We start from the raw sequence: 144179 nt of genomic DNA on the forward strand, positions 1-144179 counted from the left end.
CTGATTTCCTGGTCATATCACACATTAAAACCCTATGCATTTCAGGACCTACAAGATATGTTGGTCATATATATTCTTATGAGCTAAGGGACCCTATTGAAAATGTTCTTCCTCACAATCTGTTGGACTGGGGTTCGAGATCCATTCAAGCTTGATAACTCATTGTAATGTCTGCAAGCTTACCATCCTTATGAGCTAAGTAATGTATGGCTGTTAAATAAACTATAAACTATAGTTTCTCACAAATAAAGTTTTTATTCTTATCAATCCATGGATACAGTTGAGAAACGAGTAAGTTCGTTCAGGACAACCTAAAACTAGCCCCTATGCTTCACTTGTATATACATTTATTAGATACGCAATAGTATATATACAAATTTATTTTAAAAGTATGATTTATTTTAACTTGTCAGTTGAGAAATTGCCAAAATATATAGTCAAAATTTATTTTTTCTAAATTACAGATTACCAAAGAAACGAAGCCTATGTTGGAGGTTTCTGATTGGTTGAAATAAATATGTTGACTAGTGTTTTAGGGAATTTTTACTGAAATAGGGAAATTTTACTAGTAGTTTTCTACGAGTAAATAATCCACATTCTAAATTATAGTGTTCTAATTTCATAGATATAACGGTAGAGAATTATAGTATATTATAATTATAGAAGAGGCTACATTATATACATCGTTGAAGAATACTGGTAGAGAATACTTTTGATTTGGGGATATTTGATGGCTTGTCTAGGGAGTTTTTTTTTTGACAACTGTAGGCGCCACTACTAGTACTTAACAATCTGAGTCTCTCAATCACTTCAGCAACAGACACAGGCAAAGTTAAGCGTGTCATTTAATTAGTGCTGTAATTATTGAAGGCATAGGTAAGAATTTGTAATTTCGGTTTGTTCTCGCCAATATTTAATCACTTTGAATGCTGGATAATTGAATTAACCAGGTATTTAATTGCAATGTTCTTAAAATGACGAATACAGTATAGTCATTTCGGTAATTGTGTAGGAGACCTCCGCGCTCGATTTAAAAGTTTCTAAAAGTAGAAAACGAAAGAAAACAGTAAATTAGAGCTACAGTTACCTTGAAACTGTGAGATAATCCTCCTACAACCACCTAACTCTTACACAGAAAATGTAAGCATAAACCTACTACTACAATTATGGGGGACCCCAGTGGGAAGCGGGGTTTTTGGGTGGGGGAGGAGGAGAAAACGGATTTTGAGCGAAGCGAAAAATCTATTTTTGGGTGAGATAGCCATGGCGTCCTGATGGGAAGGTTCCTGTTTGGTAGCTTCCTTGGGTATAAGACTACTAAGATATTCCCAGAGAATTTAACCACAGGTTATCACAGAATTCTAACTTCTGGAGCGAGTATCTCAAAGGTTTCCCTTTAAGACATCGTAATACAACAGGGGACACGCATGTCTGAACGTGCCACATAGCTATCTCCACCCCGAACAGAGTTAATGCTTCGGTGTGTAAGGATTGAGAATAGCTGGGAGCCGTTCCACAGCTAATCTCACTCGTGGCTACTACTGATACTCGAGACGTAAACAAACGGACGCCATTGCTCTAATGACGTCACGCGCGTCTCCATCCTTTGTTTAGTAGCTGCCCTACTTAGACGGATTTTCCCTTGTGTTAACTTTATCGCTTTGCATCTTCGCTATGTCGTTACCTTCAGCCTCGCCTTCTTCTGGAAAGTTGAGTACAAGGTTCCAGTATTGTTTAATTAAGCTCTGGCCGTAAAGTAAATATTATTTTGCGAAATAATTGATGTTTTGTGGCAGAGCTGTGCCTCTACCGGACCCGCCATTTTATGGCGTCGTTGTTGTTTTGCATGTCTTATTTAGTTAGCCACAACAACGCTTCCGGCATTATATACTAATCGAATACATTAGTTTATTTAGTCTTCATAGCTAGGAACTTTTATATCGTGTTTAGACGCTTTTTATCGGTCATCGATTGACCTCATACCAGTCGGCTACTATAGCCCCCAGGCCAGGAGCCTACATACAAGTGTTCATGCATGATTTATTAGTGATCCTAGACTAAGTTATGAAGATAGTGGCATTATTATTTTACAATACTTTGGACTAGTGATGCAAATGTTTTCGCCTTCAGGGACCATATAGGGGATAGGCTAGTCAGTGATTCTTTCTAGCCTAACCTAACCTTAGGACCCCTATATGCTTCCTTCATCCCCTGCCTTGGCATTCCCTCTATTTAGCCTTGATCCCTTTTCTGAGTAAAGGGATTAATTGTCTAATAGAGTATATATATCGCCTCTCAGTCCTCCCTAAAGGAATGAACCCCCTTTAGGATTGCGTCTGAGAGTGAGGTTAGGCTAGCCTACCTCTATGGCTAGGATAGTCTATGACTTTCCTGCGATAGCGATATGTCTTCTTCCTTGCCTAGTTCAGGACTTTTAGCCCTGCTCTAGGTCGGGTTAGGAAGGTTTCTCTGTTCCATGCTGAAACTGTACTCTTGCACCGTTTTAGCCGATCAGCCTGATCTTAGGTTAGGGAGTGTCCTCCCTTCCCTTAGTGGCCGCTCTGGTACAGAAACCCTTCCTGGGAAGACCTCTCTCTTCTCCCTCCCCACCTATCTCTTGTATAGCCTAGCCTATGCTTAGGTTAGTTTATACTCATCTGTCCCCTGTCCTACAAATCCTCCTTAGGGTGGATGAGTAGGGCTACCCGAGCTTCCCTGTGCAGTCCGCTCTGGTACATATACCTTCATAGTGTCCTATAAGGTTAGTTACTAGTGTAGTTCTGCATAGGGGAGTCTCCCCCCCCCCTCTTGGTTGTTCCCTAGCCCTCCCTTGGGCTACCTGCTCCCGGTCCCTAGTGACCCCTGCTTATGGATGTTAGAGCCTGTCTCTATCATGGGTACACCCTCTCAGGGAGGGGGAGGGATGTCTGGAACCCTGACGGTACTTCCTGCATTCCTTCCCCCCTCCCCCTGTCTCTCTATCTATCCGGGTGCCGGTCTCTTGCCGCCTCTACTGTCGGCAATACCTGCCTCCCTCTTGGTGACTTCCCTACCCTTGCCGCCAGCCCCCCGTGTACCGAGGGACTGCCGGCTGCCGCCGGCTACTACCGGCGGCTCTCCTACTCCTATCTAATCGTCCGCTTGCCGGTCGATCACCGGAGTGCTGGCATATACTGCCGGCAACCCGATACTACCTGTACCATCCTTATCCCAGTCACCAACCTGGCATCCTCCGGCTGCCGGAGCCGCCGCTCCTTGCCGGCGTGCCGCCGCTGTGCCGGCGGCCGCCATCCTGGTATCTAACTGACTTTTGAAAATTGTCTGTTCTAATGCCAGAATCTATGCTGGAGCGAGCTCCGGCATGCCGGCGGCCTGCCGGATGCCCCGGAGGCGTCAAGAATACTTGCACCCCCTCACTGTAGCTATCATAAGACTAAGATAGCCCTACATAGCAAATAGATAAGCTGCTTTGCTTTTAAGATCAGTACCTAGTACTGCTTTATTAGTGATCATGCTGTCTCTTTGCATTCTTCTAATTCCAGCATGCTATGTGCATCTTAGCACGGCTGGTTGCCAGAAGCAGTTACCTTTATGAGGCCTTCTGGCTCTTAACTGGGAACCGAATGAATTCGATCCCAACCTTGTCCTTGGCTTTCCATGGAGTTCCAATATAATGGGAATCCTAGGAAACTATATCCAATGATCTCGGTCATTTGGATTATCCCAGGACCAAGCTTATGGTAACCAGCCGGGCGAGATGCATGGAGCGTGTTCTCCTTTACTGTTTTCATTCTCTATGCATCACACCTTCTTAAGTTAAAATTAATGATTAATATTAACTTAGTTTAAGAGCCATTCCTATGACTCCCCCATACTCATTTTCTCTTTCTTCCACAGGAGGAGCAGATGAAGTGTGACTTCGCCTTCTGCGCTGTGAAACGCCCGCAGTTTTACGGGCATACGGCTTGTAGGACTCACGCCCCTTGTGCAGACAAGAAAGGGGATTTGAAGTTCTGGAATCCACTGGATTGTACGGTCTGCCAGGCCCACCTAGTTGAGGCCTTCCATAACCCTCCCTCAGCGGAGGTTAGAGACATTTCTCGTGAAAAGCTGCGCAAGTGGGTGCTTGGCTTTCAGAAAAATGCTACCGGACCGTACCTGGCCACCGAAGAACTGAGGTCCCTGTTGTTCCCTAAGGCCTCCCCTGACTCAGTGGTTCCGAAAGACGCAATCCCCACTGTCCAAATTACGGTGGAACCTGATGTGGTCATGGCTCAGTCCATGCATGAGTGTCGTTTAGATTCCGAGGATGATGAGCAGATCTCTGACGTCTCGGAAGACACGGAGAAGACGCTTATGGCTCAAGGAGCCGAAGAGGACGAAGACAAGGTGGAATACACCGAGTCGGAGCTTGGAGCTCCTCCCTCATCCATCCCTCCGCCTACTCCTACACCGACGGATGTGTCCATTCCGTCTACCTCCTCGACCCCGGATCCCTCTTCGTCTACCCAAGAACTGATCCGGCTGATTAGAGCTGTCATGGACGACAGACTGAAGGAGAACCAGGAGTCCATCAGGTCAATGATTGGATCCAGAGAACCGAAGAAGATTTCGGTTAAGGATCTCCCAGCTTGCTCTCATGCCAACCCGTGGAGGTATGCAGAGCATATGGTTATTGCGACCGGCAGGATCTTTGTTAGTGACAAGATTGGCACGGTCCCGTTGGAAGATGTGGAGTTCTTCCCAAGCTTCGAGGCCTACCCGGACTGTTACGTCCGGCTTCGTTCCGAACCTGCCTCGAAGGAGGAGACCGAACCTAAAGAAGAGATAGTGTTCGATCTCGCAAAGGCCCAGGCTATGCTAGCCTCCGCATTTAAGAGCAGGGGCTTTACCTGCTCTAAGCTTCCTGCCTTGAGCAAGAAGCATCCTACTTATGTCGCACCTGACACTGCGGTTCTTCCTTTCCTGGAAAAGGCCTTAGCTGCATGCCTTAAAGCGGTGGAAGAAGGAAAACCCTGCCCTGCACTGGAGGAGTGCAGACCCTTCTCCATCGTGACACCCCCTGACACTAGACAATGGAAAGATGTTCAACATACTTTCGTCGTGGGTAGGCTCGATCCTGACGTCGCCGGACGTCAGTTTAATGAGGACCTCCCTAAGCTCAATGATCACCTCCTTCGCCGGGAACAAGACACGAAGGAGAGGCTTGCGGCATCTCTTTCTCATCAAGTCCAACTTGAAGTTATGGCCTGTGACACAAGAGTACCTGATCACTACATGGTACTAGCCAAATCCCACTTACTTACAGTAATGAAGGACTTGTACCATTTCATAAAGGCTCGTAGAGCCTGTCGTGAATTCGTGTTTGTCGGTGCCACCGTGAAACACGAACCCCGGAGGCTGATTTCCTCCAACATCTGGGGAAAGCACCTGTTTCCTTCTGACCTTGTCAAGGAAATAACTGACAGAGCCGCCACGGAGAATAGGAACCTTCTCCACAAGTGGGGCATGTCCAGAAAAAGGAAACCCTCTCAGGACGATGGACCTCAGCCTAAGAGGAAACCTCAGAAGCCAAAACCCCAGCAACGTCAACAACGACGTCAGTTTCCGGGACCCGCTACCTCCCAAGTGGTTGCCCAACCACAGCAGACCTTTCAATTGGTCCCCCAACCGGTGTTGTCACAGTCACCGGTCTTCACCCCTGCCTTTGAGCAGCCATCCACTACCTTTCATGCCAGAGGTAGAGGCTCGTCCAGGGGTGCAAGCAGAGACGCCTCTCGTCGTCCCTCCAGAGGCAGAGGAGGAAAGGGAGCTAGCGGCCGAGGCAACAAGTCCTCGGGACACCAGAAGCAATGAAGTGCTTCCGGTGGGAGGAAGACTCCGCCAATTCCAGGATCGTTGGACCTTCGATCCTTGGGCACACAGCATCATCAAGAACGGTCTAGGCTGGAGTTGGGTGCAACCACCCCCAATCTTCCAGCGGTTCTTTCAACAATCGACCCCCATTCTGGAAGAATATGTTCTAGACCTCTTGAACAAGAAGGTGATAAGGAAGGTAAAGTCCACCAGGTTCCAAGGGAGACTGTTTTGCGTTCCCAAGAAGGACTCAGACAAGCTCAGAGTCATTCTGGACTTATCCCCCCTCAACAAGTTCATAGAGAACAACAAATTCAAGATGCTGACGCTTCAACAAATAAGGACCCTTCTGCCTCAAGGTTCCTACACGGTCTCTATAGACCTGGCGGATGCCTATTGGCACATTCCAATGAACCATCATGCTTCCTCCTACCTAGGATTTCGACTCCAAAGGAAAAGCTACGCCTTCCGGGCCATGCCATTCGGCCTCAATGTGGCCCCTCGGATCTTCACAAAGCTGGCGGATGCCATAGTACAACAGCTCCGCCTAAGAAACGTCCAGGTGATGGCCTACCTCGACGACTGGCTAGTCTGGGCTCCATCGCCCGAAGAGTGTGCAAAGTCTTGCGACGAAGTTACCCAGTACCTAGAACACCTGGGATTCAAGATCAACGAGAAGAAATCTCGCCTCTCTCCAGCTCAGAAGTTTCAGTGGCTGGGAATCCACTGGAATCTTCAGTCACACCGCCTTTCCATCCCCCAGAAGAAAAGGAAGGAAATAGCAGGGTCTGTCAAGCGACTACTGAAATCCAAACGCATTTCAAGACGACAGCAGGAACGAGTTCTAGGCTCTCTACAATTCGCCTCAGTGACAAACCCAGTGCTTCGCGCACAGCTAAAGGATGCCGCGGGAGTCTGGAGACGATCGGCATCCATCGCTCGAAGAGACCTCAAGAGACGGCTTCCAAACAGACTTCGACGCCTCCTAAAGCCGTGGTCGGAAGCAAAGGCCCTGAAAAGGTCCATTCCTCTCCAACACCCTCCTCCATCTCTCAACATCCACACGGATGCCTCACTGGAGGGCTGGGGAGGTCACTCCCACCTGAAACAAGCTCAAGGGACCTGGTCTCCACTATTCAAGACGTTCCACATAAACATCTTGGAGGCCATGGCGGTCCTTCTTACTCTGAAGAAGTTGCGTGTCCCCTGTTGTATTACGATGTCTTAAAGGGAAACCTTTGAGATACTCGCTCCAGAAGTTAGAATTCTGTGATAACCTGTGGTTAAATTCTCTGGGAATATCTTAGTAATCTTATACCCAAGGAAGCTACCAAACAGGAACCTTCCCATCAGGACGCCATGGCTTGAGCCCAAAAAAGTGATTTTTCGGGGCACTACCGAACCTAATACAACTACCTACCCTACCCTGGGGGCCATGTACCCCTACCTAGGCCTACCGGGGGGGGGGGCTCCGCCCCCCCTGCGACCCCCCCTTAAGGCCACAGTAATTTTCAGGGCACCACCGAACCTAGCCTATGGGGCCCTGTACCCCTACCTAGGCCTACCGGGGGGGGGGGGCCTCCGCCCCCCCCCCCTGCGACCCCCCCTTAAGGCCACAGTAATTTTCAGGGCACCACCGAACCTAAGACACCCACCTAACCTAGCAAAAAAAGGAACACAAACTTCAAATTAGTCTCAATATCTAACTTTGCGTTTCCAAACCATGTACCTACCTTTGAAACAAGACACGAAAAAATTGCACCTCCTTTTCCTTTTCCCACGAGTAACCACACTACGATCACACCGGAATGCTAATTTGTTGTAATCTATACGGCACACATTTTCACAATTAGGGCACTTTTTCTCTGCCAAAATCAAACCATGACGTTGAGCAAATGCAATTAGCAAATTAACTTTCCCTGAATAATGTACACAAAAATCCCCATAAGAAATAAAGCAATTGTCACAAGTGACACAGTCGGAACGGGATGAAGGTCCTGCTAATTGCTCCATACTTCACGGCAAAATGAGCTTTTCAGTTTGAAGGGAGATCCGAGACGTGCAAAAATATTCCTCCGCGGAACTTCACGTAAACTGTGGTAACTGGTGGAAAAATAGCAGGGATAAGTGAAGTAATAAGTGTCAGCATTGGCTAGATTTGTAAAAACCGCCATGATTGGTTTTCAAACAGTGTGACGTCAAGAAAACACCTGTTATTGGTTAGAATAGCATTGAGAACTAGTCTGCCATACGCAGTAAGGCGGTGAAACAGCTCATTTTAGCCAAGACATCACACAGTAAACAAAAACAAACACTTAGAAAAAATCCAAGTGAAACATAACTATACACACGAATATCTTCGTTTAATAGAAGCTGCTCATATATTGACTATTATATAAGCGTTCTATATGATATAATAGTGAATTGTAGGTGTTTAAATCCTTCAAGATCTTCCGCGGAGCTCTCCTACACATTTACCGTCATTTCCCATTATGCTATTTTTTGCAGTGTGAAGTTCCGAGATTTTCCACCATATTTTTTTTCTTTACAAGTAGGAACTTATTGACCGTTTTTAATAGTTATTATCATTAAGGGAAGAAATTGGTGTAAATATCCAGGACCAGTGCCAGGCCCAAAGCCTAAATTTGCTATTGATAACCGCGGGCCATCCGGGTAACTGAGCAGTCACGTGACTTCCCGCACGTGGCGCAGTGAAAACAAACCACACTTTAACGTGGTGCTGCATGAACGGTCGTCTGTTAAAGCTAAATTATTCGCCATTATGTCTTCATCATGTGTTATTTTCAACTGCAAGAATCACAATATGATGCAAGAAAAGATGTTGCATTTTTACAAGTTCCCCAGTCGTAGCAGAAGCCCGGATAGAAGGGATAAGTGGCTTGTAGCATGCCAGCAAATGAATCCAAATGGACACAAATGGTCCCCACTAAAGAGTCGGGTTATTTGTAGTGAACACTTTATCTCAGGTATTTATGAAATATAACATATTTTAATAAAATTTAACATTCTGGTGGTTGGTGTTCCAACAGTATGTCTATTGGTGTTCATTATGAATTTATATTAAATTGCCAAAATACAGGTAAACCCAACATGACTGAGAAAGAACACCCAGACTACATTCCATGCATACTGCCTTTCAAGAAAGACAGCTATGCCAAAGCCAAACGACAACTTGAGATGTATGAGCGAAATGACAAGAGAAGGTGATTGGTTTATGAGGCCAGCAGTAATACACCTCACACTTGTGTGCTGTAAACAGTTCAAAATAATTATTGTGTATCATCATTTTTAACTTGAAAGTGTCGCTAGAAGTTAGAACAGTTGTATTTTATATCTCATTACTCACCTGAAGCATTTAACTTTATATTGTAACGTGTTTTAGCAGCTCCATCCAAAGAATTAACGTAATCGTAAGCCATTGCTCTGGTTTGTTTTCACTTTGCTTGATTCCCGCGCTAGCGGTTACGTCATCGATGACGTCAGCCCGCGGTTATGAATTGACCCAAACGAAGAAGGTACCCCTATCTCTGCAGTCTTCTGGTTTTGAATGACATTTCCATTTGAAATTTCGAGGCAAATGTAGATATTGTCTTATAAAAGTTGTAAAAGGGATATTATAGGTGGTACGTGTAGGATAGTTCTGGTATATTGTATTATACAGTAATCCTATTTTTGGGCTCAAGTCATGTCGTCCTGATGGAAGGTTCCTTCAGTACCTTCCTAAGGGTATATATGACTACAGTAGATATTCCCAGAGAATTAAACTAAAGGTTTCACGGAATTCTAACTTCTGGCGCGAGTACCCATAAGGTTTCCCTTTAGGATACCGTAAAATAACCGGACGTATGCTTGACACGCCACATAGCTATCTGCACCCCACATAGTGTTTACGCTTCGAGGGGGAATAGTGGCAAGTTTTAGGAGGAGCCGTTTCAAAGTTCTCCTCCTCCGTTACTGTTTTGATACTCGGCGACGTCAACATCCGGTTACCATGTTGGCTGCCATCTTGAATGACGCCGCCGTAGCGCGCCATTGTCATTCCTTTACACGTAGCGTTTATGACAAGGTACTTTTCCCATTTTTTTGCTAAGTGATCCAGTATATCGCAATCTTCAGCCTCGCCGCCTTCTGAGAAGTTGAGTACCATATTCTTGTATTGTATAAATAAGCTCTAGCCGTAAAGTTTTTTTCTCTTAAAATACCGTGTTTTGTGGCGGAGCTGTGCCTTGACCAGAGGCGTCATGTTGGACGCTGTTGTTCGCCTCGCATGCTTTATTTAGTTAGCCAGAACAACCTTACCCGGTCCTATAACTAATTATCAGCATTAGTTATTTAGTCTTCATTGCTAGGAATTAGTTATATTATGCCAATAGTATCCATTTTCGGCGAGCGTAGGTAGCCGATTCGTATGCTAGTGTTCTAGCCTAGCCCCTAGACTCAATAGCCTAGGTGGTTTTTGTTTACTCTCATGCATGATATAATAAGTGTTCCTAGTGTTAATTTATAAAATGAAGATTTTAGGCATTTATACATATAAGATTCAGTGATTGCAAATATGTTTTCGCCTTCGAGGAAGTATACTAAGGGTTTCGGTGATCTTGGTAGTCGACTCTCTTGCCCCTAACCTAACGTAGGGCCGTGGTATACTTCTTATCCTCCCCAGTTACCTTACCCAAGGTATCTCCTCCCTCTGAGGTAGCCTAGGCTACATCCTAGCCCTCCTTACCTCGAATCGCATTCGGGTAGGGTTAGGCTAGGATTTTTTCTTTCCCCACTCCTAGCCATAGCACATGAGCTTTGAGTTTGGGACAGAACCTCAGAGTACCAGTCGTTCGCCCCCAGCTCCCCCTCTAGGTGAATGAACTCTCCTATTGGGGCCCTGCTGGTCGGCGAAGGTGGAAGGGCTCTGCCTTTCCCCCTAGTCCACACTTGGTAGGGTTTCGACGCTTTCCTCCCTGTGGCCTAGCGATTTGTCCTACACCTGCCTTCCCTGGTTCGGGACTCGCTTCCCTAGCCTAGGTTAGGCAGGCCAGGGGGTTTCTGTTTCTTTATAGTTTAGGACAGTGCACTAGTTATGTACCTTCCTGAACTAACCTACCCTAGGCTGGAGAATGAAGTCTCCTACACCTGGGATAGGGCTGATTCTGGAACAGACCCCCCCCCCTGGAGTGTTGGCACACACCCCCCTTCAGGGGACACCTCCCCTCAGGGGAACCCCCCGTCCCTTTTGTGTTGGCCTAGCCATCACACCCCTGTCCGCTGTCCTACAACTCCACTGTGTGCCGGCGGGTTGTGGGTTCGGCTTGGTCCCTTCGTGGGTTAGTCCGAGCTGCTACGATTCCCGCATATAGTCGAACTATGGGATAGCCTAAGGGAATCAATCGGCCGGCGTGGGACCTCCCTATCTTAGAGTGTTCTTCGGTCCTCCCTTGGGCCGCCATCCACAATTCTTGCTGACTGCCGTCTCCGTTGCGGCTGGATGAAAGTTTGCCCCCTCTCTTTCATTTGAACACTCCTTACGGGGGAAGATGAGGTCGGGGTAACGAACTACCCTTCCCTCCCTCTTCCCCTACCCTTTCTCTCTACCTATCAGTGCCGGTCCACTGCCGCCACCCTGCCGGCAACAGCTGTCAGGGTACCCTAGTATCCACTCTCTCATTGATTGACGCCAGTGCTGGAATACCTTCGCCGGTCGCTTGCCGACTGCCGACGTGCCGGCGATCTGCCATCATCCAGAAGCTCCTATTCTCTCTGCCACATAGACTGATGACAGGGAAAAGTTTCCCACCCTCGATGGAGGTTTTCCGGCGCATTTCCGGCATGCCGCCACGCTGCCGGCGCCACCTAATCATATTACTCAGTGGACTGTCACCTCTCCCCTGTCGGCACAAGGCCGGCAGTGACTATTGTATAGCTATATACGGTAGCCAGTACAGTGATACCTCTACATACGATCTTAATTCGTTCCAGAAACTGCTTCGTATGTCAAAACAATCGTATGTTGGAGCAAATATTCCCATAAGAATACACGGTAATTTATTTAATTCGTTCCTCAGCCCAAAAACCCATAATAACTCCTTAATAAATGGCTACACATAATTACACATAACATTAATACAATATAATACAGAAATATCTAAAAAAAGAATAATAAAGAAATAATAAATAAAAAAGGGGTTTTTATGTAACACTTTACCTTAGCGACAGGCCAGCGCAGGTGTAGGGACTGCTACGCAGGAGATGGAAGATCAGCGAGGAGGTAGGGACGGCGACTTTGTACGACAACGTGTACGATAACTTACACTACGTGAACTTTAACTTAACTTAGCTTGTTTTTTTTTTTTCATTTTCATAATTTTAAATTTTTTTTTTTACACTTTTTTCTTTTCTTTTTAATTTTCTTCACTTTCACTCGATTCGGTCTTCCTTTTCTTTGCTTCACCTTCTTTCTTTTCATCATGATCACTAGACCGTTTTAGTAGAGATTTTTTAAAGAAACTATAGAGTGAAAGTCGCTTGGTACGGCTTTTGAGGATTTTTCTGAAATGAGTTAAGCAAATATCATCAAACTGCGCAACAACACGGCAAACCTGAAGTTTCTGTGGGTGATGCTTGTCGATGAAATCAACCACGTGTTGATGATATGCCAACATCTGTTTTATTTCCGCCGTACCTAAGATTTGGCCTACCTCCTCGGTCTCCTCCAACTCACTCAACTGCGCTTGGAACTCATCATGCTGCATGGCTTGCAGCTCCTTGAGTTCCTCGGTGGTGAGCTCTTCATGATGCTCATCGACGAGTTCGGTGATGTCATCTTCATCTACCTCCAGACAAATGGACTTGCCGAGGGATACAATCTCTTCAACGTCTTCCTCGGCGGCAAGCACAGGTTCATTCTCGGGGCCAAAACCTTCGAAACCTCTGGGAGCAACAGCATCAGGCCAAAGCTTCTTCCAAGCTGAATTCAGGGTCTGACGAGTTACTCCCTCCCAAGCCTGATCTATGATCTTTGATCAGTGCACGATATTAAAGTGGCTCCTCCAAATTTCACTTAAAGTTGAGTTGGTGCTTTGCGTGACATTAAAGCACTGCTTAAATAAGTGCTTGATGTACAGCTTCTTAAAATAAGAGATGACTTGCTGGTCCATGGGCTGGAGGATAGGGGTGGTATTCGGTGGAAGATACAACACTGATGAATTTGTATTCGTCGATGATACTATCTTCGAGTCCGGGGGGGGGGGGGGGTGCATTGTCCAAACAAAGCAAGCACTTCAAAGGCAAATTCCTCTCCTGAAGGTACTTCTTGACAGCAGGGCCGAAAACTACGTTTGCCCATTCCACAAAGATATGCCTAGTAACCTAAGCCTTAGAATTAGAACGCCATAGAACATGTAGCAGGTCTTTATTAATTCTATGTGCTTTAAATGCCCTAGGGTTTTCGGAATGGTAAACTGATAAAGGCTTAATTTTGCAGTCCCCGCTGGCGTTGGCACAAAGCGCAAGAGTCAACCGATCCTTCATTGGCTTATGTCCAGGCATTTTCTTCTCTGCGGCGGTAATGTACGTTCGACTAGGGATCTTTTTCCTAAACAGACCGGTTTCAGCACAGTTGAACACCTGCTGCTCTACGTAGCCTTCCTCCGCCACGATGCTTTCGAACTTTTTAACAAAGTCTTTAGCAGCCTTGGTGTCCAAACTCAAAGCTTCTCCATGCCGAACAACTGAATGAATCCCGGTCCGTTTCCTAAATTTCTCGAACCAACCTCGAGACGCCTTGAATTTCTCCGTCGTAGGATCAGCTGAACTCTCCCCCGCGTGACCCCCAGAGCCCGTCGCCTTCAAGTCACTGTAGATAGCGCTGGCCTTCTCGCAAATGATCGTTTCAGTGATCGTATCGCCAACAATCTCCTTGTACTTGATCCATATTAACAAAAGGCGTTCCTTCTCTTCAAGGGTAGGGCTACGACTTTTGGAAATAATCGTGATCCCCTTCGAAGGTTTCACTGCTTTAATGGCTGCCTTCTGTTTTATGATCGTCGAGATCGTAGACATATTCCGGCCATATTGTTTAGCCAGATCGCTAACACGTACACCTCGCTCATGCTTTTCTATTATTTCTTGCTTTAGTTCTAATGAAAGCATTGACTTCTTCCTTTTCTCACCACTACTACCACTTCCTGAACCGAAACTAAGCTTTTTAGGACCCATGATTACGAAACACAGAAAACAACACGTGAAAAAGGAAGATAAAGAACACTGTTAACAACTGATCAAGGTGACGCTCGATTGGCATCACTCCGATGTGCTGCCGTCTAGCGGCGTCAACAACAAACCACGGTTGACGCTTTCGAGAAAATTCCACACGTACGCGTCTTGTTTACTTCGTATGTTGGAGCAACACTTCGGGTGTTGAGACAGAAATTTGGTCGAATTTTACTTCAGATGTTGGAAAATTCGTATGTTAGGACATTCGTATGTAGAGGTTCCACTGTACATCTATGGTACAGTACTTACCCTAGACAGAAAACTATGATGTATAGTTATGCAGTAAAAATATTTCCAGAATACTCTGTGCATCCATGCGCAGTCCCTTCCCGGGACCCATCTGAATAGGGAGGGATAAATTCTCTCCCTTTTATCCTAAACTGAATGAATTCAGTTTCCCCCCCCCCCCGCCACCATGACTAATTCTCCAGAGGAAGTCTAAGCTGTGCTTAATCCATTATGGATATCCCTTCCATCTCTTAGGCTCTTTAAGAGCCCCTAGAATTAGTTTTGGTGTGGGGTCGCGGCAATTGGCTGGGCGGGATGCACATGTATGTGTCTTTTCTGCTTCTTTTCCAGCTTACCTATCCTAAGCTTACACATGAAAAGGAATCTTATATTGAGTTAAATAACTTTAATGCTAATCTAAGATTACTTTAAGTCATTGTATATGACTTCCGCAGACTCATTCCCCTTTCTTTTACAGGAAGAGTATATCCGGTGTGAGAGCGCCTTCTGCGGCCACCTGTCGTGCCGAACCCACGCCAGCTGTTCCATCACCAAGGGGACTCTCCGGTATTGGGACCCGCAGGTCTGCACCGTCTGCAAGGACCTGCTCCACGAGGCGTTTGAGGACCCCCTCTCTGCAGAGGCCAGGGACGTTGCCCGAGAGAAACTGCGCAAATGGGTGTGTGGTTTTCTAAAGAACGCCACGGGGCCCTATCTCCTGAGCAAGAAGATGAGAGCTTTGCTCTTCCCAAAGGCATCTGCGGATGCTGTCATACCGAAGGCCGAGATCCCCTGCGTCCAGCTGACGGTCGAATCTGATGTATCGGACGCACTGCAAGACTTCCATCTTGACGAGGTGGAACGGATGTCGGAAGTGTCAGACACCACCGAAAGGACCCTGATGGCCGAGGGTCAAGAAGAGGAGGAGCATGTGGAGGCTCCGGACTCCGAGGGCGAAGTTGCCCACGCCCCTTCTGTTACTTCCGTTGCTGTAACAGAACCGATCCCCTCTACCTCTTCTACTCCTACTCCTACTCCTACTCCGTCATTACTGGAGAACCAGGACAGTCTCCAGGCCCTAGTGGCCCTCCTGGACGAGAGGTTCCGAAAAGGACAAGAGGGCCTCAAGAGGGAGATTCTCCGTCTGTCAAAGCAGTCGGTCAAGATGATCAACGTCAAGGATCTTTCCCCTTGCTTAGTGACCAACCCCTGGAGGCATGCCAAGCACATGCCAATTACAAGTGGACGAATCTTCGTCAATGACAAGCTAGGCGCCGTCCCCCTTGAAGAGGTGGAGTTTTGGCCTAGCTTTGAGTCTTATCCGGACTGTTACATCAGTCTCAAGTCCGAGCCAGCTTCCAAGGAGGAAACCGAGCCTAAGGATGTCATAGTCTTTGACCACGCCAAGGCTCAATCTCTTTTGGCCGGCAACCTTAAGAGCAAGGGCTACACCAACTCTAAGGTGCCGGCCCTTAGCAAGAAACACCCATCCTTTCTTGCTCCTGCCACCATGGTCTTCCCCTTTGCTGAAAATTCCTTGCTGGCAGTGTTGAAAGCGGTGGAGGAAGGGAAACCTTGCCCTACATTGGAGGAATGTAGGCCTCTCTCCCTCGCCCTACCTCCTGACGACAAGAACTGGAAAGACATCCAGTTAATTTTCTCGGTAGGAAAGTTGGAGGCTGACGTAGCAGGACGTCAGTTTAACGAGAACCTACCCAAGTTCTCCGAATACCTTCTGCGTCGGGAGCTGGATACGAAAGACAGACTGGCCGCCTCCCTTTCTCTCCAAGTACAATGGCCGAGGACACTCGGACCCGAGACATGTATATGGTCTTAGCTAAGACCCATCTCGCCACCCTGGCGAAGGACTTCTACAGCTACAGCTTCATCAGGGCTCGGAGAGCCTGTAGAGAATTCGTGTTTGCGGACGCTACCGTCAAAACACGAACCCCAGAAACTGATCTCCTCCAACATTTGGGGGAAAAACCTCTTCCCCAATGATCTCGTGAAAGAGATCATAGAAATAGCCGCCACCTAGAACCGGAACCTTCTCAACAGGTGGGGCATGTCTAGAAAGAGGAAATCTTCTCAGGATGAGGGCCCCCAACCTAAGAAGCCTAACAAGCCTAGGCCCCAGCAGCGACAGGCTAAGCGCCTGTTTCCAGCACCTGCTACTCCCCAGTTGGTGGCTCAGCCCCAACAGACCTTTCAGTTGGTCCCTCAGCCGGTGGTGGCTCAGTCACCAGTCTTCACACCTGCTTATGAAAGACAGTCAACTACCTTTCGCCCCAAAGGTAGAGGCTCCGGCAGAGACTCTTCTCGACGCCCTTCCAGAGGGAGAGGAGGGACGGGAGCAGACGGCCAAGGTGGCAAACCCTCGGGAAACCAGAAGCAATGAAATGCTTCCGGTGGGAGGAAGACTCTGCCTCTTCCAGGATCGTTGGACCTTCGATCCTTGGGCTCACAGCATCATCAAGAATGGACTAGGGTGGAGTTGGGTAACACCACCTCCAACCTTCCATCAAGTCTTCCAACACTCCACCCCCGTCCTGGAAGAATACGTCCAAGAACTCTTGAACAAGAAGGTGATCAAGAGGGTAAAGTCCACCAGGTTCCAGGGAAGACTTCTGCGTTCCCAAAAAGGACTCCGACAAACTCAGAGTCATTCTGGACTTGTCCCCTCTCAACAAGTTCATCGTGAACAACAAATTCAAGATGGTAACTGTTCAGCACATCAGAGCCCTACTGCCCCAGAAGGCATTCACAGTCTCGATAGACTTGGCGGATGCCTACTGGCACATTCCAATGAATCGCCAGGCCTCCTCCTACCTAGGATTCAGGCTTCAAAGAAGGCAATACGCCTTCAGAGACATGCCCCTCAGATTCAACATAGCTCCAAGGATCTTCACAAAGCTCGCAGAAATGATCGTCCAACAGCTACGCCTTCAAGGCGTCCAGGTGATGGCTTACCTGGACGATTGGCTGGTATGGGCCGCATCCTCAGAAGAATGCTTGCAAGCTTCAAGAAAAGTGACCCAATTCCTGGAACATCTGGGTTTCAAAACCAACACCAAGAAGTCTCGACTTTCTCCAGCTCAGAAGTTTCAATGGCTAGGAATCCATTGGAACCTTCAGTCACACCGTCTTTCCATCCCTCCGAAGAAAAGGAAGGAAATAGCAGGATCTGTCAAGAGACTCCTAAAATCCAAAATGATTTCAAGACGTCAACAGGAGCAGGTGCTCGGCTCCCTCCAGTTTGCTTCAGTGACAGACCCAGTGCTACGAGCACAGCTAAAGGATGCATCGGGAGTCTGGAGAAGATACGCATCCATCGCTCGAAGAGATCTCAAGAGACCTCTACCAATCAGGCTTCGTTCACTCCTAAAGCCATGGTCGGAAGCAAAGAACATGAAGAGATCAGTCCCCCTTCAACCACCACCTCCGTCGGTCGTTATCGACACGGATGCATCGCTAGAAGGATGGGGGGGGGTCACTCCCCTCAACGACAAGTTCAAGGAACATGGTCTCCCATATTCAAGACGTTCCACATCAACTTCTTGGAGGCCATGGCGGTCCTTCTTTCTCTGAAGAGGCTGTCTTCACGACCCTCGTCCCACATCCGCCTAACTCTGGACAGCGCCGTTGTGGTTAGATGTCTCAACCGTCAGGGCTCAAGCAGTTCACCTTCAAGGATTCCGCAACGTGACGGCGGATGCTCTATCAAGGACAACCCCGATAGAGTCAGAATGGTCCCTAGACGCAGACTCATTCTCCTTCATCTCTCGCCAAGTCCCGGAACTGCAGATTGACCTCTTCGCGATAAGCGACAACAAACAACTTCCTCGTTACGTGGCCCCTTACGAGGACCCCAGAGCGGAAGCAGTGGACGCCATGTCCCTGGACTGGAACAGATGGTCCAGGATTTACCTGTTCCCTCCACCCAACATTCTGCTGAAAGTCCTCACCAAGCTGAGAACCCTCCAAGGAATAGCAGCCCTAGTGGCACCCAAGTGGCCCCGGAGCAACTGGTTCCCTCTAATCCTGGAGTTACAACCCAAGATAATTCCCCTGCCGGACCCAGTTCTATCCCAGCAAGTTCAGAAGTTGACTGTCTTCGCTTCATCAAGGAAAACCCGAGACCTACATCTCATGATTTTCTCTCCCTAGCCGTTAAGAAGAGGTTTGGGATCTCGAAGAAAAGTTTGGACTTCCTAGAGGAATACAAAACTAAATCTACCAGAAGGCAATACGAGTCTTCCTGGAAGAAATGGGTGTCCTTCGTCAAGGCTAAAAATCTTGCGGAAATCTCTATAGATTTTTGTCTGTCCTTCTTTATTCACCTTCATGGACAGGGCTTGGCAGCCAACACGATTTCTACCTGCAAATCGGCCTTGACAAGACCACTACTCTATGCCTTCCAGATCGACCTGTCCGACGACATCTTTAATAAACTGCCAAAGGCATGTGCTAGACTCCGTCCTGCACCTTCACCGAGACCCATCTGATCTCTTGACAAAGTGCTCCAGTTTGCCTCAAGTCTGGACAACGAGTCTTGCCCTCTGAAAGATTTGACTCAAAAAGTGATTTTCCTTTTTGCTCTCGGCTCGGGAGCCCGAGTCGGTGAGATTGTGGCTTTATCAAGAGAAGAGGGCCAGATACAGTTTGCTGACACAAGCGAACTTACCCTCTTTCCTGACCCAACGTTTCTCGCCAAGAACGAGCTTCCCACCAAACGGTGGGGCCCCTGGAGAATCTTCCCCCTGAAGGAAGATGTCTCTCTATGCCCAGTGGAGAGTCTAAAGGTCTATCTTCGAAGAACTTCAGACTTTGGTGGAGGACAGCTCTTTAAAGGAGAAACATCAGGGTCTGATTTGTTACTCAAACAACTAAGGGCGAAGATCACTTACTTTATTCGCAGAGCGGATCCTGTCAGTACACCCGCAGGTCATGATCCCAGAAAAGTCGCCTCATCCCTGAATTTCTTCCAGTCGATGGACTTTGAGAGTCTTCGCTCTTTCACAGGCTGGAAATCCTCAAGAGTGTTTTTCAAACACTACGCAAAGCAGGTGCAAGAGTTGAGGCGCTATGTGGTGGCAGCAGGTAGTGTGCTTAAACCTGCTGCTTAGTGCTGCGTAGAACAGTGAGTTATTCGGGACTCTAACTCCATGGGTGCCTGTGTTGACCCTAGTGCGAAACATAGTGATTTTAAGTGCCACCTAGTGACACTAAAGACTGTTCTTCTACAAAGGTGAAGTAACATAGACAGTAACACGTGTGCCACATGTTTTAACATGAAGTGTATTCAAGGGGACCATCCGTCATGTCCGCCATTTTTTTTTATAATGATCCAAATTACACCATTTCTATATATGTTTTAGACATATATAATACCTTCATCATATAAAAATTTCAAGTCATTTGATCAAAAACTTTTGGATTTATAGAATTTGCGTAAATGGCAGTTTTAAATAATTCGAGAGAGAGAGAGAGAGAGAGAGAGAGAGAGAGAGAGAGAGAGAGAGAGAGAGAGAGAGAGAGATAAACATAACTACGATTCTGTCAAACTCAGTCATGCAGACGACAGTAAGGATGACGTCATAATTTAAAGACCGCTATATCATCATTGTTTGGAAAAATGATACACTGTTTGTTCTTTTTATGACCTTAGGTAACATTGGCATTGCTATAAAGTTCCCGAGGATGTTATGAAAGCACAATCTACATACGAACTTCAAGAGAGAGAGAGAGAGAATTATAGTATTTGTTTAAATGGCAGTTTTAGATAATGAGAGAGAGAGAGAGAGAGAGAGAGAGAGAGAGAGAGAGAGAGAGAGAGAGAGAGAGAGAGAGAGAGAGAACTACGATTCTATCAAACTCAGTCAGGTAGACAATGCAGTAAGGATGACGTCATCATTTAAAGACCGCTATATTTTCATTGTTTGGAAAAATTATTGACTATTTGTTCTTTTTATGACCTTAGGTAACATTGGCCTTGCTATAAAGTTCCCGAGGACGTTGCGAAAACAATCTACATACGAACTTCAAGTAAACAAACGCATGCATTATAACTTCTGTAAGTGTTTGGAAACTCTGCCTTCTGTTCTCTTAGGAGTAGATTTTGTTCAACTACGCTCTACCAATGCCTCCCATTTCTGCCAGACGTACGATAGATAGAAACATAAGAGAAAAATCGTTATAGATATGCAAAAATAACACACAAAGACGATTTTGTCAAACTCAGTCATGCAGACGATAAAGTAAGGATGACGTCATCATTTAAAGACCGCTATATCTTCGTTATTTGTAAAAATAATTGGCTGAAACTTCTGGGGAGCATGTATGATATGTTTGGCCATACATAGAAGCAATAAAACGATTTTCGATTTCTGAAAGTTATGTCAAAACCCCATGGAGGACGGTCCCCTTAAGATTTTCTAGAAAGACTTTATAGTTCCTCTGGAACTTGTGTGTAATGGCAAGTTTTCCTTTTCAGATTCCACACCCACTTCTTTTGATGTCTTTAGTCTGTGTTTTTAATTGCATTGCTTATTTTAAAAATTTTACTTATTTCATGCTAATTCTGTTTTAATGAATAAAAGACTATTAGGTTACCCTATGCGTCTCATTTCGCCCTCTCTCTCTCATGAAATAAAACACTGTTACAGACTTTTATTACCCTTTTATTTTGATATTATTATGAACAATGTTATAATTTTGTTCTCTTGATGCAAACTCATCTAGATTAAGGTAACTTGTTCCAACACGAGTATACTTACCTTCTCTATCTGGCCCTGGGACCGGCAGGTATCTCCGAAACTAGGTGAGTTCCTCTATCAAGCAACTTCAAGATGTTCCTTCTGTCCAATTAGGACTTCCCTGCCAGGGGGGCAGGAAGCAGTAACATGGTATATGCTTATCTGAGGTGGCATGTGACGGATATGCCACAGGTCTCTGTGGTCATCAGACCAAAGGAATATTGTTTAAAAGTCGAAAGGCCCTACAAAAAAGGGGAAAAATCCACAATACATTAATTCTCTGGTACACTTCCATCAGGACGACATGGCTTGAGCCCAAAAAACCGATTTTGAGCAAAGCGAAAAATCTATTTTTGGGCGAGATAGCCATGTCGTCCTGATGGACCCGCCCTTGTTCTCTATTCGGCCTTGACAGGCACCTCCCAATCTTTCCCAATCTTATTGTATCATGGAGGCTGGCATAAACGCCGAAAGGAATGACAATGGCGCGCTACGGCGGCGTCATCCAAGATGGTGGCCAAAATGGCGACCAGATGTTGACGTCGCCAAGTACCAAAACAGTAACGGAGGAGGAGAACTTTGTAACGTCTCCTCCTATAACTTGCCACTATTCCCCCTCGAAGCGTAAACGCTATTTGGGGTGCAGATAGCTATGTGGCGTGTCAAGCATACGTCCCGTTATTATACGATATCCTAAAGGGAAACCTTATGGGTACTCGCGCCAGAAGTTAGAATTCTGTGAAACCTTTAGTTTAATTCTCTGGGAATATCTACTGTAGTCATATATACCCTTAGGAAGCTACTGAAGGAACCTTCCATCAGGATGACATGGCTCTCTCGCCCAAAAATAGATTTTTCGCTTCGCTCAAAATCTGTTTTATAAGAAAGTACACAGTCCCAGCATAAACACAATTTATATATTATATCTTCCCATGATTTTAACAGTACTAGCCCTAGGAAACAAAAGATTCGTTTATCTCCTTGTTAGGGGGTTAAACTAATTCAATATGGTTTTCTATGTATCTGGAGAATTATTAAACAAAGCCAGATAACTCTGTCACTCCATCAAACGAGCTTATATGTAGTCACTTACCGATCGCCATCTTGCTCCAGGCAACCCACACTTCCCTAAATTTCTTGACACTGGTTCGTGATTAATATTGCCACCCCCCCCCCCCCCACTCTTGTGGTTATGTTGTCTAAATGTTGATATTACGGTTTTAATGCAGTTTTGTATACCAGTTAACTCCCAAGATTTAATTCAATCTTAGTGTAATCAGGTTAAAGACTAGTTTGGGACTTCAATATTCCGTTATAGTTAAATATTTCTAGGTTACTTTAAAGTAACAGTTGGTTTTATTCTCTCTCTCTCTCTCTCTCTCTCTCTCTCTCTCTCTCTCTCTCTCTCTCTCTCTGTTTACAAACTTCGGCTGTGCGTTGATGCAGTAATTTAATCAAAGACTTTTCACTAGATTAAACCTTTCAATTATAATTAGCATCCCTTATGTACTACCTAAAGGCTCATTGAAATATAAGCATATTTCTAATAAACTGAATTATATAAGTACACAGTTATGTCTACTGCTAAGTCCTTTACAACATTCATCCCGTTAAGGTTCTTTTACATTTCCCTTTTAATTACATCGTGGTCTATAGCTTCAGGAAACTAACATGTTAATAAATGTCCTAATATACTTGAACTAGCGTACCTGGCCCGTCAAAAAACCCAGAGATTAAACCCTTCCCAATCCCTCCCCCTTTCCTAACTTCAATCCAACAGTTTCGGAAATTTATGGGAGACTGTAGTTTTCTAGCGTACCTATTGGCTGCATAGGTACAAGCCTGCATCATTGGATAAAGTATGGACTCAGTTGGGAGTATCGAAAGGTTTGAGTATGGAAGATGAAGAGAAAAGGGAACTTTTTTTTTTTTGAGAAGGAAATATCCTTGGATGCAGAGGTACAAGCCTACATCATTGGATAGAGTACAGACTCAGTTGGGAGGATCGAGTGGTTGGACGATGGAAGATGAAGAGAAAAAGGAATTTTTTTTTTTTTTGAGAAGGAAATATCCTTGAATGCAGAGGTACAAGCCTGCATCATTGGATAAAGTATGGACTCAGTTAGGAGGATCGATAGTTTGGACTAAGGAAGATGAAGAGAAAAAGGAACTTTTTTTTTTTTTTTTTGAGAAGGAAATATCCTTGGATCCAGAGGTACAAGTCTGCATCATTGGATAAAGTACGTACTCAGTTGGGAGGATCGAGTGGTTGGACTATGGAAGATGGAGAGAAAAGGGAACTTTTATTTTTTGAGAAGTGTACGACATGTTTTTCGGCCATGCGCTCCCGAGCATGCATCTGCGTACGCTGTTGTGAGTCAGTCGGCTCTTGAGTATCTTGTAATAAAGTTCGGTCACCAGGACGTTGTCTCATTGCAAACCCAACATGGCGCAGTGAGTAGGATGAGAACCAAGCCATGTCCCAGATACGTCGACCACCCCAGGCCACGCCGAGGCGTGCCTCTCCTGCGATGCCAAGGGCCTTGTCACAGGCCGTGATGCAAGCACAGACGTTAATTGCAGACCAGCAACGCGCCATCCATTCCTTTCAGGATGCCCTTCCCGGTTCCGGAGCACGTGCCAGTAAAGTTCCTGTCTCTGCTGCCCCTGAGAAGTGTGATGCGGTAATGTCCTTGGCAGCGTTCAGATCCTGGAGACGTTCGATGACGGGTTGGATCCACCTTAACAAGTTCCCGCCGCAGGATGTTGTCCTGCACCTTAGGCTCCACTGTGTGCCGGCGTTGCAACGTGCGCTGGACGCTCGGTATTCAGATGCCAGATGGAATGCCCTCGCCCCAGACGCGGCTCTGGACGCCATCGGGAATATTGTGTTGCGGTCGTCGAATCAGGCAGTGCAGTGGTCTAAATTCTTTGCCCTCGCACAAGGGCGCGAGGAGTCAGTGAGCGACTATTTTTCGAGGTGTGCTCAGAAGGCCACCGACTCTGATTTTCAGTGTCCTAAATGCGGGGGGTGCTTGATAGAATACACGCTGTTGAGGAAAATAATGGTAGGCCTCAGTGACCCTGTATTAAAAAGGCACGTTTTTCAGGCATGTGATGCATTTAAAAGTGTAGATGCCCTTCAGGCACTGTTCTGCACTTTTGAAGCTGCAGGCCAAGACGTTGAAAATGTCCCGCGCGTCGCTATTGGTGAGAGGGAGTCTGCTGACGCCTCGAGTGATGACGTAGAGCCAGACGTCGCAGTGTTGCGCGGCAACTTCAATGCAAAGCGTAGCGGAAATTGTGGGGGAGTGCCATGCATTTGGTCGAGCGTCGTGCCCAGCAAAAGGTATGACGTGCCACAGGTGCCAAAAGGTAGGGCACTTTCAGAAATGCTGCAGAAGTACGAAGTAAGCGCCGCTTGCCTCGAGTTTAGTGATTGTTGCAGACACACACCTCTCCCCCCCCTACAATCAAGGCTTGTGTTTCCCGTATAAACGGGAATTCAGTATCTACACTCGTCGTAGCAGATACAGAAGCACAGATCTGCGTTGGTGGACCCACGATTCTTTCAAGCCTGCAAATAAATCCCCTGGAGTTGCAACCGCGAACAGGTCTGAGGGACATAGCTAATCTCCGAGTGAGATGTCTCGGATCAACAGCATGCTTCATTGATATAGGTGGGCGATGCACGAAGCAGGTGGTTTACTTTGTGCCGACGGCCAAGAATTTCTTTATATCGCTGAATGCTTGTAAGGAGCTGGGAATAGTACCACCTGGCTTCCCTCACCCCTACCATCTCATTGCATCAGCTGATGTACTTAATGATGAAGTCGCACGGCCTAACTCCTCCTGCCTGTGGAGGAGAATATACCAAGACTTGAGGAATGGTTATTACGGCATTTCTCATCAACAACCTTTAACACAACCAGGGAACCTTTACCTGTAATGACGGGCAAGCAGCACCCCATCCATTTATTGCCTGATGCTGTGCCTTATGCCTGTCACACACCCGCAACAATCCCTAAGCATTGGGAAGAGGAGGTCAAGGCCCAACTTGAAGAGGACGTTCGGAAGGGGGTGATAGAACCAGTCCCAGTAGGGGATGCAACGGAATAGTGTGCGAGGATAGTCGTCGTAGCCAAGAAGACGGGCCAACCTCGCCACACAGTAGACTTCCAGAGCCTCAATGCCCACTGTCTTCGTGAGACTCATCATACACCGGCACCCTTCGACATGATTTCAAGCATCCCCATTCACACGTACAAGACTACGGCGGATGCCCACTGGGGTTTCCATCAAGTGGAATTGGATGAGGAGAGCCGCCCACTCACGACCTTCATCACCCCATGGGGACGATACCGTTATCGTAGAACACCCATGGGTCACTGTTCGGCGTCCGACGCCTACACAAAAAGGTTCGATGATGCCCTGCAAGACATCACCAGAAAGCATAAATGCATTGACGACACTTTGCTATACGATCACAGCATCGAAGAGGCATTCTGGCATGTATATGAATTCCTGTCAACGTGTGCCTCTGCAGGTATCATACCACTCAAGCCCGAGAAGTTTAAATTCTGCAAGAGGGGTTACTTTCGTCAGTTATCACCTGGGATGGGAGTCATACTAGCCCGCAGACGAACGACTAGACGCCATTCGTAACTTCCATATGCCAGAGAAGCCCTTCATCACGGATATTAGGTCATGGTTCAGATTCCTGAATCAATTAGCTCCCTTTCTTGCAATGGCGCCCATCATGGAGTCCTTTAGGGACCTCAGAAAACCCACCGGAAAAAACGTCTACTGGGATAGCCAGCTACGTGACAAACTCCGGCAGGCACAGGAGGTCATCTGTCAATTAGCCAAGGACGGCTTGGCATATTACGACAAGACACGCCCTACGACGATAATGACGGATTGGAGCAAGGAAGGCATCGGTTTCGTAGTCCTTCAGCAGTATTGCGTTTCAGTCAGCTGACAGCTCCTTCTGTTGCAAGGGCGGCTGGTGCCTTGCCCTGTGTGGTAGTCGACACCTCACCCCCTCTGAAGCTGGGTATGCCTCCGTAGAAGGAGAAGCCCTGGCAGTTACCTGGTGGTTGCGAAAGGCCAGGTTGTTCCTACTTGGGTGTCCTAATCTCGCCATCATCACAGACCACCGTTCACTCGTCAAACTGCTGGGTGACAGAGCCCTCAAGGACGTCATCAACCCAAGATTATTCAACCTGAAAGAGAAGACACTCCAGTTCAAGTTCCTCATGAAATACCTGCCCGGAAAAAGGAACACTGCCACGGATTTTCTTTCAAGGTACACGACCATGCGAGCATCCCATGAAGCTTCCGACATGGATTTGGACGACGACATTCAAGTGGCAGTGGCATGTGCAACTGTGGCCGCCTTGGAACCGGACATCATCGCGTTGCTTGCCAGGGTTGTAGCGGGCGACTGGCCCCAACAGAAATCACAAGAACTTGCCTGCCTTCGTCCCTTCTTCAGCGTTTGGGACCGGCTAGCCATCAACCAGGATCTGGTGACATACTCAGTGGACCAAGGATGTGTTCGTTTGGTCCTCCCCGAGGATTTACGACGCCAGATAGCCGCTAACCTGCACACAGGACACCAAGGCCTCGACTCTATGCATAGAAGAGCCAGGCAGTCGGTCTATTGGCCGGGAATAGAAGGGGACCTTCAGCATCGCCATGCCCAATGCACTTCATGCGATGAACACGCCCCTCACTGCCTACTGAAATTATGCACACGCTCCCTGCGGAATACCCCTTCCAGCAATTCGTCACAGATATGTTCCATATAGAAGGCAGTGTATACATGGTATATGCAGTAGACTAACAGGTTGGTTAGAAGTAGCTCATTTCCCCAATGGTGCCACGTCTAACAAAATCAGCAATCACCTTCGATCATATTTCTCGCGTTGGGGAGCCCTGGAACAAATATCAACTGACGGAGGTACGAACTTGGCCAGTGAGGAGATGGAGGCCTTCTTCAGGGGATGGGGAGTCAAGGTCCGGCTGTCGTTGGCCCAGTATCCCCAGTCTAACGGCAGGGCAGAAGCAGCTGTCAAATCTGAGAAAACACGTTAAAGGGTGGAGCCCTTGAGTCAGACAAAACGGCCCTGGCGATACTTCAGTATCTCAACACTCCTCTCAAGGAGATTAACAAGTCGCCGTATCAGCTTGCAATGGGTTGCCAGCTGCGCGATGGGGTACCGGCGGCCAGGAGACTCCTGTTAGTAGACAGATATTGGAGGCAGACGATATGTCGAAGGGAGTTACAAGTGGCAAGGTCGCAGGAGGTGATGCGCATCCCTGGCACTACCAGAAGACTGCCGCCCATCAAACTAGGTACCCATGTACGCATACAAAACCAAGCTACCAAGCAGTGGGATAGAACGGGCATAGTAAAGGAAACAAAGCCCCATCGGCAGTACACCATCAAGCTGAACGGAAGCGGCAGGCTATCAAAAAGGAATAGACGACACCTGAGAGTCATCGCTCCGCCCTCTGGCACGCCTATGTCTCAGCACGAGACCTCCGCAAGCCATACCCCGACAGAACAGGTAAAACACCCCATACAGGAGCCCAACGTCGTTAGTAGGTCGAGAAGGGCCGCCGGTAAACCCAAGTGGCTCAAAGACTTTGTAGAATGATGTTATTATCTGTTGTATGTAATTGCATCAGGAATTGATATTTCTTTCCAGAGAATTTATGTATTTTATTTTGTTTTTGTGTATGTATCGAAATGTTAGCTTTAATTTTTTTTTCTCTCATTTCTCATTGATTTAGTGACATTTCCCCCTTAAATTTTTGCCATGTATATGTTCTTGAGGGGGGGGATGTACGATATGTTCCGGTATTTCCCCCTTTCAATTTTTTTGCCATATATAAGTATAATCTTGAGGGGGGGGAGGTACGATATGTTTTTCGGCCATGCGCTGCCGAGCATGTATCTGCATATGCTGTTGCGAGTCAGTCGGCTCTTGAGTATCTTGTTATAAAGTTCGGTCACCAGGACGTTGTCTCATTGCAAACCCAACAAGAAGGAAATATCCTTGGATGCAGAGGTACAAGTCTGCATTATTGGATAAAGTACGGACTCGGTTGGGAGGATCGAGTGGTTGGACTATAGAAGATGAAGAGAAAAGGAAGCTTTTTTTTTTTTATTGAATAGGAAATATCCTCGGATGCAGAGGTACAAGCCTGCAGCATTGGATAAAGTACGGACTCAATTGGGAGGATCGAGTGGTTGGACTATAGGAGAGGAAGAGAAAAGGGAACTTTTTTTTTTATTGAGGAGGAAATATTGTTGGATGCAGAGGTACAAGCGTGCAGCATTGGATAGGATATGGACTCAGTTGGGAGGATCGAGTGGTTGGACAATGGAAGATGAAGAGAAAAGGGAACTTTTTTTTTTATTGAGAAGGAAATATCCTTGGATGCAGAGGTACAAGCCTCCATCATTGTATAAAGTACAGACTCGGTTAGGAGGATCAAAAGGTTGGAGTATAGAAGATGAAGAGAAAAGGGAACTTTTTTTTTCAAGAAGGAAATATCCTTGGATGCAGAGGTACAAGCCTGAATCATTGGATAAGGTACGGACTCACTTGGGAGGATTGAAAGGTTGGAGTATGGAAGATGAAGAGAAAAAGGAACTTTTTTTTTTTAAGAAGGAAATATCCTTGGATGCCGAGGTACAAGCCTGCATCATTGGATAAGGTACGGACTCAGTTGGGAGGATCGAGAGGTTGGACGATGGAAGATGAAGAGGAAAAAGAATTTTTTTTTTTTGAGAAGGAAATATCCTTGGATGCCGAGGTACAAGCCTGCATCATTGGATAAGGTACGGACTCATTTGGGAGGATCGAGAGGTTGGAGGATGGAAGATGAAGAAAAAAAGGATTTTTGTTTTTGTTTTGACAAAGAAACATCCTTGGATGCAGAGGTACTAGCTTGCATCATTGGATAAAGTACGGACTCAGTTGGGAGGATCGATATTTTGGACTAAGGAAGATGAAGAGAAAAACGAACTTTTTATTGAGGAAGAAATATCCTTGGATGCAGAAGTACAAGCCTGCATCATTGAATAAAGTACAGACTGAGTTGGGAAGACCGAGTGGTTGGACTATGGAAGATGAAGAGAAAAGGGAACTCTTTTTTTTTATTGAGGAAGAAATATCCTTGGATGCAGAAGGTACAAGCCATCATCATTGAATAAAGTACGGACTCAGTTAGGAGGATCGAGAGGTTGGAGTATGGAAGATGGAGAGAAAAGGGAACTTTTTTTTTTTTTTGAGAAGGAAATATCCTTGAATGCAGAGGTACAATCCTGCATCATTGTATAAAGTACGGACTCAGTTGGGAGGATCGAGTGGATGGCCTATGGAAGATGAAGAGAAGGGAACTTTTTTTTTTTTTTAGGAGGAGATATCCTTGGATGCAGAGGTACAAGCCTGCATCATTGGATAAAATACGGACTCAGTTGGGAGGATCAAGAGGTTGGAGTATGGAAGATGAAGAGAAAAGGGAACTTTTATTTTTGAGAAACAAATATCCTTGGATGCAGAGGTACAGGCCTGCATCATTGGATAAAGTACGGACTCAGTTGGGAGGATCGAGTGGTTGAGGAGGAAATATCCTTGGATGCAGAGGTACAAGCCTGCGTCATTGGTTAAGTACGGACTCAGTTAGGAGGATCGAGAGGTTGGAGTATGGAAGATGAAGAGAGGGAACTTTTTTTTTTGAGAAGGAAATATCCTTGGATGCAGAGGTACAAGCCTGCATCATTGGATAAAGTACGGACTCAGTTGGGAGGATCGAGTGGTTAGAGTATGGAAGATGAAGAGAAAAGGGAACCTTTTTTTTTGAGAAGGAAATATCCTTGGATGTAGAGGTACAAGCCTGCATCATAGGATAAAGTACGGACTCGGTTTGGAAGATCGAGTGGTTGGACTATGGAAGATGAAGAGAAAAGGGAAATTTTATTTATTGAGGAGGAAATATCATTGGGTGCAGTGGTACAAGCCTGCCTCATTGGATAAAGTACGGACTCAGTTGGGAGGATTGTGAGGTTGAAATATGGAAGATAAAGATAAATGGGAGTTCTTTTTTTTTATTGAGGTGGAAATAGCCGTGGATGTAGAGGTAAAAACCTACATCATTGGATGAAGTACGAACTCAGTTGGGAGGATCAAGAGGTTGGAGTATGGAAGATGAAGAGAAAAAGGAAGTTTTTTTTTTATTGAGGAGGAAATATCTTTTGATGCAGAGGTACAAGCCTGCATCATTGGATAAAATACGGACTCAGTTGGGATGATCGAGAAGTTGGAGTATGGAAGATGAAGAGAAAAGGGAACTTTTTTTTTGAGAAGGAAATACCATTAGATGCAGAGGTACAAGCCTGCATCATTAGATAAAGTACAGACTCAGTTGGGAGGATCGAGTGGTTGGACGATGGAAGATAAAGAGAAAAGGGAACTTTTTTTTTTTGAGAAGGAAATATCCTTGGATGCAAAGGTACAAGCCTGCAAAATTGGATAAAGTACGGACTCGGTTTGGAAGATCGAGTGGTTAGACTATGGAAGATGAAGAGAATAGGGAACTTTTTTTTTTTGAGAAGGAAATATCCTTGGATGCAGACATACAAGCCTTCATCATTGGATAAAGTTCAGACTCAGTTGGGAAGATCGAGTGGTTGGACTATGGAAGATGAAGAGAAAAGGGAACTTTTTTTTATTGAGGAAGAAATATCCTAGGATGCAGAGGTACAAGCCATCATCATTGAATAAAGTACGGACTCAGTTGGGAGGATCAAGAGGTTGGAGTATGGAAGATGAAGTGAAAAGGGAACTTTTTTTTTTTTTTGAGAAGCATATATCCTTGGATGCAGGGGTACAGGACTGCATCATTGGATAAAGTACGGACTCAGTTGGGAGGATCGAGTGGTTGAGGAGGAAATATCCTTGGATGCAGAGGTACAAACCTGCGTCATTGGTTAAGTACGGACTCAGTTGGGAGGATCGAGAGGTTGTAGTATGGAAGATGAAGAGAAAAGGGAACCTTTTTTTTGAGAAGGAAATATCCTTGGATGCAGAGGTACAAGCCTGCATCATTGAATAAAGTACGGACTCAGTTGGGAGGGTCGAGTGGTTGGACGATGGAAGATGAAGAGAAAAGGGAACTTTTTTTTTTGAGAAGGAAATATCCTTGGATGCAAAGATACAAGCCTGCATCATTGGATAAAGTACGGACCCAGTTCGGAAGATGGAGTGATTGGACTATGGAAGATGAAGAGAAAAGGGAACTTTTCTTTTTGGGAAGGAAATATCCTTGGATGCAGAGGTACAAGCCTGCATCATTGGATAAAGTACACACTCAGTTGGGAGGATCGAGAGGTTGGAGTATGGAAGATGAAGAGAAAAGGAAGTTTTTTTTTTTGAGAAGGAAATATCCTTGGATGCAGAGGTACAAGCCTGCATCATTGGATAAAGTATAGACTCAGTTGGGAGGATCGAGTGGTTGGACTATGGGAGATAAAAAGAAAAGGGAACTTTTTTTTGAAAAGGAAATATCCTTGGATGCAGAGGTACAAGCCTGCATCATTGGATAAAGTATGGACTCAGTTGAGAGGATCGAGTGGGTGGACTATGGAAGATAAAAAGAAAAGGGAAATTTTCTTTTGAGAAGGAAATATCCTTGGATGCAGAGGTACAAGCCTGCATCATTGGATAAAGTACGTACTCGGTTGGGAGGATCATGAGGTTGAAGTATGGAAGATGAAGAGAAAAGGGAACTTTTTTTTTTTATTGAGGTGGAAATATCCTTGGATATACAGGTACAAGCCTGCATCATTGGATAAAGTACGGACTCAGTTGGGAGGATCAAGAGGTTGGAGTATGGAAGATAAAGAGAAAAAGGATGTTTTTTTTTATAGAGGAGGAAATATCCTTTGATGCAGAGGTACAAACCTGCACCATTGGATAAGGTACGGACTCAGTTGGGAGGATCGAGTGGTTGGACAATGGAAGATGAAGAGAAAAGCGAACTTTTATTTATTGAGGATGAAATATCCTTGGATGCAGGGGTACATGCCTGCATCATTGGATAAAGTACGGACTCAGTTGGGAGGATCGAGAGGTTGGAGTATGGAAGATGAAGAGGAAATGGAACTTTTTTTTTTATTGAGGTGGAAATATCCTTGGATATACAGGTACAAGCCTGCATCATTGGATAAAGTACGGACTCAGTTGGGAGGATCAAGAGGTTGGAGTATGGAAGATAAAGAGAAAAAGGATTTTTATTTATAGAGGAGGAAATATCCTTTGATGCAGAGATACATGCACCATTGGATAAGGTACGGACTCAGTTGGAAGGATCGAGTGGTTGGACAACGGAAGATGAAGAGAAAAGCGAACTTTTATTTATTGAGGATGAAATATCCTTGGATGCAGGGGTACAAGCCTGCATCATTGGATAAAGTACGGACTCAGTTGGGAGGATCGAGAGGTTGGAGTATGGAAGATGAAGAGAAAATGGAACTCCTTTTTTATTCTTTTTTATTGAGGAGGAATATCCTTGGATGCAGAGGTACAAGCCTGTATCACTGGATAAAAGTACGGACTCAGTTGGGAGGTCCGAGTGGTTGGAGGATGAAGATGAAGAGGAAAAAGAATTTTTTTTTTTTTTGAGAAAGAAATATCCTTGGATGCAGAGGTACTAGCCTGCATTATTGGATAAAGTACGGACTCAGTTAGGAGGATCAATAGTTTAGACTAAGGAAGATGAAGAGAAAAAGGAATTTTTTTTTTTTTTGAGAAGGAAATATCCTTGGATGCAGAGGTACAAGCCTGCATCATTGGATAAAGTATGGACTCAGTTGGGAGGATCGTGGGGTTGAAGTACGGAAGATGAAGAGAAATGGGAACTTTTTTTTTTTAGTGAGGTGGAAATATCCTTGGATATACAGGTACAAGCCTGCATCAGTTGGGAGGATCAAGAGGTTGGAGTATGGAAGATGAAGAGAAAAAGGAATGTTTTTTTATAGAGGAGGAAATATCCTTGGCTGCAGAGGTACAAAGCCTCATCATTAGATAAGGTACGGACTCAGTTGGGAGGATTGAGTGGATGGACTATGAAGATAAAGAGAAAAGGGAACTTTTATTTATGAGGATGAAATATCCTTGGATGCAGGGTACAAGCCTGCATCATTGGATAAAGTACGGACTCAGTTGGGAGGATCGAAAGTTTGGAGTATGGAAGATGAAGAGAAAATGGAACTCCTTTTTTTTTTATTGAGGAGGAAATATCCTTGGATGCAGAGGTACAAGCCTGCATCACTGGATAAAGTATGTAATCAGTTGGGAGGATCGAGAGGTAGGAGGATGGAAGATGAAGAGGAAAAAGAAATTTTTTCTTTTTTTGAGAAGGAAATATCCTTGGATGCAGAGGTACTAACCTGCATCATTGGATAAAGTACGGACTCAGTTGGGAGGATCGTGAGGTTGAAGTATGGAAGATGAAGAGAAAGGGAATTTTTTTTTTATTGAGGTGGAAATATCCTTGGATATACAGGTACAAGCCTGCATCATTGGATAAAGTACGGACTCAGTTGGGAGGATCAAGAGGTTGGAGTATGGAAGAATGAAGAGAAAAAGGATGTTTTTTTTATAGAGGAGGAAATATCCTTTGATGCAGAGTACAAACCTGCATCATTGGATAAGGTACGGACTCAGTTGGAAGGATGGAGTGGTTGGACAATGGAAGATGAAGAGAAAAGGAACTTTTTTTATTGAGGATGAAATATCCTTGGATGCAGAGGTACAAGCCTGCATCATTGGATAAAGTACGGACTCAGTTGGGAGGATCGAGAGGTTGGAGTATGGAAGATGAAGAGAAAATGGAACTCCTTTTTTATTGAGGAGGAAATATCCTTGGATGCAGAGGTACAAGCCTGCATCACTGGATAAAGTACGTAATCAGTTGGGAGGATCGAGAGGTTAGGAGGATGGAAGATGAAGAGGAAAAAGAAATTTTTTCTTTTTTTGAGAAGGAAATATCCTTGGATGCAGAGGTACTAACCTGCATCATTGGATAAAGTACGGACTCAGTTGGGAGGATCAAGAGGTTGAAGTATGGAAGATGAAGAGAAAAGGGAATTTTTTTTTATTGAGGTGGAAATATCCTTGGATGCAGGTACAAGCCTGCATCATTGGATAAAGTACGGACTCAGTTGGGAGGATCAAGAGGTTGGAGTATGGAAGATGAAGAGAAAAAGGATTTTTTTTTTATGAGGAGGAAATATCCTTGGATGCAGAGTACAAACCTGCATCATTGGATAAAGTACGGACTCAGTTGGGAGGATCGAGTGGTTGGACAATGGAAGATGAAGAGAAAAGGAACTTTTTTTATTGAGGATGAAATATCCTTGGATGCAGGGTACAAGCCTGCATCATTGGATAAAGTACGGACTCAGTTGGGAGGATCGAGAGGTTGGAGTATGGAAGATGAAGAGAAAATGGAACTCCTTTTTTTTTTTTTTTATTGAGGAGGAAATATCCTTGGATACAGAGGTATAAGCCTGCATCATTGGATAAAGTACGGACTCAGTTGGGAGGATCGAGTGGTTGGAGGATGGAAGATGAAGAGAAAAAGAATTTTTTTTTTTGAGAAGAAATATCCTTGGATGCAGAGGTACAAGCCTGCATCATTGGATAAAGTACGGACTCAGTTGGGAGGATCGATAGTTGGACTAAGGAAGATGAAGAGAAAAGGAATTTTTTTTTTTTGAGAAGGAAATATCCTTGGATGCAGAGGTACAAGCCTGCATCATTGGATAAAGTACGGACTCAGTTGGGAGGATCGTGGGGTTGAAGTATGGAAGATGAAGAGAAAAGGGAACTTTTTTTTTTATTGAGGTGGAAATATCCTTGGATGCAGGTACAAGCCTGCATCATTGGATAAAGTACGGACTCAGTTGGGAGGATCAATAGTTTGGACTAATGGAAGATGAAGAGAAAAAGGAACTGAGAAGGAAATATCCTTGGATGCAGAGGTACTAGCCTGCATCATTGGATAAAGTACGGACTCAGTTGGGAGGATCGATAGTTTGGACTAAGGAAGATGAAGAGAAAAAGGAATTTTTTTTTTTTGAGAAGGAAATATCCTTGGATGCAGAGGTACAAGCCTGCATCATTGGATAAGTACGGACTCAGTTGGGAGGATCGTGGGGTTGGAAGTATGGAAGATGAAGAGAAAAGGGAACTTTTTTTTTTATTGAGGTGGAAATATCCTTGGATGCAGGTACAAGCCTGCATCATTGGATAAAGTACGGACTCAGTTGGGAGGATCAATAGTTTGGACTAATGGAAGATGAAGAGAAAAGGAACTGAGAAGGAAATATCCTTGGATGCAGAGGTACAAGCCTGCATCATTGGATAAAGTACGGACTCAGTTGGGAGGATCGAGAGGTTGGAGTATGGAAGATGAAGAGAAAAGGGAACTTTTTTTTTCTGAGAAGGAAATATCCTTGGATGCAGAGGTACAAGCCTGCCTCATTGGATAAAGTACGGACTCAGTTGGGAGGATCAAGAGGTGGAGTATGGTTGAAGTATGGAAGATGAAGAGAAAAGGGAATTTTTTTTTTGATTGAGGTGGAAATATCCTTGGATATACAGGTACAAGCCTGCATCAGTTGGGAGGATCAAGAGGTTGAAGTATGGAAGATGAAGAGAAAAGGGAATGTTTTTTTTATGAGGAGGAAATATCCTTGGATGCAGAGGTACAACTGCATCATTGGAAAAGTACGGACTCAGTTGGGAGGATCGAAAGGTTGGAGTATGGAAGATGAAGAGAAAATGGAATTTTTTTTTTATTGAGGAGGAAATATCCTTGGATGCAGAGTACAAGCCTGCATCATTGGATAAAGTACGTAATCAGTTGGGAGGATCGAGAGGTTGGAGATGGAAGATGAAGAGGAAAAAGAATTTTTTCTTTTTTTTGAGAAGGAAATATCCTTGGATGCAGAGGTACAAGCCTGCATCATTGGATAAAGTACGACTCAGTTGGGAGATCGATAGTTGAGTATGGAAGATGAAGAGAAAAGGGAACTTTTTTTTTTTTTTTTTGAGGAGGAAATATCCTTGGATGCAGAGGTACAAACCTGCATCATTGGATAAAGTACGACTCAGTTGGGAGGATCGTGAGGTTGGAGTATGGAAGATGAAGAGAAAAGGAACTTTTTTTTATTGAGGTGGAAATATCCTTGGATATGCAGATGCAAGCCTTGCATCATTGGATAAAGTACGGACGCAGTTGGGAGGATCAAGAGGTTGGAGTATGGAAGATGAAGAGAAAAGGATGTTTTTTTTTATTTAGAGGAGGAAATATCCTTGGATGCAGAGGTACAAAGCCTGCATCATTGGATAAAGTACGGACTCAGTTGGGAGGATCGAAAGGTTGGAGTATGGAAGATGAAGAGAAAATGGAACTTTTTTTTTTTATTGAGGAGGAAATATCCTTGGATGCAGAGGTACAAGCCTGCATCATTGGATAAAGTACGGATCAGTTGGGAGGATCGAGAGGTTGGAGGATGGAAGATGAAGAGAAAAAGAAATTTTTTTTTTTTTGAGAAGGAAATATCCTTGGATGCAGAGGTACTAACCTGCATCATTGGATAAAGTACAGACTCAGTTGGGAGGATCGATAGTTTGGACTAAGGAAGATGAAGAGAAAAGGGAACTTTTTTTTTTTTTTGAGAAGAAATATCCTTGGATGCAGAGGTACAACCTGCACCATTGGATAAGTACGGACTCAGTTGGGAGGATCGAGTGGTTGGAAAATGGAAGATGAAGAGAAAAGGGAACTTTTTTTATTGAGGAGGAAATATCCTTGGATGCAGGGGTACAAGCCTGCATCATTGGATAAAGTACGGATTCAGTTGGGAGGATCGAGAGGTTGGAGTATGGAAGATGAAGAGAAATGGAAACTTTTTTTTTTTTTTTTATTGAGGAGGAAATATCCTTGGATGCAGAGGTACTAGCCTGCATCATTGGATAAAGTACGGACTCAGTTGGGAGGATCGATAGTTTGGACTAGGAAGATGAAGAGAAAAAGGGAACTTTTTTTTTTGAAAAGGAAATATCCTTGGATGCAGAGGTACAAGCCTGCATCATTGGATAAAGTACGGACTCAGTTGGGAGGATCGTGGGGTTGAAGTATGGAAGATGAAGAGAAAAGGGAACTTTTTTTTTTATTGAGGTGGAAATATCCTTGGATATACAGGTACAAGCCTGCATCATTGGATAAAGTACGGACTCAGTTGGGAGGATCAATAGTTTGGACTAGAAGATGAAGAGAAAAAGGAACTGAGAAGGAAATATCCTTGGATGCAGAGGTACAAGCCTGCATCATTGGATAAAAGTACGGACTCAGTTGGGAGGATCGAGAGGTTGGAGTATGGAAGATGAAGAGAAAAGGGAACTTTTTTTTTGAGAAGGAAATATCCTTGGATGCAGGTACAAGCCTGCATCATTGGATAAAGTACGGATTCGGTAGGGGGGACAAGAGGTTGGAGTATGGTTGAAGTATGGAAGATGAAGAGAAAAGGGAACTTTTTTTTTTTTATTGAGGGAAATATCCTTGGATGCAGGTACAAGCCTGCATCAGTTGGGAGGATCAAGAGGTTGGAGTATGGAAGATGAAGAGAAAAAGGATGTTTTTTTTATGAGGAGGAAATATCCTTGGATGCAGAGGTACAAACTGCATCATTGGATAAAGTACGGACTCAGTTGGGAGGATCGAAAGGTTGGAGTATGGAAGATGAAGAGAAAATGGAACTCCTTTTTTTTTTTATTGAGGAGGAAATATCCTTGGATGCAGAGGTACAAGCCTGCATCACTGGATAAAGTACGTAATCAGTTGGGAGGATCGAGAGGTTGGAGGATGGAAGATGAAGAGGAAAAAGAAATTTTTTCTTTTTTTGAGAAGGAAATATCCTTGGATGCAGAGGTACAAACCTGCATCATTGGATAAAGTACGGACTCAGTTGGGAGGATCGTGAGGTTGGAGTATGGAAGATGAAGAGAAAAGGGAACTTTTTTTTATTGAGGAGGAAATATCCTTGGATGCAGAGGTACAAGCCTGCATCATTGGATAAAGTACGGACTCAGTTGGGAGGATCAAGAGGTTGGAGTATGGAAGATGAAGAGAAAAAGGATTTTTTTTTTTTTAGAGGAGGAAATATCCTTTGATGCAGAGGTACAAACCTGCATCATTGGAAAAGGTACGGACTCAGTTGGGAGGATCGAGGTTGGAGTATGGAAGATGAAGAGAAAAGGGAACTTTTTTTTTTTTTTTATTGAGGAGGAAATATCCTTGGATGCAGGGTACAAGCCTGCATCATTGGATAAAGTACGGACTCAGTTGGGAGGATCGAGAGGTTGGAGATGGAAGATGAAGAGAAAAAGGAATTTTTTTTTTTTTGAGAAGGAAATATCCTTGGATGCAGAGGTACAAGCCTGCATCATTGGATAAAGTACGGACTCAGTTGGGAGGATCGATAGTTGGACTATGGAAGATGAAGAGAAAAGGGAACTTTTTTTTTTTTGAGAAAGAAATATCCTTGGATGCAGAGGTACAAGCCTGCATCATTGGATAAAGTACGGACTCAGTTGGGAGGATCGAGTGGTTGGAAATGGAAGATGAAGAGAAAAGGGAACTTTTTTTATTGAGGAGGAAATATCCTTGGATGCAGAGGTACAAGCCTGCATCATTGGATAAAGTACGGACTCAGTTGGGAGGATCGAGAGGTTGGAGTATGGAAGATGAAGAGAAAAGGGAACTTTTTTTTTTATTGAGGAGGAAATATCCTTGGATGCAGAGGTACAAGCCTGCATCATTGGATAAAGTACGGACTCAGTTGGGAGGATCAATAGTTTGGACTAGGAAGATGAAGAGAAAAAGGAATTTTTTTTTGAGAAGGAAATATCCTTGGATGCAGAGGTACAAGCCTGCATCATTGGATAAAGTACGGACTCAGTTGGGAGGATCGGAGGTTGAGTATGGAAGATGAAGAGAAAAGGGAACTTTTTTTTTTATTGAGGAGGAAATATCCTTGGATGCAGGTACAAGCCTGCATCATTGGAAAAGTACGGACTCAGTTGGGAGGATCAAGAGTTGGACTATGGAAGATGAAGAGAAAAAGGAACTGAGAGGAAATATCCTTGGATGCAGAGGTACAAGCCTGCATCATTGGATAAAGTACGGACTCAGTTGGGAGGATCGAGAGGTTGGAGTATGGAAGATGAAGAGAAAAGGGAACTTTTTTTTTGAGAGGAAATATCCTTGGATGCAGAGGTACAAGCCTGCATCATTGGATAAAGTACGGACTCAGGGGGGATCGAGGTGGAGTATGGTTGAAGTATGGAAGATGAAGAGAAAAGGGAACTTTTTTTTTATTGAGGGAAATATCCTTGGATATACAGGTACAAGCCTGCATCAGTTGGGAGGATCAAGAGGTTGGAGTATGGAAGATGAAGAGAAAAAGGATTTTTTTTTATGAGGAGGAAATATCCTTGGATGCAGAGGTACAAGCCTGCATCATTGGATAAAGTACGGACTCAGTTGGGAGGATCGAGGTTGGAGTATGGAAGATGAAGAGAAAAGGGAACTTTTTTTTTATTGAGGAGGAAATATCCTTGGATGCAGAGGTACAAGCCTGCATCATTGGATAAAGTACGGACTCAGTTGGGAGGATCGAGAGGTTGGAGGATGGAAGATGAAGAGAAAAAGGAATTTTTTTTTTTATTGAGAAGGAAATATCCTTGGATGCAGAGGTACAAGCCTGCATCATTGGATAAAGTACGGACTCAGTTGGGAGGATCGATAGTTTGGACTATGGAAGATGAAGAGAAAAGGGAACTTTTTTTTTTTTTTGAGAAGGAAATATCCTTGGATGCAGAGGTACAAGCCTGCATCATTGGATAAAGTACGGACTCAGTTGGGAGGATCGAGGTTGGAGTATGGAAGATGAAGAGAAAAGGGAATTTTTTTTTTTTTGAGGAGGAAATATCCTTGGATGCAGAGGTACAAGCCTGCATCATTGGATAAAGTACGGACTCAGTTGGGAGGATCGAGGGTTGAGATGGAAGATGAAGAGAAAAGGGAACTTTTTTTTTTATTGAGTGGAAATATCCTTGGATGCAGAGGTACAAGCCTGCATCATTGGATAAAGTACGGACTCAGTTGGGAGGATCGAAGTTGGACTATGGAAGATGAAGAGAAAAGGGAACTGAGAAGGAAATATCCTTGGATGCAGAGGTACAAGCCTGCATCATTGGATAAAGTACGGACTCAGTTGGGAGGATCGAGTGGTTGGACTATGGAAGATGAAAGAAAAGGGAATTTTTTTTAGAAGGAAATATCCTTGGATGCAGAGGTACAAGCCTGCATCATTGGATAAAGTACGGACTCAGTTGGGAGGATCGAGAGGTTGGAGTATGGAAGATGAAGAGAAAAGGGAACTTTTTTTTTGAGAAGGAAATATCCTTGGATGCAGAGGTACAAGCCTGCATCATTGGATAAAGTACGGACTCAGTTGGGGGACAAGAGGTTGAGAGGTTGAAGTATGGAAGATGAAGAGAAAAGGGAACTTTTTTTTTTTTATTGAGGTGGAAATATCCTTGGATACAGGTACAAGCCTGCACTCAGTTGGGAGGATCAAGAGGTTGGAGTATGGAAGATGAAGAGAAAAGGGAATTTTTTTTTATGAGGAGGAAATATCCTTGGATGCAGAGGTACAAGCCTGCATCATTGGATAAAGTACGGACTCAGTTGGGAGGATCGAGAGTTGAGTATGGAAGATGAAGAGAAAAGGGAACTTTTTTATTGAGAGGAAATATCCTTGGATGCAGAGGTACAAGCCTGCATCATTGGATAAAGTACGGACTCAGTTGGGAGGATCGAGAGGTTGGACTATGGAAGATGAAGAGAAAAAGGAACTTTTTTTTTATTGAGGAGGAAATATCCTTGGATGCAGAGGTACAAGCCTGCATCATTGGATAAAGTACGGACTCAGTTGGGAGGATCGAGAGGTTGGACTATGGAAGATGAAGAGAAAAGGAATTTTTTTTTTTTTAGGAGGAAATATCCTTGGATGCAGAGGTACAAGCCTGCATCATTGGATAAAGTACGGACTCAGTTGGGAGGATCGAGAGGTTGGACTATGGAAGATGAAGAGAAAAGGGAATTTTTTTATTGAGGAAATATCCTTGGATGCAGGTACAAGCCTGCATCATTGGATAAAGTACGGACTCAGTTGGAGGATCGAGTGGTTGGAAAAGGAAGATGAGAGAAAAAGGAACTTTTTTTATTGAGAAGGAAATATCCTTGGATGCAGAGTACAAGCCTGCATCATTGGATAAAGTACGGACTCAGTTGGGAGGATCGAGTGTTGGACTATGGAAGATGAAGAGAAAAGGGAACTTTTTTTTTATTGAGGAGGAAATATCCTTGGATGCAGGGTACAAGCCTGCATCATTGGATAAAGTACGGACTCAGTTGGGAGGATCGAGTGGTTGACTATGGAAGATGAAGAGAAAAAGGAACTTTTTTTTATTGAGGAGGAAATATCCTTGGATGCAGAGGTACAAGCCTGCATCATTGGATAAAGTACGGACTCAGTTGGGAGGATCGAGTGGTTGGACTATGGAAGATGAAGAGAAAAGGGAACTTTTTTTTATTGAGGAGGAAATATCCTTGGATGCAGAGGTACAAGCCTGCATCATTGGATAAAGTACGGACTCAGTTGGGAGGATCGAGTGGTTGGACTATGGAAGATGAAGAGAAAGGAACTTTTTTTTATTGGGAAGGAAATATCCTTGGATGCAGAGGTACAAGCCTGCATCATTGGATAAAGTAGACTCAGTTGGGAGGATCGAGTGGTTGGACTATGGAAGATGAAGAGAAAAGGGAACTTTTTTTTTATTGAGGAGGAAATATCCTTGGATGCAGAGGTACAAGCCTCATCATTGGATAAAGTACGGACTCAGTTGGGAGGATCGAGAGGTTGGAGTATGGAAGATGAAGAGAAAAGGGAACTTTTTTTTTTTGAGAAGGAAATATCCTTGGATGCAGAGGTACAAGCCTGCATCATTGGATAAAGTACGGACTCAGTTGGGAGGATCGAGGGTTGGTATGAGAAAAGGGAACTTTTTTTTTTTTGAGAGGAAATATCCTTGGATGCAGAGGTACAAGCCTGCATCATTGGATAAAGTACGGACTTAGTTGGGAGGATCGAGAGGTTGGAGTATGGAAGATGAAGAGAAAAGGAATTTTTTTTTTTGAGAGGAAATATCCTTGGATGCAGAGGTACAAGCCTGCATCATTGGATAAAGTACGGACTCAGTTGGGAGGATCGAAGTGGTTGAGGAGGAAATATCCTTGGATGCAGAGGTACAAGCCTGCATCATTGGATAAGTACGGACTCAGTTGGGAGGATCGAGAGGTTGGACTATGGAAGATGAAGAGAAAAGGGAACTTTTTTTATTGAGGAGGAAATATCCTTGGATGCAGAGGTACAAGCCTGCATCATTGGATAAAGTACGGACTCAGTTGGGAGGATCGAGAGGTTGGTATGGAAGAGAAAGGGAACTTTTTTTTTTTTTGAGAGGAAATATCCTTGGATGCAGAGGTACAAGCCTGCATCATTGGATAAGGTACGGACTCAGTTGGAGGATCGAGTGGTTGGACTATGGAAGATGAAGAGAAAAGGGAACTTTTTTTATTGAGGAGGAAATATCCTTGGATGCAGAGGTACAAGCCTGCATCATTGGATAAAGTACGGACTCAGTTGGAGGATGAGAGTTGTAGTATGGAAGATGAAGAAAAAGGAACTTTTTTTATTGAGGAAATATCCTTGGATGCAGAGGTACAAGCCTGCATCATTGGATAAAGTACGGACTCAGTTGGGAGGATCGAGAGGTTGGACTATGGAAGATGAAGAGAAAAGGGAACTTTTTTTATTGAGGAGGAAATATCCTTGGATGCAGAGGTACAAGCCTGCATCATTGGATAAAGTACGGACTCAGTTGGGAGGATGTGAGGTTGGACTATGGAAGATAAAGAAAAAGGGAATTTTTTTTTATTGAGGAGGAAATATCCTTGGATATAGAGGTACAAGCCTGCATCATTGGATAAAGTACGGACTCAGTTGGGAGGATCGAGGTTGGAGTATGGAAGATGAAGAGAAAAGGAACTTTTTTTTATTGAGGAGGAAATATCCTTGGATGCAGAGGTACAAGCCTGCATCATTGGATAAAGTACGGACTCAGTTGGGAGGATCGAGTGGTTGGACTAGAAGATGGAGAGAAAAAGGAACTTTTTTTATTGAGGAGGAAATATCCTTGGATGCAGAGGTACAAGCCTGCATCATTGGATAAGTACAGACTCAGTTGGGAGGATCGAGGTTGGACTATGGAAGATGAAGAGAAAAGGGAACTTTTTTTATTGAGGAGAAATATCCTTGGATGCAGAGGTACAAGCCTGCATCATTGGATAAAGTACGGACTCAGTTGGAGGATGAAGTTGGACTATGGAAGATGAAGAGAAAAGGGAATTTTTTTTTATTGAGAAGGAAATATCCTTGGATGCAGAGGTACAAGCCTGCATCATTGGATAAAGTACGGACTCAGTTGGGAGGATCGAGGTTGGACTATGGAAGATGAAGAGAAAAAGGAATTTTTTTTTATTGAGAGGAAATATCCTTGGATGCAGAGGTACAAGCCTGCATCATTGGATAAAGTACGGACTTCAGTTGGGAGGATCGAGAGTTGGAGTATGGAAGATGAAGAGAAAAGGGAACTTTTTTTTTATTGAGAGGAAATATCCTTGGATGCAGAGGTACAGCCTGCATCATTGGATAAAGTACGGACTCAGTTGGGAGGATCGAGAGGTGGACATGGAAGATGAAGAGAAAAGGAACTTTTTTTTTGAGGAGGAAATATCCTTGGATGCAGAGGTACAAGCCTGCATCATTGGATAAAGTACGGACTCAGTTGGGAGGATCGAGAGGTTGGACTATGGAAGATGAAGAAAAAGGAACTTTTTTTTATTGAGGAGGAAATATCCTTGGATGCAGAGGTACAAGCCTGCATCATTGGATAAAGTACGGACTCAGTTGGGAGGATCGAGTGGTTGGACTAAAGAAGATGAGAAAAAGGAACTTTTTTTTATTGAGGAGGAAATATCCTTGGATGCAGAGGTACAAGCCTGCATCATTGGATAAAGTACGGACTCAGTTGGGAGGATCGATGTTGGACTATGGAAGATGAAGAGAAAAGGGAACTTTTTTTTTTATTGAGGAGGAAATATCCTTGGATGCAGAGGTACAAGCCTGCATCATTGGATAAAGTACGGACTCAGTTGGGAGGATCGAGGTTGGAGTATGGAAGATGAAGAGAAAAGGGAATTTTTTTTTTATTGAGGAGGAAATATCCTTGGATGCAGAGGTACAAGCCTGCATCATTGGATAAAGTACGGACTCAGTTGGAGGATCGAGAGTTGGACTATGGAAGATGAAGAGAAAAGGGAACTTTTTTTTATTGAGGAGGAAATATCCTTGGATGCAGAGGTACAAGCCTGCATCATTGGATAAAGTACGGACTCAGTTGGGAGGATCGAGAGGTTGGACTATGGAAGATAAAGAGAAAAAGGAACTTTTTTTTATTGAGGAGGAAATATCCTTGGATGCAGAGGTACAAGCCTGCATCATTGGATAAAGTACGGACTCAGTTGGGAGGATCGAGAGTTGGACTATGGAAGATGAAGAGAAAAGGAACTTTTTTTATTGAGGAGGAAATATCCTTTGGATGCAGAGGTACAAGCCTGCATCATTGGATAAAGTACGGACTCAGTTGGGAGGATGAGTGGTTGGACTATGGAAGATGGAGAGAAAAAGGAACTTTTTTTATTGGGAGGAAAAATATCCTTGGATGCAGAGGTACAAGCCTGCATCATTGGATAAGGTACGGACTCATTGGGAGGATCGAGTGGTTGAACTAAGAAGATGAAGAGAAAAGGGAATTTTTTTTTTTTATTGAGGAGGAAATATCCTTGGATACAGAGGTACAAGCCTGCATCATTGATAAGGTACGGACTAGTTGGGAGGATCAGATGTTGGACTATAGAAGATGAAGAGAAAAGGGAACTTTTTTTATTGAGGAGGAAATATCCTTGGATGCAGAGGTACAAGCCTGCATCATTGGATAAAGTACAGTCTCAGTTGGGAGGATCGAGAGGTTGGACTATGGAAGATGAAGAGAAAAGGGAACATTTTTTTATTGAGGAAATATTTGGATGCAGGTACAAGCCTGCATCATTGGATAAAGTACGGACTCAGTTGGGAGGATCGAGTGGTTGGACTATGGAAGGTGAAGAGAAAAGGAACTTTTTTTTTATTGAGAAGGAAATATCCTTGGAGGCAGAGGTACAAGCCTGTATCATTGGATAAAGTACGGACTCAGTTGGGAGGATCGAGTGATTGGACTATGGTAGAGAAAGAGAAAAAGGACTTTTTTTTATTGAGGAGGAAATATCTTTGGATGCAGAGGTACAAGCCTGCATCATTGGATAAAGTACGGTCTCAGTTGGGAGGATCGAGAGGTTGGACTATGGAAGATGAAGAGAAAAGGGAACATTTTTTTATTGAGGAAATATTTTTGGATACAGAGGTACAAGCCTGCATCCTTGGATAAAGTACGGTCTCAGTTTGGAGGATCGAGTGGTTGGACTAAGTAAGATGGAGAGAAAAGGAAATTTTTTATTGAGAAGGAAATATCCTTGGAGGCAGATGTACAAGCCTGTATCATTGGATAAAGTACGGACTCAGTTGGGAGGATCGAGTGGTTGGACTATGGAAGATGAAAAGAAAAAGAAACTTTTTTATTGAGAAGGAAATATCCTTGGATGCATAGGTGCAAGCCAGCATCATTGGATAAAGTACGGACTCAGTTGGGAGGATCGAGTGGTTGGACTATGGAAGAGAAAGAGAAAAAGGACTTTTTTTATTGAGGAGGAAATATCCTTGGATGCAGAGGTAAAAGCCTCCGTTAATGGATAAAGTACGGACTCAGTTGGGAGGATCGAGTGTTGGACTATGGAAGAAAGAGAAAAATTATTTTTTTTATTGAGGAGGAAATATCCTTGGATGCAGAGGTAAAGCCTTCGTTAATTGGATAAAGTACGGACTCAGTTGGGAGGATCGAGTGGTTGGACTATGGAAGAGAAAGAGAAAAAGGACTTTTTTTTATTGAGGAGGAAATATCCTTGGATGCAGAGGTACAAGCCTTCATTAATGGATAAAGTACGGACTCAGTTGGGAGGATCGAGTGGTTGGACTATGGAAGATGAAGAAAAATGGGAACTTTTTTTTTATTGAGGAGTAAATATCCTTGGATGCAGAGGTACAAGCTTGCATCATTGGATAAAGTACGGACTCCAGAGGATCGAGAGGTTGGACGGAAGATGAAGAGAAAAAGGATTTTTTTTTTGATAAAGAAATATCCTTGGATATAGAGGTACAAGCCTCCATCATGGATAAAGTACGGACTCATTGGGAGGATGAGAGGTCCAGTAGGGAAGATGGAGAGAAAAGGGATTTTTTTTGAGAAGGAAATATCCTTGGATGCAGAGGTACAAGCCTGCATCGTTCAATAAAGTACGGACTCAGTTGGGAGGATCGAGTGGTTGGACTATGGAAGATGAAGAGAAAAGGAACTTTTTTTTATTGAGGAGGAAATATCCTTGGATGCAGAGGTACAAGCCTGCATCATTGGATAAAGTACGGACTCAGTTGAGGATCAGATGTTGGACTATAGAAGATGAAGAGAAAAGGGAACTTTTTTTTATTGAGGAGGAAATATCTTGGATGCAGAGGTACAAGCCTCCATCATGGATAAAGTACGGTCTCAGTTGGGAGGATCGAGAGGTTGGACTAGAAGAAGGAGAGAAAATGGAACTTTTTTTTTTTATTGAGAAGGAAATATCCTTGGAGGCAGATGTACAAGCCTGTATCATTGGATAAAGTACGGACTCAGTTGGGAGGATCGAGTGATTGGACTTTGGTAGAGAAAGAGAAAAAGGACTTTTTTTATTGAGGAGAAATATCCTTGGATGCAGAGGTACAAGCCTGCATCATTGGATAATGTACGGACTCGGTTGGGAGGATTGAGTGGTTGGACTAAGAAGATGGAGAGAAAAGGAACTTTTTTTTATTGAGAAGGAAATATCCTGGAGGCAGATGTACAAGCCTGTATCATTGGATAAAGTACGGACTCAGTTGGGAGGATCGAGTGATTGGATTATGGTAGAGAAAGAAAAAAAGGACTTTTTTTATTGAGGAGAAATATCCTTGGATCAGAGGTACAAGCCTGCATCATTGGATAAAGTACGGACTCAGTTGGGAGGATCGAGTGGTTGGACGATGGAAGATGAAGAGAAAGGGAACTTTTTTTATTGAGAAGGAAATATCCTTGGATGCAGAGGTACAAGCCTGCATCATTGGATAAAGTACGGTCTCAGTTGGGAGGATCGAGAGGTTGGACTATGGAAGATGAAGAGAAAAGGGAACATTTTTTTATTCGAGGAAATATTTTGGATATACAGGTACAAGCCTGCATCATTGGATAAAGTACGGTCTCAGTTGGAGGATCGAGTGGTTGGACTATGGAAGATGAAGAGAAAAGGAACTTTTTTTTTTTATTGAGAGGAAATATCCTTGGATGCAGAGGTACAGCCTTGCATCATTGGATAAAGTACGGACTCAGTTGGGAGGATCGAGTGTTGGACTATGGTAGAGAAAGAGAAAAAGGACTTTTTTTATTGAGGAGGAAATATCCTTGGATGCAGAGGTACAAGCCTGCATCATTGGATAAAGTACAGACTCAGTTGGGAGGATCGAGAGGTTGGACTATGGAAGATGAAGAGAAAAGGGAACATTTTTTTATTGAGGAAATATTTGGATGCAGAGGTACAAGCCTGCATCTTGGATAAAGTACGGTCTCAGTTTGGAGGATCGAGTGGTTGGACTAAGTAAGATGGAGAGAAAAGGTAAATTTTTTTATGAGAAGGAAATATCCTTGGAGGCAGATGTACAAGCCTGTATCATTGGATAAAGTACGGACTCAGTTGGGAGGATCGAGTGGTTGGACTATGGAAGAGGAAGAGAAAAAGAAACTTTTTTACTGAGAAAGGAAATATCCTTGGATGCATAGGTGCAAGCCTGCATCATTGGATAAAGTACGGACTCAGTTGGGAGGATCGAGTGGTTGGACTATGGAAGAGAAGAGAAAAAGGACTTTTTTTTTATTGAGGAGGAAATATCCTTGGATGCAGAGGTAAAAGCCTCCGTTAATGGATAAAGTACGGACTCAGTTGGGAGGATCGAGTGATTGGACTATGGAAGAGAAAGAGAAAAAGGGATTTTTTTTATTGAGGAGGAAATATCCTTGGATGCAGAGGTACAAGCCTCGTTATCATGGATAAAGTACGGACTCAGTTGGGAGGATCGAGTGGTTGGACTATGGAAGATGAAGAAAAATGGGAACTTTTTTTTATTGAGGAGAAATATCCTTGGATGCAGAGGTACAAGCCTGCATCATTGGATAAAGTACGGACTCAGTTGGGAGGATCGAGAGGTTGGAAAACGGAGATGAAGAGAAAAAGGATTTTTTTTTATTGAAGAAATATCTTGGATGCAGAGGTACAAGCCTCCATCATGGATAAAGTACGGACTCAGTTGGGAGGATTGAGAGGTTCCAGTAGGGAAGATGGAGAGAAAAGGGATTTTTTTTTTTTATTGAGAAGGAAATATCCTTGGATGCAGAGGTACAAGCCTGCATCGTTCAATAAAGTACGGACTCAGTTGGGAGGATCGAGTGGTTGGACTATGGAAGATGAAGAGAAAAGGGAACTTTTTTTTATTGAGGAGGAAATATCCTTGGATGCAGAGGTACAAGCCTGCATCATTGGATAAGTACGGACTCAGTTGGAGGATCAGATGTTGGACTATAGAAGATGAAGAGAAAAGGGAACTTTTTTTTATTGAGGAGGAAATATCCTTGGATGCAGAGGTACAAGCCTGCATCATTGGATAAAGTACAGTCTCAGTTGGGAGGATCGAGATGTTGGACTAAGAAGATGAGAGAAAAGGAACTTTTTTTTATTGAGAGGAAATATCCTTGGAGGCAGATGTACAAGCCTGCATCATTGGATAAAGTACGGACTCAGTTGGGAGGATCGAGTGATTGGACTTGGTAGAGAAAGAGAAAAAGGACTTTTTTTATTGAGGAGGAAATATCTTTGGATGCAGAGGTACAAGCTTGCATCATTGGATAAAGTACGGTCTCAGTTGGAATGATTGAGTGGTTGGACTATGGAAGATGGAGAGAAAAAGGAACTTTTTTTATTGGGGAGGAAAAATATCCTTGAATGCAGAGGTACGAGCCTGCATCATTGGATAAGGTACGGACTCAATTGGCAGGATCGAGTGGTTGAACTAAAGAAAATGGGGAAAAAAAGGAATTTTTTTTTTATTATTGAGGAGGGAATATCCTTGGATACAGAGGTACAAGCCTGCATCATTGAATAAGGTACGGACTTAGTTGGGAGGATCCAGATGTTGGACTATAGAAGATGAAGAGAAAAGGGAACTTATTTTTACTGAGGAGGAAATATCCTTGAATGCAGAGGTACAAGCCTGCATCATTGGATAAAGTACAGTCTCAGTTGGGAGGATCGAGAGGTTGGACTATGGAAGATGAAGAGAAAAGGGAACATTTTTTTATCGAGGAAATATTTTTGGATATACAGGTACAAGCCTGCATCCTTGGATAAAGTACGGTCTCAGTTTGGAGGATCGAGTGGTTGGACTATGGAAGGTGAAGAGAAAAGGAAACTTTTATTTTTCATTGAGAAGGAAATATCCTTGGAGGCAGATTTACAAGCTTGTATCATTGGATAAAGTACGGACTCAGTTGGGAGGATCGAGTGATTGGACTATGGTAGAGAAAGAGAAAAAGGACTTTTTTTTATTGAGGAGGAAATATCTTTGGATGCAGAGGTACAAGCCTGCATCATTGGATAAAGTACAGTCTCAGTTGGGAGGATCGAGAGGTTGGACTATGGAAGATGAAGAGAAAAGGGAACATTTTTTTATTGAGGAAATATTTTTGGATACAGAGGTACAAGCCTGCATCCTTGGATAAAGTACGGTCTCAGTTTGGAGGATCGAGTGGTTGGACTAAGTAAGATGGAGAGAAAAGGGAAATTTTTTTATTGAGAAGGAAATATCCTTGGAGGCAGATGTACAAGCCTGTATCATTGGATAAAGTATTGACTCAGTTGGGAGGATCAAGTGGTTGGATTATGGAAGAGGAAAAGAAAAAGAAACTCTTTGTTACTGAGAAGGAAATATCCTTGGATGCATAGGTGCAAGCCAGCATCATTGGATAAAGTACGGACTCAGTTGGGAGGATCGAGTGGTTGGACTATGGAAGAGAAAGAGAAAAAGGACTTTTTTTATTGAGGAGGAAATATCCTTGGATGCAGAGGTAAAAGCCTCCGTTAATGGATAAAGTACGGACTCAGTTGGGAGGATCGAGTGATTGGACTATGGAAGCGAAAGAGAAAAATTATTTTTTTTATTGAGGAGGAAATATCCTTGGATGCAGAGGTAAAAGCCTTCGTTAATGGATAAAGTACGGACTCAGTTGGGAGGATCGTGTGGTTGGACTATGGAAGAGAAAGAGAAAAAGGACTTTTTTTTTTTATTGAGGAGGAAATATCCTTGGATGCAGAGGTAAAAGCCTTCATTAATGGATAAAGTACGGACTCAGTTAGGAGGATCGAGTGGTTGGACTATGGAAGATGAAGAAAAATGGGAACTTTTTTTTTATTGAGGAGTAAATATCCTTGGATGCAGAGGTACAAGCTTGCATCATTGGGTGAATTTCGGACTCCAGAGGATCGAGAGGTTGGAAAACGGAGATGAAGAGAAAAAGGATTTTTTTTTGATAAAGAAATATCCTTGGATATAGAGGTACAAGCCTCCATCATGGGATAAAGTACGGACTAAATTGGGAGGATTGAGAGGTCCAGTAGGGAAGATGGAGAGAAAAGGGATTTTTTTTGAGAAGGAAATATCCTTGGATGCAGAGGTACAAGCCTGCATCGTTCAATAAAGTATGGACTGAGTTGGGAGGATCGAGTGGTTGGACTATGGAAGATGAAGAGAAAAGGGAACTTTTTTTTATTGAGGAGGAAATGTCCTTGGATGCAGAGGTACAAGCCTGCATCACTGGATAAGGTACGGACTCAGTTATGAGGATCCAGATGTTGGACTATAGAAGATGAAGAGAAAAGGGAACTTTTTTTTATTGAGGAGGAAATATCCTTGGATGCAGAGGTACAAGCCTCCATCATCGGATAAAGTACAGTCTCAGTTGGGAGGATCGAGAGGTTGGACTAAGCAAGAAGGAGAGAAAATGGAACTTTTTTTTTTTATTGAGAAGGAAATATCCTTGGAGGCAGATGTACAAGCCTGTATCATTGGATAAAGTACGGACTCAGTTGGGAGGATCGAGTGATTGGACTTTGGTAGAGAAAGAGAAAAAGGACTTTTTTTATTGAGGAGTAAATATCCTTGGATGCAGAGGTACAAGCCTGCATCATTGGATAATGTACGGACTCGGTTGGGAGGATTGAGTGGTTGGACTAAGCAAGGTGGAGAGAAAAAGGAACTTTTTTTTATTGAGAAGGAAATATCCCTGGAGGCAGATGTACAAGCCTGTATCATTGGATAAAGTACGGACTCAGTTGGGAGGATCGAGTGATTGGATTATGGTAGAGAAAGAAAAAAAGGACTTTTTTTATTGAGGAGAAAATATCCTTGGAATCAGAGGTACAAGCCTGTATCATTGGATAAAGTACGGACTCAGTTGGGAGGATCGAGTGATTGGATTGTGGTAGAGAAAGAAAAAAAGGACTTTTTTTTATTGAGGAGTAAATATCCTTGGAATCAGAGGTACAAGCCTGCATCATTGGATAAAGTACGGACTCAGTTGGGAGGATCGAGTGGTTGGACGATGGAAGATGAAGAGAAACGGGAACTTTTTTTTTGAGAAGGAAATATCCTTGGATGCAGAGGTACAAGCCTGCATCATTGGATAAAGTACAGTCTCAGTTGGGAGGATCGAGAGGTTGGACTATGGAAGATGAAGAGAAAAGGGAACATTTTTTTATCGAGGAAATATTTTTGGATATACAGGTACAAGCCTGCATCCTTGGATAAAGTACAGTCTCAGTTTGGAGGATCGAGTGGTTGGACTATGGAAGATGAAGAGAAAAGGAAACTTTTTTTTTATTGAGAAGGAAATATCCTTGGAGGCAGATTTACAAGCTTGTATCATTGGATAAAGTACGGACTCAGTTGGGAGCATCGAGTGATTGGACTATGGTAGAGAAAGAGAAAAAGGACTTTTTTTATTGAGGAGGAAATATCTTTGGATGCAGAGGTACAAGCCTGCATCATTGGATAAAGTACAGTCTCAGTTGGGAGGATCGAGAGGTTGGACTATGGAAGATGAAGAGAAAAGGGAACATTTTTTTATTGAGGAAATATTTTTGGATGCAGAGGTACAAGCCTGCATCCTTGGATAAAGTACGGTCTCAGTTTGGAGGATCGAGTGGTTGGACTAAGTAAGATGGAGAGAAAAGGTAAATTTTTTTATTGAGAAGGAAATATCCTTGGAGGCAGATGTACAAGCCTGTATCATTGGATAAAGTATGGACTCAGTTGGGAGGATCGAGTGGTTGGATTATGGAAGAGGAAGAGAAAAAGAAACTCTTTGTTACTGAGAAATAAATATCCTTGGATGCATAGGTGCAAGCCAGCATCATTGGATAAAGTACGGACTCAGTTGGGAGGATCGAGTGGTTGGACTATGGAAGAGAAAGAGAAAAAGGACTTTTTTTTTTATTGAGGAGGAAATATCCTTGGATGCAGAGGTAAAAGCCTTCAATAATGGATAAAGTACGGACTCAGTTAGGAGGATCGAGTGGTTGGACTATGGAAGATGAAGAAAAATGGGAACTTTTTTTTATTGAGGAGTAAATATCCTTGGATGCAGAGGTACAAGCTTGCATCATTGGGTGAAGTTCGGACTCCAGAGGATCGAGAGGTTGGAAAACGGAGATGAAGAGAAAAAGGATTTTTTTTTTATAAAGAAATATTCTTGGATATAGAGGTACAAGCCTCCATCATGGGATAAAGTACGGACTAAATTGGGAGGATTGAAAGGTCCAGTAGGGAAGATGGAGAGAAAAGGGATTTTTTTTTTTATGAGAAGGAAATATCTTTGGATGCAGAGGTACAAGCCTGCATCGTTCAATAAAGTATGGACTGAGTTGGGAGGATGGAGTGGTTGGACTATGGAAGATGAAGAGAAAAGGGAACTTTTTTTTATTGAGGAGGAAATGTCCTTGGATGCAGAGGTACAAGCCTGCATCATTGGATAAGGTACGGACTCAGTTGTGAGGATCCAGATGTTGGACTATAGAAGATGAAGAGAAAAGGGAACTTTTTTTTATTGAGGAGGAAATATCCTTGGATGCAGAGGTACAAGCCTGCATCATTGGATAAAGTACAGTCTCAGTTGGGAGGATCGAGATGTTAGACTAAGCAAGATGGAGAGAAAATGGAACTTTTTTTTATTGAGAAGGAAATATCCTTGGAGGCAGATGTACAAGCCTGTATCATTGGATAAAGTACGGACTCAGTTGGGAGGATCGAGTGATTGGACTTTGGTAGAGAAAGAGAAAAAGGACTTTTTTTATTGAGGAGTAAATATCCTTGGTTGCAGAGGTACAAGCCTGCATCATTGGATAATGTACGGACTCGGTTGGGAGGATTGAGTGGTTGGACTAAGCAAGGTGGAGAGAAAAAGGAACTTTTTTTTATTGAGAAGGAAATATCCTTGGAGGCAGATGTACAAGCCTGTATCATTGGATAAAGTACGGACTCAGTTGGGAGGATCGAGTGATTGGATTATGGTAGAGAAAGAAAAAAAGGACTTTTTTTTATTGAGGAGTAAATATCCTTGGAATCAGAGGTACAAGCCTGCATCATTGGATAAAGTACGGACTCGGTTTGGAAGATCAAGTGGTTGAACTATGGAAGATGAAGAGAATAGGGAACTTTTTTCTTTTTGGGAAGGAAATATCCTTGGATGCAGAGGTACAAGCCTGCATTATTAGATAAAATGATATTTTCATTATAAAATAAATTTTTGAATATACTTACCCGGTGAATATATAAATAGCTGACGTCTCCGACGGCCCGACAGATTCCAAAAAACTCGCGAGCGATCGCCATGAAGGTTGCGGGTGTGCCCACCAGAGCCGACTATCGGCCAGATACTGCATATACTTCTCAACCACTCCAGTTCTTCTCAGTCCGCTGGGTCTCTATCGGGGAGGAAGGGAGGGCCTTTAATATTATATATTCACCGGGTAAGTATATTCAAAAATTTATTTTATAATGAAAATATCATTTTTAAATATTAAACTTAGCCGGTGAATATATAAATAGCTGATTCACACCCATGGTGGTAGGTAGAGACCAGTATTAATACAATAAAGGCGTATATGCTCAAGAGTTTTTGACAAATATTTCATAAAAAACAAACTTAAGTATAGGTACCTGGTAAGGAAGCTGACTCTGATGATTACTCTGCCTCATTAGTTCGCTTTCCTCACGAAGCCCAGCCATCCTCTCAGGATGCTGAAAGATTCCCAGGAGCTGTTATATCCAGGGCGAACACCCCTATAACAGGACCTCATCAAAACCCTTAATCTGGGGGCTCTCAAGAAACATTTGACCACCCGCCAAACCAAAAAGATTGCGAAAGACTTCCTAGTCTTCCGTACAACCCAAGACAAGATTAAAAACATTTCAAGAGAAGATTAAAAGGATATTGGGATTAAGGGAATGTAGTGGTAGAACCCTCACCCACTACTGCACTCGCTGCAACGAATGGACCCAGTGTGTAGCAGTCCTCATAAAGAGTCTGGACGTCTTTTAAGTAAAATGAAGTGAACACTGACTTGCTCCTCCAAAAGGTCGCGTCCATAATACTTCGAAGGGATCTATTTTGCTTAAAAGCCACCGAAGTCGCTATTGCTCTCACTTCGTGAGTCTTGACCTTAAGCAAACTACGATCCTTCTCACTTAAATGAGAATGTGCCTCCCGGATTAAAAGTCTAACAAAGTAAGATAATGCATTCTTAGACATGGGCAATGAGGGCTTCTTAACGGAGCACCATAAAGCCTCAGAACAACCTCGTATTGGTTTAGTTCTAGACAAGTAAAACTTAAGAGCTCTAACAGGGCACAGCACTCTTTCAACTTCATTACCTACGATCTCTGAAAGACTAGGTATTTCAAAAGATTTAGGCCAAGGACGAGACGGAAGTTCGTTCTTGGCCAAAAAACCAAGTTGAAGAGAACATATAGCTTTATTCGTCGAGAAGCAGATGTTCTTACTAAAAGCATGGATCTCACAGACCGTTTTAGCCGAAGCCAAGCTCACCAAAAAAAGTGTCTTGAGGGTAAGATCCTTCAGGGAGGCTGAATTTAAAGGCTCAAACCTGTCTGACATTAGGAACTGTAGGACCACGTCTAAGTTCCAAGCAGGAGTTGAAATACGACGCTCCTTAGAGGTCTCGAAAGACTTAAGGAGGTCTTGGAGATCTTTGTTATTTGAAAGATCCAAGCCTCTATGCCTGAAAACAGAAGCCAACATGCTTCTGTAGCCTTTAATGGTGGAAGCAGAGAGGGAGCGACCGTTTCTCAGATACAGGAGAAAATCCACAATCTGCCCTACAGAGGTACTGGAGGAGGAAATAGAGGAGGACTTGCACCAATCTCTAAATACCTCCCACTTCGACTGGTAGATCTTGATTGTAGAGGATCTCCTAGCCCTCGCGATCGCTCTGGCTGCCTCCTTCGAAAATCCTCGAGCTCTTGAGAGTCTTTCGATAGTCTGAAGGCAGTCAGACGAAGCGCCGGGAGGCTTTGATGAAGTCTCTTTCCGTGAGGCTGCCGTAAGAGATCCATCCGTAAAGGCAGACTCCTTGGAACGTCTACCAGCCATAGAAGTACCTCTGTGAACCACTCTCTCGCGGGCCAGAGGGGAGCAACCAACGTCAACCTTGTCCCTTCGTGAGAGGCGAACTTCTGCAACACCTTGTTGAGGATCTTGAACGGTGGAAATGCGTAAGCGTCCAGGTGAGACCAGTCCAACAGAAAGGCATCTATGTGGGCCGCCTCTGGATCTGGGACTGGAGAGCATTAAGTCGGGAGCCTTTTGGTCAGCGAGGTCGCAAAGAGATCGATGGTGGGTTGACCCCAAGTCATCCAAAGACTCTTGCACACATCCTTGTGGAGGGTCCACTCTGTAGGGATCACCTGACCTCTCTGACTGAGACAGTCCGCCAAGACGTTCAACTTCCCTTGGACAAACCTTGTCAAAAGTGAGATGTTTCGATCTTTTGACCAGATGAGGTCCCTTGCGATGACGAAAAGAGCGTGGGAGTGAGTGCCTCCTTGCTTGGAGATGTAAGCCAAGGCCGTGGTATTGTCCGCATTCACTTCTACCACCTTGTTTCGAAGCAGATTCTCGAAACTCGTCAGTGCTAAATGGACTGCCAACAGCTCCTTGCAGTTGATGTAAAGGCTCCTCTGGTCTGCCGTCCAAAGACCCGAGCATTCCAGACTGTCCAGAGTCGCCCCCCAACCCAAATCCGACGCGTCTGAAAATAACACATGGTTTGGGTTCTTGACTGCCAGAGACAGACCTTCTCAAAGTCTTATATTGCTGTCCCACCATGCCAGGCAAGTCTTGACTGGTTCGGAGATCGGGATCGAGACCGACTCCAAAGTTTTCTCCTTGTTCCAATGGGAGTCTAAATGGAACTGGAGAGGGCGTAGGTGAAGTCTCCCTAGAGAGATAAACTGTTCCAGGGATGAAAGCGTCCCTAGGAGGCTCATCCAGCTTCTCACAGAGCAATGGTCTTTCTCTAGCATGAGACGGACTTTGAGCAAAGCTTGCTCTATCCTGTTGGCAGACGGAAAAGCCCAAAAAGCTAGACTCTGTATCTCCATCCCCAAATAGAGAATCGTTTGGGAGGGAGTCAGTTGAGACTTCTCTATGTTCACCAATAGGCCCAACTCCTTCGCAAGATCCAAAGTCCACTGTAGGTCCTGCAGACAGCGATGACGGGATGACGCTCTGAGTAACCAGTCGTCCAGGTACAAGGAGGCTCTGATCCCCGACAAATGTAGGAATTTTGCTACATTTCTCATGAGCCTCGTAAAAACAAGAGGAGCAGGGCTGAGGCCGAAGCACAGTGCTCGGAATTGGTACACCACATTCCTGTATACAAACCTTAGATACGGCTGAGAATCTGGGTGTATAGGAATGTGGAAGTACGCATCCTGCAAGTCGAGAGAGACCATCCAGTCTCCCTCTCTGACTGCTGCTAGAACGGATTTGGTGGTCTCCATCGTAAACTTTGTTTTGACAACAAACGCGTTGAGAGCACTGACATCCAGCACCGGCCTCCAACCTCCTGTATGCTTTGGAACTAGGAAGAGACGGTTGTAAAAACCTGGGGATTGAAGGTCCAAGACTTTCACCACCGCCCCCTTCTCTAACAACTGAGACACCTGCAGATGTAATACCTGTCTCTTTGACTCCTCTCGATACCTAGGAGAGAGGTCTATCGGATCGTTTACTAGAGGAGGTCTCCGTACAAAAGGGATTTTGTAACCCTCCTTTAGCAACAAAACAGACTCCCGGTCTGCACCCCTCTTCTCCCAGGCCTGCCAGAAGTTGGTCAATCTGGCCCCTACTGCTGTCTGAGGACGTGGGCAGTCAGACTCTGCCACGGGAGGACTTAGATCCTCTCCTCTTACCTCTCTTACTATCGGCACGAGAGCCTCCCTTACTGGGAGCTCTGCCACGAAAGGGCGGGATAAACCTTGTCGCTGGAATATCAAATTTAGGTCTGTTGACATAGGAGGACGAAGGTACAGCCTTACGTGCAGACGTGGCCATCAAATCATGAGTATCCTTCTGCACAATAGACGCTGCGATATCCTTAATCAGCTGCTGCGGGAACAGGGCAGAAGACAATGGCGCAAAGAGTAGTTCTGACCTTTGACAAGGAGTGACACCTGCAGACAGGAAAGAACAAAGAGTCTCTCTCTTCTTAAGAACACCTGCTGTAAAAGTAGCAGCGAGTTCATTAGAGCCATCTCGGATAGCCTTGTCCATGCAGGACATAATTTGCACAGAGACATCACGGTCTGCTGAGGAGATCTTCCTACTCAAGGCTCCCAGCGACCAATCCAAAAAGTTGAAAACTTCAAAGGCCCGATAAACTCCTTTGAGGAGATGATCTAGGTCTGAAGAGGACCAGCAAACCTTCGAACGTCTCATGGCCAGACGACGAGGAGAGTCTACGAGGCTTGAGAAGTCTCCCTGGGCAGAGGCAGGTACTCCCAAGCCGAGAACTTCTCCCGTGTCATACCAGACGCTCGCACGAGAAGCCAGTTTGAAAGGGGGAAAAGCAAAAGCTGACTTCCCCAAACTCCTCCTGGTCATTAACCAGTCGCCTAATAAACGCAAAGCTCTCTTAGAAGAGCGAGAGAGCACTAACTTTGTGAACGACGGAGTCGAAGCAGCTAGGCCCAGCGTGAACTCTGATGGGGGCGAACGAGGAGCAGCAGACAAAATGATCAGGAAAAAGTTCCTTAAAAATAAGCATGATTTTCTTAAAATCAAGAGAGGGCTGAGCAACTTTAGGCTCCTCTCCGTCCAAAAAAGTCCCCAAAGGAATATCTTTTGGAAGGGGATCAACGACTTCCTCATACGACGGAACTTCGTCCGACAACTGCCGAGTCTCGCGAAACGGAGAGACATGCCGAGGAGGCAACGCTTGACAGGCTATGTCAACATGCGACGGAGCAGCAGCAACAGCTGAGGTAATGACGTCACGCCGCGGCTGCAAAGACTGAAAGTCTTGTGACTGACAAACAACAACAGCCTGAGTTGATTGCCGTTCGACATCACGTCGAGATGGCATTGACTGCAGGGTCTGAGCAGGAAAAACAACATCTGACTGCGGTGACAGACGTTCAACGTCACGTCGGGGCAACGGAGTCGGTCGACGAACGTCAGTGCGGGGCTGCGGTGACAGCTGCTGAACGTCACCTCAAGACTGCGGCAAAGGGGGTTCCACGTCACGTGACTGACATGAATGACGAGGAACATGATCAGAATCGCGTTTAAAAGCACTAGAAACGTTAGCGCTAACATCATAAGGACGAGAAAACACTCGTTTAGGCGGCTGAAGGCCAGAGTCACGCTTATCGTACTGGCGAACCGCAAGCAAAGGATCTTTGCGAACCTGTTCATGCTCGTAAACCTCCATTAAAGAGGAAAGTTTAGACTGCATGTCCCGCAGGACAACACACTTCGGGTCAACGGGAGTCTGAACGGGCCGTGACGTCGGTAACGTCTGTGCATGCAAATCATCGCACCTACCGAGACCCTCGGACTCCGCGTTACGTTTTCGCTTAACAGGCGAACAGCCATCCGATGACTGAAAGTGGTCAGAGCTGCCCCAGTGGCTACAGCCAGGACGCTGGACCTGTCCTGAAGGGACTGACTTGCGCTTTAAGGGTCTAGAAACCTTACGCCAAGGTTTCTTATGCGACAAGTTGTCGGAAGACGAGGAGAACTTAGTCTCCCCCGTCTTATGGTAAGGACGTTCTTGATGAGAAACGTCTGATACCATACAGGGAACGTCTGTACGTCGGTTTACACCTCTCGCTCCCTTAAGTCCTACGACATTCCTTCTCCCTGGTGCAGGGGAGCCTGAAAGAGGTCTCGGACTAGGGGAGCGACAAGCACGAACAGACGAACCCTCGGTCGCAACACTAAACACATTTTGCGCACTTTCCACTTTACCACTTTGATTTTCTACTTTACCACTTTGACACTTTAACAACTTGACATCGGACATAAGCTGGTTCCTGTCCGAGGCTAAGGTTTCAACCTTCTCACCTAATGCTTGAAGAGCTAAAAACATATCGCGCATTGAAGGTTCATGAGTGCTAATAGGGGGTTCAGAAACTACCACTACAGGGGAAGGATTAGGTTCAGGGGCATGGGAGGAGGAAAATTCTAAAGATCTAGATGAGCTTCTCCTCACCCTATCTCTTTCGAGCTTACGAGTATACTTTTCATACTCTAACCACTCGAATTCCGACAAAACCACGCACTCCTCACACCGATCTCTTAATTGGCAGGATTTACCCTGGCAATTAAAACAAACAGTATGAGGGTCGATAGAGGCTTTCGGAAGAAGTTTGTTACAATCTCTCGCACATTTGCGATATACAGGAGAAGGGTCAGCCATTATGAACAACCAGAGAAAATCCAAAGTAAAGCCAAGTTCATCAAAAAACAAAAAGCAAAAAAGGTTTCAAGAGTTTTATTGAAGGAACACACCAACACAGCGAAAGCCATTAAAACCAAAAACAAAGTACTTCACCAATTCGGTAGAAAACTCGAGGTCTAGAGCGAGCGGAACCGATGTTGTCGGTGACACCGACAGAGAAGAACTGGAGTGGTTGAGAAGTATATGCGGTATCTGGCCGATAGTCGGCGCTGGTGGGCACACCCGCAACCTTCATGGCGATCGCTCGTGAGTTTTTTGGAATCTGTCGGGCCGTCGGAGACGTCAGCTATTTATATATTCACCGGGTAAGTATATTTAAAAGTACGTACTCTGTTGGGAGGATCGAGAGGTATGAGTATGGAAGATGAAGAGAAAGGGGAACTTTTTTTTTTTTTGAGAAGTAAATATCCTTGGATGCAGAGGTACAAACCTGCATCATTGGATAAAGTACAGACTCAGTTGGGAAGATCGAGTGGTTGGACTATGGAAGATGAAGAGAAAAGGGAATTTTTTTTTTATTGAGGAAGAAATATCCTTGTATGCAGAGGTACAAGCCATCATCATTGAATAAAGTACGAACTCAGTTGGGAGGATCGAGAGGTTGGAGTATGGAAGATGAAGAGAAAAGGGAACTTTTTTTTTTGAGAAGGAAATATCCTTAGATACAGAGGTACAATCCTGCGTCATTGGATAAAGTACGGACTTAGTTGGGAGGATCGAGGGGTTGGCCTATGGAAGATGAAGAGAAAAGGGAACTTTTTTTTATTGAAGAGGAATATCCTTGGATGCAGAGGTACAAGCCTACATCATTGGATAAAGTACGGCCTTAGTTGGGATGATCGAGTGGTTGGACTATGAAAGATAGAGAGAAAAAGGAACTTTTTTTTATTGAGGAGGAAATATCTTTGGATGCAGAGGTACAAGCCTGCATCATTAGATAAGGTACGGACTCAGTTGGGAGGATCGAGAGGTTGGGCTATGGAAGATGAGGAGAAAATGGAACTTTTTTTATTGAGGAGGAAATATCATTGGATGCAGAGCTACAAGCCTGCAGCATTGGATAAAGTACGGTCTCAGTTGGAATGATTGAGTGGTTGGACAATGGAAGATGGAGAAAAAAAGGAACTTTTTTTTTATTGAGGAGGAAATATCCTTGGATGCAGAGGTACGAGCCTGCATCATTGGATAAGGTATGGACTCACTTGAGAGGATCGAGTGGTTGGACTAAAAAAGATGGAGAAAAAAAGGAACTTTTTTTTTCATTATTGAGGAAATATCCTTGGATGCAGAGGTACAAGCCTGCATCATTGGATAAGGTACGGACTCGTTGGGAGGATCCAGATGTTGGACTATAGAAGATGAAAAGAAAAGGGAACTTTTTTTTATTGAGGAGGAAATATCCTTGGATGCAGAGGTACAAGCCTGCATCATTGGATAAAGTACAGTCTCAGTTGGGAGGATCGAGAGGTTGGACTATGGGAGATGAAGAGAATAGGGAACTTTTTTCTTTTTGGGAAGGAAATATCCTTGGATGCAGAGGTACGAGCCTGCATCATTGGATAAGGTATGGACTCACTTGAGAGGATCGAGTGGTTGGACTAAAAAAGATGGAGAAAAAAAGGAACTTTTTTTTTCATTATTGAAGAAATATCCTTGGATGCAGAGGTACAAGCCTGCATCATTGGATAAGGTACGGACTCGTTGGGAGGATCCAGATGTTGGACTATAGAAGATGAAGAGAAAAGGGAACTTTTTTTTATTGAGGAGGAAATATCCTTGGATGCAGAGGTACAAGCCTGCATCATTGGATGAAGTACAGTCTCAGTTGGGAGGATCTAGAGGTTGGACTATGGGAGATGAAGAGAAAAGGGAACATTTTTTATCGAGGAAATATTTTTGGACATACAGGTACAAGCCTGCATCCTTGGATAAAGTACGGTCTCAGTTTGGAGGATCGAGTGGTTGGACTAAGCAAGATGGAGAGAAAAAGGAACTTTTTTTTTTATTGAGAAGGAAATATCCTTGGAGGCAGATGTACAAGCCTGTATCAATGGATAAAGTACGGACTCGGTTGGGAGGATCGAGTGATTGGACTATGGTAGAGAAAAAGGACTTTTTTTATTGATGAGGAAATATCCTTGGATGCAGAGGTAAAACCCTTCATTAATGGATAAAGTATGGACTCAGTTGGGAGGATCGAGTGGTTGGACTATGGAAGATGAAGAGAAAAGGGAACTTTTTTTTTGAGAAGGAAATATCCTTGGATGGAGAGGTACAAGCCTGCATCATTGGATAAAGTACGGACTCGGTTTGGAAGATCGAGTGGTTGGACTATGGAAGATGAAGAGAATAGGGAACTTTTTTCTTTTTGGGAAGGAAATATCCTTGGATGCAGAGGTACAAGCCTGCATTATTGGATAAAGTACGTACTCTGTTGGAAGGATCGAGAGTTATGAGTATGGAAGATGAAGAGAATAGGGAACTTTTTTCTTTTTGAGATGGAAATATCCTTGGATGCAGAGGTACAAGCCTGCATCATTGGATAAAGTACAGACTCAGTTGGGAAGATCGAGTGGTTGGACTATGGAAGATGAAGAGAAAAGGGAACTTTTTTTTTTGAGAAGGAAATATCCTTAGATGCAGAGGTACAATCCTGCATCATTGGATAAAGTACGGACTCAGTTGGGAGGATCGAGGGGTTGGCCTATGGGAGATGAAGAGAAGGGATCTTTTTTTTTTTTTTTTTTTGAGGATGAAGTATCCTTGGATGCAGAGTTAAAAGCCTGAATCACTGGATAAAGTGCGGACTCAGTTGGGAGGATCGAGAGGTTGGAGTATGGAAGATGAAGTGAAAAGGGAACTTTTTTTTTTTTGAGAAGCAAATATCCTTGGATGCAGGGGTACAGGCCTGCATCATTGAATAAAGTACGGACTCAGTTGGGAGGATCAGGTGGTTGAGGAGGAAATATCCTTGGATGTATAGGTACAAGCCTGCGTCATTGGTTAAGTACGGACTCAGTTGGGAGGATCGAGAGGTTGGAGTATGGAAGATGAAGAGAAAAGGGAACTTTTTTTTTTGAGAAGGAAATATCCTTGGATGCAGAGGTACAAGCCTGCATCATTGTATAAAGTACGGACTCGGTTCGTAAGATCGAGTGGTTGGAAGATGAAGAGAAAGAGGAACTTTTTTTTTGAGAAGGAAATATCCTTGGATGCAGAGGTACAAGCCTGCATCATTGGATAAAGTACGGACTAGGTTCGGAAGATCGAGTGGTTGGACTATGGAAGATGAAGAGATTAGGGAACTTTTTTTTTGGGGGGGGGGAAGGAAATATACTTGGATGCAGAGGTACAAGCCTGCATTATTGGATGAAGTACGTACTCTGTTGGGAGGATCGAGAGGTTGGAGTATGGAAGATAAAGAGAAAGGGGAACTTTTTTTTTTTGAGGTGGAAATATCCTTGGATATACAGGTACATGCCTGCATCATTGGATAAAGTACGGACTTAGTTGGGAGGATCGAGAGGTTGGAGTATGGAAGATGAAGAGAAAAGGGAACTTTTTTTTTTATTGAGGTGGAAACATCCTAGAATATACAGGTACAAGCCTGCATCATTGGATAAGGTACGGACTAAGTTGGGAGGATCGAGTGGTTGGAATATGGAAGATGAAGAGAAAAGGGAACTTTTATTTATCGAGGATGAAATATCCTTGGATGCAGGGGTACAAGCCTGCCTCATTGGATAAAGTACGGACTCGGTTGGGAGGATCGTGAGGTTGAAGTATGGAAGATGAAGAGAAAAGGGAACTTTTTTTTTTCTATTCTGGTGGAAATATCCTTGGATATACAGGTACAAGCCTACATCTTTGGATAAAGTACGGACTCAGTTGGGAGGATCGAGAGGTTGGAGTATGGATGATGAAGAGAAAATGGAACTCCTTTTTTTTTTTATTGAGGTGGAAATATCCTTAGATGCAGAGGTACAAGCCTGCATCACTGGATAAAGTACGGACTCAGTTGGGAGGATCGAGAGGTTGGAGGATGGAAGATGAAGTAGAAAAAGAATTTTTTTTTTTTGAGAAGGAAATATCCTTGAATGCAGAGGTACTAGACTGCATCATTGGATAAAGTACGGACTCAGTTGGGAGGATCGATAGTTTGGACTAAGGAAGATGAAGAGAAAAAGGAACTTTTTTTTTGAAAAGGAAATATCCTTGGATGCAGAGGTACAAGCCTGCATCATTGGATAAAGTACGGACTCAGTTGGGAGGATCGAGAGATTGGAGGATAGAAGATGAAGAGGAAAAGGATTTTTGTTTTTGTTTTGACAAAGAAACAACCTTGGATGCAGAGGTACTAGGTTACATCATTGGATAACGTACGGACTCAGTTGGGAGGATCGATAATTTGGACTAAGGAAGATTAAGAGAAAAAGGAACTTTTTTTATTGAGGAAGAAATATCCTTGGATGCAGAGGTACAATCCTGCATCATTGGATAAAGTACAGACTCAGCTCTGAAGATCGAGTGGTTGAAGTATGGAAGATGAAGAGAAAAGGGAACTTTTTTTTGAGAAGGAAATATCCTTGGATGCAGATGTACATTCCTGCGTCATTGGATAAGATACGGACTCAGTTGGGAGGATCGAGTGGTTGGCCTATGGAAGATGAAGAGAAGGGAGCTTTTATTTTTGAAAAGCAAATATCCTTGGATGCAGAAGTACAGGCCTGCATCATTGGATAAAGTACGGACTCAGTTGGGAGGATCAAGTTGTTGAGGAGGAAATATCCATGGATGCAGAGGTACAAGCCTGCGTCATTGGTTAAGTACGGACTCAGTTGGGAGGATCGAGAGGTTGGAGTATGGAAGATGAAGAAAAAAGGGAACTTTTTTTTTTGAGAAGGAAATATGCTTGGATGTAGAGGTACAATCCTGCGTCATTGGATAAAGTACGGACTCGGGAGGGTCGAGTGTTTGGCCTATGGAAGATGAAGAGAAGGGAACTTTTTTTATTTTTTTTTTTGAGAAGGAAATATCCTTGGATGAAGAGGTACAAGCCAGCATTATTGGATAAAGTACGGACTCAGTTGGGAGGATCGAGAGGTTGGATTAAGGAAGATGAAGAGACAAAGGAACTTTTTTTTTATTGAGGAAGAAATATTCTTGGATGCAGAGGTACAAGCCATCATCATTGAATAAAGTAAAGACTCAGTTGGGAGGATCGAGAGGATAGAGTATGGAAGATGAAGAGAAAAGGGAACTTTTTTTTGAGAAGGAAATATCCTTGGATGCAGAGGTACAATATTGCGTCATTGGATAAGGTACGGACTCAGTTGAGAAGATCGAGTGGTTGGCATATGGAAGATGAAGAGAAGGGAACTTTTATTTTTGAGAAGCAAATATCCTTGGATGCAGAGATACAGGCCTGCATCATTGGATAAAGTACGGACTCAGTTGAGAGGATCGAGTGGTTGAGGAGGAAATATCCTTGGATGCAGAGGTACAAGCCTGTGTTATTGGTTAAGTACGGACTCAGTTGGGAGGATCGAGAGGTTGGAGTATGGAATATGAAGAGAAAAGGGTACTTTTTTTTTGAGAAGGAAATATCCTTGGATGCAGAGGTACAATCCTGTGTCATTGTATAAAGTACGGACTCAGGAGGATCGAGTGGTTGGCCTATGGAAAATAAAGACAAGGGAACTTTTTTTATTTCTTTTTTTTTTGAGGAGGAAATATCCTTGGATGAAGAGGTACAAGCCAGCATCATCGGATAAAGTACGGACTAAGTTGGGAGGATCGAGAGGTTGGAGTATGGAAGATGAAGAGAAAAGGGAACTTTTATTTATTGAGGATGAAATATCCTTGAATGCAGAGGTACAGGCCTGCATCATTGGATAAAGTACGGACTCAGTTGGGAGGATCGAGTGGTTGAGGAGGAAATATCCTTGGATGCAGAGGTACAAGCCTGCGTCATTGGTTAAGTACGGACTCGGTTGGGAGGATCGAGAGGTTGGAGTATGGAAGATGAAGGGAAAAGGGAACTTTTCTTTAGAAGGAAATATTATCGGATGCTGGGTACAAGCCTGCATCATTGGATAAAGTACGGACTCAGTTGGGAGGATCGAGTGGTTGGACGATGGAAGAGGAAGAGAAAAGGGAACTTTTCTTTTATTGTGGAAGAAATATCCTAGGATGCAGAGGTAAGAGCCATCATCATTGAATAAAGAACAGACTTAGTTGGGAGGATCGAGAGGTATGAGTATGGAAGATGAAGGAGAGGAGAACTTTTTTTTTTCTTTTGAGAAGGAAATATCCTTGGATGCAGAGGTACAAGCCTGCATCATTGGATAAAGTACTGACTCAGTTGGGAAGATCGAGTGGTTGGACTATGGAAGATGAAGAGAAAAGGGAACTTTTTTTTATTGAGGAAGAAATATCCTAGGATGCAGAAGTAAGAGCCATCATCATTGAATAAAGTACGGACTTAGTTGGGAGGATCGAGAGGTTGGAGTATGGAAGATTAAGAGAAAAGGGAACATTTTTTCTGAGAAGGAAATATCCTTAGATGCAGAAGTACAATCCTGCGTCATTGGATAAAGTACGGACTCAGTTGGGAGGATCGAGTGGTTGGACGATGGAAGATGAAGAGAAAAGGGAACTTTTTTATTGAGGTGGAAATATCCTTGGATATACAGGTACAAGCCTGCATCATTGGATAAAGTACGGACTCAGTTGGGAGGATCAAGAGGTTGGAGTATGGAAGAAGAGAAAAAGAATGTTTTTTTTTTTTTATAGAGGAGGAAATATCCTTTGATGCAGAGGTACAAACCTGCATCATTGGATAAGGTACGGACTCAATTGGGAGGATCGAGTGGTTGGACTATGGAAGATGAAGAGAAAAGGGAACTTTTATTTATTGAGGAAGAAATATCCTTGGATGCAGGGGTACAAGCCTGCATCATTGGATAAAGTACGGACTCGGTTAGGATAATCGAGAGGTTGGACTATGGAAGATGACGAGAAAAGTGAACTTTTATTTATTGAGGATGAAATATCCTTGGATGTAGGGGTACAAGCCTGCCTCATTGGATAAAGTACGAACTCAGTTGGGAGGATCAAGAGGTTGGAGTGTGGAAGATGAAGAGAAATAAGGAAGTTTTTTTTCTTATTGAGGAAGAAATATCCTTTGATGCAGTGATACAAGCCTGCATCATTGGATAAAGTATGGACTTAGTTTGGAGGATCGAGAAGTTGTAGTATGGAAGATGAAAAGAAAACGGAACTTTTTTATTGAAGAGGAAATATCCTTGGATGCAGAGGTAAAAGCCTGCATCATTGGATATAGTACGGACTCAGTTTGGATCATCGAGAGGTAGGACTATGGAAGATGAAGAGAAAAGGGAACTTTTTTTTTATTGAGCAGGAAATATCTTTGGATGCAGAGGTACAAGCCTGCATCATTGGATAAGGTACGGACTTAGTTGGGAGGATCGAGAGGTGGGACTATGGAAGATGAAGAGAAAATGGAATTTTTTTATTGAGGAGGAAATATCCTTGGATGCAGAGGTATGAGCCTGCATCATTGGATAATGTACGGACTCACTTGGGTTGATTGAGTGGTTGGACTAAAGATGGAGAAAAAAAAGAACTTTTTTTTTTTTTTATTGAAGAAATATCCTTGGATGCAGAGGTACAAGCCTGCATCATTGGATAAGGTACGGACTCAGTTGTGAGGATCCAGATGTTGGACTATAGAAGATGAAGAGAAAAGGGAACTTTTTTTTATTGGGGAGGAAATATCCTTGGATGCAAAGGTAAAAGCCTGCATCATTGGATAAAGTACTTTCTCAGTAGGGAGGATCGAGAGGTTGGACTATGGAAGATGAAGCGAAAAAGGAAAATTTTTTTATCGAGGAAATATTTTTGGATATACAGGTACAAGCCTGCATCCTTGGATAAAGTACGGTCACAGTTTGGAGGATCGAGTGGTTGGACTAAGCAATATGGAGAGAAAAAGGAACTTTTTTTTTTATTGAGAAGGAAATATCCCTGGAGCCAGATGTACAAGCCTGTATCATTGGATAAAGTACGGACTCAGTTGGGAGGATTGAGTGATTGGACTATGGTAGAGAAAGAGAAAAAGGAATTTTTTTATTGAGGAGGAAATATCCTTGGATGCAGTGGTAAAAGCCTTCATTAATGGATAAAGTACGGACTCAGTTGGGAGGATCAAGTGGTTTGACTATGGAAGATGAAGAGAAATGGGAACTTTTTTTTTATTGAGGAGTAAATATTTTTGGATGCAGAGGTACAAGCCTGCATAATTGGATAAAGTACGGACTCAGTTGGGAGGATCGGGTGGTTGGACGATGGAAGATGAAGAGAAAAGGGAACTTTTTTTTTGAGAAGGAAATACCCTTGGATGCAGAGGTACAAGCCTGCATCATTGGATAAAGTATGGACTCGGTTTGGAAGATCATGTGGTTGAACTATGGAAAATTAAGAGAATAGGGAACTTTTTTCTTTTTGGGAAGGAAATATCCTTGGATGCAGAGGTACAAGCCTGCGTCATTAGTCAAGTACGGACTCAGTTGGGAGGATCGAGAGGTTGGAGTATGGAAGATGAAGAGAAAAGGGAACTTTTTTTTATTGAGGAAGAAATATCCTTGGATGCAGGGGTACAAGCCTGCCTCATTCGATAAAGTACGGATTCAGTTGGGAGGATTGTGTGGTTGAAATATGGAAGATAAAGATAAAAGGGAATTTTTTTTTATTGAGGTGGAAATAGCTGCTGATGTAGAGCTACAAGCCTACATCATTGGATAAAGTACGAACTCAGTTGGGAGGATCAAGAAGTTGGACTATGGAAGATGAAGCGAAAAAGGAAAATTTTTTTATCGAGGAAATATTTTTGGATATACAGGTACAAGCCTGCATCCTTGGATAAAGTACGGTCACAGTTTGGAGGATCGAGTGGTTGGACTAAGCAATATGGAGAGAAAAAGGAACTTTTTTTTTTATTGAGAAGGAAATATCCCTGGAGCCAGATGTACAAGCCTGTATCATTGGATAAAGTACGGACTCAGTTGGGAGGATTGAGTGATTGGACTATGGTAGAGAAAGAGAAAAAGGAATTTTTTTATTGAGGAGGAAATATCCTTGGATGCAGTGGTAAAAGCCTTCATTAATGGATAAAGTACGGACTCAGTTGGGAGGATCAAGTGGTTTGACTATGGAAGATGAAGAGAAATGGGAACTTTTTTTTTATTGAGGAGGAAATATCCTTTGATGCAGAGGTACAAACCTGCATCATTGGATAAAGTACGAACTCAGTTGGGAGGATCAAGAGGTTTGAGTATGGAAGATGAAGAGGAAAAGGAAGTTTTTTTTTTTATTGGGGACGAAATATCCTTTGATGCAGAGATACAAGCCTGCATCATTGGATAAAGTATGGACTTAGTATGGAGGATCGAGAAGTTGTAGTATGGAAGATGAAGAGAAAAGGGAACTTTTTTTTATTGACGAGGAAATATCCTTGGATGCAGAGGTACAAGCCTGCATCATTGGATAAAGTACAGTCTCAGTTGGGAGGATCGAGAGGTTGCAGTATGAAAGATGAAGAGAAACTGGAACTTTTTTCTCGAGAAGGAAATATTCTTAGAAGCAGGGGTACAAGCCTGCCTCATTAGATAAAGTACGTACTTGGTTGGGAGGATCATGAGGTTGAAGTATGGAAGATGAAGAGAAAAGGGAACTTTTTTTTATTGAGGAGGAAATATCCTTGGATGCAGAGGTACAAGCCTGCATCATTGGATAAAGTATTTTCTCAGTTGGGAGGATCGAGAGGTTGGACTATGGAAGATGAAGAGAAAAAGGAAAATTTTTTTATCGAGGAAATATTTTTGGATATACAGGCACAAGCCTGCATCCTTGGATAGAGTACGGTCACAGTTTGGAGGATCGAGTGGTTGGACTAAGCAAGATGGAGAGAAAAGGGAACTTTTTTTTTATTGAGAAGGAAATATCCTTGGAGGCAGATGTACAAGCCTGTATCATTGGATAAAGTACGGACTCAGTTGGGAGGATCGAGTGATTGGACTATGGTAGAGAAAGAGAAAAAGGACTATTTTTTATTGAGGAGGAAATATCCTTGGATGCAGTGGTAAAAGCCTTCATTAATGGATAAAGTACGGACTCAGTTGGGAGGATCGAGTGGTTTGACTATGGAAGATGAAAAGAAATGGGAACTTTTTTTTTATTGAGGAGTAAATATCCTTGGATGCAGAGGTACAAGCCTGCATCATTGGATAAAGTACGGACTCAGTTGGGAGGATCGAGTGGTTGGACGATGGAAGATGAAGAGAAAAGGGAACTTTTTTTTTAAAAGGAAATATCTTTGGATGCAGAGGTACAAGCCTGCATCATTGGATAAAGTATGGACTCGGTTTGGAAGATCGAGTGGTTGAACTATGGAAGATTAAGAGAATAGGGAACTTTTTTCTTTTCGGGAAGGAAATATCCTTGGATGCAGAGGTACAAGCCTGCATTATTGGATAAAGTACGTACTCTGTTGGGAGGCTCGAGAGGTATGAGTATGGAAGATGAAGAGAAAGGGGAACTTTTTTTTTTTTTGAGAAGTAAATATCCTTGGATGCAGAGGTACAAACCTGCATCATTGGATAAAGTACAGACTCAGTTGGGAAGATCGAGTGGTTGGACTATGGAAGATGAAGAGAAAAGGGAACTTTTTTTTATTGAGGAAAAAATATCCTAGGATGCAGAGGTACAAGCCATCATCATTGAATAAAGTACGGACTCACTTGGGAGGATTAAGTGGTTAGACTATGGAAGATGAAGAGAAAAGAGAACTTTTATTTATTGAGGATGAAATATCCTTGGATGCAGGGGTATAAGCCTGCATCATTGGATAAAGTATGGACTTAGTTTGGAGGACCGAGAAGTTGTAGTATAGAAAATTAAGAAAAAAGGGAACTTATTTTATTGAAGAGGAAATATCCTTGGATGCAGAGGTACAAGCCTGCGTCATTGGATAAAGTATGGACTCAATTGGGATGATCGAGAGGTAAGACTATGGAAGATAAAGAGAAAAGTGAACTTTTTTTTTTATTGAGGAGGAAATATCTTTGGATACAGAGGTACAAGCCTGCATCATTGGATAAGTACGGACTCAGTTGGGAGGATCAGATGTTGGACTATAGAAGATGAAGAGAAAAGGAACTTTTTTTTATTGAGGAGGAAATATCCTTGGATGCAGAGGTACAAGCCTGCATCATTGGATAAAGTACAGTCTCAGTTGGGAGGATCGAGAGGTTGCAGTATGGAAGATGAAGAGAAACTGGAACTTTTTTTTTTGAGAAGGAAATATCTTAGATGCAGAGGTACAAGCCTGCTCATTGGATAAAGTACGTACTCGGTTGGGAGAATCGTGAGGTTGAAGTATGGAAGATGAAGAGAAAAGGGAACTTTTTTTTTTACTGAGGAGGAAATATCCTTGGATGCAGAGGTACAAGCCTGCATCATTGGATAAATACTCTCAGTTGGGAGGATCGAGAGGTTGGACTATGGAAGATGAAGAGAAAAAGGAATTTTTTTATCGAGGAAATATCCTTGGATATACAGGTACAAGCCTGCATCATTGGTAAAGTACGGTCACAGTTGGAGGATCAAGTGGTTGGACTAGAAGATGGAGAGAAAAAGGAACTTTTTTTTTTTATTGAGAAGGAAATATCCTTAGATGCAGAGGTACAAGCCTGCATCATTGGATAAAGTACGGACTCAGTTGGGAGGATCGAGTGTTGGACTATGGTAGAGAAAGAGAAAAGGAACTTTTTTTTTATTGAGGAAGATATATTCTTGGATGCAGTGGTAAAAGCCTGCATTCATGGATAAAGTACGCACTCAGTAGGGAGGATCGAGTGGTTGGACTATGGAAGATGAAGAGAAAAGGGAACTTTTTTTTGAGAAGGAAATATCCATGGATGCAGAGGTACAAGCCTGCATCATTGGATAAAGTATGGACTCAGTTTGGAAGATCGAGTGGTTGGACTATGGAAGATAAGAGAAAGGGAACTTTTTTTTTTTGGGAGGAAATATCCTTGGATGCAGAGGTACAAGCCTGATTATTGGATAAAGTACGGTACTCTGTTGGGAGGATCGAGAGGTTGACTATGGAAGATGAAGAGAAATGGGAACTTTTTTTTTTTTGAGGAGGAAATATCCTTGGATGCAGAGGTACAAAGCCTGCATCATTGGATAAAGTACGGACTCAGTTGGGAGGATCGAGTGGTTGGACTATGGAAGATGAAGAGAAAAGGGAACTTTTTTTTATTGAGGAAGAAATATCCTGGATGCAGAGGTACAAGCCTGCATCATTGGATAAAGTACGGATCACTTGGGAGGATCGAGAGGTTGGAGTATGGAAGATGAAGAGAAAAGGGAACTTTTTTTTTTTTGAGAAGGAAATATCCTTGGATGCAGAGGTACAAGCCTGCATCATTGGATAAAGTACGGACTCAGTTGGGAGGATCGAGGGGTTGGACTATGGAAGATGAAGAGAAAGGGAACTTTTTTTTTTTGAAGGAAATATCCTTGGATGCAGAGGTACAAGCCTGCATCATTGGATAAAGTACGGACTCAGTTGGGAGGATCGAGTGGTTGGACTAAAGAAGATGGAGAAAAAAAGGAACTTTTTTTTTATTGAGGAGGAAATATCCTTGGATGCAGAGGTACAAGCCTGCATCATTGGATAAAGTACGGACTCAGTTGGGAGGATCGATGGTTGACTATGGAAGATGAAGAGAAAGGGAACTTTTTTTTATTGAGGAGGAAATATCCTTGGATGCAGAGGTACAAGCCTGCATCATTGGATAAAGTACAGACTCAGTTGGGAGGATCGAGAGGTTGGACTATGGAAGATGAAGAGAAAAGGAACATTTTTTTCATCGAGGAAATATTTTTGGATATACAGGTACAAGCCTGCATCCTTGGATAAAGTACGGTCTCAGTTTGGAGGATCGAGTGGTTGGACTATGGAAGATGAAGAGAAAAGGGAACTTTTTTTTTTATTGAGAAGGAAATATCCTTGGATGCAGATGTACAAGCCTGTATCATTGGATAAAGTACGGACTCAGTTGGGAGGATCGAGTGATTGGACTATGGTAGAGAAAGAGAAAAAGGAACTTTTTTTATTGAGGAGGAAATATCCTTGGATGCAGTGGTAAAGCCTTCATTAATGGATAAAGTACGGACTCAGTTGGGAGGATCGAGTGGTTTGACTATGGAAGATGAAAAGAAATGGGAACTTTTTTTTTATTGAGGAGAAATATCCTTGGATGCAGAGGTACAAGCCTGCATCATTGGATAAAGTACGGACTCAGTTGGGAGGATCGAGTGGTTGGACTATGGAAGATGAAGAGAAAAGGGAACTTTTTTTTTGAAGGAAATATCCTTTGGATGCAGAGGTACAAGCCTGCATCATTGGATAAAGTATGGACTCAGTTGGGAGGATCGAGGTGGACTATGGAAGATGAAGAGAAAAGGGAACTTTTTTTTATTGACGAGGAAATATCCTTGGATGCAGAGGTACAAGCCTGCATCATTGGATAAAGTACGGACTCAGTTGGGAGGATCAGGTGTTGACTATAGAAGATGAAGAGAAAAGGGAACTTTTTTTTATTGAGAAGGAAATATCCTTGGATGCAGAGGTACAAGCCTGCATCATTGGATAAAGTACATTCTCAGTTGGGAGGATCGAGAGGTTGAGTATGGAAGATGAAGAGAAAAGGGAACTTTTTTTTTTGAGAAGGAAATATCCTTGGATGCAGAGGTACAAGCCTGCATCATTGGATAAAGTACGTACTCAGTTGGGAGGATCAGAGGTTGAGTATGGAAGATGAAGAGAAAAGGGAACTTTTTTTTATTGAGGAGGAAATATCCTTGGATGCAGAGGTACAAGCCTGCATCATTGGATAAAGTACTCAGTTGGGAGGATCGAGAGGTTGGACTATGGAAGATGAAGAGAAAAGGGAAATTTTTTTATCGAGGAAATATTTTTGGATATACAGGTACAAGCCTGCATCCTTGGATAAAGTACGGTCACAGTTGGAGGATCGAGTGGTTGGACTAAGCAAGATGAGAGAAAAGGGAACTTTTTTTTTATTGAGAAGGAAATATCCTTGGAGGCAGATGTACAAGCCTGTATCATTGGATAAAGTACGGACTCAGTTGGGAGGATCGAGTGATTGGACTATGGTAGAGAAAGAGAAAAAGGACTTTTTTTATTGAGGAGGAAATATCCTTGGATGCAGTGGTACAAGCCTCATCATTGGATAAAGTACGGACTCAGTTGGGAGGATCGAGTGGTTGGACTATGGAAGATGAAGAGAAAAGGGAACTTTTTTTTTATTGAGGAGAAATATCCTTGGATGCAGAGGTACAAGCCTGCATCATTGGATAAAGTACGGACTCAGTTGGGAAGATCGAGTGGTTGGACTATGGAAGATGAAGAGAAAAGGGAACTTTTTTTTTAGAAGGAAATATCTTGGATGCAGAGGTACAAGCCTGCATCATTGGATAAAGTACGACTCTTTGGGAGGATCGAGTGGTTGACTATGGAAGATGAAGAGAAAGGGAACTTTTTTTTTTTGGAAGGAAATATCCTTGGATGCAGAGGTACAAGCCTGCATCATTGGATAAAGTACAGACTCAGTTGGGAGGATCGAGTGGTTGGACTATGGAAGATGAAGAGAAAAGGGAACTTTTTTTTTTGAGAAGAAATATCCTTGGATGCAGAGGTACAAGCCTGCATCATTGGATAAAGTACAGACTCAGTTGGGAGGATCGAGTGGTTGGACTATGGAAGATGAAGAGAAAAGGAACTTTTTTTATTGAGATGAAATATCCTTGGATGCAGGTACAAGCCTGCATCATTGGATAAAGTACGGACTTAGTTTGGAGGATCGAGAAGTTGTAGTATGGAAGATAAGAAAAAAGGGAACTTATTTTATTGAGAGGAAATATCCTTGGATGCAGAGGTACAAGCCTGCATCATTGGATAAAGTACGGACTCATTGGGATGATCGAGAGGTGGACTATGGAAGATAAAGAGAAAAGGAACTTTTTTTTATTGAGGAGGAAATATCTTTGGATGCAGAGGTACAAGCCTGCATCATTGGATAAGGTACGGACTCAGTTGGGAGGATCAGATGTTGGACTATAGAAGATGAAGAGAAAAGGAACTTTTTTTTATTGAGGAGGAAATATCCTTGGATGCAGAGGTACAAGCCTGCATCATTGGATAAAGTACAGTCTCAGTTGGGAGGATCGAGAGGTTGGAGTATGGAAGATGAAGAGAAAGGAACTTTTTTTTTTGAGAAGGAAATATCCTTGGAAGCAGAGGTACAAGCCTGCTCATTGGATAAAGTACGTACTCGGTTGGGAGGATCGTGAGGTTGAAGTATGGAAGATGAAGAGAAAAGGGAACTTTTTTTTTTACTGAGGAGGAAATATCCTTGGATGCAGAGGTACAAGCCTGCATCATTGGATAAAGTACGGACTCAGTTGGGAGGATCGAGAGGTTGGACTATGGAAGATGAAGAGAAAAGGAATTTTTTTATCGAGGAAATATTTGGATGCAGAGGTACAAGCCTGCATCATTGGATAAAGTACGGTCACAGTTGGAGGATCAAGTGGTTGGACTAGAAGATGAAGAGAAAAGGGAACTTTTTTTTTATTGAGAAGGAAATATCCTTAGATGCAGATGTACAAGCCTGCATCATTGGATAAAGTACGGACTCAGTTGGGAGGATCGAGTGTTGGAGTATGGAAGAGAAGAGAAAAGGAACTTTTTTTTTATTGAGAAGAAATATCTTGGATGCAGTGGTACAAGCCTTATCATGGATAAAGTACGGACTCAGTTGGGAGGATCGAGTGGTTGGACTATGGAAGATGAAGAGAAAAGGGAACTTTTTTTTTGAGAAGGAAATATCCTTGGATGCAGAGGTACAAGCCTGCATCATTGGATAAAGTATGGACTCGGTTTGGAAGATCGAGTGGTTGAACTATGGAAGATTAAGAGAATAGGGAACTTTTTTCTTTTTGGGAGGAAATATCCTTGGATGCAGAGGTACAAGCCTGCATTATTGGATAAAGTACGTACTCTGTTGGGAGGATCGAGAGGTTGAGTATGGAAGATGAAGAGAAAGGGAACTTTTTTTTTTTTGTAAATATCCTTGGATGCAGAGGTACAAGCCTGCATCATTGGATAAAGTACGGACTCAGTTGGGAAGATCGAGTGGTTGGACTATGGAAGATGAAGAGAAAAGGGAACTTTTTTTTATTGAGGAAGAAATATCCTTAGGATGCAGAGGTACAAGCCTGCATCATTGGATAAAGTACGGAATCAGTTGGGAGGATCGAGAGGTTGGAGTATGGAAGATGAAGAGAAAAGGGAACTTTTTTTTTTTTGAGAAGGAAATATCCTTAGATGCAGAGGTACAAGCCTGCATCATTGGATAAAGTACGGACTCAGTTGGGAGGATCGAGTGGTTGGCCTATGGAAGATGAAGAGAAGGGAACTTTTTTTTTTTTTTTTGGAAGAAATATCCTTGGATGCAGAGGTACAAGCCTGCATCATTGGATAAAGTACGGACTCAGTTGGGAGGATCGAGTGGTTGGACTAGAAGATGGAGAAAGAAAAGGAACTTTTTTTTGTTTTATTATTGAGGAGGAAATATCCTTGGATACAGAGGTACAAGCCTGCATCATTGGATAAAGTACGGACTCAGTTGGGAGGATCAGATGTTGACTATAGAAGATGAAGAGAAAAGGGAACTTTTTTATTGAGGAGGAAATATCCTTGGATGCAGAGGTACAAGCCTGCATCATTGGATAAAGTACAGACTCAGTTGGGAGGATCGAGAGGTTGGACTATGGAAGATGAAGAGAAAAGGGAACATTTTTTTCATCAAGGAAATATTTTTGGATATACAGGTACAAGCCTGCATCCTTGGATAAAGTACGGTCTCAGTTTGGAGGATCGAGTGGTTGGACTATGGAAGATGAAGAGAAAAGGGAACTTTTTTTTTTATTGAGAAGGAAATATCCTTGGAGGCAGATGTACAAGCTTGTATCATTGGATAAAGTACGGACTCAGTTGGGAGGATCGAGTGATTGGACTATGGTAGAGAAAGAGAAAAAGGACTTTTTTTATTGAGGAGGAAATATCCTTGGATGCAGTGGTAAAGCCTTCATTAATGGATAAAGTACGGACTCAGTTGGGAGGATCGAGTGGTTTGACTATGGAAGATGAAAAGAAATGGGAACTTTTTTTTTATTGAGGAGTAAATATCCTTGGATGCAGAGGTACAAGCCTGCATCATTGGATAAAGTACGGACTCAGTTGGGAGGATCGAGTGGTTGGACGATGGAAGATGAAGAGAAAAGGGAACTTTTTTTTTAAAGGAAATATCTTTGGATGCAGAGGTACAAGCCTGCATCATTGGATAAAGTATGGACTCAGTTTGGAGGATCGAGTGGTTGACTATGGAAGATTAAGAGAAAGGGAACTTTTTTTTTTTGGGAAGGAAATATCCTTGGATGCAGAGGTACAAGCCTGCATTCATTGGATAAAGTACGTACTCAGTTGGGAGGATCGAGAGGTATGAGTATGGAAGATGAAGAGAAAGGGGAACTTTTTTTTATTGAGAAGAAATATCCTTGGATGCAGAGGTACAAACCTGCATCATTGGATAAAGTACAGACTCAGTTGGGAGGATCGAGTGGTTGGACTATGGAAGATGAAGAGAAAAGGGAACTTTTTTTTATTGAGGAAAAATATCCTTAGGATGCAGAGGTACAAGCCTCATCATTGATAAAGTACGGACTCAGTTGGGAGGATGAGTGGTTGACTATGGAAGATGAAGAGAAAAGGGAACTTTTTTTATTGAGGAGGAAATATCCTTGGATGCAGAGGTACAAGCCTGCATCATTGGATAAAGTATGGACTTAGTTGGAGGATCGAGAGTTGTAGTATGGAAGATGAAGAAAAAAGGGAACTTTTTTATTGAGAGGAAATATCCTTGGATGCAGAGGTACAAGCCTGCATCATTGGATAAAGTACGGACTCAATTGGGAGGATCGAGAGGTTGGACTATGGAAGATAAAGAGAAAAGGGAACTTTTTTTTTATTGAGGAGGAAATATCCTTGGATGCAGAGGTACAAGCCTGCATCATTGGATAAAGTACGGACTCAGTTGGGAGGATCAGATGTTGGACTATAGAAGATGAAGAGAAAAGGAACTTTTTTTTATTGAGGAGGAAATATCCTTGGATGCAGAGGTACAAGCCTGCATCATTGGATAAAGTACAGTCTCAGTTGGGAGGATCGAGAGGTTACTATGGAAGATGAAGAGAAAGGGAACTTTTTTTTTTGAGAAGGAAATATCCTTGGATGCAGAGGTACAAGCCTGCATCATTGGATAAAGTACGTACTCAGTTGGGAGGATCGTGAGGTTGGAGTATGGAAGATGAAGAGAAAAGGGAACTTTTTTTTTACTGAGGAGGAAATATCCTTGGATGCAGAGGTACAAGCCTGCATCATTGGATAAAGTACTCTCAGTTGGGAGGATCGAGAGGTTGACTATGGAAGATGAAGAGAAAAAGGAATTTTTTTATCGAAGGAAATATTTTGGATATACAGGTACAAGCCTGCATCATTGGATAAAGTACGGTACTCAGTTGGAGGATCAAGTGGTTGGACTAAGAAGATGAAGAGAAAAGGGAACTTTTTTTTTATTGAGAAGGAAATATCCTTAGAGGCAGATGTACAAGCCTGCATCATTGGATAAAGTACGGACTCAGTTGGGAGGATCGAGTGTTGGAGTATGGAAGATGAAAGAGAAAAGGAACTTTTTTTTTATTGAGGAAGAAATATCCTTGGATGCAGAGGTAAAAGCCTATCATTGGATAAAGTACGACTCAGTTGGGAGGATCGAGTGGTTGACTATGGAAGATGAAGAGAAAAGGGAACTTTTTTTTTGAGAAGGAAATATCCTTGGATGCAGAGGTACAAGCCTGCATCATTGGATAAAGTATGGACTCAGTTTGGAGATCGAGTGGTTGAACTATGGAAGATAAGAGAAAGGGAACTTTTTTCTTTTTGGGAGGAAATATCCTTGGATGCAGAGGTACAAGCCTGATTCATTGGATAAAGTACGACTCAGTTGGGAGGATCGAGAGGTTGAGTATGGAAGATGAAGAGAAAAGGGAACTTTTTTTTTATTGAGGAAATATCCTTGGATGCAGAGGTACAAGCCTGCATCATTGGATAAAGTACAGACTCAGTTGGGAGGATCGAGTGGTTGGACTATGGAAGATGAAGAGAAAAGGGAACTTTTTTTTATTGAGGAAGGAAATATCCTTGGATGCAGAGGTACAAGCCTGCATCATTGGATAAAGTACGGAACTCAGTTGGGAGGATCGAGAGGTTGGAGTATGGAAGATGAAGAGAAAAGGGAACTTTTTTTTTTGAGGAGGAAATATCCTTGGATGCAGAGGTACAAGCCTGCATCATTGGATAAAGTACGGACTCAGTTGGGAGGATCGAGGTTGGACTATGGAAGATGAAGAGAAAAGGGAACTTTTTTTTTTGAGGAGGAAATATCCTTGGATGCAGAGGTACAAGCCTGCATCATTGGATAAAGTACGGACTCAGTTGGAGGATCGAGTGGTTGGACTAAAGAAGATGAAGAAAAAGGGAACTTTTTTTTTATTGAGGAGGAAATATCCTTGGATACAGAGGTACAAGCCTGCATCATTGGATAAAGTACGGACTCAGTTGGGAGGATCGAGTGGTTGGACTATGAAGATGAAGAGAAAAGGGAACTTTTTTTTTTATTGAGGAGGAAATATCCTTGGATGCAGAGGTACAACCTGCATCATTGGATAAAGTACGGACTCAGTTGGGAGGATCGAGAGGTTGGACTATGGAAGATGAAGAGAAAAGGGAACTTTTTTTTATTGAGGAGGAAATATTTTGGATGCAGGTACAAGCCTGCATCATTGGATAAAGTACGGACTCAGTTTGGAGGATCGAGTGGTTGGACTATGGAAGATGAAGAGAAAAGGGAACTTTTTTTATTGAGGAGGAAATATCCTTGGATGCAGAGGTACAAGCCTGCATCATTGGATAAAGTACGGACTCAGTTGGGAGGATCGAGTGTTGGACTATGGTAGAGAAAGAGAGAAAGGAACTTTTTTTATTGAGGAGGAAATATCCTTGGATGCAGAGGTACAAGCCTGCATCATTGGATAAAGTACGGTCTCAGTTGGGAGGATCGAGTGGTTGGACTATGGAAGATGAAGAGAAAAAGGAACTTTTTTTTTATTGAGGAGGAAATATCCTTGGATGCAGAGGTACAAGCCTGCATCATTGGATAAAGTACGGACTCAGTTGGGAGGATCGAGTGGTTGGACTAGAAGATGGAGAAAAAAAGGAACTTTTTTTTATTGAGGAGGAAATATCCTTGGATGCAGAGGTACAAGCCTGCATCATTGGATAAAGTACGGACTCAGTTGGAGGATCGAGTGGTTGGACTAGAAGATGAAGAAAAAGGGAACTTTTTTTTTATTGAGGAGGAAATATCCTTGGATGCAGAGGTACAAGCCTGCATCATTGGATAAAGTACGGACTCAGTTGGGAGGATCAGAGGTTGGACTATGGAAGATGAAGAGAAAAGGGAACTTTTTTTATTGAGGAGGAAATATCTTGGATGCAGAGGTACAAGCCTGCATCATTGGATAAAGTACGGATCTCAGTTGGGAGGATCGAGTGGTTGGACTATGGAAGAGAAAGAGAAAAAGGAACTTTTTTTTATTGAGGAGGAAATATCCTTGGATGCAGAGGTACAAGCCTGTATCATTGGATAAAGTACGGACTCAGTTGGGAGGATCGAGTGGTTGGACTATGGAAGAGAAAGAGAAAAAGGAACTTTTTTTTATTGAGAGGAAATATCCTTGGATGCAGAGGTAAAGCCTCATAATTGGATAAAGTACGGACTCAGTTGGGAGGATCGAGTGGTTGGACTATGGAAGATGAAGAGAAAAAGGATTTTTTTATTGAGAGGAAATATCCTTGGATGCAGAGGTACAAGCCTCATCATTGGATAAAGTACGGACTCAGTTGGGAGGATCGAGTGGTTGGACTATGGAAGATGAAGAAAAAAGGGAACTTTTTTTTATTGAGAAGGAAATATCCTTGGATGCAGAGGTAAGAGCCTTCATCATTGGATAAAGTAGACTCAATTGGGAGGATTGAGAGGTTTGAGTAGGGAAGATGGAGAGAAAAGGGAATTTTTTTTTTTATGAGAAGGAAATATCCTTGGATGCAAGGTACAAGCCTGCATCATTCAATAAAGTATGGACTGAGTTAGGAGGATCGAGTGGTTGGACTATGGAAGATGAAGAGAAAAGGGAACTTTTTTTTATTGAGGAGGAAATGTCCTTGGATGCACAGGTACAAGCCTGCATCATTGGATAAGGTACTGACTCAGTTGTGAGGATCCAGATGTTGGACTATAGAAGATGAAGAGAAAATGGAACTTTTTTTTTATTGAGGAGGAAATATCCTTGGATGCAGAGGTACAAGCCTGCATCATTGGATAATGTACAGTCTCAGTTGGGAGGATCGAAAGGTTGGACTATGGAAGATGAAGAGAAAAGGGAACATTTTTTTATCGAGGAAATATTTTTGGATAGAGGTACAAGCCTGCATCCTTGGATAAAGTACGGTCACAGTTTTGAGGATCGAGTGGTTGGACTAAGCAAGATGAGAGAAAAAGGAACTTTTTTTTTATTGAGAAGGAAATATCCTTGGAGGCAGATGTACAAGCCTGTATCATTGGATAAAGTACGGACTCAGTTGGGAGGATCGAGTGTTGGACTATGGTAGAAGAAAGAGAAAAAGGAACTTTTTTTATTGAAGAGAAATATCCTTGGATGCAGAGGTACAAGCCTGCATCATTGGATAAAGTACGGACTCAGTTGGAGGATCGAGTGGTTGAACTATGGAAGATGAAAGAAAGGGAACTTTTTTTTTTTGAGAAGGAAATATCCTTGGATGCAGAGGTACAAGCCTGCATCATTGGATAAAGTACGTACTCTGTTGGGAGGATCGAGAGGTTGAGTATGGAAGATGAAGAGAAAGGGAACTTTTTTTTTTGAGAAGTAAATATCTTGGATGAGGAAGATGAAGAGAAAAGGGAACATTTTTATTGAGAGGAAATATCTTGGATGCAGAGGTACAAGCCTGCATCATTGGATAAAGTACGGACTTCAGTTGGGAGGATCGATGGTTGGACTATGGAAGATGAAGAGAAAAAGGAACTTTTTTTTATTGAGGAAGGAAATATCCTTGGATGCAGAGGTACAAGCCTGCATCATTGGATAAAGTACGGACTCAGTTGGGAGGATCGAGAGGTTGGACTATGGAAGATGAAGAGAAAAGGGAACTTTTTTTTATTGAGGAGGAAATATCCTTGGATGCAGAGGTACAAGCCTGCATCATTGGATAAAGTACGGACTCAGTTGGGAGGATCGAGTGGTTGGACTATGGAAGATGAAGAGAAAAGGGAACTTTTTTTTTATTGAGGAGGAAATATCCTTGGATGCAGAGGTACAAGCCTGCATCATTGGATAAAGTACGGACTCAGTTGGGAGGATCGAGTGGTTGGACTATGGAAGATGAGAAAAAAGGGAACTTTTTTTTTATTGAGGAGGAAATATCCTTGGATGCAGAGGTACAAGCCTGCATCATTGGATAAAGTACGGACTCGTTGGGAGGATCAGAGGTTGGACTATGGAAGATGAAGAGAAAAGGGAACTTTTTTTTATTGAGGAGGAAATATCCTTGGATGCAGAGGTACAAGCCTGCATCATTGGATAAAGTACGGACTCAGTTGGGAGGATCGAGGTTGGACTATGGAAGATGAAGAGAAAAGGGAACTTTTTTTATTGAGGAGGAAATATCCTTGGATGCAGAGGTACAAGCCTGCATCATTGGATAAAGTACGGTCTCAGTTGGGAGGATCGAGTGGTTGGACTATGGAAGATGAGAGAAAAGGAACTTTTTTTTTATTGAGAGGAAATATCCTTGGATGCAGAGGTACAAGCCTGCATCATTGGATAAAGTACGGACTCTGTTGGAGGATCGAGTATTGGACTATGGAAGAGAAGAGAAAAAGGAACTTTTTTTATTGAGGAGGAAATATCCTTGGATGCAGAGGTACAAGCCTCATCATTGGATAAAGTACGGACTCAGTTGGGAGATCGAGTGGTTGGACTATGGAAGATGAAGAGAAAAGGAACTTTTTTTTATTGAAGGAAATATCCTTGGATGCAGAGGTACAAGCCTGCATCATTGGATAAAGTACAGACTCAGTTGGGAGGATCGAGTGGTTGGACTATGGAAGATGAAGAGAAAAGGGAACTTTTTTTTTTGGAAGGAAATATCCTTGGATGCAGAGGTACAAGCCTGCATCATTGGATAAAGTACGGTACTCAGTTGGGAGGATCGAGTGGTTGGAGTATGGAAGATGAAGAGAAAGGGAACTTTTTTTTTTTGAGAGGAAATATCCTTGGATGCAGAGGTACAAGCCTGCATCATTGGATAAAGTACGGACTCAGTTGGGAGGATCGAGTGGTTGGACTATGGAAGATGAAGAGAAAAGGGAATTTTTTTTTTGAGGAAGGAAATATCCTTGGATGCAGAGGTACAAGCCTGCATCATTGGATAAAGTACGGACTCAGTTGGGAGGATCGAGAGGTTGGACTATGGAAGATGAAGAGAAAAGGGAACTTTTTTTTTTTGAGAAGGAAATATCCTTAGGATGCAGAGGTACAAGCCTGCATCATTGGATAAAGTACGGACTCAGTTGGGAGGATGGAAGTGGTTTTTTTGAGAAGGAAATATCCTTGGATGCAGAGGTACAAGCCTGCATCATTGGATAAAGTACGGACTCAGTTGGGAGGATCGAGTGGTTGGACTATGGAAGATGAAGAGAAAAGGGAACTTTTTTTTTTTGAGAAGGAAATATCCTTGGATGCAGAGGTACAAGCCTGCATCATTGGATAAAGTACGGACTCAGTTGGGAGGATCGAGTGGTTGGACTATGGAAGATGAAGAGAAAAGGGAACTTTTTTTTTTTGAGAAGGAAATATCCTTGGATGCAGAGGTACAAGCCTGCATCATTGGATAAAGTATGGACTCAGTTGGGAGGATCGAGTGGTTGGACTATGGAAGATGAAGAAAAGGGAACTTTTTTTTTTTGAGAAGGAAATATCCTTGGATGCAGAGGTACAAGCCTGCATCATTGGATAAAGTACGGACTCAGTTGGGAAGATCGAGTGGTTGGACTATGGAAGATGAAGAGAAAAGGGAACTTTTTTTTTTGAGGAAGGAAATATCCTTGGATGCAGAGGTACAAGCCTGCATCATTGGATAAAGTACGGACTCAGTTGGGAGGATCGAGAGGTTGGAGTATGGAAGATGAAGAGAAAAGGGAACTTTTTTTTTGAGAAGGAAATATCCTTGGATGCAGAGGTACAAGCCTGCATCATTGGATAAAGTACGGACTCAGTTGGGAGGATCGAGAGGTTGGTATGGAAGATGAAGAGAAAAGGGAACTTTTTTTTTTTTGAGAAGGAAATATCCTTGGATGCAGAGGTACAAGCCTGCATCATTGGATAAAGTACGGACTCAGTTGGGAGGATCGAGTGGTTGGACTATGGAAGATGAAAAAAAGGAACTTTTTTTTTTTTTTATTGAGGAGGAAATATCCTTGGATGCAGAGGTACAAGCCTGCATCATTGGATAAAGTACGGACTCAGTTGGGAGGATCGAGTGTTGGACTATGGAAGATGAAGAGAAAAGGGAACTTTTTTTTATTGAGGAGGAAATATCCTTGGATGCAGAGGTACAAGCCTGCATCATTGGATAAAGTACAGACTCAGTTGGGAGGATCGAGAGGTTGACTATGGAAGATGAAGAGAAAAGGGAACTTTTTTTTATGAAGGAAATATTTGGATATACAGGTACAAGCCTGCATCATTGGATAAAGTACGGTCTCAGTTGGGAGGATCGAGTGGTTGGACTATGGAAGATGAAGAGAAAAGGGAACTTTTTTTTTTATTGAGAAGGAAATATCCTTGGAGGCAGATGTACAAGCCTGCATCATTGGATAAAGTACGGACTCAGTTGGGAGGATCGAGTGTTGGACTATGGAAGAGAAAGAGAAAAAGGACTTTTTTTTATTGAGGAGGAAATATCCTTGGATGCAGTGGTAAAAGCCTTCATAATGGATAAAGTACGGACTCAGTTGGGAGGATCGAGTGGTTTGACTATGGAAGATGAAAGAGAAAGGAACTTTTTTTTATTGAGGAGAAATATCCTTGGATGCAGAGGTACAAGCCTGCATCATTGGATAAAGTACGGACTCAGTTGGGAGGATCGAGTGGTTGGACTATGGAAGATGAAGAGAAAAGGGAACTTTTTTTTTAGAAGGAAATATCTTGGATGCAGAGGTACAAGCCTGCATCATTGGATAAAGTATGGACTCGGTTTGGAGGATCGAGTGGTTGACTATGGAAGATAAGAGAAAGGGAACTTTTTTTTTTTGGAAGGAAATATCCTTGGATGCAGAGGTACAAGCCTGCATCATTGGATAAAGTACGTACTCTGTTGGGAGGATCGAGAGGTTGAGTATGGAAGATGAAGAGAAAGGGAACTTTTTTTTTTTGAGAAGGAAATATCCTTGGATGCAGAGGTACAAAGCCTGCATCATTGGATAAAGTACGGACTCAGTTGGGAGGATCGAGTGGTTGGACTATGGAAGATGAAGAGAAAAGGGAACTTTTTTTTATTGAGGAAGGAAATATCCTTGGATGCAGAGGTACAAGCCTGCATCATTGGATAAAGTACGGACTCAGTTGGGAGGATCGAGTGGTTGGACTATGGAAGATGAAGAGAAAAGGGAACTTTTTTTATTGAGGAGGAAATATCCTTGGATGCAGGGTACAAGCCTGCATCATTGGATAAAGTATGGACTAGTTTGGAGGATCGAGAGTTGACTATGGAAAGATAAGAAAAAAGGGAACTTTTTTTATTGAGAGGAAATATCCTTGGATGCAGAGGTACAAGCCTGCATCATTGGATAAAGTATGGACTCAGTTGGGAGGATCGAGAGGTGGACTATGGAAGATAAAGAGAAAAGGGAACTTTTTTTTTATTGAGGAGGAAATATCCTTGGATGCAGAGGTACAAGCCTGCATCATTGGATAAAGTACGGACTCAGTTGGGAGGATCAGAGGTTGGACTATAGAAGATGAAGAGAAAAGGGAACTTTTTTTTTATTGAGGAGGAAATATCCTTGGATGCAGAGGTACAAGCCTGCATCATTGGATAAAGTACAGACTCAGTTGGGAGGATCGAGAGGTTACAGTATGGAAGATGAAGAGAAAGGGAACTTTTTTTTTTGAGAAGGAAATATCCTTGGATGCAGGGTACAAGCCTGCATCATTGGATAAAGTACGTACTCAGTTGGGAGGATCGAGGTTGAGTATGGAAGATGAAGAGAAAAGGGAACTTTTTTTTTTTACTGAGGAGGAAATATCCTTGGATGCAGAGGTACAAGCCTGCATCATTGGATAAAGTACTCTCAGTTGGGAGGATCGAGAGGTTGGACTATGGAAGATGAAGAGAAAAGGGAATTTTTTTATCGAGGAAATATTTGGATGCAGGTACAAGCCTGCATCATTGGATAAAGTACGGACTCAGTTGGAGGATCGAGTGGTTGGACTATGGAAGATGAAGAGAAAAGGAACTTTTTTTTTATTGAGAAGGAAATATCCTTAGATGCAGGTACAAGCCTGCATCATTGGATAAAGTACGGACTCAGTTGGGAGGATCGAGTGTTGGAGTATGGTAGAGAAAGAGAAAAGGAACTTTTTTTTTATTGAGGAGAATATCCTTGGATGCATGGTAAAGCCTATAATTGGATAAAGTACGACTCAGTTGGGAGGATCGAGTGGTTGGACTATGGAAGATGAAGAGAAAAGGGAACTTTTTTTTTATTGAGGAGGAAATATCCTTTGGATGCAGAGGTACAAGCCTGCATCATTGGATAAAGTATGGACTCAGTTGGGAGGATCGAGTGGTTGACTATGGAAGATAAGAGAATAGGGAACTTTTTTTTTTTGAGGAGGAAATATCCTTGGATGCAGAGGTACAAGCCTGATCATTGGATAAAGTACGTACTCAGTTGGGAGGATCGAGAGGTTGAGTATGGAAGATGAAGAGAAAGGGAACTTTTTTTTTTTGAGGAAATATCCTTGGATGCAGAGGTACAAGCCTGCATCATTGGATAAAGTACGGACTCAGTTGGGAGGATCGAGTGGTTGGACTATGGAAGATGAAGAGAAAAGGGAACTTTTTTTTATTGAGGAAGAAATATCCTGGATGCAGAGGTACAAGCCTGCATCATTGGATAAAGTACGGAACTCAGTTGGGAGGATCGAGAGGTTGGACTATGGAAGATGAAGAGAAAAGGGAACTTTTTTTTATTGAGGAAGGAAATATCCTTGGATGCAGAGGTACAAGCCTGCATCATTGGATAAAGTACGGACTCAGTTGGGAGGATCGAGGTTGGACTATGGAAGATGAAGAGAAAAGGGAACTTTTTTTTATTGAGGAGGAAATATCCTTGGATGCAGAGGTACAAGCCTGCATCATTGGATAAAGTACGGACTCAGTTGGAGGATCGAGTGGTTGGACTATGGAAGATGAAGAGAAAAGGGAACTTTTTTTATTGAGGAGGAAATATCCTTGGATGCAGAGGTACAAGCCTGCATCATTGGATAAAGTACGGACTCAGTTGGAGGATCGAGTGGTTGGACTATGAAGATGAAGAGAAAAGGGAACTTTTTTATTGAGGAGGAAATATCCTTGGATGCAGAGGTACAAGCCTGCATCATTGGATAAAGTACGGACTCAGTTGGGAGGATCGAGAGGTTGGACTATGGAAGATGAAGAGAAAAGGGAACTTTTTTTATTGAGGAGGAAATATTTGGATGCAGAGGTACAAGCCTGCATCATTGGATAAAGTACGGACTCAGTTGGGAGGATCGAGTGGTTGGACTATGGAAGATGAAGAGAAAAGGGAACTTTTTTTTATTGAGGAGGAAATATCCTTGGATGCAGAGGTACAAGCCTGCATCATTGGATAAAGTACGGACTCAGTTGGGAGGATCGAGTGTTGGACTATGGAAGAGAAAGAGAAAAGGGAACTTTTTTTATTGAGGAGGAAATATCTTTGGATGCAGAGGTACAAGCCTGCATCATTGGATAAAGTACGGTCTCTGTTGGAGGATCGAGTGGTTGGACTATGAAGATGAAGAGAAAAAGGAACTTTTTTTTTATTGAGGAGGAAATATCCTTGGATGCAGAGGTACGAGCCTGCATCATTGGATAAGTACGGACTCACTTGGGAGGATCGAGTGGTTGGACTAAAGAAGATGGAGAAGAAAAAGGAACTTTTTTTTATTGAGGAGGAAATATCCTTGGATGCAGAGGTACAAGCCTGCATCATTGGATAAAGTACGGACTCAGTTGGAGGATCGAGTGGTTGGACTAAAGAAGATGGAGAAAAAAAGGAACTTTTTTTTATTATTGAGGAGGAAATATCCTTGGATGCAGAGGTACAAGCCTGCATCATTGGATAAAGTACGGACTCAGTTGGGAGGATCGAGTGGTTGGACTATGGAAGATGAAGAGAAAAGGGAACTTTTTTTATTGAGGAGGAAATATCTTGGATGCAGAGGTACAAGCCTGCATCATTGGATAAAGTACTCTCAGTTGGAGGATCGAGTGGTTGGACTATGGAAGAGAAGAGAAAAAGGAACTTTTTTTTATTGAGGAGGAAATATCCTTGGATGCAGAGGTACAAGCCTGTATCATTGGATAAAGTACGGACTCAGTTGGGAGGATCGAGTGGTTGGACTATGGAAGAGAAAGAGAAAAAGGACTTTTTTTTATTGAGGAGGAAATATCCTTGGATGCAGAGGTACAAGCCTTCATAATGGATAAAGTACGGACTCAGTTGGGAGGATCGAGTGGTTGGAATGGAAGATGAAGAGAAAAAGGATTTTTTTATTGAGGAGGAAATATCCTTGGATGCAGAGGTACAAGCCTCATCATTGGATAAAGTACGGACTCAGTTGGGAGGATCGAGTGGTTGGACTATGGAAGATGAAGAAAAAAGGGAACTTTTTTTTATTGAGAAGGAAATATCCTTGGATGCAGAGGTAAGAGCCTTCATCATTGGATAAAGTAAGACTCAATTGGGAGGATTGAGAGGTTTGAGTAGGGAAGATGGAGAGAAAAGGGAATTTTTTTTTATGAGAAGGAAATATCCTTGGATGCAAGGTACAAGCCTGCATCATTCAATAAAGTATGGACTGAGTTAGGAGGATCGAGTGGTTGGACTATGGAAGATGAAGAGAAAAGGGAACTTTTTTTTATTGAGGAGGAAATGTCCTTGGATGCACAGGTACAAGCCTGCATCATTGGATAAGGTACTGACTCAGATGTGAGGATCCAGATGTTGGACTATAGAAGATGAAGAGAAAATGGAACTTTTTTTTTATTGAGGAGGAAATATCCTTGGATGCAGAGGTACAAGCCTGCATCATTGGATAATGTACAGTCTCAGTTGGGAGGATCGAAAGGTTGGACTATGGAAGATGAAGAGAAAAGGGAACATTTTTTTATCGAGGAAATATTTTTGGATAGAGGTACAAGCCTGCATCCTTGGATAAAGTACGGTCACAGTTTTGAGGATCGAGTGGTTGGACTAAGCAAGATGAGAGAAAAAGGAACTTTTTTTTTATTGAGAAGGAAATATCCTTGGAGGCAGATGTACAAGCCTGTATCATTGGATAAAGTACGGACTCAGTTGGGAGGATCGAGTGATTGGACTATGGTAGAAAAAGAGAAAAAGGACTTTTTTTATTGAAGAGTAAATATCCTTGGATGCAGAGGTACAAGCCTGCATCATTGGATAAAGTACGGACTCAGTTGGGAGGATCGAGTGGTTGGACTATGGAAGATGAAGAGAAAAGGGAACTTTTTTTTTTTTGAGAAGGAAATATCCTTGGATGCAGAGGTACAAGCCTGCATCATTGGATAAAGTACGGACTCGGTTTGGAAGATCGAGTGGTTGAACTATGGAAGATGAAAGAATAGGGAACTTTTTTCTTTTTGAGAAGGAAATATCATTGGATGCAGAGGTACAAGCCTGCATTATTGGATAAAGTACGTACTCTGTTGGGAGGATCGAGAGGTATGAGTATGGAAGATGAAGAGAAAGGGGAACTTTTTTTTTTTGAGAAGTAAATATTCTTGGATGCAGAGGTACAAGATGAAGAGAAAAGGGAACATTTTTATTGAGAGGAAATATCTTGGATGCAGAGGTACAAGCCTGCATCATTGGATAAAGTACGGACTTCAGTTGGGAGGATCGATGGTTGGACTATGGAAAGATGAAGAGAAAAGGGAACTTTTTTTTATTGAGGAGGAAATATCCTTGGATGCAGAGGTACAAGCCTGCATCATTGGATAAAGTACGGACTCAGTTGGGAGGATCGAGAGGTTGGACTATGGAAGATGAAGAGAAAAGGGAACTTTTTTTATTGAGGAGGAAATATCCTTGGATGCAGAGGTACAAGCCTGCATCATTGGATAAAGTACGGACTCAGTTGGGAGGATCGAGTGGTTGGACTATGGAAGATGAAGAAAAAGGAACTTTTTTTTATTGAGGAGGAAATATCCTTGGATGCAGAGGTACAAGCCTGCATCATTGGATAAGGTACGGATTCAGTTGGGAGGATCGAGTGGTTGGACTAAAAGATGAGAAAAAGGAACTTTTTTTTATTGAGGAGGAAATATCCTTGGATGCAGAGGTACAAGCCTGCATCATTGGATAAGGTACGGACTCAGTTGGGAGGATCAGAGGTTGGACTATAGAAGATGAAGAGAAAAGGGAACTTTTTTTATTGAGGAGGAAATATCCTTGGATGCAGAGGTACAAGCCTGCATCATTGGATAAAGTACGGTCTCAGTTGGGAGGATCGAGGTTGGACTATGGAAGATGAAGAGAAAGGGAACTTTTTTTTTATTGAGAGGAAATATCCTTGGATGCAGGTACAAGCCTGCATCATTGGATAAAGTACGGACTCAGTTTGGAAGGATCGAGTGGTTGGACTAAGAAGATGGAGAGAAAAAGGAACTTTTTTTTTATTGAGAGGAAATATCCTTGGATGCAGAGGTACAAGCCTGCATCATTGGATAAAGTACGGACTCTGTTGGAGGATCGAGTAGGTTGGACTATGGTAGATGAAGAGAAAAGGGAACTTTTTTTATTGAGAGGAAATATCCTTGGATGCAGAGGTACAAGCCTGCATTTGGATAAAGTACAGACTCAGTTGGGAGATCGAGTGGTTGGACTATGGAAGATGAAGAGAAAAGGGAACTTTTTTTTAGAAGGAAATATCCTTGGATGCAGAGGTACAAGCCTGCATCATTGGATAAAGTAGACAGTTTGGGAGATCGAGTGGTTGGACTATGGAAGATGAAGAGAAAGGGAACTTTTTTTTTTTGAGAAGGAAATATCCTTGGATGCAGAGGTACAAGCCTGCATCATTGGATAAAGTACGACTCAGTTGGGAGGATCGAGTGGTTGGAGTATGGAAGATGAAGAGAAAGGGAACTTTTTTTTTTTGAGAAGGAAATATCCTTGGATGCAGAGGTACAAGCCTGCATCATTGGATAAAGTACGACTCAGTTGGGAGGATCGAGTGGTTGGACTATGGAAGATGAAGAGAAAAGGGAATTTTTTTTTTGAGGAAGGAAATATCCTTAGGATGCAGAGGTACAAGCCTGCATCATTGGATAAAGTACGGACTCAGTTGGGAGGATCGAGAGGTTGGAGTATGGAAGATGAAGAGAAAAGGGAACTTTTTTTTTTGAGAAGGAAATATCCTTGGATGCAGAGGTACAAGCCTGCATCATTGGATAAAGTACGGACTCAGTTGGGAGGATCGAGAGGTTGGTATGGAAGATGAAGAGAAAAGGGAACTTTTTTTTTTTTGAGAAGGAAATATCCTTGGATGCAGAGGTACAAGCCTGCATCATTGGATAAAGTACGGACTCAGTTGGGAGGATCGAGAGGTTGGTATGGAAGATGAAGAGAAAAGGGAACTTTTTTTTTTTGAGAAGGAAATATCCTTGGATGCAGAGGTACAAGCCTGCATCATTGGATAAAGTACGGACTCAGTTGGGAGGATCGAGTGGTTGGACTATGGAAGATGAAGAAAAGGGAACTTTTTTTTTTGAGAAGGAAATATCCTTGGATGCAGAGGTACAAGCCTGCATCATTGGATAAAGTACGGACTCAGTTGGGAGGATTGGAAGATGGTTTTTTTTTGAGGAGGAAATATCCTTGGATGCAGAGGTACAAGCCTGCATCATTGGATAAAGTACGGACTCAGTTGGGAGGATCGAGAGGTTGGAGTATGGAAGATGAAGAGAAAAGGGAACTTTTTTTTTGAGAAGGAAATATCCTTGGATGCAGAGGTACAAGCCTGCATCATTGGATAAAGTACGGACTCAGTTGGGAGGATCGAGTGGTTGGAAGTATGGAAGATGAAGAGAAAAGGGAAGTTTTTTTTTTGAGAAGGAAATATCCTTGGATGCAGAGGTACAAGCCTGCATCATTGGATAAAGTACGGACTCAGTTGGGAGGATCGAGTTGGTATGGAAGATAAGAAAAAGGAACTTTTTTTTTTGAGAAGGAAATATCCTTGGATGCAGAGGTACAAGCCTGCATCATTGGATAAAGTACGGACTCAGTTGGGAGGATCGAGTGGTTGGACTATGGAAGATGAAGAGAAAAGGGAACTTTTTTTTATTGAGGAGGAAATATCCTTGGATGCAGAGGTACAAGCCTGCATCATTGGATAAAGTACGGACTCAGTTGGGAGGATCGAGAGGTTGGACTATGGAAGATGAAGAGAAAAGGGAACTTTTTTTTTGAGAAGGAAATATCCTTGGATGCAGAGGTACAAGCCTGCATCATTGGATAAAGTACGGATCTCAGTTGGGAGGATCGAGAGGTTGGACTATGGAAGATAAAGAAAAAGGGAATTTTTTTTATTGAGAAGGAAATATCCTTGGATGCAGAGTACAAGCCTGCATCATTGGATAAAGTACGGACTCAGTTGGGAGGATCGAGTGGTTGGACTATGGAAGATGAAGAGAAAAAGGAACTTTTTTTATTGAGGAGGAAATATCCTTGGATGCAGAGGTAAAAGCCTGCATCATTGGATAAAGTACGGACTCAGTTGGGAGGATCGAGGTTGGACTATGGAAGATGAAGAGAAAAAGGAATTTTTTTTATTGAGGAGGAAATATCCTTGGATGCAGAGGTACAAGCCTGCATCATTGGATAAAGTATGGACTCAGTTGGGAGGATCGAGTGGGACTATGGAAGATGAAGAGAAAGGGAACTTTTTTTTATTGAGAGGAAATATTTTGGATGCAGAGGTACAAGCCTGCATCATTGGATAAAGTACGGACTCAGTTGGGAGGATCGAGTGGTTGGACTATGGAAGATGAAGAGAAAAGGGAACTTTTTTTTTTTGAGAAGGAAATATCCTTGGATGCAGAGGTACAAGCCTGCATCATTGGATAAAGTACGGACTCTGTTGGGAGGATCGAGAGGTTGGAGTATGGAAGATGAAGAGAAAAGGGAACTTTTTTTGAGAAGGAAATATCCTTGGATGCAGAGGTACAAGCCTGCATCATTGGATAAAGTACGGACTGTTGGGAGGATCGAGGTTGGAGTATGGAAGATGAAGAGAAAAGGGAACTTTTTTTTTTGAGAAGGAAATATCCTTGGATGCAGAGGTACAAGCCTGCATCATTGGATAAAGTACGGACTCAGTTGGGAGGATCGAGAGGTTGGACTATGGAAGATGAAGAGAAAAGGGAATTTTTTTTAGAGGAAATATCCTTGGATGCAGGTACAAGCCTGCATCATTGGATAAAGTATGGACTCAGTTGGGAGGATCGAGTGGTTGGACTATGGAAGATAAAAGAGAAAAGGGAACTTTTTTTATTGAGAGGAAATATCCTTGGATGCAGAGGTACAAGCCTGCATCATTGGATAAAGTACGGACTCAGTTGGGAGATCGAGTGTTGGACTATGGAAGAAAAGAGAAAAGGGAACTTTTTTTTTTATTGAGGAGGAAATATCCTTGGATGCAGGGTACAAGCCTCATTGGATAAAGTACGGACTCAGTTGGGAGGATCGAGTGGTTGACTATGGAAGATGAAGAGAAAAGGGAACTTTTTTTTTATTGAGGAGGAAATATCCTTGGATGCAGAGGTACAAGCCTGCATCATTGGATAAAGTACGGACTCAGTTGGGAGGATCGAGTGGTTGGACGTATGGAAGATGAAGAGAAAAGGGAACTTTTTTTTTTGAGGAGGAAATATCCTTGGATGCAGAGGTACAAGCCTGCATCATTGGATAAAGTACGACTCAGTTGGGAGGATCAAGAGGTTGGAGTATGGAAGATAAGAGAAAAGGGAACTTTTTTTTTTTGAGGAGGAAATATCCTTGGATGCAGAGGTACAAGCCTGCATCATTGGATAAAGTACGTACTCAGTTGGGAGGATCGAAGGTTGGAGTATGGAAGATGAAGAGAAAAGGGAACTTTTTTTTTTTTTGAGGAGAAATATCCTTGGATGCAGAGGTACAAAGCCTGCATCATTGGATAAAGTACGGACTCAGTTGGGAGGATCGAGTGGTTGGACTATGGAAGATGAAGAGAAAAGAGAACTTTTTTTATTGAGGATGAAATATCCTTGGATGCAGGGGTACAAGCCTGCATCATTGGATAAAGTACGGACTCAGTTGGAGGATCGAGAGTTGTAGTATGGAAAATGAAGAGAAAAAGGGAATTTTTTTTTATTGAGAGGAAATATCCTTGGATACAGAGGTACAAGCCTGCATCATTGGATAAAGTAGACTCAGTTGGGAGGATCGAGAGGTTAGGACTATGGAAGATAAAGAGAAAAGGAACTTTTTTTTTTATTGAGGAGGAAATATCTTTGGATGCAAGGTACAAGCCTGCATCATTGGATAAAGTACGGACTCAGTTGGGAGGATCAGATGTTGGACTATAGAAGATGAAGAGAAAAGGGAACTTTTTTTTTTATTGAGGAGGAAATATCGGAGGAAATATCCTTGGATGCAGAGGTACAAGCCTGCATCATTGGATAAAGTACGGTCTCAGTTGGGAGGATCGAGAGGTTTAGTATGGAAGATGAAGAGAAAATGGAATTTTTTTTTATTGAAGGAAATATCCTTGGATGCAGAGGTACAAGCCTGCATCATTGGATAAAGTACGGTACTCAGTTGGGAGAATCGTGAGTGGTTGGACTATGGAAGATGAAGAGAAAGGGAACTTTTTTTTATTGAGGAGGAAATATCCTTGGATGCAGAGGTACAAGCCTGCATCATTGGATAAAGTACTCTCAGTTGGGAGGATCGAGGTTGGACTATGGAAGATGAAGAGAAAAAGGGAATTTTTTTATTGAGGAAATATCCTTGGATGCAGAGGTACAAGCCTGCATCATTGGATAAAGTACGGACTCAGTTGGGAGGATCGAGTGGTTGGACTATGGAAGATGAGAGAAAAGGGAACTTTTTTTTATTGAGAAGGAAATATCTTGGATGCAGAGGTACAAGCCTGCATCATTGGATAAAGTATGGACTCAGTTGGGAGGATCGAGTGTTGGACTATGGAAGATGAAAGAGAAAGAGGAACTTTTTTTTTATTGAGGAAGGAAATATCCTTGGATGCAGAGGTACAAGCCTGCATCATTGGATAAAGTACGGACTCAGTTGGGAGGATCGAGTGGTTGGACTATGGAAGATGAAGAGAAAAGGGAACTTTTTTTTGAAGGAAATATCCTTGGATGCAGAGGTACAAGCCTGCATCATTGGATAAAGTACGGACTCAGTTGGGAGGATCGAGTGGTTGGACTATGGAAGATGAAGAGAAAAGGGAACTTTTTTTTTGAGGAAGGAAATATCCTTGGATGCAGAGGTACAAGCCTGCATCATTGGATAAAGTACGGACTCAGTTGGGAGGATCGAGGTTGGACTATGGAAGATGAAGAGAAAAGGGAACTTTTTTTTATTGAGAAGGAAATATCCTTGGATGCAGAGGTACAAGCCTGCATCATTGGATAAAGTACGGACTCAGTTGGGAGGATCGAGGGTTGGACTATGGAAGATGAAGAGAAAAGGGAACTTTTTTTTATTGAAGGAAATATCTTGGATGCAGAGGTACAAGCCTGCATCATTGGATAAAGTACGGACTCACTTGGAGGATCGAGTGGTTGGACTAGAAGATGGAGAAGAAAAAGGAACTTTTTTTTATTGAGGAGGAAATATCCTTGGATGCAGAGGTACAAGCCTGCATCATTGGATAAAGTACGGACTCAGTTGGAGGATCGAGTGGTTGGACTATAGAAGATGGAAGAAAAAAGGAACTTTTTTTATTGAGGAGGAAATATCCTTGGATGCAGAGGTACAAGCCTGCATCATTGGATAAAGTACGGACTCAGTTTGGAGGATCGAGTGGTTGGACTATGGAAGATGAAGAGAAAAAGGAACTTTTTTTTATTGAGGAGGAAATATCCTTGGATGCAGAGGTACAAGCCTGCATCATTGGATAAAGTACGGACTCAGTTGGGAGGATCGAGTGTTGGACTATGGAAGAGAAAGAGAAAAGGAACTTTTTTTATTGAGGAGGAAATATCTTGGATGCAGAGGTACAAGCCTGCATCATTGGATAAAGTACAGTCTCAGTTGGAGGATCGAGTGGTTGGACTATGAAGATGGAGAGAAAAAGGAACTTTTTTTTATTGAGAAGGAAATATCCTTGGATGCAGAGGTACAAGCCTGCATCATTGGATAAAGTACGGACTCAGTTGGGAGGATCGAGTGGTTGGCTAAGAAGATGGAGAAAAAAAGGAACTTTTTTTTATTGAGGAGGAAATATCCTTGGATGCAGAGGTACAAGCCTGCATCATTGGATAAAGTACGGACTCAGTTGGGAGGATCGAGTGTTGGACTATGGAAGATGAAGAGAAAGGGAACTTTTTTTTATTGAGGAGGAAATATCCTTGGATGCAGAGGTACAAGCCTGCATCATTGGATAAAGTACTCTCAGTTGGGAGGATCGAGAGGTTGGACTATGGAAGATGAAGAGAAAAAGGGAACTTTTTTTTATTGAGGAGGAAATATCCTTGGATGCAGAGGTACAAGCCTTCATCATTGGATAAAGTACGGACTCAGTTGGGAGGATCGAGTGGTTGGACTATGGAAGATGAAGAGAAAAGGGAATTTTTTTTATTGAGAAGGAAATATCCTTGGATGCAGGTACAAGCCTGCATCATTGGATAAAGTACGGACTCAGTTGGGAGGATCGAGTGGTTGGACTATGGAAGATGAAGAGAAAAAGGAACTTTTTTTATTGAGGAGGAAATATCCTTGGATGCAGAGTACAAGCCTGCATCATTGGATAAAGTACGGACTCAGTTGGGAGGATCGAGAGGTTGGACTATGGAAGATGAAGAGAAAAGGGAACATTTTTTTTATTGAAGGAAATATCCTTGGATGCAGAGGTACAAGCCTGCATCATTGGATAAAGTACGGACTCAGTTTGGAGGATCGAGTGGTTGGACAAATAAGATGAGAGAAAAAGGGAATTTTTTTTATTGAGAAGGAAATATCCTTGGATGCAGAGGTACAAGCCTGCATCATTGGATAAAGTACGACTCAGTTTGGAGGATAGAGTGGCTGGATATGGAAGATGAAGAGAAAAAGAACTTTTTATTGAGAAGAAATATCCTTGGATGCAGAGGTACAAGCCTATATCATTGGATAAAGTACGGACTCAGTTGGGAGGATCGAGTGGTTGGACTATGGAAGATGAAGAGAAAAGGGAACTTTTTTTTATTGAGGAAGGAAATATCCTTGGATGCAGAGGTAAAGCCTTCGTTAATGGATAAAGTACGGACTATGGAAGATGAAGAGAAAGGGAACTTTTTTTTTTTGAGAAGGAAATATCCTTGGAAGCAGAGGTACAAGCCTGCATCATTGGATAAAGTACGGACTCAGTTGGGAGGATCGAGAGGTTGGTATGGAAGATGAAGAGAAAGGGGAACTTTTTATTTTTTGAGAAGGAAATATCCTTGGATGCAGAGGTACAAGCCTGCATCATTGGATAAAGTACGGACTCAGTTGGGAAGATCGAGTGGTTGGACTATGGAAGATGAAGAGAAAAGGGAATTTTTTTTATTGAGGAAGGAAATATCCTTGGATGCAGAGGTACAAGCCTCATCATTGATAAAGTACGGACTCAGTTGGGAGGATCGAGAGGTTGGAGTATGGAAGATGAAGAGAAAAGGGAACTTTTTTTTTGAGAAGGAAATATCCTTGGATGCAGAGGTACAATCCTGCATCATTGGATAAAGTACGGACTCAGTTGGGAGGATCGAGGGTTGGCCTATGGAAGATGAAGAGAAGGAACTTTTTTTTTTTTAGAGGAGGAAATATCCTTGGATGCAGAGGTACAAGCCTGCATCATTGGTAAAGTACGGACTCAGTTGGGAGGATCGAGGGTTGGCCTATGGAAGATGAAAAGAAGGAACTTTTTTTTTATTGAGGAGGAAATATCCTTGGATGCAGAGGTACAAGCCTGCATCATTGGATAAAGTACGGACTCAGTTGGGAGGATCGAGAGGTTGGACTATGGAAGATGAAGAGAAAAGGGAACTTTTTTTATTGAGAGGAAATATCCTTGGATGCAGAGGTACAAGCCTGCATCATTGGATAAAGTACTGACTCAGTTGGGAGGATTAAGTGGTTGAGGAGGAAATATCCTTGGATGCAGAGGTACAAGCCTGCATCATTGGATAAAGTAGGACTCAGTTGGGGGATCGAGAGGTTGGAGTATGAAGATGAAGAGAAAAGGGAACTTTTTTTTGAGAAGGAAATATCCTTGGATGCAGAGGTACAAGCCTGCATCATTGGATAAAGTACGGACTCAGTTGGGAGGATCGAGTGGTTGGACAATGGAAGATGAAGAGAAAAGGGAACTTTTTTTTTTGAGAAGGAAATATCCTTGGATGCAGATGTACAAGCCTGCATCATTGGATAAAGTACGGACTCGGTTGGAAGATCGAGTGGACTATGGAAGATTAAGAAAAAGGGAACTTTTTTTTTTGAGAAGGAAATATCCTTTGGATGCAGAGGTACAAGCCTGCATCATTGGATAAAGTACGGACTCTGTTGGAGGATCGAGTGGTTGGACTATGGAAGATGAAGAGAAAGGGAACTTTTTTTTTTTGAGAAGGAAATATCCTTGGATGCAGAGGTACAAGCCTGCATCATTGGATAAAGTACGGACTCGGTTGGGAGATCGAGAGGTTGGAGTATGGAAGATGAAGAGAAAGGGGAACTTTTTTTTTGAGAAGGAAATATCCTTGGATGCAGAGGTACAAGCCTGCATCATTGATAAAGTACGGACTCAGTTGGGACGATGAGGTTGGATATGGAAGATGAAGAAAAAGGGAATTTTTTTTTTTGAGGAAGGAAATATCCTTGGATGCAGAGGTACAAGCCTGCATCATTGGATAAAGTACGAACTCAGTTGGGAGGATCGAAGGTTGGAGTATGGAAGATGAAGAGAAAAAGGAATTTTTTTTTTTTTGAGAGGAAATATCCTTGGATGCAGAGGTACAACCTGCATCATTGGATAAAGTACGAACTCAGTTGGGAGGATCAAGAGGTTGGAGTATGGAAGATGAAGAGAAAAAGGAAGTTTTTTTTTTTTTTATTGAGGAGGAAATATCCTTTGATGCAGAGGTACAAGCCTGCATCATTGGATAAAGTACGGACTCAGTTGGGAGGATCAAGAGGTGGACTATGGAAGATGAAGAGAAAAGGGAACTTTTTTTTATTGAGAGGAAATATCCTTGGATGCAGAGGTACAAGCCTGCATCATTGGATGAAGTACGGACTCAGTTGGGAGGATCAGAGGTTGGACTATGGAAGATGAAGAGAAAAGGGAACTTTTTTTTTTATTGAGGAGGAAATATCCTTAGATGCAGAGGTACAAGCCTGCATCATTGGATAAAGTAGACTCAGTTGGGAGGATCGAGAGGTTGGAGTATGGAAGATGAAGAAAAGGGAACTTTTTTTTTTGAGAAGGAAATATCTTGGATGCAGAGGTACAAGCCTGCATCATTGGATAAAGTATGTACTCAGTTGGGAGGATCATGAGGTTGGAGTATGGAAGATGAAGAGAAAGGAACTTTTTTTTATTGAGGAGGAAATATCCTTGGATGCAGAGGTACAAGCCTGCATCATTGGATAAAGTACTCTCAGTTGGGAGGATCGAGAGGTTGGACTATGGAAGATGAAGAGAAAAGGAAATTTTTTTTATTGAGGAAATATTTTTGGATGCAGAGGTACAAGCCTGCATCCTTGGATAAAGTACGGTCTCAGTTTGGAGGATCGAGTGGTTGGACTAAGAAGATGGAGAGAAAAAGGAACTTTTTTTTTTATTGAGAAGGAAATATCCTTGGAGGCAGATGTACAAGCCTGTATCATTGGATAAAGTACGGACTCAGTTGGGAGGATCGAGTGGTTGGACTATGGAAGAGAAAGAGAAAAAGGAACTTTTTTTTATTGAGAAGGAAATATCCTTGGATGCAGAGGTACAAGCCTGCATCATTGGATAAAGTACGGACTCAGTTGGGAGGATCGAGTGGTTGGACGATGAAAGATGAAGAGAAAAGGGAACTTTTTTTTTTGAGAAGGAAATATCCTTGGATGCAGAGGTACAAGCCTGCATCATTGGATAAAGTACGGACTCGGTTGGAAGATCGAGTGGTTGACTATGGAAGATTAAGAGAATAGGGAACTTTTTTTTTTTGGGAAGGAAATATCCTTGGATGCAGAGGTACAAGCCTGCATTATTGGATAAAGTACGTACTCTGTTGGGAGGATCGAGGTTGAGTATAGAAGATGAAGAGAAAGGGGAACTTTTTTTTTTTTTGAGAAGTAAATATCCTTGGATGCAGAGGTACAAGCCTGCATCATTGGATAAAGTACGGACTCAGTTGGGAGATCGAGTGGTTGGACTATGGAAGATGAAGAGAAAAGGAACTTTTTTTATTGAGGAGGAAATATCCTTGGATGCAGAGGTATAAGCCTGCATCATTGGATAAAGTATGGACTTAGTTTGGAGGACCGAGAAGTTGAGTATGGAAGATGAAGAAAAAAGGGAACTTTTTTATTGAGAGGAAATATCCTTGGATACAGAGGTACAAGCCTGCATCATTGGATAAAGTATGGACTCAGTTGGGATGATCGAGAGGTTAGGACTATGGAAGATAAAGAGAAAAGGGAACTTTTTTTTTTATTGAGGAGGAAATATCCTTGGATGCAAAGGTACAAGCCTGCATCATTGGATAAGGTACGGACTCAGTTGGGAGGATCCAGATGTTGGACTATAGAAGATGAAGAGAAAAGGGAACTTTTTTTTTTATTGAGGAGGAAATATCCTTGGATGCAGAGGAGGAGGAAATATCCTTGGATGCAGAGGTACAAGCCTGCATCATTGGATAAAGTACAGTCTCAGTTGGGAGGATCGAGAGGTTCAGTATGGAAGATGAAGAGAAACTGGAAATTTTTTTTTCTCGTGAAGGAAATCTTCTTAGAAGCAGGGGTACAAGCCTGCCTCATTGGATAAAGTACGTACTCGGTTGGGAGATCGTGAGGTTGAAGTATGGAAGAAGAAGAGAACAGGGAACTTTTTTTTTTTGAGGAGGAAATATCCTTGGATGCAGAGGTACAAGCCTGCATCATTGGATAAAGTACGGACTCAGTTGGGAGGATCGAGTGGTTGGACGATGGAAGATGAAGAGAAAAGGGAATTTTTTTTCTGAGAAGGAAATATCCTTGGATGCAGAGGTACAAGCCTGCATCATTGGATAAAGTACGGACTCGGTTTGGAAGATAGAGTGGTTGAACTATGGAAGATGAAAAGAATAGGGAACTTTTTTCTTTTTGAGAAGGAAATATCATTGGATGCAGAGGTACAAGCCTGCATTATTGGATAAAGTACGTACTCTGTTGGGAGGATCGAGAGGTATGAGTATGGAAGATGAAGAGAAAGGAGAACTTTTTTTTTTTGAGAAGTAAATATTCTTGGATGCAGAGGTACAAGCCTGCATCATTGGATAAAGTACAGATTCAGTTGGGAAGATCGAGTGGTTGGACTATGGAAGATGAAGAGAAAAGGGAACTTTTTTTTATTGAGGAAGAAATATCCTAGGATGCAGAGGTACAAGCCATCATCATTGAATAAAGTACGGACTCAGTTGGGAGGATCGAGAGGTTGGAGTATGGAAGATGAAGAGAAAAGGAAACTTTTTTTTTGAGAAGGAAATATCCTTAGATGAAGAGGTACAATCCTGCGTCATTGGATAAAGTACGGACTCAGTTGGGAGGATCGAGGGGTTGGCCTATGGAAGATGAAGAGAAAATGGAACATTTTTATTGGAGAAGAAATATCCTTGGATGCAGAGGTACAAGCCTACATCATTGGATAAAGTACGGACTTAGTTGGGATGATCGAATAGTTGGACTATGAAAGATAGAGAGAAAAAGGAACTTTTTTTTATTGAGGAGGAAATATTTTTGGATGCAGAGGTACAAGCCTGCATCATTAGATAAGGTACAGACTCTGTTGGGAGGATCGAGAGGTTGGACTAGGGAAGATGAAGAGAAAATGGAACTTTTTTTATTGAGGAAGAAATATCATTGGATGCAGAGGTACAATCCTGCATCATTGGATAAAGTACGGTCTCAGTTGGAATGATTGAGTGGTTGGACTATGGAAGATGGAGAAAAAAAGGAACCTTTTTTTTATTGAGGAGGAAATATCCTTGGATGCAGAGGTACAAGCCTGCATCATTGGATAAGGTACGGATTCACTTGGGAGGATCCATATGTTGGACTATAGAAGTTGAAGAGAAAAAGGAACTTTTTTTTATTGAGGAGGAAATATCCTTGGATGCAGAGGTACAAGCCTGCATCATTGGATAAAGTACAGTCTCAGTTGGGAGGATCAAGAGGTTGGACTATGGGAGATGAAGAGAAAAGGGAACATTTTTTTATCGAGAAAATATTTTTGGATATACAGGTACAAGCCTGCATCCTTGGATAAAGTACGGTCTCAGTTTGGAAGATTTAATGGTTGGACTAAGCAAGATGGAGAGAAAAAGGAACTTTTATTTTTATTGAGAAGGAAATATCCTTGGAGGCAGATGTACAAGCCTGTATCATTGGATAAAGTACGGACTCTGTTGGCAGGATCGAGTAATTGGACTATGGTAGAGAAAGAGAAAAAGGACTTTTTTATTGAAGAGGAAATATCCTTGGATGCAGAGGTAAAAGCCTTCATTAATGGATAAAGTACAGACTCAGTTGGGAGAATCGAGTGGTTGGACTATGGAAGATGAAGAGAATAGGGAACTTTTTTCTTTTTGGGAAGGATATATCCTTGGAAGCAGAGGTACAAGCCTGCATTATTGGATAAAGTACGTACTTTGTTGGGAGGATCGAGAGGTATGAGTATGAAAGATGAAGAGAAAGGGGAACTTGTTTATTTTTCTGAGATGGAAATATCCTTGGATGCAGAGGTACAAGCCTGCATCATTGGATAAAGTACAGACTCAGTTGGGAAGATCGGGTGGTTGGACTATGGAAGATGAAGAGAAAAGGGAATTTATTTTTATTGAGAAAGAAATATCCTAGGATGCAGAGGTACAAGCCATCATCATTGAATAAAGTACGGACTCAGTTGGGAGGATCGAGAGGTTGGAGTATGGAAGATGAAGAGAAAAGGGAACTTTTTTTTTGAGAAGGAAATATCCTTAGATGCAGAGGTACAATCCTGCGTCATTGGATAAAGTACGGACTCAGTTGGGAGGATCGAGGGGTTGGCCTATGGAAGATGAAGAGAAGGAAACTTTTTTTTTTTAGAAGGAAATATCCTTAGATGCAGAGGTACAATCCTGTGTCATTGGGTAAAGTACGGACTCAGTTGGGAGGATCGAGGGGTTGGCCTATGGGAGATGAAAAGAAGGGAACTTTTTTTTTTTTTTTTTTGAGAAGCAAATATCCTTGGATGCAGAGGTACAGTCCTGCATCATTGGATAAAGTACTGACTCAGTTGGGAGGATTAAGTGGTTGAGGAGGAAATATCCTTGGATGCAGAGGTAAAAGCCTGTGTCATTGGTTAAGTACGGACTCAGTTGGGAGGATCGAGAGGTTGGAGTATGGAAGATGAAGAGAAAAGGGAACTTTTTTTTTGAGAAGGAAATATCCTTGGATGCAGAGGTACAAGCCAGCATCATTGGATAAAGTACGGACTCAGTTGGGAGGATCGAGTGGTTGGACAATGGAAGATGAAGAGAAAAGGGAAGTTTTTTTTTGAGAAGGAAATATCCTTGGATGCAGATGTACAGGCCTGCATCATTGGATAAAGTACGGACTCGGTTCGGAAGATCGAGTGGTTGGAAGATGAAGAGAAAGGGGAACTTTTTTTTTTTGAGAAGGAAATATCCTTGGATGCAGAGGTACAAGCCTGCATCATTGAATAAAGTACGGACTCGGTTCGGAAGATTGAGTGGTTGGACTATGGAAGATGAAGAGAATAGGGATCTTTTTTTGGGGCGAAGGAAATATCCTTGGATGCAGAGGTACAAGCCTGCATTATTGGATGAAGTACGTACTCTGTTGGGAGGATCGAGAGGTTGGAGTATGGAAGATAAAGAGAAAGGGGAACTTTTTTTTTGAGAAGGAAATATCCTTGGATGCAGAGGTACAAGCCTACATCATTGGATAAAGTACGAACTCAGTTAGGAGGATCAAGAAGTTGGAGTATGGAAGATGAAGAGAAAAAGGAAGTTTTTTTTTTTTTATTGAGGAGGAAATATCCTTTGATGTAGAGGTAAAAACCTGCATCATTGGATAAAGTACGAACTCAGTTGGGAGGATCAAGAGGTTGAGTATGGAAGATGAAGAGAAACTGGAACTTTTTTATTGAAGAGGAAATATCCTTGGATGCAGAGGTACAAGCCTGCGTCATTGGATGAAGTACGGACTCAGTTGGGATGATCAAGAGGTAGGACTATGGAAGATAAAGAGAAAAGGGAACTCTTTTTTATTGACGAGGAAATATCTTTGGATGCAGAGATACAAGCCTGCATCATTGGATGAAAGTAAGGACTCAGTTGGGAGGATCCAGATGTTGGACTATAGAAGATGAAGAGAAAAGGGAACTTTTTTTTTTTATTGAGGAGGAAATATCCTTGGATGCAGAGGTACAAGCCTGCATCATTGGATAAAGTACAGTCTCAGTTGGGAGGATCGAGAGGTTGCAGTATGGAAGATGAAGAGAAACTGGAACTTTTTTCTCGAGAAGGAAATATTCTTAGAAGCATGGGTAAAAGCCTGCCTCATTATATAAAGTACGTACTTGGTTGGGAGGATCATGAGGTTGAAGTATGGAAGATGAAGAGAAAAGGGAACTTTTTTTTATTGAAGAGGAAATATCCTTGGATGCAGAGGTACAAGCCTGCATCATTGGATAAAGTACTTTCTCAGTTGGGAGGATCGAGAGGTTGGACTATGGAAGATGAAGAGAAAAAGGAAAATTTTTTTATCGAGGAAATATTTTTGGATATACAGGCACAAGCCTGCATCCTTGGATAAAGTACGGTCACAGTTTGGAGGATCGAGTGGTTGGACTAAGCAAGATGGAGAGAAAAAGGAACTTTTTTTTTATTGAGAAGGAAATATCCTTGGATGCAGATGTACAGGCCTGCATCATTGGATAAAGTACGGACTCGGTTCGGAAGATCGAGTGGTTGGAAGATGAAGAGAAAGGGGAACTTTTTTTTTTTGAGAAGGAAATATCCTTGGATGCAGAGGTACAAGCCTGCATCATTGAATAAAGTACGGACTCGGTTCGGAAGATTGAGTGGTTGGACTATGGAAGATGAAGAGAATAGGGATCTTTTTTTGGGGCGAAGGAAATATCCTTGGATGCAGAGGTACAAGCCTGCATTATTGGATGAAGTACGTACTCTGTTGGGAGGATCGAGAGGTTGGAGTATGGAAGATAAAGAGAAAGGGGAACTTTTTTTTTGAGAAGGAAATATCCTTGGATGCAGAGGTACAAGCTACATCATTGGATAAAGTACGAACTCAGTTAGGAGGATCAAGAAGTTGGAGTATGGAAGATGAAGAGAAAAAGGAAGTTTTTTTTTTTTTTATTGAGGAGGAAATATCCTTTGATGTAGAGGTAAAAACCTGCATCATTGGATAAAGTACGAACTCAGTTGGGAGGATCAAGAGGTTGGAGTATGGAAGATGAAGAGAAACTGGAACTTTTTTATTGAAGAGGAAATATCCTTGGATGCAGAGGTACAAGCCTGCGTCATTGGATGAAGTACGGACTCAGTTGGGATGATCAAGAGGTAGGACTATGGAAGATAAAGAGAAAAGGGAACTCTTTTTTATTGACGAGGAAATATCCTTGGATGCAGAGGTAACAAGCCTGCATCATTGGATAAAGTACGGACTCAGTTGGGAGGATCGAGTGGTTGGAGTATGGAAGATGAAGAGAAAAGGGAATTTTTTTTTTTTATTGAGAAGGAAATATCTTGGATGCTGAGGTACAAGCCTGCATCATTGGATAAAGTATGGTCTCAGTTGGGAGGATTGAGTGGTTGACTATGGAAGATGAAGAGAAAGGAACTTTTTTTATTGAGGAGGAAATATCTTGGATGCAGAGTACAAGCCTGCATCATTGGATAAAGTACAGTCTCAGTTGGGAGGATCGAGAGGTTGGACTATGGAAGATGAAGAGAAAAGGGAACATTTTTTTTATTGAGGAAATATTTTTGGATGCAGAGGTACCAAGCCTGCATCCTTGGATAAAGTACTGTCTCAGTTTGGAGGATCGAGTGGTTGGACAAAGTAAGATGGAGAGAAAAAGGAAATTTTTTTTATTGAGAAGGAAATATCCTTGGAGGCAGATGTACAAGCCTGTATCATTGGATAAAGTACGGACTCAGTTTGGAGGATCGAGTGGTTGGACTATGGAAGAGGAAAAGAGAAAAAGGAACTTTTTTTTTATTGAGAAGGAAATATCCTTGGATGCAGAGGTGCAAGCCTATATCATTGGATAAAGTACGGACTCAGTTGGGAGGATCGAGTGGTTGGACTATGGAAGAGAAAGAGAAAAAGGACTTTTTTTTATTGAGGAGGAAATATCCTTGGATGCAGAGGTAAAAGCCTTCGTTAATGGATAAAGTACGGACTCAGTTGGGAGGATCGAGTGGTTGACTATGGAAGAGAAAGAGAAAGGAACTTTTTTTTATTGAGGAGGAAATATCCTTGGATGCAGAGGTACAAGCCTGCATTATTGGATAAAGTACGGACTCAGTTGGGAGGATCGAGTTGTTGGAAAAGGGAAGATGAAGAGAAAAGGAATTTTTTTTTTGAGAAGAAATATCCTTGGATGCAGAGGTACAAGCCTGCATCATTGGATAAAGTACGGACTCAATTGGGAAGATCGAGTGGTTGGACTATGGAAGATGAAGAAAAAGGAACTTTTTTTTTATTGAGAAGGAAATATCCTTGGATGCAGAGGTAAAGCCTGCATCATTGGATAAAGTACAGACTCAATTGGGAGGATCGAGAGGTTGAGTATGGAAGATGAAGAGAAAAGGGAATTTTTTTTTTTTTGAGAAGGAAATATCCTTGGATGTAGAGGTACAAGCCTGCATCATTGGATAAAGTATGGACTCAGTTAGGAGGATTCGAGTGGTTGGACTATGGAAGATGAAGAGAAAAGGGAACTTTTTTTTATTGAGGAGGAAATATCCTTGGATGCACAGGTACAAGCCTGCATCATTGGATAAGGTACGGACTCAGTTGGGAGGATCCAGATGTTGGACTATAGAAGATGAAGAGAAAAGGAACTTTTTTTTTTATTTATTGAGGAGGAAATATCCTTGGATGCAGAGGTACAAGCCTGCATCATTGGATAAAGTACAGTCTCAGTTGGGAGGATCGAGAGGTTGGACTATGGAAGATGAAGAGAAAAGGGAACATTTTTTTATCAAGGAAATATTTTTGGATATACAGGTACAAGCCATGCATCATTGGATAAAGTACGGTCACTCAGTTGAGGATCGAGTGGTTGGACTAAGCAAGATGGAGAGAAAAAGGGAACTTTTTTTTTATTGAGGAGGAAATATCCTTGGATGCAGAGGTACAAGCCTGCATCATTGGATAAAGTACGGACTCAGTTGGGAGGATCGAGTGGTTGGACGATGGAAGATGAAGAGAAAAGGGAATTTTTTTTCTGAGAAGGAAATATCCTTGGATGCAGAGGTACAAGCCTGCATCATTGGATAAAGTACGGACTCGGTTTGGAAGATAGAGTGGTTGAACTATGGAAGATGAAAAGAATAGGGAACTTTTTTCTTTTTGAGAAGGAAATATCATTGGATGCAGAGGTACAAGCCTGCATTATTGGATAAAGTACGTACTCTGTTGGGAGGATCGAGAGGTATGAGTATGGAAGATGAAGAGAAAGGAGAACTTTTTTTTTTGAGAAGTAAATATTCTTGGATGCAGAGGTACAAGCCTGCATCATTGGATAAAGTACAGATTCAGTTGGGAAGATCGAGTGGTTGGACTATGGAAGATGAAGAGAAAAGGGAACTTTTTTTTATTGAGGAAGAAATATCCTAGGATGCAGAGGTACAAGCCATCATCATTGAATAAAGTACGGACTCAGTTGGGAGGATCGAGAGGTTGGAGTATGGAAGATGAAGAGAAAAGGAAACTTTTTTTTTGAGAAGGAAATATCCTTAGATGAAGAGGTACAATCCTGCGTCATTGGATAAAGTACGGACTCAGTTGGGAGGATCGAGGGGTTGGCCTATGGAAGATGAAGAGAAAATGGAACATTTTTATTGGAGAAGAAATATCCTTGGATGCAGAGGTACAAGCCTACATCATTGGATAAAGTACGGACTTAGTTGGGATGATCGAATAGTTGGACTATGAAAGATAGAGAGAAAAAGGAACTTTTTTTTATTGAGGAGGAAATATTTTTGGATGCAGAGGTACAAGCCTGCATCATTAGATAAGGTACAGACTCTGTTGGGAGGATCGAGAGGTTGGACTAGGGAAGATGAAGAGAAAATGGAACTTTTTTTATTGAGGAAGAAATATCATTGGATGCAGAGGTACAATCCTGCATCATTGGATAAAGTACGGTCTCAGTTGGAATGATTGAGTGGTTGGACTATGGAAGATGGAGAAAAAAAGGAACCTTTTTTTTATTGAGGAGGAAATATCCTTGGATGCAGAGGTACAAGCCTGCATCATTGGATAAGGTACGGATTCACTTGGGAGGATCCATATGTTGGACTATAGAAGTTGAAGAGAAAAAGGAACTTTTTTTTATTGAGGAGGAAATATCCTTGGATGCAGAGGTACAAGCCTGCATCATTGGATAAAGTACAGTCTCAGTTGGGAGGATCAAGAGGTTGGACTATGGGAGATGAAGAGAAAAGGGAACATTTTTTTATCGAGAAAATATTTTTGGATATACAGGTACAAGCCTGCATCCTTGGATAAAGTACGGTCTCAGTTTGGAAGATTTAATGGTTGGACTAAGCAAGATGGAGAGAAAAAGGAACTTTTATTTTTATTGAGAAGGAAATATCCTTGGAGGCAGATGTACAAGCCTGTATCATTGGATAAAGTACGGACTCTGTTGGCAGGATCGAGTAATTGGACTATGGTAGAGAAAGAGAAAAAGGACTTTTTTATTGAAGAGGAAATATCCTTGGATGCAGAGGTAAAAGCCTTCATTAATGGATAAAGTACAGACTCAGTTGGGAGAATCGAGTGGTTGGACTATGGAAGATGAAGAGAATAGGGAACTTTTTTCTTTTTGGGAAGGATATATCCTTGGAAGCAGAGGTACAAGCCTGCATTATTGGATAAAGTACGTACTTTGTTGGGAGGATCGAGAGGTATGAGTATGAAAGATGAAGAGAAAGGGGAACTTGTTTATTTTTCTGAGATGGAAATATCCTTGGATGCAGAGGTACAAGCCTGCATCATTGGATAAAGTACAGACTCAGTTGGGAAGATCGGGTGGTTGGACTATGGAAGATGAAGAGAAAAGGGAATTTATTTTTATTGAGAAAGAAATATCCTAGGATGCAGAGGTACAAGCCATCATCATTGAATAAAGTACGGACTCAGTTGGGAGGATCGAGAGGTTGGAGTATGGAAGATGAAGAGAAAAGGGAACTTTTTTTTTGAGAAGGAAATATCCTTAGATGCAGAGGTACAATCCTGCGTCATTGGATAAAGTACGGACTCAGTTGGGAGGATCGAGGGGTTGGCCTATGGAAGATGAAGAGAAGGAAACTTTTTTTTTTTAGAAGGAAATATCCTTAGATGCAGAGGTACAATCCTGTGTCATTGGGTAAAGTACGGACTCAGTTGGGAGGATCGAGGGGTTGGCCTATGGGAGATGAAAAGAAGGGAACTTTTTTTTTTTTTTTTTTGCGAAGCAAATATCCTTGGATGCAGAGGTACAGTCCTGCATCATTGGATAAAGTACTGACTCAGTTGGGAGGATTAACTGGTTGAGGAGGAAATATCCTTGGATGCAGAGGTAAAAGCCTGTGTCATTGGTTAAGTACGGACTCAGTTGGGAGGATCGAGAGGTTGGAGTATGGAAGATGAAGAGAAAAGGGAACTTTTTTTTTGAGAAGGAAATATCCTTGGATGCAGAGGTACAAGCCAGCATCATTGGATAAAGTACGGACTCAGTTGGGAGGATCGAGTGGTTGGACAATGGAAGATGAAGAGAAAAGGGAAGTTTTTTTTTGAGAAGGAAATATCCTTGGATGCAGATGTACAGGCCTGCATCATTGGATAAAGTACGGACTCGGTTCGGAAGATCGAGTGGTTGGAAGATGAAGAGAAAGGGGAACTTTTTTTTTTTGAGAAGGAAATATCCTTGGATGCAGAGGTACAAGCCTGCATCATTGAATAAAGTACGGACTCGGTTCGGAAGATTGAGTGGTTGGACTATGGAAGATGAAGAGAATAGGGATCTTTTTTTGGGGCGAAGGAAATATCCTTGGATGCAGAGGTACAAGCCTGCATTATTGGATGAAGTACGTACTCTGTTGGGAGGATCGAGAGGTTGGAGTATGGAAGATAAAGAGAAAGGGGAACTTTTTTTTTGAGAAGGAAATATCCTTGGATGCAGAGGTACAAGCCTACATCATTGGATAAAGTACGAACTCAGTTAGGAGGATCAAGAAGTTGGAGTATGGAAGATGAAGAGAAAAAGGAAGTTTTTTTTTTTTATTGAGGAGGAAATATCCTTTGATGTAGAGGTAAAAACCTGCATCATTGGATAAAGTACGAACTCAGTTGGGAGGATCAAGAGGTTGAAGTATGGAAGATGAAGAGAAACTGGAACTTTTTTATTGAAGAGGAAATATCCTTGGATGCAGAGGTACAAGCCTGCGTCATTGGATGAAGTACGGACTCAGTTGGGATGATCAAGAGGTAGGACTATGGAAGATAAAGAGAAAAGGGAACTCTTTTTTATTGACGAGGAAATATCTTTGGATGCAGAGATACAAGCCTGCATCATTGGATGAAGTAAGGACTCAGTTGGGAGGATCCAGATGTTGGACTATAGAAGATGAAGAGAAAAGGGAACTTTTTTTTTTATTGAGGAGGAAATATCCTTGGATGCAGAGGTACAAGCCTGCATCATTGGATAAAGTACAGTCTCAGTTGGGAGGATCGAGAGGTTGCAGTATGGAAGATGAAGAGAAACTGGAACTTTTTTCTCGAGAAGGAAATATTCTTAGAAGCATGGGTAAAAGCCTGCCTCATTATATAAAGTACGTACTTGGTTGGGAGGATCATGAGGTTGAAGTATGGAAGATGAAGAGAAAAGGGAACTTTTTTTTATTGAAGAGGAAATATCCTTGGATGCAGAGGTACAAGCCTGCATCATTGGATAAAGTACTTTCTCAGTTGGGAGGATCGAGAGGTTGGACTATGGAAGATGAAGAGAAAAAGGAAAATTTTTTTATCGAGGAAATATTTTTGGATATACAGGCACAAGCCTGCATCCTTGGATAAAGTACGGTCACAGTTTGGAGGATCGAGTGGTTGGACTAAGCAAGATGGAGAGAAAAAGGAACTTTTTTTTTATTGAGAAGGAAATATCCTTGGATGCAGATGTACAGGCCTGCATCATTGGATAAAGTACGGACTCGGTTCGGAAGATCGAGTGGTTGGAAGATGAAGAGAAAGGGGAACTTTTTTTTTTTTGAGAAGGAAATATCCTTGGATGCAGAGGTACAAGCCTGCATCATTGAATAAAGTACGGACTCGGTTCGGAAGATTGAGTGGTTGGACTATGGAAGATGAAGAGAATAGGGATCTTTTTTTGGGGCGAAGGAAATATCCTTGGATGCAGAGGTACAAGCCTGCATTATTGGATGAAGTACGTACTCTGTTGGGAGGATCGAGAGGTTGGAGTATGGAAGATAAAGAGAAAGGGGAACTTTTTTTTTGAGAAGGAAATATCCTTGGATGCAGAGGTACAAGCCTACATCATTGGATAAAGTACGAACTCAGTTAGGAGGATCAAGAAGTTGGAGTATGGAAGATGAAGAGAAAAAGGAAGTTTTTTTTTTTTTTATTGAGGAGGAAATATCCTTTGATGTAGAGGTAAAAACCTGCATCATTGGATAAAGTACGAACTCAGTTGGGAGGATCAAGAGGTTGGAGTATGGAAGATGAAGAGAAACTGGAACTTTTTTATTGAAGAGGAAATATCCTTGGATGCAGAGGTACAAGCCTGCGTCATTGGATGAAGTACGGACTCAGTTGGGATGATCAAGAGGTAGGACTATGGAAGATAAAGAGAAAAGGGAACTCTTTTTTATTGACGAGGAAATATCTTTGGATGCAGAGATACAAGCCTGCATCATTGGATGAAGTAAGGACTCAGTTGGGAGGATCCAGATGTTGGACTATAGAAGATGAAGAGAAAAGGGAACTTTTTTTTTTATTGAGGAGGAAATATCCTTGGATGCAGAGGTACAAGCCTGCATCATTGGATAAAGTACAGTCTCAGTTGGGAGGATCGAGAGGTTGCAGTATGGAAGATGAAGAGAAACTGGAACTTTTTTCTCGAGAAGGAAATATTCTTAGAAGCATGGGTAAAAGCCTGCCTCATTATATAAAGTACGTACTTGGTTGGGAGGATCATGAGGTTGAAGTATGGAAGATGAAGAGAAAAGGGAACTTTTTTTTATTGAAGAGGAAATATCCTTGGATGCAGAGGTACAAGCCTGCATCATTGGATAAAGTACTTTCTCAGTTGGGAGGATCGAGAGGTTGGACTATGGAAGATGAAGAGAAAAAGGAAAATTTTTTTATCGAGGAAATATTTTTGGATATACAGGCACAAGCCTGCATCCTTGGATAAAGTACGGTCACAGTTTGGAGGATCGAGTGGTTGGACTAAGCAAGATGGAGAGAAAAAGGAACTTTTTTTTTATTGAGAAGGAAATATCCTTAGAGGCAGATGTACAAGCCTGTATCATTGGATAAAGTACGGACTCAGTTGGGAGGATCGAGTGATTGGACTATGGTAGAGAAAGAGAAAAAGGACCTTTTTTTATTGAGGAGGAAATATCCTTGGATGCAGTGGTAAAAGCCTTCATTAATGGATAAAGTACGGACTCAGTTGGGAGGATCGAGTGGTTTGACTATGGAAGATGAAAAGAAATGGGAACTTTTTTTTTTTTATTGAGGAGTAAATATCCTTGGATGCAGAGGTACAAGCCTGCATCATTGGATAAAGTACAGACTCAGTTGGGAGGATCGAGTGGTTGGACGATGGAAGATGAAGAGAAAAGGGAACTTTTTTTTTGAGAAGGAAATATCCTTGGATGCAGAGGTACAAGCCTGCATTATTGGATAAAGTATGGACTCGGTTTGGAAGATCGTTTGGTTGAACTATGGAAGATTAAGAGAATAGGGAACTTTTTTCTTTTTGGGAAGGAAATATCCTTGGATGCAGAGGTACAAGCCTGCATTATTGGATAAAGTACGTACTCTGTTGGGAGGATCGAGAGGTATGACTATGGAAGATGAAGAGAAAGGGGAACTTTTTTTTTTTGAGAAGTAAATATCCTTGGATGCAGAGGTACAAACCTGCATCATTGGATAAAGTACAGACTCAGTTGGGAAGATCGAGTGGTTGGACTATGGAAGATGAAGAGAAAAGGGAACTTTTTTTTTATTGAGGAAGAAATATCCTAGGATGCAGAGGTACAAGCCATCATCATTGAATAAAGTACGGACTCACTTGGGAGGATCGAGTGGTTGGACTATGGAAGATGAAGAGAAAAGAGAACTTTTATTTATTGAGGATGAAATATCCTTGGATGCAGGGGTATAAGCCTGCATCATTGGATAAAGTATGGACTCAGTTGGGATGATCGAGAGGTAGGACTATGGAAGATAAAGAGAAAAGTGAACTTTTTTTTTATTGAGGAGGAAATATCTTTGGATGCAGAGGTACAAGCCTTCATCATTGGATAAGGTACGGACTCAGTTAGGAGGATCCAGATGTTGGACTATAGAAAATGAAGAGAAAAGGGAACTTTTTTTTTGTTGAGGAGGAAATATCCTTGGATGCAGAGGTACAAGCCTGCATCATTGGATAAAGTACAGTCCCAGTTGGGAGGATCGAGAGGTTGTAGTATGGAAGATGAAGAGAAACTGGAACTTTTTTTTTCTCGAGAAGGAAATATTCTTAGAAGCAGGGGTACAAGCCTGCCTCATTGGATAAAGTACGTACTCGGTTGGGAGAATCGTGAGGTTGAAGTATGGATTTTGAAGAGAAAAGGGAACTTTTTTTTACTGAGGAGGAAATATCCTTGGATGCAGAGGTACAAGCCTGCATCATTGGATAAAGTACTTTCTCAGTTGGGAGGATCGAGAGGTTGGACTATGGAAGATGAAGAGAAAAAGGAAAATTTTTTTATCGAGGAAATATTTTTGGATATACAGGTACAAGCCTGCATCCTTGGATAAAGTACGGTTACAGTTTAGAGGATCAAGTGGTTGGACTAAGCAAGATGGAGAGAAAAAGGAACTTTTTTTTATTGAGAAGGAAATATCCTTAGAGGCAGATAAAGTACGGACTCAGTTGGGAGGATCGAGTGATTGGACTATGGTAGAGAAAGAGAAATAGGACTTTTTTTTTATTGAGGAAGATATATCTTTGGATGCAGTGGTAAAAGCCTTTATTAATGGATAAACTACGGACTCAGTAGGGAGGATCCAGTGGTTTGACTATGGAAGATGAAGAGAAAAGGGAACTTTTTTTTGAGAAGGAAATATCCATGGATGGAGAGGTACAAGCCTGCATCATTGGATAAAGTATGGACTCGGTTTGGAAGATCGAGTGGTTGAACTATGGAAGATTAAGAGAATAGGGAACTTTTTTCTCTTTGGGAAGGAAATATCCTTGGATGCAGAGGTACAAGCCATCATCATTGAATAAAGTATGGACTCACTTGGGAGGATCGAGAGGTTGGAGTATGGAAGATGAAGAGAAAAGGGAACTTTTTTTTTTTGAGAAGGAAATATCCTTAGATGCAGAGGTACAATCCTGCATCATTGGATAAAGTACGGACTCAGTTGGGAGGATCGAGGGGTTGGCCTATGGAAGATGAAGAGAAGGGAACTTTTTTTTTTTTTTTTTTTGGAAGCAAATATCCTTGGATGCAGAGGTACAGGCCTGCATCATTGGATAAAGTACGGACTCAATTGGCAGGATCAAGTGGTTGGACTAAAGAAGATGGAGAAAAAAAGGAACTTTTTTTTTTTCTATTATATAGGAGGAAATATCCTTGGATACAGAGGTACAAGCCTGCATCATTGGATAAGGTACGGACTCAGTTGGGAGGATCCAGATGTTGGACTATAGAAGATGAAGAGAAAAGGGAACTTATTTTTATTGAGGAGGAAATATCCTTGGATGCAGAGGTACAAGCCTGCATCATTGGATAAAGTACAGTCTCAGTTGGGAAGATCGAGAGGTTGGACTATGGAAGATGAAGAGAAAAGGGAACATTTTTTTCATCGAGGAAATATTTTTGGATATACAGGTACAAGCCTGCATCCTTGGATAAAGTACGGTCTCAGTTTTGAGGATCGAGTGGTTGGACTATGGAAGATGTAGAGAAAAGGGAACTTTTTTTTTATTGAGAAGGAAATATCCTTGGAGGCAGATGTACAAGCTTGTATCATTGGATAAAGTACGGACTCAGTTGGGAGGATCGAGTGATTGGACTATGGTAGAGAAAGAGAGAAAGGACTTTTTTTTATTGAGGAGGAAATATCTTTGGATGCAGAGGTACAAGCCTGCATCATTGGATAAAGTACGGTCTCTGTTGGAATGATCGAGTGGTTGGACTATGAAAGATGGAGAGAAAAAGGAACTTTTTTTAATTGAGGAGGAAATATCCTTGGATGCAGAGGTACGAGCCTGCATCATTGTATAAGGTACGGACTCAGTTGGGAGGATCCAGATGTTGGACTATAGAAGATGAAGAGAAGAGGGAACTTTTTTTTATTGAGGAGGAAATATCCTTGGATGCAGAGGTAAAAGCCTTCATTAATGGATAAAGTACGGACTCAGTTAGGAGGATCGGGTGGTTGGACTATGGAAGATGAAGAAAAACGGGAACTTTTTTTTTATTGAGAAGGAAATATCCTTGGATGCAGAGGTAAGAGCCTTCATCATTGGATAAAGTACAGACTCAATTGGGAGGATTGAGAGGTTTGAGTAGGGAAGATGGAGAGAAAAGGGAATTTTTTTTCTATGAGAAGGAAATATCCTTGGATGCAGAGGTACAAGCCTGCATCATTCAATAAAGTATGGACTGAGTTAGGAGGATCGAGTGGTTGGACTATGGAAGATGAAGAGAAAAGGGAACTTTTTTTTATTGAGGAGGAAATGTCCTTGGATGCAGAGGTACAAGCCTGCATTATTGGATAAGGTACGGACTCAGTTGTGAGGATCCAGATGTTGGACTATAGAAGATGAAGAGGAAATGGAACTTTTTTTTTATTGAGGAGGAAATATCCTTGGATGCAGAGGTACAAGCCTGCATCATTGGATAATGTACAGTCTCAGTTGGGAGGATCGAAAGGTTGGACTATGGAAGATGAAGAGGAAAGGGAGCATTTTTTTATCGAGGAAATATTTTTGGATATACAGGTACAAGCCTGCATCCTTGGATAAAGTACGGTCACAGTTTTGAGGATCGAGTGGTTGGACTAAGCAAGATGGAGAGAAAAAGGAACTTTTTTTTTAATTAAGAAGGAAATATCCTTGGAGGCAGATGTACAAGCTTGTATCATTGGATAAAGTACGGACTCAGTTGGGAGGATTGAGTGATTGGACTATGGTAGAGAAAGAGAAAAAGGACTTTTTTTATTGAGGAGTAAATATCCTTGGATGCAGAGGTACAAGCCTGCATCATTGGATAAAGTACGGACTCAGTTGGGAGGATCGAGTGGTTGAACTATGGAAGATGAAAAGAATAGGGAACTTTTTTCTTTTTGAGAAGGAAATATCATTGGATGCAGAGGTACAAGCCTGCATTATTGGATAAAGTTTGTACTCTGTTGGGAGGATCGAGAGGTATGAGTATGGAAGATGAAGAGAAAGGGGAACTTTTTTTTTTTGAGAAGTAAATATTCTTGGATGCAGAGGTACAAGCCTGCATCATTGGATAAAGTACAGATTCAGTTGGGAAGATCGAGTGGTTGGACTATGGAAGATGAAGAGAAAAGGGAACTTTTTTTTATTGAGGAAGAAATATCCTAGGATGCAGAGGTACAAGCCATCATCATTGAATAAAGTACAGACTCAGTTGGGAGGATCGAGAGGTTGGAGTATGGAAGATGAAGAGAAAAGGGAACTTTTTTTTTGAGAAGGAAATATCCTCTGATGCAGAGGTACAATCCTGCGTCATTGGATAAAGTACGGACTCAGTTGGGAGGATCGAGGGGTTGGCCTATGGAAGATGAAGAGAAAAGGGAACATTTTTATTGGAGAGGAAATATCCTTGGATGCAGAGGTACAAGCCTACATCATTGGATAAAGTACGGACTTAGTTGGGATGATCGAATAGTTGGACTATGAAAGATAGAGAAAAAGGAACTTTTTTTTTATTGAGGAGGAAATATCTTTGGATGCAGAGGTACAAGCCTGCATCATCAGATAAAGTACGGACTCCGTTGGGAGGATCGAGAGGTTGGACTAGGGAAGATGAAGAGAAAATGGAACTTTTTTTATTGAGGAGGAAATATCATTGGATGCAGAGGTACAATCCTGCATCATTGGATAAAGTACGGTCTCAGTCGGAATGATTGAGTGGTTGGACTATGGAAGATGGAGAAAAAAAGGAACTGTATTTTTTTTTATGAGGAGGAAATATCCTTGGATGCAGAGGTACAAGCCTCATCATTGGATAAGTACGGACTCGTTGGGAGGATCATATGTTGAACTATAGAAGATGAAGAGAAAAGGGAACTTTTTTTATTGAGGAGGAAATATCCTTGGATGCAGAGGTACAAGCCTGCATCATTGGATAAAGTACAGTCTCAGTTGGGAGGATCAAGAGGTTGGACTATGGGAAGATGAAGAGAAAAGGGAACATTTTTTATTCGAGGAAATATTTTTGGATATACAGGTACAAGCCTGCATCATTGGATAAAGTACGGACTCAGTTGGGAAGGATAGTGGTTGGACTAAGAAGATGAAGAGAAAAGGAACTTTTTTTTATTGAGAAGGAAATATCCTTGGATGCAGATGTACAAGCCTGTATCATTGGATAAAGTAGGGACTCTCTTGGAGGATCGAGTAATTGGACTATGGAAGATGAAGAGAAAAGGAACTTTTTTTATTGAGGAGGAAATATCCTTGGATGCAGAGGTACAAGCCTGCATTAATTGGATAAAGTACAGACTCAGTTGGGAGATCGAGTGGTTGGACTATGGAAGATGAAGAGAAAGGGAACTTTTTTTTTAAGAAGGAAATATCCTTGGATGCAGAGGTACAAGCCTGCATCATTGGATAAAGTAGACTCAGTTTGGAAGGATCGAGTGGTTGGACTATGGAAGATGAAGAGAAAGGGAACTTTTTTTTTTTGGGAAGGAAATATCCTTGGAGCAGAGGTACAAGCCTGCATCATTGGATAAAGTACGGTACTGTTGGGAGGATCGAGGTATGGAGTATGAAAGATGAAGAGAAAGGGAACTTTTTTTTTTTGAGGAGGAAATATCCTTGGATGCAGAGGTACAAGCCTGCATCATTGGATAAAGTACGGACTCAGTTGGGAGATGGGTGGTTGGACTATGGAAGATGAAGAGAAAAGGGAATTTTTTTTATTGAGGAAGAAATATCCTAGGATGCAAGAGGTACAAGCCTGCATCATTGGATAAAGTACGGACTCAGTTGGGAGGATCGAGAGGTTGGACTATGGAAGATGAAGAGAAAAGGGAACTTTTTTTTTGAGGAAGGAAATATCCTTGGATGCAGAGGTACAAGCCTGCATCATTGGATAAAGTACGGACTCAGTTGGGAGGATCGAGTGGTTGGACTATGGAAGATGAAGAGAAGGAACTTTTTTTTATTAGAAGGAAATATCCTTGGATGCAGAGGTACAAGCCTGTGTCATTGGTAAAGTACGGACTCAGTTGGGAGGATCGAGGGTTGGACTATGGAAGATGAAAAGAAGGGAACTTTTTTTTATTGAGGAGGAAATATCCTTGGATGCAGAGGTAAAAGCCTGCATCATTGGATAAAGTACGGACTCAGTTGGGAGGATCGAGAGGTTGGACTATGGAAGATGAAGAGAAAAGGGAACTTTTTTTTTTGAGAAGAAATATCCTTGGATGCAGAGGTACAAGCCTGCATCATTGGATAAAGTACTAACTCAGTTGGGAGGATTAAGTGGTTGAGGAGGAAATATCCTTGGATGCAGAGGTACAAGCCTGCATCATTGGATAAAGTACGGACTCAGTTGGGAGGATCGAGAGGTTGGAGTATGGAAGATGAAAGAGAAAAGGGAACTTTTTTTATTGAGAAGGAAATATCCTTGGATGCAGAGGTACAAGCCTGCATCATTGGATAAAGTACGGACTCAGTTGGGAGGATCGAGTGGTTGGACTATGGAAGATGAAGAGAAAAGGGAATTTTTTTATTGAGAAGGAAATATCCTTGGATGCAGAGGTACAAGCCTGCATCATTGGATAAAGTACGGACTCAGTTGGGAGGATCGAGTGGTTGGAAGATGAAGAGAAAGGGGAACTTTTTTTTTATTGAGAAGGAAATATCCTTGGATGCAGAGGTACAAGCCTGCATCATTGGATAAAGTACGACTCAGTTGGGAGGATCGAGAGTTGGAGTATGGAAGATAAAGAGAAAAGGGAACTTTTTTTTTTGCGAAGGAAATATCCTTGGATGCAGAGGTACAAGCCTGCATCATTGGATAAAGTACGACTCTGTTGGGAGGATCGAGAGGTTGGAGTATGGAAGATGAAGAGAAAAGGGAACTTTTTTTTTTGAGAGGAAATATCCTTGGATGCAGAGGTACAAGCCTGCATCATTGATAAAGTACGGATTCAGTTGGGAGGATCGAGAGGTTGGAGTATGGAAGATGAAGAGAAAAGGGAACTTTTTTTTATTGAGAAGGAAATATCCTTGGATGCAGGGTACAAGCCTGCATCATTGGATAAAGTACGGACTTGGTTGGGAGGATCGTGAGGTTGACTATGGAAGATGAAGAGAAAAGGGAACATTTTTTTATGAGGTGGAAATATCCTTGGATACAGGTACAAGCCTGCATCATTGGATAAGTACGGACTCAGTTGGGAGGATCGAGTGGTTGGACTATGAAGATGAAGAGAAAAGGGAAAATTTTTTTATTGAGGAAGGATATATCCTTGGAATGCAGAGGTACAAGCCTGCATCATTGGATAAAGTACGGACTCAGTTGGGAGGATCGAGAGGTTGGAGGATGGAAGATGAAGAGAAAAAGGAACTTTTTTTTTATTGAGAAGGAAATATCCTTGGATGCAGAGGTACAAGCCTGCATCATTGGATAAAGTACGGACTCAGTTGGGAGGATCGAGTTTGGACTATGGAAGATGAAGAGAAAAAGGAACTTTTTTTATTGAGGAAGAAATATCCTTGGATGCAGAGGTACAAGCCTGCATCATTGGATAAAGTACGGACTCAGTTGGGAAGATCTGAGTGGTTGGACTATGGAAGATGAAGAGAAAAGGGAACTTTTTTTTTATTGAGGAAGGAAATATCCTTGGATGCAGAGGTACAAGCCTGCATCATTGGATAAAGTACGACTCAGTTGGGAGGATCGAGAGGATGGAGTATGGAAGATGAAAGAAAAGGGAACTTTTTTTTTTTGAGAAGGAAATATCTTGGATGCAGAGGTACAAGCCTGCATCATTGGATAAAGTACGGACTCAGTTGGGAGGATCGAGTGGTTGGACTATGGAAGATGAAGAGAAAAGGGAACTTTTTTTTTTGAGAAGAAATATCCTTGGATGCAGAGGTACAAGCCTGCATCATTGAATAAAGTACAGACTCAGTTGGGAGGATCGAGAGGTTGGACTATGGAAGATGAAGAGAAAAGGGAACTTTTTTTTTTGAGAAGGAAATATCCTTGGATGCAGAGGTACAAGCCTGCATCATTGGATAAAGTACGGACTCAGTTGGGAGGATCGAGAGTTGGAGGTATGGAAGATGAAGAGAAAAGGGATTTTTTTTTTTGAGAAGAAATATCCTTGGATGCAGAGGTACAAGCCTACATCATTGGATAAAGTACGGACTCAGTTGGGAGATCGAATTTGGACTATGGAAAGATGAAGAGAAAAAGGAACTTTTTTTATTGAGGAGGAAATATCCTTGGATGCAGAGGTACAAGCCTCATCATTGGATAAAGTACGGACTCAGTTGGGAGATCGAGGGTTGGACTATGGAAGATGAAGAGAAAAGGAACTTTTTTTTATTGAGGAGGAAATATCCTTGGATGCAGAGGTACAAGCCTGCATCATTGGATAAAGTACGGACTCAGTTGGAGGATCGAGAGGTTGGACTATGGAAGATGAAGAAAAAAGGAACTTTTTTTTTATTGAGGAGGAAATATCCTTGGATGCAGAGGTACAAGCCTGCATCATTGGATAAGGTACGGACTCAGTTGGGAGGATCGAGTGGTTGGACTATGGAGATGAAGAGAAGGAACTTTTTTTTTTGAGGAGGAAATATCCTTGGATGCAGAGGTACAAGCCTGCATCATTGGATAAAGTACGGACTCAGTTGGGAGGATCGAGAGGTTGGACTATGGAAGATGAAGAGAAAAGGAACTTTTTTTTTTATTGAGGAGGAAATATCCTTGGATGCAGAGGTACAAGCCTGCATCATTGGATAAAGTACAGACTCAGTTGGGAGGATCGAGAGGTTGGACTATGGAAGATGAAGAGAAAAGGGAACTTTTTTTATTGAGAGGAAATATCCTTGGATGCAGAGTACAAGCCTGCATCATTGGATAAAGTACGGACTCTCAGTTGGGAGGATCAAGAGGTTGGACTATGGAAGATGAAGAGAAAAGGAACTTTTTTTTTATTGAGAAGGAAATATCCTTGGATGCAGAGGTACAAGCCTGCGTCATTGGATAAAGTACGGACTCAGTTGGGAGGATCGAGTGGTTGGACGATGGAAGATGAAGAGAAAAGGGAACTTTTTTTTTATTGAGTGGAAATATCCTTGGATATGCAGGTACAAGCCTGCATCATTGGATAAAGTACGGACTCAGTTGGGAGGATCGAGTGGTTGGACTATGGAAGAAGAGAAAAGGGAACTTTTTTTTTTTGAGGAAGGAAATATCCTTGGATGCAGAGGTACAAGCCTGCATTATTGGATAAAGTACGACTCTGTTGGGAGGATCGAGTGGTTGGACTATGGAAGATGAAGAAAAGGGAACTTTTTTTTTTTTGAGAAGGAAATATCCTTGGATGCAGAGGTACAAGCCTGCATCATTGGATAAAGTACGGACTGTTGGAAGATCGAGTGGTTGGACTATGGAAGATGAAGAGAAAAGGGAATTTTTTTTTTGAGGAAGGAAATATCCTTGGATGCAGAGGTACAAGCCTGCATCATTGGATAAAGTACGGACTCAGTTGGGAGGATCGAGAGGTTGGAGTATGGAAGATGAAGAGAAAAGGGAATTTTTTTTTTTTGAGAAGGAAATATCCTTGGATGCAGAGGTACAAGCCTGCATCATTGGATAAAGTATGGACTCAGTTGGGAGGATCGAGTGGTTGGACTATGGAAGATGAAGAGAAAGGGAACTTTTTTTTTTTTGAGAAGAAATATCCTTGGATGCAGAGGTACAAGCCTGCATCATTGGATAAAGTACGGACTCAGTTGGGAGGATCGAGTGGTTGGACTATGGAAGATGAAAGAAAAGGGAACTTTTTTTTTTGAGGAGGAAATATCCTTGGATGCAGAGGTACAAGCCTGCATCATTGGATAAAGTACGGACTCAGTTGGGAGGATCGAGAGGTTGACTATGGAAGATGAAGAGAAAAGGGAACTTTTTTTATTGAGGAGGAAATATCCTTGGATGCAGAGGTACAAGCCTGCATCATTGGATAAAGTACAGACTCAGTTGGGAGGATCGAGAGGTTGACTATGGAAGATGAAGAGAAAAGGGAATTTTTTTATCGAGGAAATATTTTTGGATATACAGGTACAAGCCTGCATCATTGGATAAAGTATGGTACTCAGTTGGGAGGATCGAGTGGTTGGACTATGGAAGATGAAGAGAAAAGGAACTTTTTTTTATTGAAAGGAAATATCCTTGGAGGCAGATGTACAAGCCTGCATCATTGGATAAAGTACGGACTCAGTTGGGAGGATCGAGTGATTGGACTATGGAAGATGAAGAGAAAAAGGACTTTTTTTTATTGAGGAGGAAATATCCTTGGATGCAGAGGTAAAAGCCTTCATCATTGGATAAAGTACGGACTCAGTTGGGAGGATCGAGTGGTTTGACTATGGAAGATGAAGAGAAAAGGGAACTTTTTTTTATTGAGGAGAAATATCCTTGGATGCAGAGGTACAAGCCTGCATCATTGGATAAAGTACGGACTCAGTTGGGAGGATCGAGTGGTTGGACTATGGAAGATGAAGAGAAAAGGGAACTTTTTTTTTGAGAAGGAAATATCCTTGGATGCAGAGGTACAAGCCTGCATCATTGGATAAAGTATGGACTCAGTTTGGAGGATCGAGTGGTTGGACTATGGAAGATAAGAGAAAAAGGGAACTTTTTTTTTTTGGAAGGAAATATCCTTGGATGCAGAGGTACAAGCCTGCATTATTGGATAAAGTACGTACTCAGTTGGGAGGATCGAGAGGTATGAGTATGGAAGATGAAGAGAAAGGAACTTTTTTTTTATTGAGAAGGAAATATCCTTGGATGCAGAGGTACAAACCTGCATCATTGGATAAAGTACGACTCAGTTGGGAGGATCGAGTGGTTGGACTATGGAAGATGAAGAGAAAAGGGAACTTTTTTTTATTGAGGAGAAATATCCTTGGATGCAGAGGTACAAGCCTCATCATTGGATAAAGTACGGACTCAGTTGGGAGGATCGAGTGGTTGACTATGGAAGATGAAGAGAAAGGGAACTTTTTTTATTGAGGAGAAATATCCTTGGATGCAGAGGTACAAGCCTGCATCATTGGATAAAGTATGGACTTAGTTTGGAGGATCGAGAGTTGAGTATGGAAGATGAAGAGAAAAGGGAACTTTTTTTATTGAGAGGAAATATCCTTGGATGCAGAGGTACAAGCCTGCATCATTGGATAAAGTATGGACTCTGTTGGGAGATCGAGAGGTGGACTATGGAAGATGAAGAGAAAAGGGAACTTTTTTTTTATTGAGAAGGAAATATCCTTGGATGCAGAGGTACAAGCCTGCATCATTGGATAAAGTACGGACTCAGTTGGGAGGATCAGAGGTTGGACTATGGAAGATGAAGAGAAAAGGGAACTTTTTTTTTTGAGAAGGAAATATCCTTGGATGCAGAGGTACAAGCCTGCATCATTGGATAAAGTACAGACTCAGTTGGGAGGATCGAGAGGTTGGAGTATGGAAGATGAAGAGAAAGGGAACTTTTTTTTTTGAGAAGGAAATATCCTTGGATGCAGAGGTACAAGCCTGCATCATTGGATAAAGTACGTACTCAGTTGGGAGGATCGAGGTTGAGTATGGAAGATGAAGAGAAAAGGGAACTTTTTTTTTGAGGAGGAAATATCCTTGGATGCAGAGGTACAAGCCTGCATCATTGGATAAAGTACTCTCAGTTGGGAGGATCGAGAGGTTGAGTATGGAAGATGAAGAGAAAAGGGAATTTTTTTATCGAGGAAATATTTGGATAAGCAGGTACAAGCCTGCATCATTGGATAAAGTACGGTACTCAGTTGGAGGATCGAGTGGTTGGACTAAGAAGATGAAGAGAAAAGGGAACTTTTTTTTTATTGAGAAGGAAATATCCTTAGAGGCAGATAGGTACAAGCCTGCATCATTGGATAAAGTACGGACTCAGTTGGGAGGATCGAGTGTTGGAGTATGGTAGAGAAAGAGAAAAGGAACTTTTTTTTTATTGAGGAAGAAATATCCTTGGATGCAGAGGTAAAAGCCTGCATCATTGGATAAAGTACGGACTCAGTTGGGAGGATCGAGAGGTTGGAGTATGGAAGATGAAGAGAAAAGGGAACTTTTTTTTTATTGAGGAAGGAAATATCCTTGGATGCAGAGGTACAAGCCTGCATCATTGGATAAAGTATGGACTCAGTTGGGAGGATCGAGTGGTTGGACTATGGAAGATGAAGAGAAAAGGGAACTTTTTTTTTTGAGGAGGAAATATCCTTGGATGCAGAGGTACAAGCCTGCATCATTGGATAAAGTACTGGACTCAGTTGGGAGGATCGAGAGGTTGGATATGGAAGATGAAGAGAAAAGGGAACTTTTTTTTTTTGAGGAGGAAATATCCTTGGATGCAGAGGTACAAGCCTGCATCATTGGATAAAGTACGGACTCAGTTGGGAGGATCGAGTGGTTGGACTATGGAAGATGAAGAGAAAAGGGAACTTTTTTTTTTTATTGAAGGAAATATCCTTGGATGCAGAGGTACAAGCCTGCATCATTGGATAAAGTACGGAACTCAGTTGGGAGGATCGAGAGGTTGGACTATGGAAGATGGAGAAGAAAAAGGGAACTTTTTTTTTTTATTGAGGAGGAAATATCCTTGATGCAGAGGTACAAGCCTGCATCATTGGATAAAGTACGGACTCAGTTGGGAGGATCAGAGGTTGGACTATGGAAGATGAAGAGAAAAGGGAACTTTTTTTTATTGAGGAGGAAATATCCTTGGATGCAGAGGTACAAGCCTGCATCATTGGATAAAGTACGGACTCAGTTGGAAGATCGAGTGGTTGGACTATGGAAGATGAAGAGAAAAGGGAATTTTTTTATTGAGGAGGAAATATTTGGATGCAGAGGTACAAGCCTGCATCATTGGATAAAGTACGGTCTCAGTTTGGAGGATCGAGTGGTTGGACTATGAAGATGAAGAGAAAAGGGAACTTTTTTTTTTATTGAGAAGGAAATATCCTTGGATGCAGAGGTACAAGCTGCATCATTGGATAAAGTACGGACTCAGTTGGGAGGATCGAGTGTTGGACTATGGTAGAGAAAGAGAAAAGGGAACTTTTTTTTATTGAGGAGGAAATATCTTTGGATGCAGAGGTACAAGCCTGCATCATTGGATAAAGTACGGACTCAGTTGGGAGGATCGAGTGGTTGGACTATGGAAGATGAAGAGAAAAGGGAACTTTTTTTATTGAGGAGGAAATATCCTTGGATGCAGAGGTACAAGCCTGCATCATTGGATAAGTACGGACTCAGTTGGGAGGATCGAGTGTTGGACTATGAAGATGAAGAGAAAGGGAACTTTTTTTATTGAGGAGGAAATATCTTGGATGCAGAGGTACAAGCCTGCATCATTGGATAAAGTACGGACTCAGTTGGGAGGATCGAGTGGTTGGACTATGAAGAGAAGAGAAAAAGGAACTTTTTTTATTGAGGAGGAAATATCCTTGGATGCAGAGGTACAAGCCTGCATCATTGGATAAGTACGGACTCAGTTGGGAGGATCGAGTGGTTGGACTATGGAAGATGAAGAGAAAAGGAACTTTTTTTTATTGAGGAGGAAATATCCTTGGATGCAGAGGTACAAGCCTGCATCATTGGATAAAGTACGGACTCAGTTGGAGGATCGAGTGGTTGGACTATGGAAGATGGAGAGAAAAAGGAACTTTTTTTATTGAGGAGGAAATATCCTTGGATGCAGAGGTACAAGCCTGCATCATTGGATAAAGTACGGACTCAGTTGGGAGGATCGAGAGGTTGGACTATGGAAGATGAAGAGAAAAGGGAACTTTTTTTATTGAGGAAATATTTGGATGCAGAGGTACAAGCCTGCATCATTGGATAAAGTACGGTCTCAGTTTGGAGGATCGAGTGGTTGGACTAGTAAGATGGAGAGAAAAAGGAATTTTTTTTATTGAGGAGGAAATATCCTTGGATGCAGAGGTACAAGCCTGTATCATTGGATAAAGTACGGACTCAGTTTGGAGGATCGAGTGGTTGGACTATGGAAGAGGAAAGAGAAAAAGGAAACTTTTTTATTGAGAAGGAAATATCCTTGGATGCAGAGGTGCAAGCCTATATCATTGGATAAAGTACGGACTCAGTTGGGAGGATCGAGTGGTTGGACTATGGAAGAGAAAGAGAAAAAGGACTTTTTTATTGAGGAGGAAATATCCTTGGATGCAGAGGTACAAGCCTCATAATTGGATAAAGTAGGACTCAGTTGGGAGGATCGAGTGGTTGGACTATGGAAGATGAAGAAAAAAGGGAACTTTTTTTTTATTGAGAAGGAAATATCCTTGGATGCAGAGGTAAGAGCCTTCATCATTGGATAAAGTACAGACTCAATTGGGAGGATTGAGAGGTTTGAGTAGGGAAGATGGAGAGAAAAGGGAATTTTTTTTTTTATGAGAAGGAAATATCCTTGGATGCAAGGTACAAGCCTGCATCATTCAATAAAGTATGGACTGAGTTAGGAGGATCGAGTGGTTGGACTATGGAAGATGAAGAGAAAAGGGAACTTTTTTTTATTGAGGAGGAAATGTCCTTGGATGCAGGTACAAGCCTGCATCATTGGATAAGGTACTGACTCAGTTGTGAGGATCCAGATGTTGGACTATAGAAGATGAAGAGAAAAGGGAACTTTTTTTTTATTGAGGAGGAAATATCCTTGGATGCAGAGGTACAAGCCTGCATCATTGGATAATGTACAGTCTCAGTTGGGAGGATCGAAAGGTTGGACTATGGAAGATGAAGAGAAAAGGGAACATTTTTTTATCGAGGAAATATTTTTGGAATACAGGTACAAGCCTGCATCCTTGGATAAAGTACGGTCACAGTTTTGAGGATCGAGTGGTTGGACTAAGCAAGATGAGAGAAAAAGGAACTTTTTTTTTATTGAGAAGGAAATATCCTTGGAGGCAGATGTACAAGCCTGTATCATTGGATAAAGTACGGACTCAGTTGGGAGGATCGAGTGATTGGACTATGGTAGAGAAAGAGAAAAAGGACTTTTTTTATTGAGAGGAAATATCCTTGGATGCAGAGGTACAAGCCTGCATCATTGGATAAAGTACGGACTCAGTTGGGAGGATCGAGTGGTTGGACTATGGAAGATGAAGAGAAAAGGGAATTTTTTTTTGAGAAGGAAATATCCTTGGATGCAGAGGTACAAGCCTGCATCATTGGATAAAGTACGGACTCGGTTTGGAAGATAGAGTGGTTGAACTATGGAAGATGAAAGAAAGGGAACTTTTTTCTTTTTGAGAAGGAAATATCATTGGATGCAGAGGTACAAGCCTGCATTCATTGGATAAAGTACGTACTCTGTTGGGAGGATCAAGAGGTATGAGTATGGAAGATGAAGAGAAAGGGGAACTTTTTTTTTTTGAGAAGAAATATCCTTGGATGCAGAGGTACAAGCCTGCATCATTGGATAAAGTACAGATTCAGTTGGGAGGATCGAGTGGTTGGACTATGGAAAGATGAAGAGAAAAGGGAACTTTTTTTTATTGAGGAAGAAATATCCTTAGGATGCAGAGGTACAAGCCTGCATCATTGATAAAGTACGGACTCAGTTGGGAGGATCGAGAGGTTGGACTATGGAAGATGAAGAGAAAAGGGTTTTTTTTTTTTTGAGAAGGAAATATCCTTGGATGCAGGTACAAGCCTGCATCATTGGATAAAGTACGGACTCAGTTGGGAGGATCGAGGGTTGGACTATGGAAGATGAAGAGAAAAGGGAACTTTTTTTTATTGAGAGGAAATATCCTTGGATGCAGAGGTACAAGCCTACATCATTGGATAAAGTACGGACTAGTTGGGATGATCGATAGTTGGACTATGAAAGATGAGAGAAAAAGGAACTTTTTTTTATTGAGGAGGAAATATCTTTGGATGCAGAGGTACAACCTGCATCATTGGATAAGGTACGGACTCCGTTGGGAGGATCGAGAGGTTGGACTAGGGAAGATGAAGAGAAAATGGAACTTTTTTTATTGAGGAGGAAATATCCTTGGATGCAGAGGTACAAGCCTGCATCATTGGATAAAGTACGGTCTCAGTCGGAGGATGAGTGGTTGGACTATGGAAGATGGAGAAAAGAAGGAACTTTTTTTTTATTGAGGAGGAAATATCCTTGGATGCAGAGGTACAAGCCTGCATCATTGGATAAGGTACGGATTCACTTGGGAGGATCGAGTGGTTACTAAAAGATGGAGAAAAAAGGAACTTTTTTTTTATTGAGGAGGAAATATCCTTGGATGCAGAGGTACAAGCCTTCATCATTGGATAAAGTACGGACTCAGTTGAGAGGATCAGAGGTTGGACTATGGAAGATGAAGAGAAAAGGGAACTTTTTTTATTGAGGAGGAAATATCCTTGGATGCAGAGGTACAAGCCTGCATCATTGGATAAAGTACAGTCTCAGTTGGGAGGATCAAGAGGTTGGACTATGGAAGATGAAGAGAAAAGGGAACATTTTTTTATGAGAAAATATTTGGATATACAGGTACAAGCCTGCATCATTGGATAAAGTACGGACTCAGTTGGGAGGATCGAGTGGTTGGACTAGAAGATGAAGAGAAAAGGAACTTTTTTTTTATTGAGAATGAAATATCCTTGGATGCAGATGTACAAGCCTGCATCATTGGATAAAGTACGGACTCAGTTGGGAGGATCGAGTGGTTGGACGATGGAAGATGAAGAGAAAAGGGAACTTTTTTTTTTTGAGAAGAAATATCCTTGGATGCAAGGTACAAGCCTGCATCATTGGATAAAGTATGGACTCGGTTTGGAAGATCGAGTGGTTGACTATGGAAGATTAAGAGAAAGGGAACTTTTTTTTTTTGGGAAGGAAATATCCTAGGATGCAGAGGTACAAGCCTGCATTCATTGGATAAAGTACGTACTCTGTTGGGAGGATCGAGAGGTTGGACGATGGAAGATGAAGTGAAAAGGGAACTTTTTTTTTTTTGAGAAGGAAATATCCTTGGATGCAGAGGTACAAGCCTGCATCATTGGATAAAGTACGGACTCAGTTGGGAAGATCGAGTGGTTGGACTATGGAAGATGAAGAGAAAAGGGAATTTTTTTTGAGAAGGAAATATCCTTGGATGCAGAGGTACAAGCCTGCATCATTGGATAAAGTACGGACTCAGTTGGGAGGATCGAGGTTGGAGTATGGAAGATGAAGAGAAAAGGGAATTTTTTTTTTTTGAGAAGGAAATATCCTTGGATGCAGAGGTACAAGCCTGCATCATTGGATAAAGTATGGACTCAGTTGGGAGGATCGAGTGGTTGGACTATGGAAGATAAAAAGAAAAGGGAACTTTTTTTTGAGAAGGAAATATCCTTGGATGCAGAGGTACAAGCCTGCATCATTGGATAAAGTACGGACTCAGTTGGGAGGATCGAGTGGTTGGACTATGGAAGATGAAAGAAAAGGGAATTTTTTTTGAGGAGGAAATATCCTTGGAAGCAGAGGTACAAGCCTGCATCATTGGATAAAGTACGGACTCAGTTGGGAGGATCGATAGGTTGAGTATGGAAGATGAAGAGAAAAGGGAACTTTTTTTTTGAGAAGGAAATATCCTTGGAGCAGGGTACAAGCCTGCATCATTGGATAAAGTACGTACTCAGTTGGGAGGATCGTGAGGTTGAGTATGGAAGATGAAGAGAAAAGGGAACTTTTTTTTTTATTGAGGGAAATATCCTTGGATATACAGGTACAAACCTGCATCATTGGATAAAGTACGGACTCAGTTGGGAGGATCGAGGTTGGAGTATGGAAGATGAAAGAAAAAGGATGTTTTTTTTTATTAGAGGAAATATCCTTGGATGCAGAGGTACAAGCCTGCATCATTGGATAAAGTACGGACTCAGTTGGGAGGATCGAGTGTTGGACTATGGAAGATGAAGAGAAAAGGAACTTTTTTTTATTGAGGAGGAAATATCCTTGGATGCAGAGGTACAAGCCTCATCATTGGATAAAGTACGGACTCAGTTGGGAGGATCGAGAGGTTGAGTATGGAAGATGAAGAGAAAAGGGAACTTTTTTTTATTGAGGAGGAAATATCCTTGGATGCAGAGGTACAAGCCTGCATCATTGGATAAAGTACAGTCTCAGTTGGGAGGATCGAGTGGTTGGACTATGGAAGATGAAGAGAAAAAGGAATTTTTTTATCGAAGGAAATATTTGGATGCAGATACAAGCCTGCATCATTGGATAAAGTACGGACTCAGTTTGGAGGATCGAGTGGTTGGACTATGGAAGAAAGAGAAAAAGGAACTTTTTTTTATTGAGAAGGAAATATCCTTGGATGCGAGGTAAAGCCTGCATCATTGGATAAAGTACGAACTCAGTTGGGAGGATCGAGTGATTGGATATGGAAGATGAAGAGAAAAAGGAACTTTTTTTATTGAGGAGAAATATCCTTGGATGCAGAGGTAAAAGCCTGCATCATTGGATAAAGTACGGACTCAGTTGGGAGGATCGAGTGGTTGACTATGGAAGATGAAGAGAAAATGGGAACTTTTTTTTATTGAGGAGAAATATCTTGGATGCAGAGGTACAAGCCTGCATCATTGGATAAAGTATGGACTCGGTTTGGAGGATCGAGTGGTTGAACTATGGAAGATAAGAGAAAGGGAACTTTTTTTTTTTGAGAAGGAAATATCCTTGGATGCAGAGGTACAAGCCTGCATCATTGGATAAAGTACGGACTCTGTTGGAGGATCGAGAGGGTTGGACGTATGGAAGATGAAGAGAAAAGGGAACTTTTTTTTTTTGAGAAGGAAATATCCTTGGATGCAGAGGTACAAGCCTGCATCATTGGATAAAGTACGGACTCAGTTGGGAGATCGAGTGGTTGGACTATGGAAGATGAAGAGAAAAGGGAATTTTTTTTGAGAAGGAAATATCCTTGGATGCAGAGGTACAAGCCTGCATCATTGGATAAAGTACGGACTCAGTTGGGAGGATCAGAGGTTGGAGTATGGAAGATGAAGAGAAAAGGGAACTTTTTTTTTTGAGAAGGAAATATCCTTGGATGCAGAGGTACAAGCCTGCATCATTGGATAAAGTATGGACTCAGTTGGGAGGATCGAGTGGTTGGACTATGGAAGATAAAAAGAAAAGGGAACTTTTTTTTTGAGAAGGAAATATCCTTGGATGCAGAGGTACAAGCCTGCATCATTGGATAAAGTATGGACTCAGTTGGGAGGATCGAGTGGTTGGACTATGGAAGATGAAGAGAAAAGGGAATTTTTTTTGAGGAGGAAATATCCTTGGAAGCAGAGGTACAAGCCTGCATCATTGGATAAAGTACTGACTCAGTTGGAGGATCGAGAGGTTGAGTATGGAAGATGAAGAGAAAAGGGAACTTTTTTTTTCTTGAGAGGAAATATCCTTAGAAGCAGGTACAAGCCTGCATCATTGGATAAAGTACGGTACTCAGTTGGAGGATCGTGAGGTTGGAGTATAGAAGATGAAGAGAAAAGGGAACTTTTTTTTTATTGAGGAAGGAAATATCCTTGGATGCAGGTACAAGCCTGCATCATTGGATAAAGTACGGACTCAGTTGGGAGGATCGAGGTTGGAGTATGGAAGATGAAAGAGAAAAGGAAGTTTTTTTTTTTTATTGAGGAGGAAATATCCTTTGGATGCAGAGGTACAAAGCCTGCATCATTGGATAAAGTACGACTCAGTTGGGAGGATCGAGGTTGGACTATGGAAGATGAAGAGAAAAGGGAATTTTTTTATTGAGGAGGAAATATCCTTGGATGCAGAGGTACAAGCCTGCATCATTGGATAAAGTATGGACTCAGTTGGGAGGATCGAGTGTTGGACTATGGAAGATGAAGAGAAAAGGGAACTTTTTCTATTGAGGAGGAAATATCCTTGGATGCAGAGGTACAAGCCTGCATCATTGGATAAAGTACGGACTCAGTTGGGAGGATGAGGTTGATATGGAAGATAAAGAAAAAGGGAATTTTTTTTTATTGAGGTGGAAATATCCTTGGATGCAGAGGTACAAGCCTGCATCATTGGATAAAGTAGACTCAGTTGGGAGGATCGAGTGGTTGGACTATGGAAGATGAAGAGAAAAGGAATTTTTTTTTTTTATTGAGGAGGAAATATCCTTGGATGCAGAGGTACAAGCCTGCATCATTGGATAAAGTACGGACTCAGTTGGGAGGATCAGAGGTTGGAGTATGGAAGATGAAGAGAAGGGAATTTTTTTTTTATTGAGGAGGAAATATCCTTGGATGCAGAGGTACAAGCCTGCATCATTGGATAAAGTACGGACTCAGTTGGGAGGATCGAGGTTTAGTATGGAAGATGAAGAGAAAAGGGAACTTTTTTTTATTGAGGAGGAAATATCCTTGGATGCAGAGGTACAAGCCTGCATCATTGGATAAAGTACGGTCTCAGTTGGAAGGATCGAGTGGTTGGACTATGGAAGATGAAGAGAAAAGGGAACTTTTTTTATTGAGGAGGAAATATCCTTGGATGCAGAGGTACAAGCCTGCATCATTGGATAAAGTACGGTCTCAGTTTGGGAGGATCGAGTGGTTGGACTATAGAAGATGAAGAGAAAAGGGAACTTTTTTTTTTATTGAGAAGGAAATATCCTTGGATGCAGAGGTACAAGCCTGCATCATTGGATAAAGTACGGACTCAGTTGGGAGGATCGAGTGTTGGACTATGGAAGAGAAGAGAAAAGGAACTTTTTTTTATTGAGGAGGAAATATCTTTGGATGCAGAGGTACAAGCCTGCATCATTGGATAAAGTACGGACTCAGTTGGGAGGATCGAGTGGTTGGACTATGGAAGATGAAGAGAAAAGGGAACTTTTTTTATTGAGGAGGAAATATCCTTGGATGCAGAGGTACAAGCCTGCATCATTGGAAAGTACGGACTCAGTTGGGAGGATCGAGTGGTTGGACTATGAAGATGAAAGAAAAAGGAACTTTTTTTATTGAGGAGGAAATATCCTTGGATGCAGAGGTACAAGCCTGCATCATTGGATAAGTACGGACTCACTTGGGAGGATCGAGTGGTTGGACTAAAGAAGATGAAGAAAAGGGAACTTTTTTTTATTGAGGAGGAAATATCCTTGGATGCAGAGGTACAAGCCTGCATCATTGGATAAGTACGGACTCAGTTGGGAGGATCGAGTGGTTGGACTATGGAAGAGAAAGAGAAAAAGGAACTTTTTTTTATTGAGGAGGAAATATCCTTGGATGCAGAGGTACAAGCCTGCATCATTGGATAAAGTACGGACTCAGTTGGAGGATCGAGTGGTTGGACTATGGAAGATGAAGAGAAAAGGGAACTTTTTTTATTGAGGAGGAAATATCTTGGATGCAGAGGTACAAGCCTGCATCATTGGATAAAGTACGGACTCAGTTTGGAGGATCGAGAGGTTGGACTATGGAAGATGAAGAGAAAAGGGAACTTTTTTTATTGAGGAGGAAATATCCTTGGATGCAGAGGTACAAGCCTGCATCATTGGATAAAGTACGGTCTCAGTTTGGAGGATCGAGTGGTTGGACTATGGAAGATGGAGAGAAAAAGGAAATTTTTTTTATTGAGAAGGAAATATCCTTGGATGCAGAGGTACAAGCCTGTATCATTGGATAAAGTACGGACTCAGTTGGAGGATCGAGTGGTTGGACTATGGAAGAGAAAGAGAAAAAGGAACTTTTTTATTGAGAAGGAAATATCCTTGGATGCAGAGGTGCAAGCCTATCATTGGATAAAGTACGGACTCAGTTGGGAGGATCGAGTGGTTGGACTATGGAAGATGAAGAGAAAAAGGACTTTTTTATTGAGAGGAAATATCCTTGGATGCAGAGGTAAAGCCTTCATCATTGGATAAAGTAAGGACTCAGTTGGGAGGATCGAGTGGTTGGACTATGGAAGATGAAGAAAAAAGGGAACTTTTTTTTTATTGAGAAGGAAATATCCTTGGATGCAGAGGTAAGAGCCTTCATCATTGGATAAAGTACAGACTCAATTGGGAGGATTGAGAGGTTTGAGTAGGGAAGATGGAGAGAAAAGGGAATTTTTTTTTTTATGAAGGAAATATCCTTGGATGCAAGGTACAAGCCTGCATCATTCAATAAAGTATGGACTGAGTTAGGAGGATCGAGTGGTTGGACTATGGAAGATGAAGAGAAAAGGGAACTTTTTTTTATTGAGGAGGAAATGTCCTTGGATGCAGAGTACAAGCCTGCATCATTGGATAAGGTACTGACTCAGTTGTGAGGATCCAGATGTTGGACTATAGAAGATGAAGAGAAAAGGGAACTTTTTTTTTATTGAGGAGGAAATATCCTTGGATGCAGAGGTACAAGCCTGCATCATTGGATAATGTACAGTCTCAGTTGGGAGGATCGAAAGGTTGGACTATGGAAGATGAAGAGAAAAGGGAACATTTTTTTATCGAGGAAATATTTTTGGAATACAGGTACAAGCCTGCATCCTTGGATAAAGTACGGTCACAGTTTTGAGGATCGAGTGGTTGGACTAAGCAAGATGAGAGAAAAAGGAACTTTTTTTTTATTGAGAAGGAAATATCCTTGGAGGCAGATGTACAAGCCTGTATCATTGGATAAAGTACGGACTCAGTTGGGAGGATCGAGTGGTTGGACTATGGAAGATGAAGAGAAAAGGAATTTTTTTATTGAGAAGGAAATATCCTTGGATGCAGAGGTACAAGCCTGCATCATTGGATAAAGTACGGACTCGGTTTGGAAGATCGAGTGGTTGAACTATGGAAGATGAAAAGAATAGGGAACTTTTTTCTTTTTGAGAAGGAAATATCATTGGATGCAGAGGTACAAGCCTGCATTATTGGATAAAGTACGTACTCTGTTGGGAGGATCAGAGGTATGAGTATGGAAGATGAAGAGAAAGGGGAACTTTTTTTTTTTTTTGAGAAGAAATATCTTGGATGCAGAGGTACAAGCCTGCATCATTGGATAAAGTACGATTCAGTTGGGAGATCGAGTGGTTGGACTATGGAAAGATGAAGAGAAAAGGGAACTTTTTTTTATTGAGGAAGAAATATCCTTGGATGCAGAGGTACAAGCCTGCATCATTGATAAAGTACAGACTCAGTTGGGAGGATCGAGAGGTTGGACTATGGAAGATGAAGAGAAAAGGGAACTTTTTTTTTTGAGAAGGAAATATCCTTAGATGCAGAGGTACAAGCCTGCATCATTGGATAAAGTACGGACTCAGTTGGGAGGATCGAGGGTTGGACTATGGAAGATGAAGAGAAAAGGGAACTTTTTTTATTGAGAAGGAAATATCCTTGGATGCAGAGGTACAAGCCTGCATCATTGGATAAAGTACGGACTTAGTTGGGAGGATCGATAGTTGGACTATGGAAAGATGAGAGAAAAAGGAACTTTTTTTTATTGAGGAGGAAATATCCTTGGATGCAGAGGTACAAGCCTCATCATTGGATAAGGTACGGACTCGTTGGGAGGATCGAGAGGTTGGACTAGGGAAGATGAAGAGAAAAGGAACTTTTTTTTATTGAGGAGGAAATATCCTTGGATGCAGAGGTACAAGCCTGCATCATTGGATAAAGTACGGTCTCAGTTGGGAGGATCGAGTGGTTGGACTATGGAAGATGAGAAAAGAAGGAACTTTTTTTATTGAGGAGGAAATATCCTTGGATGCAGAGGTACAAGCCTGCATCATTGGATAAAGTACGGATCTCACTTGGGAGGATCGAGTGGTTGGACTAAAGATGGAGAAAAAAGGAACTTTTTTTTTATTGAGGAGGAAATATCCTTGGATGCAGAGGTACAAGCCTGCATCATTGGATAAGGTACGGACTCGTTGGAGAGGATCATATGTTGGACTATAGAAGATGAAGAGAAAAGGAACTTTTTTTATTGAGGAGGAAATATCCTTGGATGCAGAGGTACAAGCCTGCATCATTGGATAAAGTACAGACTCAGTTGGGAGGATCAAGAGGTTGGACTATGGAGATGAAGAGAAAAGGGAACTTTTTTTATGAGAAAATATCCTTGGATGCAGGTACAAGCCTGCATCATTGGATAAAGTACGGTCTCAGTTTGGAGATAGTGGTTGGACTAGCAAGATGAAGAGAAAAGGAACTTTTTTTTTATTGAGAATGAAATATCCTTGGAGGCAGATGTACAAGCCTGTATCATTGGATAAAGTACGGACTCAGTTGGGAGGATCGAGTGGTTGGACGATGGAAGATGAAGAGAAAAGGGAACTTTTTTTTTTTGAGAAGTAAATATCCTTGGATGCAAGGTACAAGCCTGCATCATTGGATAAAGTATGGACTCAGTTGGGAAGATCGAGTGGTTGACTATGGAAGATGAAGAGAAAGGGAACTTTTTTTTTTGGGAAGGAAATATCCTGGATGCAGAGGTACAAGCCTGCATTATTGGATAAAGTACGTACTCTGTTGGAGGATCGAGAGGTTGGACTATGGAAGATGAAGAAAAGGGAACTTTTTTTTTTTGAGAAGGAAATATCCTTGGATGCAGAGGTACAAGCCTGCATCATTGGATAAAGTACGGACTCAGTTCGGAAGATCGAGTGGTTGGACTATGGAAGATGAAGAGAAAAGGGAATTTTTTTTGAGAAGGAAATATCCTTGGATGCAGAGGTACAAGCCTGCATCATTGGATAAAGTACGGACTCAGTTGGGAGGATCGAGGTTGGAGTATGGAAGATGAAGAGAAAAGGGAATTTTTTTTTTTTGAGAAGGAAATATCCTTGGATGCAGAGGTACAAGCCTGCATCATTGGATAAAGTACGGACTCAGTTGGGAGGATCGAGTGGTTGGACTATGGAAGATGAAAGAAAAGGGAACTTTTTTTTGAGAAGGAAATATCCTTGGATGCAGAGGTACAAGCCTGCATCATTGGATAAAGTATGGACTCAGTTGGGAGGATCGAGTGGTTGGACTATGGAAGATAAAAAGAAAAGGGAATTTTTTTTGAGGAGGAAATATCCTTGGATGCAGAGGTACAAGCCTGCATCATTGGATAAAGTACGGACTCAGTTGGGAGGATCGATAGGTTGGAGTATGGAAGATGAAGAGAAAGGGAACTTTTTTTTTGAGGAAGGAAATATCCTTGGAAGCAGAGGTACAAGCCTGCATCATTGGATAAAGTACGACTCAGTTGGGAGGATCGTGAGGTTGAGTATGGAAGATGAAGAGAAAAGGGAACTTTTTTTTTGAGGTGGAAATATCCTTGGATATACAGGTACAAGCCTGCATCATTGGATAAAGTATGGACTCAGTTGGGAGGATCGAGGTTGGAGTATGGAAGATGAAGAAAAAGGGAATTTTTTTTTTATAGAGGAAATATCCTTGGATGCAGAGGTACAAACCTGCATCATTGGATAAAGTACGGACTCAGTTGGGAGGATCGAGTGTTGGATTATGGAAGATGAAGAGAAAAGAGAACTTTTTTTTATTGGGAAGGAAATATCCTTGGATGCAGAGGTACAAGCCTCATCATTGGATAAAGTACGGACTCAGTTGGGAGGATCGAGAGGTTGACTATGGAAGATGAAGAGAAAAGGGAACTTTTTTTTATTGAGGAGGAAATATCCTTGGATGCAGAGGTACAAGCCTGCATCATTGGATAAAGTACAGACTCAGTTGGGAGGATCGAGAGGTTGGACTATGGAAGATGAAGAGAAAAGGGAATTTTTTTATCGAAGGAAATATTTGGATGCAGAGGTACAAGCCTGCATCATTGGATAAAGTACGGTCACAGTTTGGAGGATCGAGTGGTTGGACTATGGAAGAAGGAGAGAAAAAGGAACTTTTTTTTATTGAGAAGGAAATATCCTTGGAGGCGATGTACAAGCCTGCATCATTGGATAAAGTACGAACTCAGTTGGGAGGATCGAGTGATTGGATATGGTAGAGAAAGAGAAAAAGGAACTTTTTTTATTGAGGAGGAAATATCCTTGGATGCAGTGGTAAAAGCCTTTCATAATGGATAAAGTACGGACTCAGTTGGGAGGATCGAGTGGTTTGACTATGGAAGATGAAGAGAAATGGGAAGTTTTTTTTATTGAGGAGTAAATATCCTTGGATGCAGAGGTACAAGCCTGCATCATTGGATAAAGTACGGACTCAGTTGGGAGGATCGAGTGGTTGACTATGGAAGATGAAGAGAAATAGGGAACTTTTTTTTTTATTGAGAAGGAAATATCTTTGGATGCAGAGGTACAAGCCTGCATCATTGGATAAAGTACGGACTCTGTTGGAGGATCGAGAGGGTTGACTATGGAAGATGAAGAGAAAAGGGAACTTTTTTTTTTTGAGAAGGAAATATCCTTGGATGCAGAGGTACAAGCCTGCATCATTTGCTAAAGTACGGACTCTGTTGGGAGATCGAGTGGTTGGACTATGGAAGATGAAGAGAAAAGGGAATTTTTTTTGAGAAGGAAATATCCTTGGATGCAGAGGTACAAGCCTGCATCATTGGATAAAGTACGGACTCAGTTGGGAGGATCAGAGGTTGGACTATGGAAGATGAAGAGAAAAGGGAACTTTTTTTTTTGAGAAGGAAATATCCTTGGATGCAGAGGTACAAGCCTGCATCATTGGATAAAGTATGGACTCAGTTGGGAGGATCGAGTGGTTGGACTATGGAAGATGAAAGAAAAGGGAACTTTTTTTTTGAGAAGGAAATATCCTTGGATGCAGAGGTACAAGCCTGCATCATTGGATAAAGTATGGACTCAGTTGGGAGGATCGAGTGGTTGGACTATGGAAAGATAAAAAGAAAAGGGAATTTTTTTTGAGGAGGAAATATCCTTGGATGCAGAGGTACAAGCCTGCATCATTGGATAAAGTACTGACTCAGTTGGGAGATCGAGAGGTTGAGTATGGAAGATGAAGAGAAAAGGGAACTTTTTTTTTCTTGAGAGGAAATATTCTTGGAAGCAGGGTACAAGCCTGCATCATTGGATAAAGTACTGTACTCAGTTGGAAGGATCGTGAGGTTGAGTATAGAAGATGAAGAGAAAAGGGAACTTTTTTTTTATTGAGGAAGGAAATATCCTTGGATATACAGGTACAAGCCTGCATCATTGGATAAAGTACGGACTCAGTTGGGAGGATCAAGAGGTTGGAGTATGGAAGATGAAAGAAAAAGGAATTTTTTTTTTTTATTGAGGAGGAAATATCCTTTGGATGCAGAGGTACAAAGCCTGCATCATTGGATAAAGTACGACTCAGTTGGGAGGATCAAGAGGTTGGAGTATGGAAGATAAAGAGAAAAGGGAAGTTTTTTTTTTTTTATTGAGGAGGAAATATCCTTTTGATGCAGAGGTACAAAGCCTGCATCATTGGATAAAGTATGGACTCAGTTGGGAGGATCGAGTGTTGGACTATGGAAGATGAAGAGAAAAGGGAACTTTTTCTATTGAGGAGGAAATATCCTTGGATGCAGAGGTACAAGCCTGCATCATTGGATAAAGTACGGACTCAGTTGGGAGGATGTGAGGTTGATATGGAAGATGAAGATAAAAGGGAATTTTTTTTTATTGAGGTGGAAATATCCTTGGATGCAGAGTACAAGCCTACATCATTGGATAAAGTAGACTCAGTTGGGAGGATCGAGTGGTTAGACTATGGAAGATGAAGAGAAAAAGGAATTTTTTTTTTTTTATTGAGGAGGAAATATCCTTGGATGCAGAGGTACAAAGCCTGCATCATTGGATAAAGTACGAACTCAGTTGGGAGGATCGAGGTTGGAGTATGGAAGATAAAGAGAAAAGGGAAGTTTTTTTTTTTTATTGAGGAGGAAATATCCTTTGATGCAGAGGTACAAGCCTGCATCATTGGATAAAGTACGGACTCAGTTGGGAGGATCGAGAGTTGAGTATGGAAGATGAAGAGAAAATGGAACTTTTTTTTATTGAGGAGGAAATATCTTTGGATGCAGAGGTACAAGCCTGCATCATTGGATAAAGTACGGTCTCAGTTGGAAGATCGAGTGGTTGGACTATAAAAGATGAAGAGAAAAGGGAACTTTTTTTATTGAGGAGGAAATATCCTGGATGCAGAGGTACAAGCCTGCATCATTGGATAAAGTACGGTCTCAGTTTGGAGGATCGAGTGGTTGGACTATAGAAGATGAAGAGAAAAGGGAACTTTTTTTTTTATTGAGGAAGGAAATATCCTTGGATGCAGAGGTACAAGCTGCATCATTGGATAAAGTACGGACTCAGTTGGGAGGATCGAGTGTTGGACTATGGTAGAGAAAGAGAAAAAGGAACTTTTTTTTATTGAGGAGGAAATATCTTTGGATGCAGAGGTACAAGCCTGCATCATTGGATAAAGTACGGACTCAGTTGGGAGGATCGAGAGGTTGGACTATGGAAGATGAAGAGAAAAGGGAACTTTTTTTATTGAGGAGGAAATATCTTTGGATGCAGAGGTACAAGCCTGCATCATTGGTAAAGTACGGACTCAGTTGGGAGGATCGAGTGGTTGGACTATGGAAGATGGAAAGAAAAAGGAACTTTTTTTATTGAGGAGGAAATATCCTTGGATGCAGAGGTACAAGCCTGCATCATTGGATAAGTACGGACTCACTTGGGAGGATCGAGTGGTTGGACTAGAAGATGAAGAAAAGGAACTTTTTTTATTGAGGAGGAAATATCCTTGGATGCAGAGGTACAAGCCTGCATCATTGGATAAGTACGGACTCAGTTGGGAGGATCGAGTGGTTGGACTATGGAAGAGAAAGAGAAAAGGGAACTTTTTTTTATTGAGGAGGAAATATCCTTGGATGCAGAGGTAAAGCCTGCATTCATTGGATAAAGTACGGACTCAGTTGGAGGATCGAGTGGTTGGACTATGGAAGATGAAGAGAAAAGGAACTTTTTTTATTGAGGAGGAAATATCCTTGGATGCAGAGGTACAAGCCTGCATCATTGGATAAGGTACGGACTCAGTTGGAGGATCGAGAGGTTGGACTATGGAAGATGAAGAGAAAAGGGAACTTTTTTATTGAGGAGGAAATATCTTTGGATGCAGAGGTACAAGCCTGCATCATTGGATAAAGTACGGTCTCAGTTTGGAGGATCGAGTGGTTGGACTAAGTAAGATGGAGAGAAAAAGGAAATTTTTTTTATTGAGGAGGAAATATCCTTGGATGCAGAGGTACAAGCCTGTATCATTGGATAAAGTACGGACTCAGTTTGGAGGATCGAGTGGTTGGACTATGGAAGAGGAAAAGAGAAAAAGGAA

At 42.2% G+C, this 144179-nt stretch overlaps 2 protein-coding genes across 2 annotated transcripts; both read left to right on the forward strand.

The window, feature by feature from the left end:
- Positions 1–23602: 23602 nt before the first annotated feature.
- Positions 23603–25074, forward strand: LOC137639769 (uncharacterized). Its single transcript, XM_068372014.1, has 2 exons — positions 23603–24500; positions 24635–25074. Exons 1-2 carry the CDS (start codon positions 23603–23605, stop codon positions 25072–25074), a joined length of 1338 nt encoding a protein of 445 aa, XP_068228115.1.
- A 798-nt stretch (positions 25075–25872) lies between these two features.
- Positions 25873–26938, forward strand: LOC137639770 (uncharacterized). The gene is made up of 2 exons (XM_068372015.1): positions 25873–26070; positions 26126–26938. The coding sequence occupies exons 1-2, from the start codon at positions 25873–25875 to the stop codon at positions 26936–26938; spliced, it is 1011 nt and encodes a 336-aa protein (XP_068228116.1).
- Positions 26939–144179: the final 117241 nt, after the last annotated feature.

This window comes from Palaemon carinicauda, chromosome 4 (assembly GCF_036898095.1).
Source record: "Palaemon carinicauda isolate YSFRI2023 chromosome 4, ASM3689809v2, whole genome shotgun sequence".
Taxonomy (NCBI): Eukaryota; Metazoa; Arthropoda; class Malacostraca; order Decapoda; family Palaemonidae; genus Palaemon; species Palaemon carinicauda.

What these genes read in the sequence shown, in the direction of transcription:
- LOC137639769 (XM_068372014.1), top strand. Translation starts at nt 23,603, where the DNA reads ATGTCCCAGATACGTCGACCACCCCAGGCCACGCCGAGGCGTGCCTCT. An exon ending in CGTGCCACAGGTGCCAAAAG is followed by an intron (nt 24,501 to 24,634) that starts GTAGGGCACTTT and finishes ACGGGAATTCAG; the next exon opens with TATCTACACTCGTCGTAGCA.
- LOC137639770 (XM_068372015.1), top strand. Translation starts at nt 25,873, where the DNA reads ATGGCGCCCATCATGGAGTCCTTTAGGGACCTCAGAAAACCCACCGGA. An exon ending in GCAAGGAAGGCATCGGTTTC is followed by an intron (nt 26,071 to 26,125) that starts GTAGTCCTTCAG and finishes TTCTGTTGCAAG; the next exon opens with GGCGGCTGGTGCCTTGCCCT.